Source organism: Doryrhamphus excisus, chromosome 14 (genome assembly GCF_030265055.1).
Source record: "Doryrhamphus excisus isolate RoL2022-K1 chromosome 14, RoL_Dexc_1.0, whole genome shotgun sequence".
NCBI classification, from domain to species: domain Eukaryota; kingdom Metazoa; phylum Chordata; class Actinopteri; order Syngnathiformes; family Syngnathidae; genus Doryrhamphus; species Doryrhamphus excisus.
In genome coordinates, this window is record NC_080479.1 from 2,231,940 (window position 1) to 2,352,411 (window position 120,472).

General features: G+C 45.8%; 11 protein-coding genes across 41 annotated transcripts; 6 read left to right on the forward strand and 5 right to left on the reverse strand.

The window, feature by feature from the left end:
- Positions 1-9,442: 9,442 nt before the first annotated feature.
- LOC131101990 (104 kDa microneme/rhoptry antigen-like) lies at positions 9,443-14,829 on the forward strand. Of its 2 annotated transcripts, none has more exons than XR_009119372.1 (13): positions 9,443-9,542; positions 10,034-10,095; positions 12,096-12,128; positions 12,197-12,232; positions 12,587-12,619; positions 12,695-12,724; positions 12,792-12,833; positions 12,908-12,931; positions 13,060-13,473; positions 13,557-13,931; positions 14,028-14,077; positions 14,195-14,260; positions 14,654-14,829. XR_009119372.1 is itself a non-coding variant. In XM_058047429.1 (13 exons), the coding sequence occupies exons 1-12, from the start codon at positions 9,505-9,507 to the stop codon at positions 14,198-14,200; spliced, it is 1,143 nt and encodes a 380-aa protein (XP_057903412.1). In that variant the 5' UTR covers positions 9,443-9,504; the 3' UTR covers positions 14,201-14,228; positions 14,654-14,829. The 2 variants fall into 2 exon arrangements, 1 of the variants encoding a protein (XP_057903412.1); XM_058047429.1 differs by having other exon boundaries at positions 14,195-14,228.
- Positions 14,830-17,644: 2,815 nt separating this feature from the next.
- On the forward strand, positions 17,645-39,681 carry LOC131101992 (uncharacterized). 14 transcript variants are annotated; one of them, XM_058047432.1, is made up of 22 exons: positions 17,645-17,742; positions 19,973-20,037; positions 20,101-20,160; positions 20,468-20,491; positions 25,593-25,685; positions 25,852-25,890; positions 25,971-26,027; positions 26,178-26,207; positions 26,297-26,347; positions 26,414-26,461; positions 27,276-27,320; positions 27,552-27,581; positions 27,665-27,751; positions 27,837-27,866; positions 28,224-28,253; positions 28,326-28,475; positions 28,553-28,624; positions 28,691-28,738; positions 28,809-28,844; positions 35,212-35,247; positions 39,285-39,329; positions 39,437-39,681. In XM_058047432.1, exons 1-22 carry the CDS (start codon positions 17,732-17,734, stop codon positions 39,469-39,471), a joined length of 1,122 nt encoding a protein of 373 aa, XP_057903415.1. In that variant the 5' UTR covers positions 17,645-17,731; the 3' UTR covers positions 39,472-39,681. The 14 variants fall into 14 exon arrangements, 13 of the variants coding, with proteins under 13 accessions (XP_057903415.1, XP_057903413.1, XP_057903420.1 ...); XR_009119374.1 differs by lacking the exons at positions 39,285-39,329; positions 39,437-39,681 and adding an exon at positions 36,381-38,134 and having other exon boundaries at positions 35,212-36,107; XM_058047430.1 differs by having other exon boundaries at positions 39,285-39,681.
- LOC131101983 (heat shock factor protein-like) lies at positions 39,633-53,232 on the reverse strand. Of its 2 annotated transcripts, XM_058047419.1 has the most exons (15): positions 53,028-53,232; positions 52,758-52,929; positions 49,705-49,927; positions 48,929-49,037; positions 48,645-48,781; positions 48,456-48,580; positions 48,216-48,291; positions 45,565-45,626; positions 45,292-45,489; positions 44,725-44,903; positions 44,529-44,652; positions 41,941-42,046; positions 41,812-41,865; positions 41,696-41,744; positions 39,633-40,087 (listed from the first exon to the last, which is right to left on the reverse strand). In XM_058047419.1, exons 3-15 carry the CDS (start codon positions 49,858-49,860, stop codon positions 39,939-39,941), a joined length of 1,524 nt encoding a protein of 507 aa, XP_057903402.1. In that variant the 5' UTR covers positions 49,861-49,927; positions 52,758-52,929; positions 53,028-53,232; the 3' UTR covers positions 39,633-39,938. The 2 variants fall into 2 exon arrangements, with proteins under 2 accessions (XP_057903402.1, XP_057903401.1); XM_058047418.1 differs by lacking the exons at positions 52,758-52,929; positions 53,028-53,232 and having other exon boundaries at positions 49,705-50,086.
- Positions 53,233-58,370: 5,138 nt separating this feature from the next.
- LOC131101978 (ribosome biogenesis protein bop1-like) lies at positions 58,371-64,413 on the forward strand. The gene is made up of 16 exons (XM_058047414.1): positions 58,371-58,567; positions 60,290-60,418; positions 60,484-60,552; positions 61,255-61,409; positions 61,475-61,592; positions 61,681-61,782; positions 61,859-62,071; positions 62,135-62,296; positions 62,356-62,436; positions 62,504-62,573; positions 62,638-62,770; positions 62,844-63,027; positions 63,099-63,390; positions 63,807-63,891; positions 63,969-64,076; positions 64,210-64,413. The coding sequence occupies exons 1-16, from the start codon at positions 58,454-58,456 to the stop codon at positions 64,361-64,363; spliced, it is 2,169 nt and encodes a 722-aa protein (XP_057903397.1). The 5' UTR covers positions 58,371-58,453; the 3' UTR covers positions 64,364-64,413.
- A 1,346-nt stretch (positions 64,414-65,759) lies between these two features.
- LOC131101996 (protein N-terminal glutamine amidohydrolase-like) lies at positions 65,760-69,442 on the forward strand. 4 transcript variants are annotated; one of them, XM_058047445.1, is made up of 6 exons: positions 65,760-66,100; positions 66,820-66,919; positions 68,554-68,604; positions 68,676-68,824; positions 68,891-69,015; positions 69,077-69,442. In XM_058047445.1, exons 1-6 carry the CDS (start codon positions 66,021-66,023, stop codon positions 69,190-69,192), a joined length of 621 nt encoding a protein of 206 aa, XP_057903428.1. In that variant the 5' UTR covers positions 65,760-66,020; the 3' UTR covers positions 69,193-69,442. The 4 variants fall into 4 exon arrangements, with proteins under 4 accessions (XP_057903428.1, XP_057903430.1, XP_057903431.1 ...); XM_058047446.1 differs by lacking the exon at positions 65,760-66,100 and adding an exon at positions 66,142-66,744; XM_058047447.1 differs by lacking the exon at positions 68,554-68,604.
- Positions 69,443-71,477: 2,035 nt separating this feature from the next.
- Positions 71,478-76,747, forward strand: LOC131101974 (low-density lipoprotein receptor-related protein 12-like). 2 transcript variants are annotated; one of them, XM_058047407.1, is made up of 11 exons: positions 71,478-71,583; positions 72,829-72,885; positions 72,950-73,085; positions 73,147-73,349; positions 73,417-73,664; positions 73,739-73,888; positions 73,958-74,179; positions 74,254-74,520; positions 74,579-74,781; positions 74,857-74,989; positions 75,085-76,747. In XM_058047407.1, exons 1-11 carry the CDS (start codon positions 71,493-71,495, stop codon positions 75,985-75,987), a joined length of 2,613 nt encoding a protein of 870 aa, XP_057903390.1. In that variant the 5' UTR covers positions 71,478-71,492; the 3' UTR covers positions 75,988-76,747. The 2 variants fall into 2 exon arrangements, with proteins under 2 accessions (XP_057903390.1, XP_057903391.1); XM_058047408.1 differs by lacking the exon at positions 71,478-71,583 and adding an exon at positions 71,624-72,240.
- LOC131101969 (regulating synaptic membrane exocytosis protein 2-like) lies at positions 76,734-93,728 on the reverse strand. 5 transcript variants are annotated; one of them, XM_058047396.1, is made up of 29 exons: positions 93,463-93,728; positions 93,146-93,195; positions 92,967-93,077; positions 92,797-92,896; positions 92,610-92,733; positions 92,468-92,543; positions 92,325-92,360; positions 90,950-91,080; positions 90,716-90,887; positions 90,312-90,465; positions 89,641-89,709; positions 88,973-89,105; positions 88,728-88,835; positions 88,526-88,576; positions 88,360-88,428; positions 88,236-88,295; positions 87,942-88,051; positions 86,672-87,151; positions 86,513-86,554; positions 86,409-86,447; positions 83,808-83,830; positions 83,646-83,746; positions 83,438-83,557; positions 83,194-83,369; positions 82,880-83,015; positions 82,689-82,801; positions 82,507-82,608; positions 77,447-77,586; positions 76,734-77,340 (listed from the first exon to the last, which is right to left on the reverse strand). In XM_058047396.1, the coding sequence occupies exons 2-29, from the start codon at positions 93,191-93,193 to the stop codon at positions 77,152-77,154; spliced, it is 3,213 nt and encodes a 1,070-aa protein (XP_057903379.1). In that variant the 5' UTR covers positions 93,194-93,195; positions 93,463-93,728; the 3' UTR covers positions 76,734-77,151. The 5 variants fall into 5 exon arrangements, with proteins under 5 accessions (XP_057903379.1, XP_057903378.1, XP_057903377.1 ...); XM_058047395.1 differs by having other exon boundaries at positions 93,146-93,198; XM_058047394.1 differs by having other exon boundaries at positions 93,266-93,728.
- Positions 93,729-97,860: 4,132 nt separating this feature from the next.
- Positions 97,861-101,968, forward strand: LOC131101999 (protein JTB-like). 7 transcript variants are annotated; one of them, XM_058047453.1, is made up of 9 exons: positions 97,861-97,988; positions 98,384-98,495; positions 98,587-98,697; positions 98,761-98,890; positions 99,834-99,959; positions 100,027-100,067; positions 100,132-100,217; positions 100,280-100,359; positions 100,423-101,962. In XM_058047453.1, the coding sequence occupies exons 5-9, from the start codon at positions 99,871-99,873 to the stop codon at positions 100,577-100,579; spliced, it is 453 nt and encodes a 150-aa protein (XP_057903436.1). In that variant the 5' UTR covers positions 97,861-97,988; positions 98,384-98,495; positions 98,587-98,697; positions 98,761-98,890; positions 99,834-99,870; the 3' UTR covers positions 100,580-101,962. The 7 variants fall into 7 exon arrangements, with proteins under 7 accessions (XP_057903436.1, XP_057903435.1, XP_057903434.1 ...); XM_058047452.1 differs by having other exon boundaries at positions 97,863-97,988; positions 98,384-98,504; positions 99,803-99,959; positions 100,423-101,961; XM_058047451.1 differs by having other exon boundaries at positions 97,863-97,988; positions 99,803-99,959; positions 100,423-101,961.
- Positions 99,535-103,488, reverse strand: LOC131101989 (glycosylated lysosomal membrane protein-like). Its single transcript, XM_058047428.1, has 7 exons — positions 103,333-103,488; positions 102,187-102,351; positions 102,021-102,119; positions 101,762-101,917; positions 101,453-101,671; positions 101,127-101,392; positions 99,535-101,062 (listed from the first exon to the last, which is right to left on the reverse strand). Exons 1-7 carry the CDS (start codon positions 103,414-103,416, stop codon positions 100,888-100,890), a joined length of 1,164 nt encoding a protein of 387 aa, XP_057903411.1. The 5' UTR covers positions 103,417-103,488; the 3' UTR covers positions 99,535-100,887.
- A 726-nt stretch (positions 103,489-104,214) lies between these two features.
- Positions 104,215-108,918, reverse strand: LOC131101982 (T-complex protein 1 subunit gamma). Its single transcript, XM_058047417.1, has 14 exons — positions 108,777-108,918; positions 106,944-107,005; positions 106,821-106,871; positions 106,408-106,470; positions 106,238-106,334; positions 106,051-106,168; positions 105,797-105,983; positions 105,583-105,732; positions 105,389-105,521; positions 105,245-105,326; positions 105,000-105,180; positions 104,687-104,932; positions 104,496-104,627; positions 104,215-104,428 (listed from the first exon to the last, which is right to left on the reverse strand). The coding sequence occupies exons 1-14, from the start codon at positions 108,802-108,804 to the stop codon at positions 104,336-104,338; spliced, it is 1,623 nt and encodes a 540-aa protein (XP_057903400.1). The 5' UTR covers positions 108,805-108,918; the 3' UTR covers positions 104,215-104,335.
- A 210-nt stretch (positions 108,919-109,128) lies between these two features.
- LOC131101984 (protein disulfide-isomerase A3-like) lies at positions 109,129-119,143 on the reverse strand. 2 transcript variants are annotated; one of them, XM_058047420.1, is made up of 14 exons: positions 119,063-119,143; positions 117,010-117,250; positions 116,815-116,893; positions 116,620-116,737; positions 116,448-116,555; positions 116,256-116,385; positions 115,435-115,548; positions 115,244-115,369; positions 114,996-115,178; positions 114,814-114,922; positions 111,058-111,186; positions 109,539-109,618; positions 109,415-109,472; positions 109,129-109,339 (listed from the first exon to the last, which is right to left on the reverse strand). In XM_058047420.1, exons 2-14 carry the CDS (start codon positions 117,171-117,173, stop codon positions 109,262-109,264), a joined length of 1,476 nt encoding a protein of 491 aa, XP_057903403.1. In that variant the 5' UTR covers positions 117,174-117,250; positions 119,063-119,143; the 3' UTR covers positions 109,129-109,261. The 2 variants fall into 2 exon arrangements, with proteins under 2 accessions (XP_057903403.1, XP_057903404.1); XM_058047421.1 differs by lacking the exon at positions 119,063-119,143 and adding an exon at positions 118,903-118,972.
- Positions 119,144-120,472: the final 1,329 nt, after the last annotated feature.

Sequence of the window (120,472 nt, forward strand, 5' to 3'; positions counted from 1 at the left end):
GCTCGGTTGGTCGGTAGTACGGGGTGGGAGTGTGTGGGGCCCCAATCCTCCCTGCTACACTGCACCACCTCACATACATGTAGGACCTTGGGGGGTGATCTGCAACTGGTTGTGCCGGGGGTGAGGGGTTTCCTTGCGGAAGCCCCTTTGTCCTCGGCATTCCTCTGGCTTGGTCACCCTTCAATTTTAACCGCACCTTAAACACTCAGTTCTGGGGGGATATGGGCAGGCATGGGACCCACCATTGCTCAGCTTCCCTCCATTTTTTTTTATTACTCCATATGATACATACACACACATACACCACACACATAGGTCAGCCCTATGGGGGCAGGCCTATTTTTAATTGCACAATCTACATAATACCATCATTACACACACAGGCGTAGCGGGCTGGACCGGAGAGCCTTCTGCCTACCCCCGCGATTAGCCCGCTGGCTGCTGGGGCTTGGCGGCTCGCTCGGGGTGCCCTGGGCTGCAGGATATTTTGGTCTGGTCTGCCTAGCCTTCCTGGGGATCCCGCTGGAACCGGCTGATGCCGGGTTTTTGCCCTAGGGATACGGTTGGCGCTACCTCCCTCGGTCTGTCCTGGGCTGCGGGCACCAACGTGCCTTTGAGGGGGCATTTGGCGGCCTCCGGGCAGTGGGGTCCACGCTGCTGGTGGCCTGAAGTCTACGGTGGTGGCTGTGTGTTGGGGTGGGGCCTGATCTCGCTCATGGGGACGGGGGCCTGGGTGGCGTGTGGGGATGGGGCGCATGCACCTCGGAGTGGGGCCTGCTGGGGGGACGGTGCTCTCCCGGGTGTTTGGGTGTCTGCTGCCACTGGTCCTATGCTCTGCTGCATCGCTGTCCCTGTCTTTGCCCATCCTCAATCTTGCCTTAGGGCTCGTCAGGGATGGTTCTCCAGTACGTGGGTAGTGCGCTGCCGGTTCTGGGGGTGGGGGGCTCGGGCCTCCTGGTGGATGATGAGGTCCGTCGGTGGCCTTGCGCTGGTCTTGACTCCTCGGCTCTGGTGCTTGCCTCCCCATGGCTTGGAGCTAAGCTTAAGATTAAGATTAAGATATGCCTTTATTCGTCCCTCAGTGGGGAAATTTGTATTGCACAGCAGCAAGAGTACAGAGTCAGTTAAGCAGTACAAAATACACAATATAGAAAAATAAACAATATAAACAACCCAAGTATTAACAAAATCAACAGTTTTTCCCAGAGTTATATACAATACAGTATGTAGATAATATGAAACGAGATGACATATATGACCAGTCTATACACTGAGATCTTGTTAGAGAGTTAATATTAGAGAGGCATCATGGAAATGGCCCTTCTCAATCCCACTGACATACCTTCCATAGAGGAAGCAGAGTCTGAGGACACATACGTGGACAGTGCCATCACTGTGGCTGAGGTATCTGGGTTCGTTAAGACGCTCCTCAGTGGCAAAGCTCTGTGACAGCTGCAGGAAGAAAGGACCTGCGATATTGCTCCTTCACACACTTGGGGTCACTTGCAGTCTATCGCTGAAGGAGCTCTCTAGTGCTGTCAAAGTGTCCTGTAGGGGGTGGGAGTCGTTCTCCAACATGGATGATAGCTCAGCCAACATCCTCCTCTCTCCCACAACCTCCACTGGGTCAAGTGGGCAACCCAGGGCAGAGCTGGCCTTCCTGATGATCTTATCCAGTCTCTTCTTATCCGCAGCCGAAATGCTGCTGCCCCAGCAGACCACTCCCTGGAAAATGGCTGAAGTCACAACAGACTCATAGAATGTCTTGAGGAGTGCCCCTTGCACTCCAAAAGACCTCAGTCTCCTGAGCAGATAGAGTCTGCTCATGCCCTTCCTGTAAAGTGCTTCCGTGTGATGAGTCCAGTCCAGTCTATTGTTGAGATGAACACCCAGGTACTTGTAGGATGTCACCATCTCAATGTCGATTCCCTGAATGTTCACTGGTGTTGGAGGAGAGTGGATGCGCCTGTGGAAATCCACCACCAGCTCTCTGGTTTTCCCCGTGTTGATTTGGAGGCAGTTCCGCTGGCACCAATCCACAAAGTCCTGTGTCAGTCCTCTTTACTCCAAGTCGTCCCCATCTGTGATGAGGCCAACGATTGCAGAGTCGTCAGAGAACTTCTGCAGGTGGCAGGTTGGTGTGTTGTATGAGAAGTCTGCAGTATAGAGGGTGAAAGGGAACTGAGCCAGGACCGTTCCCTGTGGGGCCCCCGTACTGCAGTGTCCTCACATACTGTGGACGGTTGGTGAGGTAGTCCAGTATCCACGATATGAGGTGCAGGTCCACCCCTGTGTGCTCCAACTTGTCCCTCAGAAGTGCTGGCTAGATGGTGTTGAACGCACTGGAGAAATCAAAGAACATGATTCTCACAGTGCTCCCAGGTTTCTCCAGGTGAGAGAGCGCTCTGTGCTGGAGGAAGATGACGGCGTCGTCCACCCCAGTGCCAGGTTGATAGGCGAACTGAAGCGGGTCCATCGAAGGACCCACCAGGGGGCGGAGATGGTCAAGGATCAGCCGCTCCAGGGTCTTCATCAGGTGTGATGTAAGTGCCACCGGCCTGTAGCTGCTGAGGTCCTTGGGGTGCGGCGTCTTCGGGACAGGAACCACGCAGGATGTCTTCCACAGCTTTGGCAGCCTCCCCAGCTTCAGGCTTAGGTTGAAGATGTGCTCAACAATCCCGCACAGCTCGTCCGCGCAGGACTTCAGAGCCTGGAGCTGATGCCGCCTGGTCCCGCCGCCTTCCTCGCCTTGGTTTTTCAGAGCTGGTTTCTCACCTGGGATGTTGTGAGGGTCAGGTTGGAGCAGGGGGGCTGTGTGCGGGGGAGGGGGGGGGGGTTGGTGAGGAGGTTGAGCTGATTAGGTGAGAAGTGGGGGATGGCTGTGTGTTGGAGGGGGAGGTAGGGGTAGGGCTATCCACTCGAGGTGTCGATGGGGGGAGCTTCGGCAGGAGGTGCTGGGCCGAGGGTTGGGCAGATGGTTGATCGAACCTGTTGAAGAATAGGTTCAGATCGTTTGCCCACACCTGGTCCCCAGCAGCCTGGGAGTCGGGCCCCTTGTGGCCAGAGATGGTTTTCAGGCCTCTCCAGACTCCTCTGACGTTGTTACGCTTCAGCTCTTCCTCCATCTTTTTCCTGTGGCTCTTCCTCACGGGGGTGAGCTGCCCGGTGGACGTCGACCGGCGTGGTGGGGCACCTTACTACTCGCCTGCACTTCCCCTCCACTTGCTCATGTGCGGGCCTCCTCCCCTCGCCTGCTCCTTTGTCTGCCACACTGCCGGAGCCTCGGGGCTACGTGATCGAGGGGGGTCTGGGGGTGCTATCCCTTGGCGGTCCGTATCTCCCTGGGCTCGGGGCCTGGTTGTGGGTCTGGGACCCCTGGGTCCCCCGTCCTATGGCGCCCCGGATGGCCCACCCGCGGATGTCCACGGTGTGTGCTTGTGTGTGTGTGCATATTGAGTGGATGGGGTGTGTCTGAGCTGATTTTATGTATTTATTCTTTTAAAAACTTAAATAAATAATTATTAGTTTTATTATAATTATATATATATATATACAGTATAGCCGGGGCGGTCCTATGTCGGTGGTCAGGCCTGGGGTTACCTGGGGCGGGCCAGGTTCCGCTTCCTGGGGGTGCGTGGGGGAGGTGGTCGGGCTCCCTTCCGGTTGCCGGGGGCGCCCTCGATGCCTTTCAGTCCTAGTGGGGTATGGTCTCCCGCTGGTCTCGGGGGTGTGGCTCTCCTCCGGCCTGCTGGTGCCCTGTTGCTGGTTGGGATTGCTACTCCATGGCCTCTTGCTGGTCTCTTCGGGAGATGCTTCGGGGCGGGTCTTGGGGAGTCGGCCCTGGCTTTGCCCGCACACACGGGGCCGGGGGTTGCTGGAGCCTATCCCAGCTGTCTTCGGGCGAGAGGCGGGGTACACCCTGGACTGGTGGCCAGCCAATCACAGGGCACATATAGACAAACAACCATTCACACTCACATTCATACCTATGGACAATTTGGAGTGGCCAATTAACCTAGCATGTTTTTGGAATGTGGGAGGAAACCGGAGTACCCGGAGAAAAACACAGAAGTACACACCTCCATATGGACACTCACAGCACATGGCTGCTTCTCTACACAATCTACCATCTTATCCCTGATGTCTATATGCTATTGGTATGCTATTATTACAGTAATAATGATGTCAAGCAGTGAGATTGTAATTACTGTAACTGTATGGCTGTAATTGTGTTACTATCACGGTTCATGTCTTCATTATTACTATTGCCATTGGTAAGTTGGACTGTTTCATTTCAGTGATATCATCTCCATTGTGACCCTTAGCCATCATTGACATTTTACTGATGCAGTCCTGTTTGTCACTGTTGTTGTTATGGGAATTGTTGTTGCTGCTGTTTTTGTCTCTCTCTCTACTGCCAAACCAAAAACATCAAATAACGGCAAATAAAATTTCATGGTACAGGGAAGTTGTAGCTTACACCTTTCCTGACACAGAGCAAATCTGTTTAGCATGTAAGGGCATTTAGATCAACAATACTATCTGCCCCAATGGCTGGACGGGACAAAAAATAAATGATGTCAAGATGTCATGCATTGATGGGAACTCAATCTGACGGCAGCTGAAAGTAAGACTTCACATCTCTCAGCCTACCCCTAACAGCCACGGCATCCCATACTGAGGACATATTCTCTCATCTCACGAATCTCATTCAAAGAGAAAAAAAAGAGACCCTGGTTGAATAGGAATGGAAAGTAAGAAAGATGAGGAGTGAATACCAAAGGTTCTTTTTTTTATCAAAGGTTCTCCTATTTGGCCATGACATAGCAAGAATGCAGGTGGATTGCAAGCACAATGCCTGGATTAGCCTGCTGCTGTGTTTCATCTAACTGTCACTTCATTTCGTTCGCCAATTCATGACACAGGAACAGATGACATCTGTTGATCCACGTGGGGACGCGCCTTGTGGCCTCTGATGCGCAGGCCTTGCACATTTAAAGGCAATGACAAGCTTTCTTTTGATGGGTTGCACTCGCCTTTTCTCCTCCCTCTTTGCCACTCGTGTTGTGGAAGGGACAGCGTGGGTGCGCTGAGCCGGACTGTGCTGTTCACATAAATTGCAAAGTGCGCTGGCCACTTTGGAAAAAATGTGTGGGATTAGTGAACAGTTGCACCCAGTTGCTGAACGCATCACTGGGTGAAAAGGATGTGATCCACAAGCATACCTATGTGTGGAGCTGTACACAGAAGAAGAAGAAAGAGCCCACGCATATACAGGACGTCCGTCACCTAAAACAATAAAACATCAGTTGAATGTGGCCTGGGTGAGTCATGTCCATCCAAATCTTCAAATATCATGTTCTGGTCACGTGATGGCAGTGCGGGGAAGGTAGGTCGGTGACGTCAAGCTGCTGTTTTCAGATTTTCCTACTTTGGATAATGACCCAGTCAGGCCGTTTCTGTGTGGATCAGAGTTTGAGGCCATCAAATACTTTAACCTGAAAACACTTCCATGGGGATGGCCCCTAAATATTCCTCAGATGCAGCTATAGGAACCTGACACTCTCTCTCTCTCACACACACACACACACACACACACACACACACACTCACCAACTGTGACATTTGGGAAGATATATAAACAGTAGAGCTCTGTGCTGTGAGTCAGACATTTCCAGTTCAGACCAGAGCGGTGGACCTTTCTAACGTCAACATGGACGCCAGGTAGGTCCTCTGATGCTTTCTTGTGATCCCACAATGCATCTGTCTCCACAGACACCCATCTATCCATCCATTTTCTATGCCGATTATTCTCTAGGGTTGCAGGGGTATGCTGGAGTCTTCTCCACAGACATCTACACCATTTTAACAGTTGTGTTTGTGTGTGTGTATGTGTGTGTGCGTGTGTTACTTCGTGGTGTCAAGGAGGTTGGAGGTGACTTGTTTCATGTCTGCTATGATGGACACAAAGTCAAAGCCAGCCTATGGAGAAGTAGAAAATGCCACATGAATAGTGTGGTGCTTCATTTACCCAATTCCAGCGAGGGTAGACTCCAGCACTGGACATGCTGACATTATTGAAGTTCAGATGTAAACATTTAGTGCGTTGACTGTGGTTTTCTGTGGCTTGCAGGAAGGTGCTCCTTTCATTGGCCATATTGGTTTTCCTTGTGCACGGAGACATTAGTGCCGATGGTGAGGCGTGACCAGTAAAAGTCCTGACTCATATGAAACCTTCAGTACTTTCATCATTCAACTTTTCTTTCCCACTCAGATTCCACGTCCGAAGAGGTTCCCACAGGTAACACTTTTATCATAAATATCATGCACTCCATCACACCTTGACTGTTCTACTTGTCTTAGAAGACGTTTGGCATCTCATCCCTCACCACTTCATGCTCAAAGACCAGGTGGAACACACACCTGTCGGACTAGATAGGACAGCTCCAGTCTAGTTCATGCTCAAAGAGCAGGTGGAACACACGCCTGGTCGGACTAGATAGGACAGCTCCAGTCTAGTTCACAGACAAAGACTGGGTGGAATAGTCAAAACATAATTGGAGCATCCAATGGAGTGAGGATTCTGCCTGCCAACGATGGTGGCTTGGGTTGTATCACCTTCATGTAATAATATGAGTATGATGGGTCCATGACCATCATCCTATCTGGTCTGACAGGTGTGTGTCCCACCTAGTCTATGAGCATGAAGTGATGGACTACATGGATGAGAGGTCTTCTGAGATGAATCGAACAGTGCAGTTGCGGTGGATTGAATGCCCTGAGCATACAATGACCTGGATGGATGAGAATATTCATCCGCCATGCACAACTTGTCATGTTTGTTTTGCTGCAGCTCATGCAAGCAATCAGGTGACAGTCATAGGTATGTCTGACTTGGATGGTTGTCGGTGAGGTGATGGAACCGAAGCAAAGATCAATGGTCTGGTGATGACTGGTGATCCATGTTGTTTTACTTTGCAGACGCTGCATCTCCAAACAACGGTGCTGATGCGGAAGGTTAGACGCCGTGTTGTGTCTTTATGACAAAAGTCATGGCAGCACAAATCTGATGACATGTTTTGTACAGACGACGACAGTCCTGACATTGGAGGGAAGGAAAAGGTCAGCTTTCACTCAAATAAAGCTGAAATCCTCCACCCCGGTGGGTGGAGCTCTGCTTCCAAAGCCGACAGTCTCCGCCCTCGAGTGAAGGTTCTGCCAAGGAAGCCAACATCCAAAAGGAAAACCAAAGTCCCTCGTCAGCAAGTGAAACAAAAATGATAGAAATATCATAAAGCTATTTCTACATTGATAATAAAACATTCCAACTTAAATACATGCCAGTGACGTCTTTGTAACAGTTCAAACTCACCACAAAAATGACTTCTACTTCATCAGTGATACTCGACTCTTCCAAAAACCAGGGGTGTATTTAGTCATTTGGGGGCATCCATGTCCTCCATGTCCTCCATGTCCTCCATGTCCTTGTACTGCAATCACAAAACTTTTGCATTCCTTTTTGTTTCCATAACTGGAACAGATTTTACCCCAAATTTTGGTAAATCTGTTTCAGTTGTCTGTCAGCTTCACCTGCTAGTTCCATTGCTATGTTTATTTCCCACCCCCCAACAAACACCTACTAACAGGTGTGAATGTGAAAGAATTCTCATATTTCCTGAGCTAAAGTCCTTCAAATCATCCCTGGGGATGACTAGGATTAGGATTATTAGCTATCAAGTGAATGATGTTAACACATTGATAATAAGATGCAGCAACATTTAGGTGTTTAGTTTAGTGCTTTAATGCTAACATCATTCTCAGCTTTATCTCTGAATCCGCTGCAGCTGTGCTGTTGTCTGCCTTCACTAGTTTGGATGAAACTAGTGAATGTCCCTCTTGCCTTCTCCTCTTCTCCACAGTAACGCTGCTTCAGTTCTCTCCCGTCTTCCACAATCAATGTGCGCATGTCGCCAGCCAGTTGCTGTATTTTAAATCAAACGAATCACAATCCATTTTTAATAATAATATCATCAAATGCTTTATTTCAGGGGCTGCATGGTGGCCGCATGGTTATCGTGCAGACTTCACAGCTAGCAGACCCGAGTTCAATTCCACCCTTGGCCATCTCTGTGTGGAGTTTGCATGTTCTCCCCGCGCATGCGTGGCTTTTCTCCGGGTACTCCGGTTTGATAGGGTGGTATTGCATATAGTATTTTACTTGCATACCACACATGTGCAGGCATGCAAGGACAAACCTGAGCTGAGAGCTTGCTCAGTGGTACCACAGAAGTAGTCAGGAAGCAGAGTAGCCACTATTTTTTGTGTGTTTGTATGAAAGTAACTTATATATATACGTATATACACGTAAATAAATAACTTGGGTTGCAAACGGATTTGGATGAACTCTCCAGGTATTGATGGAAATAGGATATGGAAGAACACATGAGGTTGTGGCGCTTGGCAGAGGTCTGTGGTCTCAGAGTGCTTCTCATTTTTTTCCCCAGTAGGTCTTGATGAGAGCAGCACGGTGGTCGAGTGGCTAGCGAGCAGACCTCACAGCCATCTCTGTGTGGAGTTTGCATGTTCTCCCTGTGCATGCGTGGGTTTTCTCCGGGTACTCCGGTTTCCTCCCACATTCCAAAAACATGCTAGGTTAATTGGTGACTCCAAATTGTCCATAGGTATGAATGTGAGTGTGAATGGTTGTTTGTCTATATGTGCCCTGTGATTGGCTGGCGACCAGTCCAGGGTGTACCCCACCTCTCGCCCGAAGACAGCTGGGATAGGCTCCAGCACCCCCGCGACCCTTGTGAGGAAAAGCGGTAGAAAATGAATGAATGAATGAAAGGTCTGGATGACACACGAGGATGCATCCTACCACATATACACATGCAAATGCACACACACCATACACTTCTTTTCTTTCACTCCATTTTCCAAATGATGGAAATGAACTTTGGAGAAGAAAACGAGGACGTTTGCAGACACACCCTATCTTCAACATAAAAAGACTTCCAGTGTCTTCCACCAATCAGTGGTTTCTGGGACTGGCCTGAGGGAGGACAAATTGGAGGGAAAGTTTTTTTTCAAACGTGTCCATAAAGGTGCAGCTCATGTTCAGGCTGCAGGTTCTTCAGGCTTTGTGGAATGTGGTCGCGCAGTTGTTGTTCAGGTTTTAGTAAAAGTCATCCGTCAATCAGACACAGCATATACCCATGATGTCATCCGTGACCAAGCTGAACGTCATCCGTCATCAAGCGAATAGTTGGAGGGACGGAGAGAACCTTTCTGGTTGGTCCAGTCCTTCCTGCCTTCAGGATTCCATTCAAAGTTCTTATGTTCCCGAGTCCACTAGCAGAGACTGGATTTGACCTAAAGCTGACCTTGAAGTTCAAGTCATTTGGGATGGCCAGGGGGAGGGGGAGAGGGGGAGGAGTAAGGGGTGGACTATAAAAACGTCTTGTGGTGCTCACCTGACTCAGATGTTGTGCTTTGACCATCCTGATGTTTGCTCTGTGGACTTCCGCAAAAATGTCCCTACGGTGAGTCCACTGTCGTTTTAACGCTTTCCTTCAAAGTCGCTGCTGGACTTGGGGTACGCTCCTTTTGCTTTCTTACTTGGTGGTGTGGCAAACATTTTGCCAACTTGGTCTCGTTTAGTCATCTTCAATGAAGAATGTGCTAAAAGTAACAAAATTACATGCTTCTGGCTACTTTCTTGTGCTTGGAGATGAATAGAGGCTGTGTTTTCTTTCACAAGACGACACCTTGAGCCATGAGGATCACCTGCTTTGTCTCATTGTTGACTTTGTCCCAAGAACAAAAGACAAAAGCCAGAAAGCTCACCTCTTTCTTTGGGACACTTTGACTGATGGCCTGAATTTGCTTTTGGAAACAAACACTCACTCTGTTTGGTCACTGTTTGGTCGCTGTGTGTGCGTACAAGCTAGTGAAAGACAGTTGTTCATTGTGTGTTCATTGTGTGTTCATTGTGTGTTCATTGTGTGTGTGTGTGTGTGTGTGTGTGTTTCAGGTGTCTCACACTGTTCCTGCTCTTCGCTCTTGTCACAGTGTGTCTGGCAGCTCCACTGCCTGGTATGTCCCTGTGTATGGCAGATTTCATTTCTATTTGCACATTCGCTGTCACGAAAATGACTGCATAACTTTCTTAACTCATGTCAATCATATCATAACTCATATAAAGACTACATATAAATCATAGAACCCAAATCAATCACTTTTCTTTCATTAGGTAATTATTCACATTGAATCGCAGATAAAAAAATAAGCTTTCATCAATCATGAGTAGTAATGTAAATCTATTTCTGGTAACTGATGAGATATGCAACTATGATAACGACATCACATTTTATGTCAAGGGATATCATGAAATTCGTCCCAACATTCTACTTTGTCCCAGGCGGCACAGATAGACTACTATAGTGTATTTCTGGCCTTTTTCTTTCCCCTCATATTTGCTCCCAAACGCTGATACTACGTGGGAAGGCATCAAGGGAAGATGAGCTTATTGAGTGCTAACTAGGATTTTTGTTAGGCCAGGCTGGTACTGGTGGATGGGGGCTCGTTATTCATTGAGTGCTTTTCCTGTCTGACAATTACTGTAGACGGCTATAATGTACATATGTTTTACTGGTGTTGAAACTAGTTAGCTAGTGTGCTAGCTATGTCATTGACACTAGCCCCCAAATAACTGTTGGCTGTGCCAGTAACTAGCAGCGCCTACCCAAAATTTTAGCTAACAGCTCAAAGCAAAACAAAATCTGTCGGGAGACATGTAAAAAAACACTGGTCAGTTGGGCCGCTGGTATAGCAAGGTACCACTGTATAAATGGCAGCAAAAAATACATGTGGTGCTTGGACTAGTTTCTGTCTTCTCCCGCAGGTGACGTACTTGGTGATATCTCTGCCAGAGCTGTAAATAAAATTCAATAAAAATAAATAAATAAATTCAAAATCACAATGTTTGTTCCCGCTTCTATCTCCACTACAACTGCCGCGTGGGTAGGACGGTGCGCACGTTCAACGTGCATCAAAAGAAATTGTGCCCTTAAAGCAAACTTCCAATAACTTTGACTATCCTCAGGGAAAAGTGGAAGCTACATCTTTCCTGTTTTATGGAGTATCATTTGGCATTATTTGATGTTTTGTTGTTTGAGCAGGAATGACAATACAAAGAGACAAGAACACAAATTGCAATGACAATAACAGAACAATAGAAACAATGAGAACTACATCAGCAAATGTCAACGGGGACTACAAACGACCATCAAAGTGGACAAAGTGTTAAACAGCCCCAGTGATAAATACTGGAATGAAACATATTAGTGGTAATAGTAGTCATGAAAATATGAAGCATGATCGCAAACCTCCTACCACCCAGCCAGGCCAACCCCCACCACCAGGGAGCCACTGGCCCTAATTTTAATGATCAATAATTGTCCTACAAATGACTGCTGATAAATGGTATTATATATTTTTTTCATGAAAGTAATGATAACACATGGCATATTAACGGCAGTTCCCCGTATCACTAACAACCAATTTTCATTTCTGATGAGTTTTTGACATTAGAATTGGAATGTCAACATGAAGTAAAATTCATTCAACACCAAAATAAAACAAACAAAAACAGCCCAATGAGTGTGACTTGGTTGTTGTCTGAATATCGACACACACAAAAGGTAGAAAAAAGGTGGAGATAGTTGAAATTGTACGTCAATGCAGGTCTCAGCTTGTTGGCATCTCGAATAGCGTTGTTATGTCCCTCCCGACACTCAGATGCAGTACATGCGCATTTATCACAGCTGGCCAAATGTTGCAGTTCCTTTTTTGTCCTTGGTTAATGGATTTATTAATCGTGACAGGCCTACACCCAATGGTCAAATTGTATGTTGAGTACAATACATGTCTACATGTTGGCAGGCCCATACTAACGTTGAAAATCCTACCCGCCCCATTATGCAGTGAAGCACTGCATTATGCTAAGACTACAACAATCTGTTGAAACTTATTGGGTTTTGATTGAAAAATGAAATGATGCGGTTGTTTCTCAGAAAGCATATTTTCTGTTGCAGACAGAAGCGCAGTGCTGCTTGCTCATCTTGATGGTAAAACACAGCAAGCATCAAAGCATTTGTGTTTCTTCTTTGTGGTTTTGAGAGGTTTTATCTTGCAGGAAAAGCGGCAGCACAACATGTGACATCACCGCCAGGTAGGCACGCTTACACTCAAGGCAGATGGTGGCCCCATCATGAGTCTGGTTCGTTCTCTTGACTTGCTAAGTGCTGCTTGTGGGGAAGCTGGAGAGCAGGGCCAGATCATAAAACTAATGGATGGGCATTAGTCACGCACAAAGCTCGACTTGAAGTGTCTCTGTCACGTAGCACTGATGCTGCTTAATTGCACCTTAATAAAAAGGTGCTTAATTGATGGCCCACAGAGCAGTCAGTTCATTATGGTAGAGGGCAGCTACCACATCACTTCAACCCTAACCCCATAGTCTCCTGAAATGATCAAAAAGCTACCATAAGTACATGTGCTTCCCCTTCTTTTTTCTTTATGTCAGCTCCTGAGTCACATGACACGTCACATTCCCCAGGTAAGAGAGTGAGTATGTGCGTGCAACACCATTCAGGGATTACAACTAGCATAATAAAATCAAGTGTGTCCGCAGATTTTGACGACTCCCAAGAGGAAACCGAAGGTAACGTGTGAGCTTGTCCACATGTTTTTCTATTGATTCTTTGAGTAATCCATGTTTTGTTAATCAGCAAAACCAAACGTTCAGGACAACAACCAAGCAGAACTTGAAGGTGAGATACTCAAGTCATACTGACAGCTCTGTTGTGTCGTGTAACTTGACAGAGTCTTATGTTCATGTTCACAGGTGCACCTGACCCTACGGATTCAGGTAGTGTGTCTTACTCAGTCGAGCTATGAAGACTTCAGACAGTAGTTCAGGATTGTAATGAAACATAGATGTTCTCATTTCGTACAGCAGCAAAAATTAAACCAGAAACCATTTTCATTTTCAAACAGTTCCAGAATATGTAGAATCACCAGAGTCTGTGGCATCACCAGAATCCTTGGAATCACCAGAGTCTGCAGAATCACCAGCGTCCTTGAATTCACCAGAGTCTGTAGACTCATCAGAGTCCTTGGAATCACCAGAGTCTGTAGAATCACCAAAGTCTGTGGAATCGCCAGAGTCAGAGGAATCACCAGAGTCTGTAGAATCACCAAAGTCTGCGGACTCACCAGAGTCCGAGGAATCACCAGAGTTTGTGAAAACATCAGAGTCCCCAGAATCACTAGAGTCTGCAGAATCCCCAGAGTCCTCAGAGTCCTTAGAGTCACAAGATTCCGCAGAATCACCAAAGGCTATAGACTCCAGAATCATCCCAGAATCATCCGAGTCACTGGAATTGCCTAAATCCCTAGTGTTACCATCAGGTCAGCTGCTGTTCCATCATAAAGGTGACACCCTCACACTAATCCATGTCAAAGTTGAAAATTCTGGCACCATCTGTTATCAGAGTCGAGTTCTGAGGCGGATGAGGACAACAGGGAGACGAGCAACGAATCGGAGCCTGAGACTGATGCAACCACATCTGACATGGCTGATAACGGTGATGCGAGTGACATGCTTGATTTAGAGGAGGGTGGAGAGGTGGGGCTTGAGGTGGTAGATGAGGATGAGATACAGGTGGAAGAAGGAAGAGCGATACCAGAACTAGATTTGTCTGAGGAGCCACAGCTGATGCAAGGGGCCTCAGATGTGATCATAGAAGGAGAAGAAAACTCTCCAAAGGATGGAAATGCTGACAGCAGCAGAGGCACCATGGACCAGGAAGAGAATATGGAGGAGCAGAATGTTCAAGAACCTGAAGAGAGCTTTGACTCCACTGAAGGTTATTTGGACTCTGTTGAGGAATTCCATGTTCTATTTCTATTTTTTTGCAGAAACTCACTTTCTGACCATAATTGTTGCTCTCATTTTTTTACAGCAACTCTTATTGAGCAGGCAGACCCAACCCCCCCTCTGCCGGCGCAAATGGTAAAGCTTTCCTTCACATTTGACCTCTCAACTGAAAGTCAATTCTAAGTCGAAAAGAACATCTGACAAGGAAGAATTGAAGTTGGAGTGAAGTAGTTCTTGCGTTTCCTTTTCCAGAAGTGAAGTAGAAGTTGGTAGTGTGGTTAAGCAGGTAATGTTCCACGTTCCATGTTCCGGGTGAATGTAAGTACATGATGTCATTTCTAAACAGTAAATGATATATTTCCATCAGAGCATCCTGACTGTTGACTTTTACTTCAGATCCATTGAGGTGGTGGCAAAATGTAAAAAAGCACTTTATTCTTTGGTAACTGTCGTTCCTGGAACTCAAGGGCCCATTGTGTTTTGTGTTTGCATAGCGCTGATGTTCCAGTAACATCGATATCACAAACTGAACTCTACTAACTTACTAAATATCTGTTCCCCTTAAGTAATAATAGTTATCATCAAGCCTCATCTTATTCCGTGTCCCAGCTGAAAATAAAAAAGTCATTTGATGATTGCTGTTAGCATCTTCATTTTCTTGTGTGTACAGTCAGAGATTGTGTTTTTACGTTTGGCTTTTCTGTCTTTCAGACGCAAGCATGGGACAGCCCGAGTGGAATCCCTGCCAACTGCACTGTCTTTCTGCATGCTTTTATTTGCTGTGTTTGATGACGCTGCATGTACATACAGTATATTCCCTGCTACTGCTCCTAGTCAAAGTCATGTAGGCAGAGAAACTGATCACCTAATAAACGTTCATTCCACAACTCTTTGGAATCATCATTTATGAGTGTCATGAACGGCTGCTTCTAAAAGTGGAGTTGCGGTCTGGTTCCATGATTCTGGAATAACCTCTGTTCTTTCTAGCTTCTCCTCTTTCTGATTGCCTCTTGGAAGTTTTGGTTTAGAAGTTCAACTTGAACTGAAAAGTGTACCAAAGTGCATTGGGCATCATCCAAAAATAATTCTGTCAGGGAATTCTATTCTTTTGGGGGAAGTCACATGATTTGGGAGTGTTGTTCACTTCATTGGCTCATTAATAACAAGCATGTTTTCGATGCTCCCCTTGTTTTCTGCTCATTATTAATAGAATATAATCTTTATTGTCAATGTCATGGCTAACAATCTAACGATGAAATGATGTGCCATCCATCACTGCAGTGTTGGGATGCTCCGATCGATCGGCCACCAATCGGTATCAGCCAACATCAGTGTAAATGCAGGGTATCGATATTTAAAACGCATATCCCTTCCGCCGATCAGCTCCGTCCCCACTGCAGCATCCAAAACAAGCATGTCTGCCATGTGTGGGACTTCCTGTCTTTGTGAAGTTTTGCACCCTGCAAAAGGTGCCTCAAGAGATGTCTCCCGTGGTGGTGTCTTTCCTTCTCTGGGGGCTGCCTAGGGCTATGGATGGTGGGTGATGCCCTCTGCAACCACTTCTGACTTCATGAGCACACAACTGGTGGGTGCAGGTCAGTTTAGGCACTTCCCCAGTTCCGCTTTCCTTTTTTTGTGTGTCCCGTCCAGCCATTGGGGCAGATAGTATTGTTGATCTAAATGCCCTGACATGCTAAACAGATTTGCTCTGTGTCAGGAAAGATGTATGCTACAAATGTATATGTTTCTATCATGCGAATTTGGAGTGGTCGGACCGGAGCAAGAAGGGACACAAAAAAGAAGAAAAACTGTGTGTGCGCATATACTTCTGTATACTTCTGTTCTTATGTGCGTAAATGTGAGCATATGTGCACATGAGTGTGTGTGAATGTGTAATGTGTAGGGACTGCCTCCTACCACCCAGTAAACCCGGCCCCGCGCAGCCAGGCCAAGCTCCCACCGCCAGAGAACCACTGGCACCATGGGTTCTGGCAAAGCTAAGACCCCACCCCCGAAGCATCCCCCCAAAGAGACTAGCAAGGGGTCATGGAGAAGCAATCCCGACCAGAAACAGGGCGCCAGCAGGCCGGAGGAGAGCTACACCCCCGAGGTCGGCGAGAGACCCCACCCCACTAGGGCAGAAGGGCATCGATGGCCACACACCAGCGAGCGGAAGGGAGCTTGCCACGGCTGGAGGCCCTTTTTTGTGGAGTTCTATGCACAAATGCACAAAATGTTCTTTTCAAAAGTTCCTGGATCCAGATGATGTGAACCACTCCCAAAATGTAATCAGTTCTTCCGTATCCCATTTCTCCTGAACATTTCATCCAAAGGCATTCCCATCTTTTCAAGTAATTTTGAACATAAACAAACCAAAAAACAATTAAAAAAAACATAACCTCTGTTCTTGTACTTGGTGGAGGTCAAAAATCAGTTCTAATATTTGTGACTGCATGGTTAGCACGTTGGCCACACAGACAGGAGATGGAGAAGATCTGGGTTGGCATTGCATTTGGAACATCTGTGTTGGGTTTCCTCCCACAAAACATGCTTGTTAGGTTGTTTGGAGAGTGTCATTAGTCAATAGGTACGTATGGGCCCTGCCATTTGTTGTAGACCAGTCTCTCGCCCACAGTCAGCTGGTATAGGCTCCAGCATACCCCCTCGAACCTCGTAAGGAGAAGAAGCATAGAAGATGGATGGATGGATGACTATTTGCTATTTTTGGAGTTTCCTGACAGCAAGAAGATTTAGGAATGTCGGCATGGCCTTCCCACGTGGACTTTCCATCATCTCCTTACCTTCCCTGCGTCCAACTTGATAGCAAATAAAGTTTGCACAGAGACAACAGCTAGTGTTTTTAAGTTTTAGAAGGTCAATGGAATGTCGGGTTGCTTAGTCCATAGAGAACCTGAAACTCGGTGCAGGTGTGTGGGAGGGGGTGGAGTCAGATTACTCAAGACGGCAGCTCGCCCACATGGAAGAGCGACTCTGGTGAAGATGAAGTTTCACTAAAAGCATAAATGAGGAAGCCTGGTGGTCTCGCATGGCCGCAGATTTACACGCTCGTATGCACACGCACACACACGTACATCTTTGTACCCTAAAAAATGGCCTCCTATCATAGTGACTGCTACACACTTGCTGTACTCTTATTTTGAAAGGGGTGTACCATGGGAAGAAAGTGTGGGGAGGGTCCACAGGAAGAACTTCTTGATGTGAATCATGTCATGTCTGTGACTCCTTTCTTCTCCATTTGTCCTTGCTCATGTGCCTTCATGCTGTGTGGACATGCAATGACACATCACGTGACATCTCAACGGATGTCATTGGACCAAGCCTCGAATTGGAATTGCCTTGACCAAGCCTTGATGTGCATTCGTCTTCATGTTTGTGTGGAACATCGTTAGGAGGATTCAAAGATTGATAAACAAGCACACAGAAGCACTTCATCCCAGCAGACATACCATGTTTATCAACTTCAGATGTTGGACTGAAAGAGCAGCTTGTTCAGCATCAAGTCAACCATCTAAGGTTTAGCAGTGTCTTCCTCATACACGACCAAACTAGTGGGCCTCAACGCCCCAATGTTGGGGCACATTCATCATCGGGCTGTGGAAGTGTGGCTGTATATGCAATAAGGTTTAGTGACTTGCACATAGGATGTGGAAGCAAACTCATTCCATAAGAGAGCCACACTGTTTCTAGTACAAGCCTCGCCCCACTGTAGCAAAGCTCCGCCCCCTGGATATAAAGTGCTGACAAGGGTCTGATCTCCAGACAAGCATCATGTCGCCACGGTGAGTAAAGCTTTCTGATAGTGGCTAATTACTGGATTTATGAACAACATACTGACTGATTCTTGGATATGATAGTGGCTAATAACTGGATCTTTTTATGAACACCATTCTGACTAATTCTTGGATATGATAGTGGCTAATGACTGGCTCTCATTTATGATCATGATGCTGACTAATTCCTGGATATGAGGGTGGCTAATTACTGGATCAAATTTATGAATATGATACTGACTAATTCATGCATATGATAATGGATAATTACTGGATTTCATTTATGATCATGATACTGACTAATTCTTGGATATGATAGTGGCTAATTACTGGATCTTTTTTCTGAAAACCATAGTGACAAATTCCTTGATATGATAGTGGCTAATTACTGGATCTCATTTATGATCACGATACTGACTAATTCCTGTAGTTGATAGTGACTAATTACTGGATATGATAATGGGTAATAACTGAATCTCATTTATGAACACCATACTGACTAATTCCTGGATATGATAGTGGCGAATTACTGGATATGATAATGGGTAATAACTGAATCTCATTTATGAACACCATACTGACTAATTCCTGGATATGATAGTGGCTAATTACTGGACCATTATTTGAACACCATACTGACTAATTCTTGGATATAATAGTGGCTAATTACTGGATCTCATGTATGAATACCATTGGGAATAATTCCTGGATGATAGCGGCTAATTACTGGATCTCATTGATGAACACTATACTGCCTAATTCTTGGATATGATAGTGGCTAATTACTGGATTTCATTTATGAACACCATACTGACTAATTCTTGGATATGGTAGTGGCTAATTACTGTATCTTTTTTCTGAACACTATAGTGACAATTTCCTGGATTTGATAGTGACTAATTACTGGATCTCATTTATGATCAAGATACTGACTAATTCCAGGGTAAGATGGTGGCTAATTATTGGATCTCATTTGTGAACACCATACTGACTCATTCCTGCACATGATAGTGGCTAATTACTGGATCTCATTTTTGACAACAATACTGACTAATTCCAGGGTATAATGGTGGCTAATTATTGGATCTCATTTATGAACACCATACTGACTCATTCCTGCATATGATAGTGGCTAATTACTGGATCTCATTTTTTACAACAATACTGACTAATTCCAGGATGGTGGCTAATTATTGGATCTTTTTAATTAACACCATACTGACTCATTCCTGCATATGATAGCGGCTAATTACTGGACCTCATTCATAAACACCATGCTTACAAAGTCTTTCATATGATAGTGGCTACGTACTGGACCTTTATTTGAACACCATACTGACTAATTCCTGAATATGATTGTGGCTAATAACTGGATCTCATTTATGAACACGACACTGACTAATTCTTGGATATGACAGTGGGTAATTACTGGATCGAATTTATGATGCCCACATTGACTAATTCCTGGATATGATAGTGGCTAATTACTGGATCTCATTTCTGAACACCATACTGGCTAAATCTTGGATATGATAGTGGCTAATTACTGGATCTCTTTTATGAACACCATACTGACTAATACCAGGATTTGATAGTGGTTAATTACTGGATCGCAGTCATGAACATGATACTGACTAATTCCTGGATATGATAGTGGCTAATTACTGGATCTCAATTAATGGACATATTAATAACTAATTTATGAACACAATACTGACTATGGGCTGCACGGCAGACGAGTGTTTAGCGCGCAGGCCTCACAGCTAGGAGACCCGAGTTAAATTCCACTCTTGGCCATCTCTGTGAGGAGTTTGCATGTTCTTCATTGGAGCTTCATTGGCCACTCTAAATTGTTTGTCTATATGTGCCCTGTGATTGGCTGGCCACCAGTCCAGGGTGTACCCCGCCTCTCGCCCGAAGACAGCTCGTGAGGATAAGCGTTAGAAAATGAACGAATGAATGCTGACTATTTCATGGACACAATAGGGCCTAATTGATAGGCATTGAAGTGACTCTTATGGACTTATTAGTGACTTATGAGTGACCCATAGTACGAGGATGTGGCATACAGAGTGCTGTGCATTGATGGATATGTTGGTAAGTAAATGATTTGACCAAATGACAGTAGTTCATGAGGAAGGAAGCTACCTAAGCCAAACTGATGAGTTCCTCAGTAACGAGAGTATTTAAGTGTAAAGTGAGCGCTCGATTGGGAAGTGATTGCTTCGTGTTCCGTCAGGAACCTGATCTTGGTGTCCTTGCTGGTCGTCCTGGTCCCGCCAGTGTCAGCTGCTCCTATGGAAGGTAAGAAGGGATTCTCCATGCTGCACATGCGGTGGGGACATGAGAGGTGTTGTGGTGTTTCAGAGCATGAGGAGGCGGAGCCTACTGAGGAGGTGGAGGGTGAGCAGTCGGAGGAGGAGGAGGGTAGGCTTGTTTACATCTATTTTTCTTCCTGTTCAGTAAGCATGGTGTCTTTCATGTCGATCACTTTCTCTCGGCAGTGCACCGTTTCAGCAAGTCAATCCTAAATTGACGGTAAAATTAATTATGCTCCATGAAGTGAAGAAAATAAAGAGGATCCTCCCATGAACCTTGAAGAAGCTAGCAATGGGATCTTGCTAAACCTTAGGAAACAAAAGGAGAAAATGGGTGTTGACGTTTAGCATTGGGCAAACAAAGTCCATGTGACACAACAAGAACAATAAAAAACCTGGATGTGTTTTCCTTTCAGATGATGACGACTCCACAAAGGAGGGTGAGAGATGGGCTGACCTTTAACCTTTTAAGCTTTCCACATAACAAAAACGTGAATCAATCTAAACTGTAATTAGGCCTGTCACGATAATCAATACATCCATCAACAACAGAGAAATAAAAAGCAATTGCTGAGAAACGGACATGTGCACGCGCTAGCGAGTCTCTGCACATGGAGTGTAGGGAGTATTGACAGGTGTATTCGCCTCGCCCACACTACAGCCAGGTGACAATGTACCGCCAACACACTGACTACATACTTTGTTGTGTGGGAAACACCATCCCATGGCGAGTTCAGCCATCCTCATCTGGTGACATGAAAACCAAACATGTCCTTGTGCCTAAACAAGCCTAAACTCTCATCATGGACATGCAAAGCAATTGGCACGCAATGGCAACTTCAAAGCTTTCTGTTCAATATTCAGACAATAACCTTCATAAACATAAACATAAAGGATGTTTGGGCCACGTTGACAAAAGTAAATCAACTGAGATTTCAAGAATAAAGTCATAAATGTATGATTTCAAAAAGTGGCAAGTTTTGTCTGAGACAGCTATGTTAAGGTTGGGACTTACGGGACCTTTGGCCTTGTGGAAGGGGTGGGTCAGGAAGGAGGAAGTGAGAAGGGCGAGCAAGACATGCTAATCTAAATGCTAAACTGCTGGTTTACTGCCACCAGAGAAATTAAAGCTTCCTTCCTTCCATTTCCTCTCTCACGCCTCATATCATATATCATACACACTGCTTTTCTACTAATTTCTTCAACTCATACGAACACTTTCCATTTATTTTCCATTCCATTCTCCTCCACCTATCCCGGTCACGGGGACAGCAGTCTCAGTTGGGAAGCCCAGACTTCCCCGTCCCCGGCCCCCTCCTCCAGCTCCACCAGGAGGACCCCAAAGCATTCCCATGCCAGCTGTGAGACATAATCCCTCTAGTGTGTCTTAGGTCTGCCCCGGGGCCTTCTGCCGGCCGGGCATGCCGGAACACCTCACCAGGGAGGCATCCGGACTAGATGCCACCTCAACTGGCTCTTCTCCATGTGAAGAAGAAGTGGCTCTACTCTGAACCCCTCCCGGTGACTGACTTCACCCTATCTCATAGGGTAGAGTCCTGGCACCCTACGGAGGAAACTCATTTCAGCCGCTTGTATCCACCATCTCCTTCTTTCTGTCATGACCCACAGCTCATGACCATAGGTGCTCTCTTTTCACCACAACGGCCCGTAAACAGGTTGGATTTACTGCTGGATCCTGAATGCCAACCAAGATCCTGCTCCGGTTGTAAAAGAACCCAATGGCACGTACAGTAGTAACTAGCCACCAATCCCATGATCCTGGAGCACTCCACACAGGACCCCACGAGGGACACAGTTCAATTTTCCAAGTCCACTAAGCCTATATAGACCGGTTGGGCACAGGGCATCACTAGACCTGATACTGTACTGGGGCACACCTGGGGCACACAGAATTCATGAGAGCACGCAAAGAGCGCAAGAGAATTCAACACTTATTTATCACCAAAGATAAATAGATCTATTCAATCATATCAGACTATGTTGTTGACTAGATCTTTGATTAACCATCTGAAAAGTACTGCGCTAATGCATTTGACCTACTTGTGCACTTTACTCTAGACTTGTAAACTATTACATTAAACCATTACAAAAACACAACAACTGTTGTGTGTCTCTTCAGGGAATCATTTTTGGGAAGTAAACTGTAACGTCTTGTTTTCAGTTTTGCAAAATGGTCAATCACTTGGCTGTGGCTTCACTTGGAAAGTTCCTCACTCTCCACTGACATGATGGCAAGATGGTGAAGCCTATCCTGCCTCATTGTGCTTCTCAGCCAAGTGTGGAGCCATTTTCTGTGAAATAAACTTGAATGGTTTAAAAATGTGGCTCACGACTTGATCTTAGGGGAAAATGTTTTTCTTATAATAATAATAATACATTTTATTTAAAAGCGCCTTTCAGGACACCCAAGGTCGCTGTACAGGAGATAAAAACACCAATATAAAATACAAAAAACAAACAAAAACATACAAAACAAGATAAAAGACAACAAACAATAAATAAGAACATACAATAAATAGGGGGAGGAGGGACCATGTGAAGCTGTTAAAGGGAATAGGCAAGTTTGAACAGATCTTCTTCTTCTTCTTCCTGAAGATAGACCATTTGAGAACCACTGCACCATCCTTAGGCTATATCTGTCGACACAAGCTTACTCAAAATCATCATTGATGCAGAGTTCAGGATGCTCAGGATGCTGGTTCCTGAGCAGAACCAGCGGACCATGAACAGACCATGAACCATGAAACTCACTGGAAGTTCCCCCGACAGCTCGTACAGCAAATGAATGTAGTTGTCTTGATACAAGGAATAACGTTAGCTAACTTAGCATTAACTTAAGACAGACTTCTGTTGCCTGTCTAGCTAGGACTTCAGTTACTTCTCTCATTCCTTGCTGCTTTGTCCCTGCTGCAGGCGAATAACCTTCTGATATCTAGCTAGGAGTTACAGTTAGAGTCAAATCAAAATCAAAATAGTATATTTAACAAGTTGTTGTTGGCTAATATTACCTACCTCACGCAGTGATTCTCATCGCCTGCCTCTCACTCTCCCTCTCTCGCTCTCTTGCTCCCTTTCTCTCGCTCTCTTGACTTGAGTTGACACACAAGCTGAAGTCTCTACACTTGAATAAATTATCATATTAATTAGCCATGTGCCATTGTTTATGTGGAGTGAATACAGCAGCAATGCATTGCCATACTAAGTAGTATGTGCCTTGGACTTAAAACTCTGAAGTGATTTTTTTTTAATTTGGTGACATTTTTACTGGGGCACTGCAGATCAATACTGGGGCACGTGCCCCCGTGAAATCTGTCTGGCGACGCCGCTGGTTGGGCAAACTTCCATGTACCCTCCAGTACCTTTGCGAGGGTGTAGAGCTGGTCCAGTGTTCCGACCAGGATGAAAACCACATTGGACCTCTTGTAGCCGAGGTTGTACCATTAACAGTCCTACCATTCACTCCAGCCCCGGGAATAGACTTTCCGAGGGAGGCTAAGGAGTGTGACCCCCTACAGTTGGGACACACTTCTGGACACCCTTCTTGAAAGGGGGAACCACCACCCCGGTGTGCCAATCCAGAGGTACTGTTCCCGACTTCTACTAAATGTTGAAGAGACGTGTTAGCCAAGACAGTCCCTCAACTTCCAGAGTCTTGAGAGATTCAGGGCGAAACTCGTCCACCCCTGTAGCTTTACCAACGGGGAGCTTTTTTTTTTTTCACTTTATTGAAAAAAATAACTTTATTCTACTGATGTCACGACTTTATTCCACTAATATGACCACTTTATTCTACTAATATCACCACTGTATTCCACTAATAATCACCACCACTTTATTCCACTAATATCAGGACTTCATTCTACTATCACCACTTTATTCCACTAATATCAGGACTTCATTCTACTATCACCACTTTATTCCACTAATATGGCCACTTTATTCCACTAATATCACCACTTTATTTCACTAATATGACAACTTTATTCTACTAATGTCACCACTTTATTCCACTAGTATCACTACTTCATTCTACTATCACCAATTTATTCCACTAATATACCACTGTATTCCACTAACATCAGGGCTTCATTCTACTATCACCACTTTATTCCACTAATATGGCCACTTCATTCCACAAATATCACCACTGTGTTCCACTAATATCAGGACTTCATTTGACTATCACCACTTTATTCCACTAATATGGCCACTATATTCCACTAATATCACAACAATATTCTAATATCACCACTTTATTCCACTAATATCACTTTATACCACTAATATCACCACTGTATTCCACTAATGTCACCACTTTATTCCACTAATATTACCACTGTATTCCACTAATGTCACCACTTTATTCCACTAATATCACAACTTCACTCTGCTGTCACTTTATTCCACTAATATGGCCACTTTATTCCACTAACATCACCACTGTATTTTATTTTACTAATATAACCACTTTATTCCACTAATATGACCGCTATATTTTACTAATATCATTTTATACCACTAATATCACCACTGTATTCCACTAATGTCACCACTTTATTCCACTAATATCACTATATTTTACTAATATCACTTTATACCACTAATACCACCACTGTGTTCCACTAATATCATGACTTAATTCGACTATAACCACTTTATTCCACTAATGTGGCCACTTTATTCGACTAATATCACCACTTCATTCCACTAATATGACCACTATATTGCACTAAAATCACTACTTCATTCTACTATCACCCCTTCATTCCACTAATATGACCACTATATTCCACTAATATCGCTACTTCATTCTACTATCACCACTTCATTCCACTAATATGGTCACTTTATTCCACTGATATCACAACTTCATTCTGCTGTCACCACTTTATTCTTCTAATGTCACCACTTTATTCCACTAATATCAGGACTTCATTCTACTATCACCACTTTATTCCACTAACATCACCGCTGTATTTTACTAATATCACCACTTTATTCCTAATATCACCACTTTATTCCACTAATATCACCACTGTATGTTACTAATATCCCCACTGTATTCCACTAATATCACCACTGCATTTTATGAATATCACCACTTTATTCCACTAATATCACTTTATTCCACTAATATCACCACTTTATTCCTCTAATGTCACCAATTTATTCCACTAATGTCACCAATTTATTCTACTATTGCCGCTTTATTCCACTAATATCAGCACTACTAACTGTGACTTTATTGCTAATGTACAACTTTAATGCTATTGTTTTCAGAGCGGTACAAGAGTGACGCTGGTTGTGAATGAGAACTCTTGTGATGTGAAGTGTAGCTATAGCTAAAAGTCATCTGTCCATCAGTGTGTTATGGTGACAGGCCTAGCAGTGATGAAGGTGACTGTGAGGCTCATGGAATGGGGGCCTTTTCTGAATCAGTAGTCAAATTGAAGCTGGAGATTTTTGGATTAGACCAAATCCTGGAATGAAAGTGAATCTTTGTGAACTTTTTTAATTAAGTGCAAGAAACACAAGCTGCATTCATACCCCCCACCCCACCTTCCTCTCCAGCAGGACCTCCTGGTGCCCCCCAGACGGCAGGCGGAGCTTCAGGTAAGATGAGCGCTCAGGTTTTCCAAGCTCAAATGTTGCTTTGTCCCATGTTGTCCAAATGTTCCGTGCTGTTCAAAGATGAAGGTTCCATTGAGTGGTCACATGGTTCCATCATTAGCATGTCTTGGAGCCAATCAGGGCTCATCCTCAGCTCACCTCTTTGCAGGTATGAGACCCCACGTGCCGTCTACTGTCCATGGCAGCGGTGAGTCCAACGGCAGCAGACGACATCCTCGGCTGCTACGAAAACGTCTGAGGAGTTGATGACTTGTTTCAATGCGTCAGGTTGGCAGGATGGCGCGGCCGGAGGACACTCCGACGGAAGCACGGGCAGCTCTGGTGGTAAAGCTCACATTCTGGAATACCGTATCTGTCTTTCTGTCCGCCCAGTCCAGGGTGGAGTCTGTCTTTGGTCGGCTAGGATAGGCTCCAGTTCACCTTTGACCCTGAACTGAAGCGCTACACAATGTGTGTGTGTGTGTGTGTGTGCAGGTTCTGACGCGGTGGACTCTTATTCAAACGGTGAACATCTTTGACCTTGTAATGTCCTCCCAACTCAGCCTTCAATCCAATGTGCATCATGATGCCCAAATGTTTGTGGAGCACTCCAGGTAACGGACAGAAGCTGTTGAACGGAAGGGGAGGAGCCGAGGGACAAACAGGTAAGCAGAAAGGGGGGCGGGGAATACAATGTTCCAGCCCTGTCAATCAATGAAGCGTTGTCGCAGGTGTGCTGATGTCACTTGAGGGTGGAGCTTCTCCCCTGGAGCACGCAGGTAAGTGTCCAGGAGAGGTGCGTCCCATTGGATGACAGGGATGATGAAGACAGAGTCTTGCAGATGATTGGCCGATGTTACTGCAGGAAATATTCATTGTCAAAACAAAACTCACCAGATATCCACCATCTTAGATTCGTGTTAGTGTGACGGATTGAAGAAGCAAAGAGACATCCCGTCTGCTCCTGCTTCCTCTGCCCCTCCTCAGAATCCTCCTCATAGTCCCACCCTTGAGTCCCCCTTGGGAAGGGGGGGTCTTCTAAGCCATCTTCATTCATTCATTCATTTTCTACTGCTTATCCTCACGAGGGTCGCGGGGGTGCTGGAGCCTATCCCAGCTGTCTTTGGGCGAGAGGCGGGGTCCCCCCTGGACTGGTCACCAGCCAATCACAGGGCACATATAGACAAACAACCATTCCCACCCACATTCATACCTATGGACAATTTGGAGTCGCCAATTAACCTAGCATGTTTTTGGAATGGGGCAGGAAACCGGAGTCACTGCCATCTTATCTTATTCGTGGACAAAAGTAAGGGAGACTTGCATTCTTTACCATTTGGCCTCTGGACATCAACTATATTCACATAAAAAAGTCTAAAGGATACTTATATAGAGTTTATAACAAGTACTACATATGTTGGCTCTCAGGACAATATATACTGTATGACCAATATTATATTTATTATGGCTATGCATACATATATACCATACCTATGTTATACACTACATACATTTTTACCATTAGCATGCTAATATATGACCAATAGATCCGCAAACATGTCTGTGACTCCCTTCTCCATCTGCTTCTGGAAGGAACCGTGGAAGCACACTTACATCACTTCCTGTTGGACCTGCTGGGTGAGCCCAACCACAACATCTCTCTCTCGTCTGCAGTCCTGTTGGCTCTTGCTAATGCTAATCACCAAGTCACCTGGCTACCACAGCCTGATGACCATTAGAGGTCGCCAAATGATATTTCAAATGTAGTACTTGGAATTGTCCACCAGAGGTAGACAGAGCTGATATGACGTCAACAGACTTGACACTTATGACAATAGAAATGTCGGTAATAACCATGGTTTCTTTCAGGCCGCACACCAACCAGCATGGACGCCACAGGTCGGACATATTCCCTCTCACCAGTATTACTGGTAGTACTGGTGTACTTTCCATAACTCTTCTTTCTTTCTTATCCTATCAAGGAAGTCTCATGGACGCTCGTGCCATCAGCCAATCACCCTCTAGTCCCCACTCAAGCCACGACCAATCCACTGCCCGGCAGGACTCATGTACTAAAAAGCAGTACTCTTATGTCAAAAAATACTACACACCCTCACTGCATGGTGATCATTTCTTCGACTTGGTTCTCCTCAGCATCTTTCTCATCACCAGCTCAACAGACAGGTACTACACACACTACTACCACTACTACTACTACTACTACACTCTATACAGAAATATTTGCACACACACTACTACTACTACGACTATTACTACTACACTCTATACGTAATACTACCACACACACACCACTACTACTACTACTACTACACACTATACGGTAATACTAGCACACACACTACGACTACCTCTACTACACTCTATATGGTAATAGAGTGTATTAGAGTGTATAATAAACACTAGCTCACACAGCAGTAAGAGGTGTATTAGAGTGTATAATAGTTGACAGGAGTTTTTGGGAAGTACCTAGAGTACTTGATGGAGGAGAGGTAGTAGTGATGAAAGATGGCTGTCATCCAGCAGGAAGTCAGCTGATGGACACAGATGGAGGTCACCATCTCACAGGTCTCACGAAAGGGACCAAGGCAGAAGCTTCATCTGAGTGTTTGCTATTATTCTCAGTGTCCGCCCGACCGGCGTCCTTCAGGGATCTTCACGCTCACAGCGTCCCGTGGGCCCCCACGGGTACGACCGTTCTACCGCGGGGTTCCACAATCAATGCTTTTCTTCATCTTTGGACCGCCAGTGTCAGCAGGCACCGTGACAGCACCAGTGAGCATCAGTAAACATCGAATGTTGTGTTTCCGGTCAGCCATGTTTCTTATCCCGCCGTATGCCGTACGTGTCAGTTACAGGGTCCTCGCCTGTGGTCACCCGCACCGAGCTGGCAGATGGCGACCTGGCACACACTCCGCACTCAGGTGCTTTTTGGCACTAGCGCTTGCATGGCCAAGATCATTAGGTTTTATGTACCTCTTTTCTTACAGGAACACACACATGGCGCACTGACACCGTTACCATGGCAACAGCCCCAAGTAAGCTTCGTCCACCAGGGATAACACCAGTACTAACACACTAGTCAAAGTTAAACATCTTCCCTTTTAGTCTTTGCAGAGGCATCAGGAACTCCACTCCACTCCAGTGAGTCTTTTCACATGTCTCTGCTCAATAACCCGTATCATACCCTGCCATGATATCATCACCCATGATAGCATACCTTAATCATGACATCATCACCCATGATATCATATGCTATAATCATATCACACCCTAATCATATCATCACCTATGATATCACACACTATCATGATATCATCACCCGTGACATTGTTGTGAAAAAAATTAGTAGTAGTAGTAGTTAGTAGTAGTAGGAAATAGAATGCCAGAAATAAATACAGAATTCTGGCAGTTGTTATGACCTTTGCCAAACAAAGGGGTCAGACAACACACAATATGCATTGCGGTCTGAGGTGTCTGGCCGAGAGTGGCCTGTTGGTGGGAACTCTTACATTACAATACATTACAATAGTGAATACATTCTTACACCATAATATCAGACTCATGATATCATCAGCGATATCATACCCTATCATAGCATCAGCGATATTATAGCCTATCATGATATCAGTCCCTATCATCATATCATCAGCCATATCATACCCTGTCATAATATCAGACCCTATCATGATATCATCAGCCATATCATACCCTATCATGATATCATACCCTATCATGATGGCATCACCAATATCATAGCTTGTTTTTCTGCTGTACACGGAAGCGCAGTGCTTCCGGCTGTCACCACAATGTGACACACATTTTTGGAGCTTCACCGTGTTGTGGGCCACTGGAGGGGACATCCCAGAGGATTCACGACATATACGTTGTGTGTAGCAAGGGTGGTCAAAGCACCACTATGATGCGGGGGAGGTAGCTGGAATGTAAAAAAACACAGAAGAGGCACAGCCACAGGAGAATGTGCTGCCGGAAATATACTAATAGCGTAGAAAGCAGCGGTGGTAATGATGATGATGATGCTCGTGTTTGCATGAGAGAGGTGAAGGAGAATGCCAAGTGGATCGGACATTTTGATGAGCGTCTGAGCCAGGTGATTTCCTAATGCTAAGTAGATTAGTGAATTTACTCCCATCGCAAACGTTGGGTCATAATGATGATATTATTCATGTCATGTATGATGTCATACCCTATATCATACCCAATATCGTACCCTATAATAATGTCATACCCTATATCGTACCCTATGATGTAATACACTTGATCATACCCTATGATATCATACCATATATCATACCTGATGTCATACCCTATGATATCATATCTTATGATATCATACCTGATGTAATAACCTATATCATAGCCTATGATATCATACCCTGATGTCATAGCCTCTGATATCATACCCTATATCATACCTGATGCCATACCCTATGACAGGGGTCTGCAACCCAACCCAACCCAAGCCATATTGGACCAAAAAAACCAAAAGCAAAAAGCCTTATAAAAATCCTCAAAGCCTTATAATGAAGGCAACACATGCTGTATGTATCTATAGTATTAGCCTACTATCAAAATGACTACGTTGGCTACAAATACATGACTTCATGATTAAATGTTTATTTTCCCTGCAGCGTATCCTGTAGGGAATGACGCACGATGACTACTGTCGTACGATGCCGCCTCAAGTTTAACTTCATTCATTCATTTATTTTCTACCGTTTACCCTCACAAGGGGGTGCTGGAGCCTATCCCAGCTGTCTTTGGGCGTGAGGTGCGGTACACCCTGGACTGGTTTGCCACCCAATCCCAGGGCACATATAGACAACAACCATTCCCACCCACATTCATACCTATAGACAATTTGGAGTGGCCAATTAACCTAGCATGTTTTTGGAATGGGGGAGGAAACCGGAGTACCGGAGAAAACCATACATGCATGGGGAGAACATGCAAACTCCACACAGAGATGGCCGAGGGTGGGATTGAACTCAGGTCTCCTAGCTGTGAGGTCTGCGCGCTAACCACTCGACCGTTACAATATTGATAAATTATGTTCCATTGATTTGATGAAATTAAAGAAATGCAATATAGAAATCCGATTTTTTTATTTCGAGGATTCGAAAAAACAACAAAATCGAACGTGCATAACCCCCTGCCCTTAATCTGGGCAACAAACAGTGCAACAAAACGCAGCCTGCATTTATAAAAATAAAACGAAAGCCTTTTGAAAATGTGAAGTATATAAAATCAAATTAATAGTTTACGTTTGATTTCTGTGCAAATGCCAAGCAAATCGGTGCAAGGGTAAAACGCAGCAGCTGTCCTCTTTTGACACACAACCAACGTAGCTATCCTGGTGTTAACTTGTCAGGTAGGTAGGTAGGTAGGTAGGTAGGTAGGTAGGTAGGTAGGTAGGTAGGTAGGTAGGTAGGTAGGTAGGTAGGTAGGTAGGTAGGTAGGTAGGTAGGTAGGTAGGTAGATGTAGATGAACTATCTACCGAACCAACGTGTCAACTTGTCAGTGTTATTCAGCTCCGAAGGGCGACCTGACTTCAGCAGAGAAGGAAAATGTTACTTGTTGCTTCCAACCAACTGGATTTTAACATTCCAGCCCCGAGACATTTTACACCGAACTTCCTGGTTCAAAGGTCATGCAAGTCCACCCTACATAGCTGTCCAAGGCAAATGCCTGTAACACTCGACCCGAGGAACAAAACACAATAATATCCCTAAGTGTCATACCAAATATATACTGGCGAAAATCAGAAATCACTTTAAAACAGCCACTTTGTTACTAAATATGTGTCACAGGATTGTGTTCTTACCCGTTAATGTGACTTCTGTTTTCGGACATGACTGGTCAGCTTCTCAACATCGGGCATGTAAGATGAATGCAATGAATGCAAAAGATTCGGTCCAAGAAAGGTACAAGAAACGTTTAATCCTCAGTTATTTTTCTCTTTTTCCCTTTGGGATCCATGGCCCATCACACAGCCGCCGGTTTGTTTACAACAGCCACCTGTTGTAGCAGGGCATAGAAATGTGTATCGCGGGCTATGACGCAAATCTTCATTGACAGAAATGTTGAAATGTAATATTTACTCTACACATTTTACAGCATTGGAAAACATTAAGAATGTTTGAGTCGTTTGTCTTCCTACAGAAACCATATTAAAACCAAAAATATATTTCTCTTCCCCATCTTTTTCCATTTTCAAACATTTTTCAAAAAACTCCAGGGAGCCACTAGGACGGCGCTAAAGAGCCGCGTGCGTCTCTCTGGGGGTTGCCGACCCCCAATATGGGGTATGACATTATCATAGGATATGATATAGCATATGACATCATCATAGGGTATGATATACGGTATGAATCATCATAGGGTATGATATAGCATATGACATCATCATAGGGTATGATATACGGTATGAATCATCATAGGGTATGATATAGCATATGACATCATCATAGGGTATGATATACGGTATGAATCATCATAGGGTATGATATAGCATATGACATCATCATAGGGTATGATATACGGTATGAATCATCATAGGGTATGATATAGCATATGACATCATCACAGGGTATGCTATAGCTTATGACATCATCATAGGGTATGATATAGTGCAGGGATCAGCAACCCGTGGCTCCAGAGCTGCATGTGGCTCTTCAGCCTCCTTATTGTGGCTCCCTTTGCAAAGCTCAAATATTTTAACACCCGAGTGGGGAAAATGCACATCTTTGTAATGAGTTAAAATAGAAAAAAATCCAACTTTGTGTGAGACCATGAAGGCATCCTGGCTGAGTCCTGACTGGTGATTGGATGAGCCGAAAGGATGCTATTCGGTTCTCTCTCACACAGATAAACATGGAGGACAAAAGTCTCACTTTCCAGGAGCTATTTGACATTTCTATAAAATGAATTAGAGATCATTTTAAAAACAGTGGCATGGGAACTTGATTGTGCCAGAGTAAACAAATCAGATAATTGACACATACATTTATGTAAGTTTATAACAAATACTAGCAAGAGTATTCCATCAACTGGTTGTTTATTATCTGAACTACTACGATACCCCAAAATTCCCTCCAAATTTGTCAGCCAAAACAGTGGGAGATTCATAATTTCTTCAGGTGTAGAATTTATAAGACGAAGAAGAGCGTTTTGGTTTTAAACCGATGTTTTGTGGCTCCAGGCTTTTCTTTAGTGGGCCTTTGTTAAATGGCTCTTTTCATAGTACAGGTTGCCAACCCCTGCCCTATATCATACCTTATGATGATGTCATACCCTATGATGATGTCATACCCTATGATGATGTCATACTCTACATCATACCCTATGTCATACGCTATATCATACCCTATGATGATGTCATACTCTACATCATACCCTATGATGTCATACGCTATATCATACCCTATGATGATGTCATACCCTATACCACCTCTGTCTCTGGCATCCTTCTGTCTTCATGAGACGATGGAGGAGTTCCGTAGAGATGGGAGGTCAGCAGCAACGGTGGGAGTGGTTGAACAGTCCCACCCTCGAGTGGCAGTCCCCCTTACATTTTTTGCAGACGAATGTTGATTGTTGTTGTGGCTAGCACTCTGCTTCCGCCTTCTCTTAGCCAAAGCTGCATTTCTGGCATCCTCAGCCACCTTTACGCCAGATTTCAGTTAGTTGCCAGGAAGACCGGTCCTCAGCAAGGCTGTCCCAGTAGGAGACGTCGATATTGCACTGCTTCATGTCTCTTTGGCAGACGTTTTTGAAGCGGAGGCAGGGGCTCCCAGTTGGTCGTGTGCCCTCAACAAGTTCTCCTACAGGATGTCCTTTGGAATTTGACCTGCATCCATCCTGCGCACGAGGCCGAGTCAGCGCAAACGTCTGCCCCTCAAGATGGCCACAATTCTCTTCATGCCTGCTCGCTGTAGTATCTCCCTGTCTGGGATTTTGTCCTGCAACGGACGTAGAGAATGCATCGTAGGCATCTGAGGTGGAAGCTGTGGAGTCTCTTCTCATGCCTGCGTAGGGGGTCCATGCTTCGCTGCTGTAAAGGAGGGTGCTAAGCACAGAGGCTTGGTAGACACGCATCTTAGTCTTTTCCGTGAGACTGGAGTTATTCCAGACTCTGGTGCAGTTTCGACATGACTACTGCGGTCTTGGCGATTCTGCTGCTCACTTCTGTTTCCAGTGTGTGCGAGCTTGAGATGGAGGACCCAAGGTGGGTGAAGTTTCCCACAGTGTTCAGCACATGCCCATCAATGGCGATGGTTGGGGGATGGTCTGTGCCGTGAGCCATGACATTGGTTTTCTTCAGGCCGAAGGTGAGCCCAAACTCCTTGCCGGCAGCAGAGAAACTACTGACGAGCTGCTGCAGTCCATGATCCATATGCGAAACTAGGGCTGCATCATCCGCGAAGAGCATCTCGCACCTCTCTCACTTTGGTCTTGGCACGGCGGCGGCAATGTTGAAGAGCTTGCCATCGGCTCGGGTGTGAATGTACACCCCTTCGCCGCAGTCTTTAAAAGCGTATTGAAGGAGCAAGGAGAACAAAAGGCCGAAGAGCGTTGGTGCAAGGACACAGCCCTGCTTTCACACCACTGCTGACAGGAAAAGCCCCAGACGTGGCACCGTTGAAGCACAGTGTGCTGTGCATGTTGTCTTGGAAAGAGGTGATGACAGTATGCAGGTGTGGGGGGGCAGCCGATCTTCTTAAGGAACTGAAAGTTCGCTCCTGCTGACGAAATCAAATGCCTTTGTTAGATCGATGAAAGCGACAAAGAGAGACATCTGCTGTTCCTGGCACTTCTCTTAGAGCTGACCAGGGAGAATACCATGTCCACGTTTGACCGGTCAGCACGGAAGGCACATTGGCAGATGTAGGAGGTGAGGGTCTGCAGGCGGGCAAGGGTGACATGTGTGAAGACCTTCCCCACAGTGCTCAGGAGGGAGATACCTCGGTAGTTGTTACAGTCGCTTTTGTCACCCTTGTTTTTATACAGGGTGACAATGTTTGCATCACGCATGAGGAATGTGTCCTTCCTCCCAGCATTTAGGGTAGGTAGAAGGGTATGCGGGGGCCCAGTGGTACAGGTTTCCCACTATTCAGGACTTCTGCTGGAATGCTCACTGTCAGAAGGCATGCCAAGAGGTACCTTCCAAAAGGCAAGCTTGCCAGCAACAAACTCCATGCATGGAGCCAATAAGACTGGAAATGACCCCTGCTCTATATATCGTACCCTATGATAGCATTCCCTGTGATTATGTTATAACCTAGTTCATACCCAATGATATCATACCTTATGATGTCATACCCTATGATGATGTATACCCTATGATGATATCATACCCTGATATCATACCCATATCATACCCTATGATGATATCATACCCTATGATGATGTCATACCCTTTAATATCATATCCTATGATGATGCCATACCCTATGGTGCTGTGTATGATGATGTCATGTGTTGGTGCAGGTGCTGTACAGGTGACTGAGGACTTCCACAAGGCTGGTAAGTCTCTCCAGTGTGTTCACATCAGAGATGTTGGTCAGAATTAGTACAATGAATGATAATGATATTTTAAGGATAGTTGGAATATTTTCACATGAAGTTATCATCTCCTTCAGCACTGTAGTGTCCAGTTCTGGCCAGATTTCAGTGATGAGGAATATTGTTCTGGTTAGTTCCTGAGTCATTTAAGTCATGAGTTTGGCTTCTCAAAACAATATGCTTTCAAAGCACTAATACATTTACATGACAAAAATGCCTCCTCACGAAACTCACACCTCACACTCACTCGCTTCCACTTCCACTGTGGAACACACACACACTAAAGGACAGGCTATCGCCATCCGTGCCAGTAAACTGTGGAACACACACACAACAAAGGACAGGCTATCGCCATCCGTGCCAGTAAACAGTGTGGAACACACACAACAAAGGACAGGCTATCGCCATCTGTGCATGTAAACAGTGTGGAACACACAAAACAAAGGACAGGATATCGCCATCCGTTCAAGTAAACACTGTGGAACACACACAACAAAGGACAGGGTATCGCCATCTGAGCACCAGTGGGCTGATGGGACCAAATGTCACCGTTGACGTACAGGACATTTGGAAAGTATTCACAGCGCTTCATATTTTCCACATTTGTTTATGTCACAGCCTTATTCCAAAATTGATTCAATTCAGATTTGCCCGCCGAAAACGAAGTGGTGGGTCTACAAGGGGGAGATCCTGTGTGGCTTATTCTGGCTGGGACCGGCCGGGCCCCACTGGTGAAGGCCCAACCACCAGACGCTCGCCTGTGAGCCCTTCCCCCGGGCCTGGCTCCAGGGTGAAGCCCCAGTATCTCACATCCGGGCGAGGTACGGTTCCTCCTCTTGGCTTTAGTCAGAAGGGTCTTCTGAATCACTCTTAGTCTGGGAGCGTGAGGTCGACAGGCGGATCTGCGCAGCCTTGGCAGTTATGCGGTTGCTGTACCGGACCGTCGTGGTGAAAAGAGAGCTGAGCCGGAAGGCAAAGCTGTCAATTTACCGGTCGATCTATGTTCCCACCCTCACCTATGGTCATGAGCTTTGGGTCATGACTGAAGGTCATGAGATGGCGGATACAGGCGGCTGAAATGAGTTTCCCCATAGGGTAGCTGGAGTCACCCTAAGAGATAGACTGAGAAGCCGCTCCTCCTTCACATCAAGAGGTGTCAGTTGAGGTGGCTCGGGCATCTAGTCTGGATGCCTCCCGGACGCCTCCCTGGTGAGGTGTTCCGGGCATGACCAGCCCGAAAAGGCCCCGGGGCAGACCTAGGACACACTGGAGGGATTTTGTCTCACAGCTGGCCTGGGAACACGTTGGTCTCCTCCCGGTGGAGCTGGAGGAGGTGGCCGGGGACCGGGAAGTCTGGGCTTCCCTACCGAGACTGCTGCCCCCGCGACCCGGATAAGCGGAGGAAAATGGATGGATGGATTCAATGCATATTTTTCTCAAAAAGTCTACACACAACACCCCATAATGACAATGTGAAAAATGTTTTTCTTTTAATTGTGGGAAATGTATTATAAATTAAAAAGTGAATAATCACATAATCACACAAGTATCACAGCCTTTGGCGTGAAACTCCAAATGGAGCTCAAGTACATTCTGTTTCCACTGATCATCCTTTAGATCAGGGGTGTCAAACATACGGCCCGCGGGCCGGATCCGGCCCGTCTGGTGGTTTGGTACGGCCCGGGGAAGAAAGCTGCATTGTATAAAAAAAATATGAATTTAATTTAAAAATTGTAGTTCTTGTATTATCCGCTAGGGGGCGCATTTTCCCTGTTTAAAAGATATGTGCGCAGCAAGCGTTAATTCTGACGTGAAACGGTACAAAGAGAAGATTTCAGGGCTGTTGATGGAGTTTGAGAAAAGATTTCAGGTTTTTAGCGAACTCGAAACAGATTTTGCAGTTTTTCGCTCAACAGTGAAGGTTATTCATTTGTTCAAATTGCTTTCCAGATGTTGAAAAACAGTGTTTTTAAGTTCCACAAGGCTGGTATAAATGTTTTTGGAACATTGTTACTAATTCTGTGATCAGTTTTATGTACAACACACTTAAATATATGTTTAACTGTGTAAAAGTGTTGTTAAAATTGCACATACTTTATTTATGTTCTTATGTTATTCTCTTGTTCATAATATATTGTTCATAATGTAAAAGGAAAATTCTGTTAATAAACATTTTGATAATTTATTCATTCTTTGCACAAATTATTAGTATTAGTGACTAATACAAAGGAAAAAAGTGGGCTTATTGTTAGTTCTATGTCATTTTGCAATGAGTTTACTGGTCCGGCCCGCTTGATCTCAAATTAAGCTGTATTCGGCCCGCAGACCAAAGGGAGTTTGACACCCCTGCTTTAGATGTTTCAGTAGCTTCATTGGAGTGGTAAACAGTTGGTTGGACACGATGTGGAAAGGCACACCTTGTCTCGCTCACTTTGGCTGGAATTGGCCAAAGGGGCATCAACAAAGTATTGGGCAGAGGCTGTGGATACTTATGGTCATGTCACTTCTTTATTTTTAATAAATTAGCAATTACAAAAATGTTTTTTTCACATTGCTGTTATGGGGTGTTGTGTGTACAATTTCAGAGAAAAAAATGTATTTAATCCATTTTGGAATAAAGCTGTGACATCAAAAAATGTGGTAAATGTGAAGCGCTGCAAATAATTTCCGGATGAACTGACCTACACTGTTGATGGATATGCATGTCTAAACATCCCAACTATCCCTTAAAGGGGACCTATGATGACTTTTCTGACCTATAAAATGTAGTTAAAATGTTGTATTCTGGTGTTGAACCATGCCAAAGTTTCAGATGACAGGGTTTGCGCATTTGGAAGTGAGCCCTGAAAGATGGCTCAAAACGCTGGCTTTCAGAGAGCGTGGATGTCGACGCCATACACTCTCTGCCCTCCCCCAACCTCTGCCTATCTGTTTATGAAACAACCTCAGGCAGATGTTATTATAGTTGGTGATTCCCAGCAGGAGAAAACTAGTTTCATCTGTCAATGGCATTTTTGCACAGGGCCGTTTTTGAGAACATGGAATATCCGCCAAACATTTGCTGGAGCCAGAAGCAGCGTGGTCTCGCCAGGAAAGGTGCATTCATGTCAGACATGCTGTGCGTCCACAGAGGTGGAGAGTACTCACTGTCTCGCAAAAAACGTCCGGCTTCTGAGCTCCACAGCACCAGCGGTGATTCTGACAAAGTCTGACACTGAGTGCTCGTCCTCGGGCAGGTCCGGTTGGAGGCAGCGCCCAATATCTTAAGCTAGGAGAACAAGTTTGAATATTACGTGCGGACTACCCCAGGGGTCAATACTGGGACCAAAACTGTTCAACTTATACATCAATGACATCTGCAAAGTTAAGAAAGACTTAAAGCTGGTATTATTTGCGGTTGATACCACTGCTTTTTGTTCCAGAGCGAGCACAGACAATCATTAGAAAGGTCAGAGAAGAAATGGTCATATTAAAAAGATGGGTTGATAATAATAGATTGTCCTTATACCTAAGTAAAACTAAAATCATGCTGTTTGGTAGCAGCAGAAAGGACCAGCAAAAACAAAAAGACAGTGCAGACATTGAAAGGGTGAAGGAAAATACATTTCTGGGGATCACAATAGATAAAAATATGAGCTGGAAGCCTCATATTACAAATATACAACATAAGGTGGCAAGAAATATTTCAATATTGAACATAGCAAAATTTGTTCTCAATCAGAAATCCCAAAGTTACTTTACCACGTTGGGGGGAGGGATACGTGTCTGTCATATCTCAACCGACACAGACAGCCTAACACTGGCTTCCCCGGTCTTCCTTGTGCTCATCCAATCACCAGTCAGAAGTCAGCCTTGATGCATTCATGGCCTCACACAAAGTTGGATTTGACCCCCAATCGAGAAAGCTTTCTATGCATGCTAATGGTGTGTAGCGGCTCTCAGTGGAGGTGCTGACAGTTTGTTCTTTGCGTCCTCCTGGTTCTGCTTGCTCTCCGCAGGTTCCGTCACTGAACAGTACAACCCATGGAGTCAGGGTCCTGAAGGTGAGGTGCCAACGGGCTTGACAAGCAGTCAGTGTGTGCTTGTAGCGTGAGGTGAGCCAAAGAGCAGACAGTATGAATGCTGGTGTCTTTTGTGTTTTTGCTGACAGCTTCAGAAAACCTGGAGCTGGAGGATACCTGCTGACTTCCACATCAAACCTCAAGTTCGGTTCTTACGCTACCAGTTTGAGTGCACAGAACAATCAGCACGCTCCGTCCAATCCCAGCCGTACCGCTAGCTTTTATTTTGAAATATTTAAGATGGCTATCAGTGCTTGTGATCTGTAGAAACAATTTTAGAAGCAGTTCAACCCGCAAAATGTCTTTTAATGATTTGACAATAAATGTGTCTATTTTGAACATCAACTGCTATGGAGACATATTTGTCGATAACAGCTTGTGTATTTTTATAAGCCAACAAATGATTGGATGCAGTAAACACTAAAATACAGCCACAACAATACCTCAGCTGGCTATCCAGTTTGCAAAAATATTCCGTCTTCTTACACGTGTATGAAAAGCAATGTCTGCATAGGGAAAATGTCACCTTTGACCTGCTGATCAGTAACAGCAAGAGTCTCATCCCTCCTTGCTGATGTCAGAGGTCAGAGTTCAATTTGCTGTTTGGTCATCAGTGGGCGTGTCAGGATTGAGGAAAGGCTGCGCCTCCAACTCCAGTAACGACGGCAAGTCGGCCCCGCCCTCGCCTGCATCGACGGCTTCAGAAATCTGCACAGGCGTGTACTGCACCAGCTGCTTCCCTAGACCAATCACAGAGCAACAATGTCATCATGTACACCACTTTACATGTCTCTTAGTCCTGTGGCTCTTCTACACTACACTACGCACAGTACACTGCACTACCGACACAATACTACATACACTACACTACTTATACTACCTACAGTACACTGCACTATGTACACTATACCACCTACACTGCACTACCAACACTACACTTCACTACTTACACTACACTATCTACACTACACTAATTACACCACCTGCAGTACACTACACTACCTACATTACACTACATTACCTACAGCACACTATGCTACCCACAGTACATTACACTACACTACACTACTTACATTACAGCACACTAACCTATCAACACTACCTACACTACACTAATTACACTACGCTACCAACAGTACATTGCCCTGCCTACACTACCTACAGTACACTACACTACTTACATGACTACAGTATACTACACTACATAGAGCACACTATACTACACTAGTGTAGTGTACTACCTGCAGTACACTACACTACCTACAGTACACTGCACTGCCTACACTACAATACTTACACTACACTACTTACACTGCACTACCTACACTATACTACCTACAGTACACTGCACTACCTACACTATACTACCTACAGTACACTGCACTACCTACACTATACTACCTACAGTACACTACACTACCTACACGACCTACATTACACAACGCTACCAACAGTACACCACGCTACCCACAGCACACTACACTACATTCACTACTTACACGACCAATATTACACTACATTACCGACAGCACACTATGCTACCCACAGTACATTACACTACCTACAGCACACTACACTACCTACGCTACCTACACGGCCTACAATACACTACTACTTACACAAGCAAAATTACACTACACTACCTACAGCACACTATGCTACCCACAGTACACTACACTACCTACACAGCCTACAGCACACTACACTACCTACAGCACAATACACTACTACTTACACGACCAACATTACACTACACTACCTACAGCACACTACACTACCTACACGGCCTACAGTACACTACACTACCTACACTTTTTTTTAAACTGTACATTTTTTAATCATTTTCTTCAAATATTATGTCATTGTCAAGTGTCTGTGGTGTAAAGACTGGCAGAGCAATGTAATATTGGTCCGTGTGGCACATGTGGCTGATTGCCTTGTTCCTCCATTAGACTTTGTGATGCATGTGAGAGGTCGTGGTCACAGTCATCGAGAAGTTTTTTAAAGGATCAAAAAACATGTATTATATGGTAATTAAATATGCTGTACACAGTGTCATTTTGTAACATTCTTGGTTAGTGGTGTGCTGCAAAATTTTCCAATGTAAAAAATGTGCCATGGCTGAGAAAAGGTTGAAAAACACTGGGGTAGAGTAGGTGTGGTATAGTAGGTATACCAGGTAGGGTAGAGTAGGTGTGGTATAGTAGGTATACCAGGTAGGGTAGAGTAGGTGTGGTATAGTAGGTACACCAGGTAGGGTAGAGTAGGTGTAGTATAGTAGGTACAGTAGAGTATGTAGGTCTGGTGTATAGTAGAGTATAATTTGTTGTGTGTGTGAGTGCTGCTACCTGTGGTGTTGCTTTGATGGGCTCCTTTGGAGGTGTCGTCACATAGAAGCTATGAAGGTAGGATCTTTATGTTAGAAAGAGCATCAACACACAACACACTGGCTCAAGCTACTCACACTGTCCAGGCTGTTGATGTCAAAGTCTCCTGGGGACCACGAGGGGTACATCAACTGAACACAAAGATTTTGGCAAGTTCATGTGTGTTGTCATCTCACACGCACACTCACACACACACACACACACACCTCCATGAGCGGAGAAGTATCAAAGGTGAAGGTTTGGTTGTTCAGGATGTTCTGCAGGTTTTCTAGACTGTTGTCAATGGTTTCCACGTGATCCGACAATTCAGACCTGAAAACCCCACCCAAGCACGCGCACACGCATACGCGCACACACACACACACACACACACACACACACACACAGAGTGTATGATGAAAGTGCAAGAATGTACATGTTGCACTGTTGGATGTTCGGTAGAAAATGCGAAGACAAACATGGAAGTGAATGAAGAGAAGCATGAGAGTGACATAGGCTGTTCATCAAAAGTTGAAAAACAACCTGCACTACAGCTTGACCCATTACTATATATTCACCAGCATTGCTAAGCCATGTATCAACGTTTTGGGATGATTCTGTGTAGCTGGCCCCTGCCCCTCACAGACCAGCGAAGTGTAGCACTCCATGTCTCTCTCATTCAGCTGCAGCACAGAATAGCACAATAGGACACCTTGGAAGCTGTGGCTTTGCAAAACAATATCCAGTTTAGTGCCACACTGTCAGGGACCATCAAGGACATTCTACTTTTCTTCACTCTACTTTTATACAGCGTATTACAGTTACATTTTAACCTGGTGTAAGTTGCAGCTCTCCCACTTACCCAGATTCCACCATACACACAAACTTCACTTCATACTTCCATGCAGGATCTACTTCATGTCCTCAGTCCAATCTTTTATAGATACATTGGAACCTATTGTGCTGAAGTCCCCTGCACCTGCTGCTACTAGCACGTGCTACAATGCAGTCAGTGTTTCAAACGGCATGTATTGAGTTGTGAACTGCTACAGAGCAGCTACGCACCATACTGTAACTAGAGCCAGACCGATATGGGATTTCTGGGGCCAATGCCGATACAAATATTTGGGAGTGAGAAAGAACAATTTCCGATATATGGGCTGATAGGCCAACATATGAAATAAGACCATTAATATACTCAGGATATAATACTGTACATACATGAACATAATTCCAAAATAATACCAATATTTGAAAAAAATACAAGAAGCAAAAGACAAATTAAAATCTGGAACGTATTATTTATCATTAGTAACACTGTCAATGTAAGGACTGTATACACACTGATACATTTGAAAATGCAAATGGTAAACACACTAACGAAGAAGTGTGTGCAAGAAGAGTGAGTCCTGAAAGAAGTTAGGGATGGCTTTGAATGCACACTGGGACGTCACAGTGAGCCAGAGATCCTTATATGGGCATGGGCAAAGGTTCAAGCTGTTAGTTGTACAAGATGAGCGTGACCAATCACAGTACAGTATATATCCTTTCTATATCATATATCAGCTTTTTCCAACCACTAATATCAGTATGGGTATCAGCCCCAAAAATGGAAGAATAATGTTGCCCATACCAATATATTGGAGGCTGGAAAAAGCTGATATATGTTAGAGACAGGATATACACTGTACATGAAGATAAATTATTCTAATATCCAAAAGAGGATTGAACACAAAGAAGCAGAAGACTACTGCATGAAAATGAGTAGTCTCATTAGTAAGGAGTCACCATGCATGTGCCGTAAGCAGAAAGAGAACCGAGAACGGAGAGTAGGGACTTTGAATGTACTAGTATTATAAATGAACTATGACAGGACAAGGTAGAGAGTTGGTTGACATGATGCAGAGGAGGAAGGTACTGTGTGTCCAGGAGACCAGGTGGAAAGGTAGCAAGGCTCGATGTTTAGGAGCAGGGTTCAACTGGCTCTATCATGGTGGAGATGGGAAGAGGAATGGAGTACAAGGAGTTGGTTAAGAATGTCCTGGAGGTAAAAAGAGTGTCAGATAGGGTGATGAGTCTGAAGATAGAAATTGAAGGTGTGTTGTTCAACGTTGTTAGTGGGTAGGAGATGCTAGAAGAGTGGAGGTTAGCCCTGGAATGGAGAGGAATGAAGATTAGCCACACCGAGACGGAGTATATGTGTGTGAATGAGAGGGACCCAAATGGAAGAGTGAGGTTACAGGGAGAAGAGATACAGAAGGGGAGAATTTTAAGGAGACCAGCCATGTTGTTTGGTCTAGAGACAGTGCCGCTGAGGAAAAGACAGGAAGCAGAACTGGAGGTAGCAGAGATGAGGATGCTGAGGTTCTCATTGGGAGTGACCAGGATGGATAGGATCAGGAAGGAGTACATCAGAGGGACATAACATGTTAGAGGCCTTGGAGATAAAGTCAGAGAGGCCAGACTGAGATGGTTGGGACATGTCCAGAGGAGAGATAGTGAATATATTGGTAGAAGGATGCTGCCAGGTAGGAGGCATAGAGGAAGACCAAAGAGGAGGTTTTTGGAGGTAGTGAAGGAGGACATGACAGAGACAGATGCAGAAGACAGGGAAGACAGGAGATCGGTTTGCTGTGGCGACCCCTGAAGGGAAAAGCCCAAAGAGAAAGAAGATGGTCCTGGGTCTTGACCAAGCATTGACATTGTTTTGGGTCTACAATGGAGTTTCAGGTTGCCTTTGCCATCAGAGATGATGACAGTGGAAATAAACTCATAACTCATCACATAAGATATTTCTTCAGTTATGGAGACTTACTTGTCAATACAGACAACCGTCTGACACTTGTGAGCCAAGTCTGGGTTGGAGGCGGGTGTTTGGCCATTTGGAACTGGTGGGAGGGGCCCGGTGTGGGGGGTGCTCATCAGAACCACAGGAGCAGCTGAAGGCATCGAGGTGAAAGAGAACGGCAAAGGATTATGAAGAAGCAGAGCGTGTAGGCTTGATGACTTACCTGGCGCCAGGTTGGCCATTACGGTGTTCTGGGAAGACTGCGTGTCATTTTCTTGCAGAATGGAGTTGATGAAGGCGGTGGGAGAAAGAGGCGTGTCTACAGACGTACCCACATCCTCCAGGACAGGACTGTCCACCATGTCAGGAATGACAGGCTCCTCCTCCTTGATGTTAGTCTTTCTGCAGGTGTGAGATAAACCAATGGCTTGAGTTGGGTTGACATTTTAGCCTTGAGCATGCTTTTGCCTTAAAGTTCTAGTAGTACAGTACAGGATTGGTGTGTGTGTGTGTGTGTGTGGGCCTGGAGAAGTCTTGGTGCTTTTCAATGCTGTTAGCACTGACAGACAACAAGGGATCCACATGCTGTTTAAGATACTGAACTTTTGACACTAGCTAGGAGTAGCAGGTGTAGGAAGCAGCTATAAAAGGCAGCACTTTGATTGGCTGAGAGCTTGCCATGGCAATTGCGTACAGAGAGAGCAAGGAAACCTCCCAGCGTAATTTAGGTGGAAATGTGTGGCGAGTAGCTAATATTCCATTGCAGTGTGGTCCCCAAAAGCATCCTCACCCAGCTTCCATCCAGTCACTGACCACCTCTTCTGATGCGGGCGTGGCCAGCTCTGTGACGTCAGAGATGATGGGTCCAGAGGTCAAAGAGGATTCCGCTGAGTAGGTGCTGGCTGCAGACAGCAAGTGCTCCAGTGAAAGGGGTCGGCTGTATTTGGGCATGGAGTGGGTGCTGCTGGCATCATTGAGCATCAGTGGGCTGCAGACGGAAGAGTTGTTTCTTAAGACTACAATCATACACAATAATACAAATATACATTCAAGCTCAACTTGCAGTTTTCGCTTGACTCCCATGATCCGATTGGACTGGACCAGCGATACCAGGAACTGAATCAACTTGAAAGAGAAAAATTCTCGTTATGACATTGTTGTGGAAAAAAGACCTACCCTAACTGAGGTAGCATCAGGTAGCTTGATGGATAAAACAACTCAGCAGTAAGATGCACACTCCTTTCACCATTGCCACTCGTCGTATTTGAAGCCGCTATGTTGTGTGGAAAATGACTTGTTTGGTTGCGTCGTTCGTGCCATGAACGCCATTGTGATCATGGATTTTTCCTCATGGACTTGTCATTTATTATTGCCTGGCTGAGTAACTAGTCGTGTCATTGGCTTAGGTTTTTGTTGTAGTCCTAAACACAAGCACCACTTACACTATGTACTATGTCCATTTAAGACTATAGTATATAAACATAACCACCACTTACACTATGTATTATGTCCATTTAAGACATAAAACATTCCATTAGCGCCATCATTCAGTGCTGAGTGAATGTGGTGATATTGTATGAGCAGCATCTTGTAGGTAATGGAACATCCTGATACTCTAGTTACTCTGGAGTAACAGTAACACATTAACACGCCTAGCAAGTACACGTTTCCCCTTGCTGATTATCTACCAACACATCTACATTACACGGAGGAGGAGGCTGCTATGCGTAGCATAAGTAGCGTACTGATGGAATGTCAAGTACTGTCACATTCCCTGTGGCGCTTCCGCTGCCCCTTTCATTTCATACTGGTCAATGTACCTCTCATTTCATTGATTTCATCCAAGTATCTCAAGGACCATTCTGTTTGTCACACAATGACAGAATGGTATACATTCTTGCAATGATGACATAGTGGTGTATACTGGTATAAATGATAATTTCAAAAGGGAAAAAGCAGACTTTACTACATGTTGAAATGAAGATAAACACGGTGATGGAGCTAACGGGGTTAACTTGGTTTAGCATGCTAGTGACTCAGGCTGGATGAGCACCTTTACCATGCCCAATGACCCTGTGCAGGTCCTCAGTGAAAAAAGACCAAAAGCATGTCTATTCTTGCACCCAGCTCGTCTTACATTCTCAAAACACACTGAACACACTTCCAGCGTTCAAAATAAGAGCACTGTTTGCCCCATGCTGTCTAACTGTGTAAACAAATAAGGGAACATATGTCCATAGACAGTTGGAATAGCATGGGTGTCTACATTTTCCTTAATGCCAAGCACAGGCATGACTCTGCTGAGGATTCAGTAGCAATGCCATCCCATTAGAAAGGTTAGCAGGTTAGCATACATCCATTTAGTAGCAATGTGTGCCATCCTATTAGAAAGGTTAGCATACTATGTACTTTGGGTCGAGCAGAGGTGGAGCAAGAGATCATCATATGCAAATTGAATAAAGCAACGCTGACAGCAAAAGGTTGGAACACCACAAATGTGAAGTCACTTGGACAGGAAATGTACCTGTTGTATAGTTACCAATGAATCAATACATGTGCTGTACAATTGGACACTCGTCTGTTTAATTATACTGGTTAAGCTTTGTATCTATTTATACAAGACTCCAATCAATTCAATGACATCCTCATATCCTGATACATCCCAAGTAGGCTTGGCTGTTATGGACGTATGACCATATAAAAGCAGATGGTGTTTCAATAGAGGAGAGTCTTGTATAAAAATGTCCAAAGCTTAATCCATATGATGAAATAGACTAGTTTGGTGTTTATTGCTACGGGTGTGGCTAACCTACTAAATGTATGTATGCTAACCTTTCTAATAGGATGGCACACATTGCTACTAAATGGATGTATGCTAACCTGCTAACCTTTCTAATGGGATGGCATTGCTACTGAACCCTCAGCAGAGTCATGCCTGTGCTTGGCATTAAGGAAAATGTAGACATCCGTGCTATTCCAACTGCTTATGGACATATGTTAATCAGTCATTTCAAGGGTGGTCACGGGCCATGGTAAGACGCTCCTTACATGCCAGTGGCGAGGATACACTCATCTGGCCCGAGTCACACACACAACCACACTAGCATGCTAAACTAAGCTAACCCCGCTAGCTTACTCCATAAGAGGAGGTTCTACCAACCTTGGTGTGTTTATCACCATTTCAAGCTGTTAGTGTTTGTTGTGCTCCATCGTGTAAATACTTCCCCACATGAACGTTCCTTCTGGCCATGATGACAGCATCTCATCGATCTTGTGTATCAATAAAGTCCAACTGGGTTTGATTATACTGATCGTTGATGCTGGAAGACGCTATACCGGTTTGCCAGTATATTAACACCCTAATGCCAAAACACTCCCTAAAGTCCACATGGCCCAACCAGATTAAAAAAAGCATTGGTTTTGGAGCACTGACTAAGACAGTTCCAACAGTCAGGATTGGCAGTGGTATGAGATGATATGTAGGAGATCATCACATGCAGATGAATGCCATCAAGAGGCTCCACCAAAGACCCTGTGCGTGCTGGTGTGTCTCAGGAGAGGAGTTACAGCAGAAGAAGGTGCAGTTCTTACAATGCTGATCAAACAAGGATACTTTTCTCATGGTACAAGCTCCAGCTTCCATGGAATACACAAAGAAGCATTCAGAGCAAGGCGGCTTTTCTGTCAGCCAGTGTTTTCTGTCAGCCAGTGTACCTTGTTGACCACTTTCTGCTGCTGCGCGTGTTTCTGTCTCAGACACGCCATTTCCCTCCATAGAGCCTCGTTTTCACTGAAACACACACACACACAGCTTCTGTTCAGTGCTGCTTCCAACACACGCCATTGGGAGACCTTCCAGGCCTTGAAGACCTGCAAGGCCGGTCCTGTTTGTGAGCAGACATTCTTTCACTTGCATGGAATTGTCAGGCTGAGAGAGTGTGAAGGAGTTCTTACTGCTTCATGGCGATGATTCTGGAGTCAATGGTCTCCTGCTTTCCCTTCATCATTTGTACGTCATTCAGGATCTTACTGACCTCATTTGCTGAGATCTTCACCTCCTCTTGCCGCACAGCAGATACCTGCAAAGGCAGTGTCGTCATGGAGATCAGTGTGTGCTGCATGCTTTAAAGTGCTCCTATTTACATTGGTGACTTTGCGTTTGATGTTCTCCAGTAAATGTTCTTGTCCTCTGATGAAGAATGGATGCTGGAACTCTGTGTCATCTTTCTCTGGTTTCAACAGACCGCCTTGCTCGATGTGCACCACCTTCCGGAAGCCATCTTCAGGAAATTCAAACAAGCAGTCAGTTGACAAGAACAGTTGTGGTGGACAGGAAGTAGCATGCTTGCATGTAAATGTGATAGGCTGCAGCCAGTGGCAAGTATTGTTAAAAGGACATTGTCATCCATCAGTAAAGTCATACTCACACATATTGAGCTGTCGGATGAAACTGGCCATGTTGTTGTGTTTGAAGAACTGTGGGAGAACCTCCTTAGAGAACCGACCCTGATCGTATACATGGAAACTGGTTCCCGTCTGACACAAGATCAAAAAAGAAAGCCTTTTACAAACTTCTGATATCCGTACAGTCTCATTTTCTCAGCTCCATCGCTTGGACATCTCTCCTTCTCTCTTGCACTTGGACTACACACCAGCTTCCATCGCTCTACAGCCATATATCATCATACCACTGCTATCCAATCACCTCCAGCAGCTTTCATCCCTCACACAACATAACATGTTCTTCAAATACTAGCTGATGGAATACCATACAATACTATATACTGTAATACTAAGATAAAATTATCATAAAAAACTATCTACTGTCATACCAAGCTAACATTGTCAGTGCTAAGATAACATGTTAATAAAATACTATGTACTGTCATACCAAGCTAACATTGCCAGGGCTAAGATAACATGCTAATAAAATACTATGTACTGTCATACCAAGTTGACATTGTCAGTGCTAAGATAACGTGCTAATAAAATACTATGTACTGTCATACCAAGCTAACATTGTCAGTGCTAAGATAACATGCTAATAAAGTACTACATATTAGGGTAATACTAATGTTGTCGATGCCAAGCTAAAGAATAACATGCTCAGTACGAGGATAACATGTTAAGCTAACACTAGCATATTTGCATACAATAGTATTACTAGAAATGCAATATTATATGCTGAGAATTGAGCTCGTACCGGGCTCCAACAGATGAGGGGGTCAGTTTCAGGGTCTTCCAACAAAGTCCACAGTTTAGCGAGGAAGGCCGGAACGTTGCTGACGTTGCTGGTAGCCAGCAGCGAACCTTCAACTGCACCCTTTGCGTATTCCATCAGCTGGGCCGAACCAAACATACACCGGAGGTTCGGGCGGCACAAATAAAAAGTGATGCTGGCGGCTTCCTGGCGTTGCTTCTCCTATCTGTCATATGAAGGACTAAAACGTTGAAACATTCACCAAGATCAAAATCTCTCGTAGAAAATTCAAATAGCCCAACAAATCCAAACAACCAACTGCGTAGCACAAATGGAGTCGCGTGGTGATGCCGTCACCAGCAATGCGCCGTCGCGTGAAGACGTACTGAAATAAAAATGTCAGGTTCAGTAAGTCTTTCCAAATGATTTGTTGTTGTCGTTTGCGCACTCATTCTTTTCTGTGCTGTGATCACAACCACATGTAAACATTTGAATTTTTGGAATAAATTGCACGTCTTCAGGTCGGATTTGTCGTTGTTCGCAAGTGTTGTTTCAAGAAAGTTTCAGCTGTGACGTAACTTCCAAGCTACGGCTGTGCTTGATTCAGGATCTGCATCCTACTCCAGTAGCCTACCCGGTCTACGAAAGCCAGACGTTCGGAGGCTCCTCCTCCAATTGCGAACCAGCCTGGTGAATTCAGATGGTCTAGCCCAGGGGTCCCCAGCCACCGAGCCGGGGACCGGTACCGGCCCCGTGGCGCATTTGCTACCGGGCCTCACAGAAATAATAAAGAAATTATTATTATTATTATTATTATTAAGACCGCATTCTGGCCAAATTAACTTTGGCCTGTGCCCCTTGACACACCAATATCCCTGTCTACTCTCTACAGATATAATAATACAACTGGATTGGATGTCGGCATAAAAATCCTTTGGCGCTAGCAGTACATCTTGTTTTTTTATATCTATGTGCGCTTGTCCTTGATAATAACAAAGGAACAACACATTTGTTCCTGCAAATAATTAGCCCCCACACTAGCGAAGAGGACTGAAAAACAGACGTCTTTGGACAGCTTTCTTACGGGGAAAAAGGCGCCTGACGAGCCAGAAGATGAGCTTACAATCTCGAAGAAAACAAAATCTTCTTTTAACAGACAATAGCAAGAATCCTAACTAAAATATGGGTGACTCTCAGGCGCCAAGTCCAAAGCAATGAAGCCTTCAAAGCTGCTCCGGCACTTAGAGACTAAGCACCCTGGAATAAAAGATAAGCCTTTGGAAAAAAAAGAGCGAGTACGAAGGACAGAAACAATTACTGAGGGCCACCATATCAACAAATGCGAATGCACTGAGAGCATCGTACCTCGTGGCGAACCACGTTGCTAAAGCCAAGAAACCTTTCACGATTGGAGAAGAACTTATTTTGCCTGCGACCGAGGATATTTGCCATGAAATTTTAGGAGAGGCTGCTGTTCAAAAGGTTGCATGGGTGCCTCTTTCTGCCAGCACCGTCACAAAGCGCATTGATGGTATAGCGGCCGACATAGAGGAGCAATTGCTGGAGAGAATTAAAAAGTCACCATGGTAGGCGATTCAGGTGGATGAGAGTACTGATCTTGACAACAAGGCAACAGTGCTTACTTATGTGTGATATATTTATCAGGAGGACGTGCATGAGTGCGCATGTTATGTGCACTGTTGTTACCAACAAACACAACGGCTGCAGAAATATTCAAGTCCCTGAATGATTATTGATCGGCAAAACTGAGCTGGTCATTCTGTGTCGTGTGTGCACGGACGGAGTTGCTCCTGTGACAGGACAGCTGTCTGGTTTCACCACTCGGATTAAGGAGGTTGCACCTGAATGTGACGCCCCACATTGTGTTATTCACCGAGAAATGCTGGCCAGTCGAAAAATGTCAGCTGAGCTTCACAACGTATTGAATGATGTTGTTAAAGTTATTAACCTCATCAAAGCTGTTCCAGCAGCTTTGTGAGGAGATGGATGCTACGCACAAAGGACTTCTTTTGTACACAGAAGTAAGATGGCTATCCGTAGGGAGATCATTGGCCAGAGTGTTTGAGTTACGAGAGTCGCTGCAGAGATTTCTCTCCGAATAGAACCCTCCACTGGCAGCTCATTTCAGCGACAAGGATTGGGTCATCAAACTCGCTAACCCGTGCGACATATTTAATTTGCTCAATGAACTCAATTTGTCACTTCAAGGGAAATGGCAACTGTGTTTAAGTTGGCAGATGAAATAGCTGAATTTAAAGCCAAATTGGAATTGTGGGATTGGCGAGTGAACGGAGGGATATTTGACATGTTTCAGACATTCGCAGGGATTTGGAAAGACACATCACCTGAACGTGCGTTCTCTTAGCTGGTTCACAAACGCCTGTCTACACTTTAACAAGAGTTTGAGCGCTACTTCCCAATCACTAACGACACACAAATTGCAAAGGAGTGGATTTGTGACCTGTTTGTGAATAAACCGAGTGATTCGAGCATGTCTGTGCAACAGGAGCTTGTAGAAATCGCAAATGACAGCGGCCTGCTCCTGACATTTGGATTTGAGGCAGGGGTCAAGTCCAGCAAGGAATCTCCTAAATGTTTCTTCCTCTCTGGGAAGGCCTCATCCACTAGCTTCCCTATATCAGCCGCATACACATCCAGACTTTGCCCCGGGGCCCAGCGTCACGCAGCTAGGTTAGCTCTGAAATTGTCCAGGAAATGTCTCGGCTGAAAGGCTTCTTGCAACTTCGCCTGTACGGCAGGATAATGCCTGGACAATGAAGGAATGAAGGGACTTATATTTTATCCTTTGTTACAATAATGAATAGTTTACTTGTTTAGCCGTTATCTAAACTTAAAAGGTTAACAGTTACACCCACATAGTGCTTTGCGTGATTTGCAGCAGCTTAATACACCCACACATTTGAGTCACCATGGCATAGACACATCAGGAGCACACAAGCATCAAACCTCTAGACACCTGGGGTGAAGGACACGCCACAGATAGGCCGGCACCACCAGCGCCGGGCTCTACTCACCTTACTGCCCCTTCACGGATTGGTCCACATCTGCCTGCCATGGAAGGGCGCTGTCTTCACCCATTGGCCGCCAGCAACCGCTGCAACTGCAACTCACAACTAAAACCGGGCAGGGACGTTTAGCTGTGCTCTTTTTGTCTGGCTCTGTATTAAGACCAATCTCTCGATAGGCCTACAGGGAAAGACATTAAGCCCGGAGCTCCGTTGCATTAGGTTTGTCTGTCAGGAATAAATCTCTTGAATACTTAAATACTTAAATCTCTTGCATACTCATGTATGCAATGTGGACAGTGTGGACTCATGTGGTCATCCTTCCTCCAACTCGACACCCACTGGACGATGTCACAGGCAGTCTCGAGAGCTTTAAGGTTTGACCCCAGGATGCAGAGAGCAGGACCAAATGCAGGTAAAAATATTTATTTTTTGCAAAAATTGCAGCAGCAGGAAAGAAGCAACTAAGGAAGCAAACGGACAAACTATAATGACCCCACACAGGGAGAAGCACACACCTGAACTAAATACACGGGACAAATTAGGGACAGGTGTGGGTGGCTATGGCAACGAAGGCAGACGAGGCAAAACAGGAAGTCCAATACAAAATAAGAGTGTCCAAAACGGAAACCAAAGCCCAGACAGGGAACACAAACAAACGTCACATGGGAACCCACACAGGGCGTGACAGACGAGGCCTAAAGTGAAGGTGGCCAATTCCTACAACAGCAGCAGGTAAACGTCCCACAGCTGGAAAGCAGCTTTGGATAGTCTTGTAGGGAGGTTACAGGCTAGTTCATCATCGTAATCGCTGCCAGTACCGGCCACTATCGCCCTCACGGCGACTTCATATTGGCCAGCAGGACAAACTTTCGCCATCAGCTCCAGTGAAGAGCAGCAGCAGTTCAATTTTCCCATTACTGGAGAAGGGCCTCTCCCAGTGAGAGGATGTGTAATCGAGCGGGTCTTCCTCGCGCTTCCACATCCTTCTGGTCTCACTACAGGTCTCTTGGTCCCTCGCGAACAAGTCCTCGCCACACTTTAGCAGTTACGCTAATCGCAAGTTAGCAGGGTCAGAGTCACGGTAGATAGGGACAGACAGAGAGACAAGAGGTTTTGTGCCAGAGTACACTACATTGATAATACACTATAGATTACAGCAGCAAAAGTACAAAATACAACCAGTATACAGTGCAAGTGTTCAGGAAATTGCAGCGGAAGCATGACCTTAAATATACGATCAAAGCTTGCACCTGATAAGTAAAGCACATGCTAATTATAATAATGGTATTGCACCTTAAATAACAACAGACTATGATATGATATGATATGATATGGTAGTAGAAGTTGACATTATAAAAATAGGTTATGTGATTGAAAATAGTCAAGCTTATATGAACATAAGCAAAGCCTATTAATTGTACACCATATAGGCAGATGCACATCCACATAGTGCATCATGGTGAGATGTAATATCAGAAGTTATGCTTAAGTTATGTTTCCTGCAGAAGGGGGAGGGGTTATACAGTCCAATGGCCACAGGTAGGAAAGACCTCCTGTGGCGTTCTGTGGTGCACCTCAGTGGTCTCAGTCTCCGACTGAAGGTGTTCTGGTAGGACTCCAGGGTGGCGTGCAGGGGGTGAGAGCTTCCTCAGCATCCTCCTCTCTGACACCTCCACCAACTACTCCAGCTCCACTCCCAGGACCGAGCCAACTCTCCTGATGAGCCTGTTGAGTGAGTCTCTTAGTGTCGGCTGCCTTCAGCCTGCTGCCACAGCTTACTGCAGCGTAGAAAATGCCGCTGGCCACCATGGAGTGATAAAACATCTGCAGCATGGTTCTGCAGACATTGAAGGACCTGAGATGGTGGTATCGAGATATAGAGACACGGTAATGAAAGCTGTTTGTGACCAAACATAAAAAGGGTTCTGGTCAGGCTTTGAGTAAATGTTTCCATTTGGATATTGGTGGCTGGAAGTGACATTGCTGACGAGTTGTTGAAAGTTGAGTTCACTCTTAAGATCTGAAACACACCATGTTGTTCTTCATCCAGTCATCATAATATAATGATCTGTTTCTGGGTAAGATGAATCTGGTATTCCAGATTGGAATCCTGTGAGGTGAAAAGTTGTATGTGTGTACCATCTTCCAATACGATAAGATCTGCTCCCAAAAGTTAGATAAAGTGACAGGGAGCTTCTGAATATGAAAATCACATCCCAGCAGGAATTCCAATTTTCCTCATTCACTAAACAACTTTTTGGGGATGCAAAACCAAAAGGAATCACAATTTTTTATCTACCAATTCACCCAATTCAATTTCAGGTAGCGTTTAAAAAGTCCTCCATCTTTATATTCTTTAGCCATATTGCCCTTTCTGATGTCATGGGTTTTCATTCATTCATTCATTCATTTTCTACTGTGCCCTGGACTGGTGGCCAGCCAATCCGAGGGCGCATATAAACAAACAACCATTCCCACCCACATTCATACCTATGGACAATTTGGAGTGGCCAATTAACCTAGCATGTTTTTGGAATGGGGGAGGAAAGCGGAGTACCCAGAGAAACATGCAAACTCCACACAGAGATGGCTGAGGGTGGAATTGAACTCTGGTCTCCTAGCTGTGAGGTCGGCGCGCTAACCACTCGAATTGCCAAGTAAGTAAATAAATACTATTGATCTCTTTGCTAGTTGGGAGTAAAGTTGGTCTTTGGATAAAGTCGTTCCTAAATATTTCAGCTCTGACTTCCCAGGTGCATGTTGAAAATGTCTTTGTTACATTCATGGATTGGGAACAATTCATATTTCTTAAGATTTAAACGAAGTCCATATACATCAGAGAATTTGTGACTCTCTTTAATTGCAGTTGGAATTTTATTCTTCACAAGAACAACAAGAATATATTTTTTACAAATACATTTCATTAATTAATAAATTAATATAAAATTAATAAATTAATTGTTTACAAGATCAGAAAAGTGTAAAATGCTGACAACTATGGTGGACAAAGCATCATTAAAACACCATGTATCGATAAAAGTTGGCAGGTCATTTGACAGTTTATAAAAACCAAACTCGAGCCTCAGTCTGCATCGGACGCTGCAGCGCCAGACTGAGGCTGCGTCCTGACCCGCACGCTCCTCAACCTTGTTCCTGCGCGACACATAAATAGCCAGCTTTGCTGTGCCCGAAACAAAGTTGAACAGCTGCCATTTTCTCTGTGCTTTCTTTTGGTACCCTGCACCGTAAATGAACACATTCTCAGAAAAGGTGACATTAAATAGATTAAAAACCTGAGATAAAAGAGTGAGGAAACCTGTGAGTCTTTCACACACGCTAAAAAAGTGAAAAACCGTCTCAGGGTGGCCACAGAACGGGCAGGTGTTTGACACAGCGGAGCTAAAAGTGCACACAACAGCGTTGCAGGCGATGGCGCCGTGCAAAATCCTCCATTGGAGGTGAGCAGTTCGTTTGGGGATCGGGGGTTTGTACAGGACTCTCCAGCATTGAGCCGCTCCGTCTCCACCCAGCCTGCTGATCCACACGGATGGCGTCCTGTCGCTCAGTGCTCTCCTGCAGATCACTCTCACACAGTCATGGTACAGTGTTTTTGTCACCTGTGCGGAGGTCTAGTTCCCGGGCCTTCTTCAGCAGCGGGCCAGAAGCGTCGCCGAGCTGAGGAATTAACTGCAGATCCGGAAAGGGGTCCTCTAAGTCGGGTTCAGTCCCTCTTTGGTATCTGGCCAGGAGAAGCTTCTCTGCAGCGGTCAGCTTCCTCCTCCACAACTCCAGAGCTCTCTGAATTGCCCTGGTGGACCGGATCCCCAGCAACAACCCCAGCGCCCCCGGCATTTGTCATGTCCTGTCAGGCCCGGCTGCGTTGATCACCTGCTTCAGCAGGAGAGTCCTGGAGCGAAGCAGCGCTGCCTCCATGCCTGGCATGGCCTCGGGGGACATGTTCAGTCTGGCACCATAAAAGAACGGCTCGTTTAGAAGCCAAAACAGAGAGGAAGGGCTTTTGCCTGACCTTTCCTTAAAAAAGGCCCATGACTTGAACACTTTGGAATCGAGTAGAAACAGAGTCCAGTCCCAGGTTACTCACATGTCTGAACATGCAGCTGGCCACTTCTCTCCACACCAGATCCGCCAGACCTGTTAAAAACCTTTGAATAAACTGTAAACTGAAGGTTGCGGTTCTGCTGGCCAAGTGGATGAGGCCCTGCCCCCCCTCCTCTCTCGACAGTGATAAGACCCACTGCAGTGCACCCAGTGTATAGCCAACTATCTCCCCCACGGCCAGCGCTACTTCCTCCACGCTGCACAGGGAGCCAGCTCCCACTTCGACGACGTGCTTCCGCACCATCCATTGTGGCTTATGTATTATTCAACAAGCTAGAGTTAGTGTTTATGTCTTATGTATTATTCAACAAGCTAGGGTTAGTGTTTATGTCTTACGCATTATTCAACAAGCTAGGGTTAGTGTTTATGTCTTACGTATTATTCAACAAACTAGGGTTAGTGTTTATGTCTTACGTATTAGTCAACAAGCTAGGTTTAGTGTTTATGTCTTATGTATTATTCAGCAAGTTAGGGTTAGTGTTTATGTCTTATGTATTATTCAACAAGCTAGAGTTAGTGTTTATGTCTTACATATTATTCAATAAGCTGAGGTGAAGCAGAAATACATATGGAAATCAATTGTAGAAGAGAAGAAGAGATGAAAAGTATACTTTTCATTTCTTCATATACTATAAGAATGAAATGAAGAAAAAAGTGTCTCGATAAGTGGTATAGAGAACCAAAAGTAGAAAGAGATGGAGTAGTAAAGCAGTAAAGGAAAGTAGCAGAAATGGGAAAGAAAAATATATTATGGCACGGACATCCAAGCAGCTCCCTAAAATAGGGTAGGATATGTAGATGGGAAAACACAGGACAGGTCTGTGGGAATATTGTCATAAAATAGGGAATGTAGAGCATATATTCATTCTTTGTAGTTAATATAAACATGAAAGACAAAAAAGAAAACAAAGTAGTAGATTGACAGTTGAGGATATTCTGGGGCTAGAGTCCAATCATGTAGGCTTTAGGGAAATACAAAGTTCTTCAGGAAAACAGCTTTAGATGAAGGGATTTGCTTTTGCAATTGTTAGCATGAATATTATATCATTGTGATTTGAATTTATTTTGGATTATTGGAGTGGTTAGCTCTCAGGCCTCACAGCTAGGAGACCCGAGTTCAATCCCACCCTCGGTCATCTCTGTGTGGAGTTTGCATGTTCTCTCTGTGCATGTGTGGGTTTTCTCCGGGTACTCCAGTTTCCTCCCACATTCCAAAAACATGCTAGGTTAATTGGTGACTCCAAATTGTCCATAGGTATGAATGTGAGTGTGAATTGTTGTTTGTCTATATGTGCCCTGTGATTGGCTGGCGACCAATCCAGGGTGTACCCTGCATCTCGCCCAAAGACAGCTGGGATAGGCTCCAGCACCCCCTCGTAAGCGGTAGAAAATGAATGAATGAATGAATGAATGTTGACTTTGGTGTTTTTTAGGGTCTTCAGCCACACGCCTTACCAGAAGATGGCGGTAATGCACACCACAATTGCTTGCCAACCGCCAATAAACGACAGAAGAAGGAGGAGGAGAAGAAGAAGAAACCCACGAAGAAGAAACAACAGCACCTCTTCCACGAGTGGCGTGAAATGGAGGACACGCGGAAAAGTGCAGACTCTGGCGAGATGAACGCAGTTCCCGAAAGGACCCAAAAGAAGAAGAAGGAGAAAAGGAAGCGGGACGTCGAGCAAGAGGGAGATGGGGTAATGTGGACTAGCTCAGACACAGTCGTCCTAGTCGAGCCTACCGGTGGTCTCAAACGTTGGCAAATAATCCAGCAATGTTCCAACAATTTGGAATGTGTCAAATCAAGACTGGGATGAATTGTATCTGATTTAAATTCATACCTCCTTCACTTCTCTAGTCGAAAAACTAAATGAGTTAGAACAGATTTTATTCGGAAAAACGTGCCTTTGGTCCCCGTTGCTTGGATACCCACGGACTAGCCTACTACACAGTTTATCTCAAATGTCAGCAGTAGCCATTTACCTGTTTAGATCAGGTCCAGGGAAGAAAATGAGGGTGTGATATTTGTCATGTAGTATGTGCCTGGCACTCAGCACAGCTAGCTAGCCATCATCCATCACAGCAATGTATACAATCAGCATATTTCACCAATCTATTGTTACCATCATATCTGCGTCATCCATATTGAACAATACATCAACAACAATGCATTCATTTGTTGTCTTCTCACATTATTCACTGTAAACCTGAATGGATAGCAGCTTTATCCACCTCTGCTGGGCCCTCCAGCCACATCCGCTGCCTTCTGAAGCACATGCAGCCGACCCCCTCTTTAGTGACTGGAGAGGAGATTAAAAAATCACTGTGATATCAGTGTGCGCCTGTTTCAAGCACGGCTCAAACGTCATCCATAGCCCGAGGCAGCCCCACCCGCAAGGAAAGTTCCACCTGCACTAAAAGTGCTACGTAGTGTCTGCATGCTCCCATCCGTACTGAGGCGGTACTCATCCCCAAATGTTGCCCACACTTGCTAGTACAGCGGGTGGACACCTGACAAAAAAAACAAAAAAAGGAATTGGGTACTGTATAGGATACTAATACACTATCGTCTCTAAGTACCATTCAAAGGTGATGGTGGCAAATACGTGTTTAGGAGACTTCAATCAATATGGATCACTTGGATATGATGGTAACTGGTGGAATATGCTGATTGTATACATTGCTGTGCTAGCTAGCTATGTGCTTAGTGTGAGGCATAAACATGACAAATTTCACACCTTTTCATCTGAAGATGTAAATGGCTACTCTTGACTTTTCAGAGAGATGTTCACAGCCTAAGTACTGTTACTTTAGTACGGTTATTTTAGGGCTATGTGTAGGCTATCTGACCAAATACAGCAGCAACGGGTCTTGAGTCAGAAGTGGTGTGAATGAAGCAATGACACACTGGTGATTTTCAATGAGATTAGTATTGCAGACTTTGGGGGGGAGGGTGAGCGGAACAAAATGGCAGACAAAGACGACAATTTAACAAATGGATCACAGCAGTCTAGTTCAAGTAGCTGGGTGTAAAAGTTCAACATGCAACGTGTCTTTCTCCACAGAGTTGACAAATCTTGGATCACAGCTTTTGTCTTGATTCATTGTCGAAACAAACGCAACTAACTTCTTTAATACTTGGCTAGAGAAGAGAATGAGCCATTACATTCAAGTTCCCGCCATGCTTTACCAGCTCCAATGAACCTTGTCCTGCTTTTTCGGCATGTTGCAGATATTGTCTTACACAAGGACAATGACTTTGGAAGGCTTCAGTCGAGCTACAACCATACGCCACCTTGCTTTCTTCATGAAAATGTCACTCAGAATGTAAACAAGCCGCCACATGTGGGCCACCTAGTGGATGCAGTGTGAATGGCAGCTGCCACTTCCGGGTGCTATTGTGTACTGTCATGTCCTAGATGTTCAGCATCAACGAGAAGCTGTCTGACAGAGGAGACTCGGACAGCGAGGACAGCGTCTACTCCGGCCTCCAGGATTCAGGGAGCGACAGTGATGATGATGATGATGATGATGATGATGAAGCACAGGTAGGATTCATCAGTCACCGTTATCCTGGAGAACCTTTCTGGCATCTTACGATTTCCACTTGCAGGATGACAACTTGAAGGATGGAGACAGTGGACGAACAGAGGAATATGACCACGACTCATCAGATGAAGAAGTCAGTCCATTTTTATTTGGACATGGTTGAATACTTACCTACTTTATTCATGTTACTGGTGGCAAATAGTATTAATAACCTGGATGATATCTCCGTCTGTGTTACTGTTCATAATCATTTCATAGAATGGATCGCCATATAACATGATGGGTTCTTATATTTTTTGGTTTCAAAGTAAATCCGAGTTGATTACAGTCATTCTTTAAAGTCCTTAAGTGAGACTTGCACATGTTTTTGTGCCTTCTGAAGATGATGGAGGCAGCTGGGAATGCACGCCTTAAAAGCCATCTTGTGAGCTGCATACGAAGCACATTGGCTTTATTATCAACATTGGTACGCCCAAGAAACATGTTCCTGGCGTAGTGGCACCTGGCCACACCACAGCAGCTAGATACTAGCCGGCTAGCGACTAGCTTGGGCACACACTGGCCAAAGGTAACGCTACCTTTGGTTTTGGAGGCTAGTTCCTTTCTATGTTGCTATGTGAAATCGATGCACCCAGGAAGGAAGTACTAAGATATTCCAAGTACGACGTGTTATCATCAATGCGCCTGTTAGTACATGCTCATTGCATGGATGGAAAAGCTTCTTGGAGCTTCTGACCTGTTTTTATATCTTTTGAACACAAACACATACGTATTGTGGATGATGGCTACTTATGAGTAGCAGATCACCCTAACTTGCTGTTGCTGGTTCCTACAGGATATCAGGAACACAGTGGGGAACATTCCCATGGAGTGGTACAAAGACTTCCCTCACATTGGCTACGATTTAGACGGGAAGAAGATTTACAAGCCAATCAGGAACAAGGACGAGCTAGATGAGTTCTTGGAGAAGATGGACAACCCGGACTACTGGTGAGGTGTTAATGTTGGACTTTGAAGGCGGCGTGAAAGCATGCTGACGTGAAGCTGATGTGCAGGAGAACCGTCACTGACAAGCAGACCGGAAGTGACATCATCCTGTCAGATGAGCAGGTGGAGCTGGTGAAGCGGCTGCAGCGAGGACAGTTTGGAGATGTCAGCTTTGATGAGTACCAGGTGAGGCGTCCTCTGCTGTGGCTGCGGCCCCGACTGGAAGTGTAGTAGTTGTCAAGTGTTGAAGCTAAGATGCGCTGGTGCTCCTCAGCCTTGGGTGGATTTCTTCACTAAAGACGTGATGCTTCATCCCGTGACCAACAGACCAGCAGACAAACGCAGCTTCATCCCGTCACTCATTGAGAAGGAGAAAGTAAGGTTCCTCCTCCTCCTGCTCCTCCACCATCTGTATCTTTGGCTGTCGTGTGACTCCATCTGTCTGCTACCAGGTCTCCAAACTAGTCCATGCCATCAAGATGGGCTGGATCAAGCCTCGCCAGGGGAAGGATGACAGCAGAGGCCACTACTATGACCTCTGGGGCAATGAAGACTCTTCTCTCCTGGCCCGACACAGAATGCACCTCCCTGCCCCTAAAACCCCTCTGCCTGGCCACCAGGAGTCCTACAACCCTCCACCAGAGTACCTGTTCACCGATGAAGAGGTATGTCACCCGGGTGTGGTTAGCTGCCAGGTCACATGATCATCATCCTCTCCTTCCCTGCAGCAATCTCTGTGGGAGCAGCAGGATCCCTCAGACAGGAAGTTGCCCTTTGTTCCCAGAAAGTTCTCCAGCCTCCGTCAGGTGCCAGCCTTTCCTCGTTTCATCCATGAGAGATTTGAGCGTTGCCTGGACCTTTACCTGTGCCCTCGCCAGAGGAAGATGAGGGTAAGACATCTTCATCACCTTAAAACAACACGCTTGCTTACGCCATCGTTACTCTGCAGGTCAACGTCAATCCAGAAGATCTGATTCCAAAGCTTCCTAAACCCAAGGACCTCCAGCCCTTCCCTACCACTCAGTCCCTGGTACACACAGACAGACACACAGACACACAGACACACATTACAGTCACATGTTTATGTACTTGTTCAGGTTTATGAAGGTCACAGCAGTTTGGTTCGTTCCATCAGTGTTTCTCCATCAGGACAGTGGCTGGCTTCAGGTAATGTGGGAGTGTGGCTTAGGTGTAGTGCAGGGGCCCAAAGTGAGCCGAATTTGTCTTTCAGGGAGTGATGACGGTTCTGTCCGGTTCTGGGAGGTCAGTTCGTCTCGCTGTGTCAAGGTGGTCCAGGTGGGCAGAGCAGTGAAGACCGTGTGCTGGAATCCCAACCCGTCTGTGTGTCTGCTGGCTGTCGCCCTGTAAGCAAGCACCATGCGCTCGTCTTTCACATCCACCCGTCTTTTATCTACTCAGCCCATCTCTGACCTGCAGGGAATCGCTGGTGTTCATCCTGTCTCCCTCCTTAGCGGACAGAGAGGTGGTCTCGGCCTCGGAACGTCTCCTTGCCGGTCAGCAGGAGGCGGTTCCTACAGATGTAGCGGGGCCTGTTACCTGGGTGCACTCGGAAAAGGAGGAGCATAACCACGGCATCCGCCTCAAGATCCAACATCCCAAAGTGTGAAGCTGATCCTATTAAGTGCTGACGTATGAAATTCCTTCCAGAGTCATCACTCTTGCATTCTCCAGCCTGTCCAGCAGGTGGTGTGGCACACCAAGGGTGACTACCTAGCGGCCGTGATGCCGGACCACTCCAGCCATCAGCAGGTGTTTATCCACCAGCTCAGCAGAAGACGGAGCCAGAACCCCTTCAGACGCAACAAAGGCCTGGTTCAGTGCGTATCATTCCACCCCATCCGGCCGTACTTCTTTGTGGCAACCCAGCGCTCCATCCGCATCTACAATCTGGTCAAGCAAGAGATGAGCAAGAAACTCCAGGCCAACTCCAAGTGGATCTCCAGCATGGCTGTCCATCCTGGAGGTGAGATTATTTACTCATTTGCATATATGCTGTAAGACCTCCTGCAGGAAAGGAGCAGAAGCTAGTAGGAGAGAAAACACCTTCCAAATAAACGTCACTCTTAGTTCATCTCAATCTGGCCACAAGAAAGTTCTCTCTCACACGTTGGCAAAGCCAGGCATGTTGAAGGATTTACTTACATGTACATGATTCATTGAGGCGGGGGCGGAATGCCTACCCCCCACGTGCTTTTACTTTAATGTCCTCAAATAACAGAAAACAGCAGGAAGGTCTCATGTTGGACAAACGTTATCATTGCTTAGCTGCGGTTTGCTTCCAGATCCTTCAGTTACTTTTGATGGACAAGTGACAGATGAAGAGAACATCATGGAACAGCTGGGGCTGGATTTCTATCTCACCTGTGTGTTTCCTCACAGGTGATCATGTGATCTGTGCAAGTTACGACTGCCGACTGAGCTGGTTTGACCTGGACCTCTCAACCAAACCCTATAAGATGCTACGGTACGCAACCACAAGACTTCTCAGTCTTACAGACTTCTCAGGAAGTACTGATTGTTGCTGTCACTTCCTGTCTGCAGACATCACAAGAAGGCAGTGAGGAGCGTGGCGTACCACAGACTTTACCCGCTATTTGCCTCAGCATCTGACGATGGCTCAGTGATCGTCTGCCATGGAACCGTATACAAGTAATTCAACACGCACACACACGCACACACACGCACACACACGCACACACACGCACACACACGCACACACACGCACACACACGCACACACATGCACACACGCGCACACTCTAAATCCTCCTGTCATCTCTCAGTGACCTGCTGCAGAATCCCCTCATTGTTCCAGTCAAGGTTCTGAAAGGTCATGTGATCACTCATGACCTTGGTGTTCTAGATGTGACCTTTCACCCCACACAACCTTGGATCTTCTCGTCTGGCGCTGATGCCACCATCCGACTGTTCACATAGCAGCCTGTCAATCATGGATGACTTTTTCTAATAAACAAAATGAATACAGATAGACCTGTTGTCCATGGTACCACAGATACGCACCACAGCACTCAAATCTTACCTTTAGGCATCAGCAGACATGAAGTGAAAGAACAAGGCTAGGAATTATGTGTAGTGGTCTTGGAGAGGAATCAATGTGTGGCCAATACACAGCCTACTTTTCTACACGGTTTGTCCTCGGTCGGGTCACGGCTGTGCTGGCTCTATCCTGAAGAAGATGGACGCTGAACATGTCCGATGCACAGCATCTCCAGTCAGAGGAGCCGTTCCCATTCAAGGTGGGTCTTCAAGCTTTTCTTTTCATTTGACTTGTCTTCGATGACGTTTTTACTGTGTGTTCCAAAAGACTTTCACTGCATGCTTTCACAGGCTCTTTGTGTGAGATAGTGTGGTGGTCACCAGGTAAAGCGCATGTACAGTACAAACACCATGCGTGTTTCTCAGCAACCTGGACTATACTGCTCATACATGCAAATGCCACACAGGTGGTTGAAATGTTGCTAAATATTAGCCCAAACTTGCCTGTCAACAGCAATAGGGGAGGAAACTATAGATGCAAATCCTAACGCCATGTTCCTCACTGCTGACGCCCAAAAAAACCCTCCAGATTGCCAATAGCCATACTGCAAAAACGTCAACGGACTGTCTTGGAATGGACGTGGGAATTATAGGTCATTTATGAGAGAACTTAGCATTTCACACTGGTATATTTCCAAAGCAAATGAAAATGGCTAAAGCAGTACTAATTATCAAACTGGAAGTAAACATCCATTCACTAATATGTCGCAATTTTCTAGAATCGTTGAATAGCCTTCAACAACAGACTGGGAAAATGTATAAAGAAGAATGAATGACAGGGACAGCGCTAACATTTGAACCTCCATGGATCGCAGTGTGTGCAGCTGTAGTGTTTGTGAACTCAAGTATTTGATACAAAGAGTCACAATATATTTCCAAAGAAACAAGAAAGGTATGGAATCAGAGGGTAAAAAGGAATCAATATGTCAAGCTAGGCCAACATACATCTGCAAGCTTAAAATAATGAGAGCACTTTGTTTATTCAGTTTCTTGAACAACTGATGGGAGGAATTATGAATTGTGATTTATATTGAAGTGAAATTATATATTCAATTGTTACACTATAACAAACCAAATTATTTGTGCAATCTACTTTTTGTGCTTTACATTATATTGTTTATATTCGGTGTCATCTATTTATTCTCTACATTATTATTATTGTTTATCTTCTTTTATCTCTGGTATTATACGGGAGCCAGAAGTTCACTGCTGTGTTTTTGTGCAATGACGATAAAGGAAGTTTAGAACTATCGATACTGCGCATGCGTAGATCGGCTGCCATATTGGGAAAATCTACGGCGTCGGTCACAAGACATTTTATGTGGATGGTCGATTAAGATTTGATTATTCGGGATTACCACTCAATTTGTGTGTGATCGCTGTTTCCACTGTACATAAATAAGGAGTGGAACAAATCCGATTTTCCGGGTGTTTCCAATACAATGACGGAATCGCCGCACTGAGTGTGCTAAAGAAGAAACCATTTGGGAACTCGTCTCGCTCTAGAAGTCGACCCTTCCAGCCGTCCCTGCTGCGCATGTCACATGACTGCTACAGAATGAAGGAAGACGTCATCACACCGAGTCAAGACAAGTGTGACTATACCAGCTGTTACTGGTAAACACCACCTTGTTCACTTAGAACCAAGTGTTGTGTTTGTCACCTTCACATATGTTTAGCTCTAAATATAGACTGCATGGACGTATTCATGTACTCTGAATCCGAAATATACCTCGGAGACTGTTACGTACTTTTAAAAAGATACTCGTTTCGCTAGACCTCTCACGTGCATCACTAAGTCTAATGGAGGAACGAGGCCATCAGCTACGTGTTGCCACACGGACCAATATTACATTGCTCTGCCAGTCTTTACACCACAGACACTCTGCAACGACATAATATTTGCAGAAAATGATTAACAAATGTTATTTTTTTTAATGATATTGGATAATTGCTCACGGCACACCTGACACTGAGACTACGCGTTCATGTGCGACGTTCACGTACATACACAGATACGTATTTAGCTTGGGCCGCACGGTGGACGATTGGTTGGCATGTCGACCACACAGTCAGGGGATGGGAAGACCTGGGTTGGAATCTCCGCTTGGGCATCTCTGTGTGGAGTTTACATGTTTCCCCGTGCATGCGTGGCTTTTCTCCGCTTTCCTCCCACATTCCAAAAACATGCACGTTCGCTTGGATGGATGGATGGTATTTAGCTAGACGATGCGTTCATGTGCGACGTTCACGTACATTTGGTAAGAAATGTATTGCTGAGGTATATTTTAAAAATAGACCAATGTTGAGCCTGTTCTTGTATATTGTGTTTGCAGTGAAGAAAATGTTTGGAAACTTTGTGAGTTGATCGGGAAGGAAGGAATTGCACCTCTAGAAGAAATCTTTGTGGTTTTCATCTCAAATGACAACAGAACGGTGAGAGTACACTACATATCCGGCCAGGCAACTTTCGGTTCAAACGGTTCATGGGGGGTTGGGACAGCGGTGATTTCTTCCTTTTTGCATGTTTGTCACACTTCAATGTTTCAGATCATCATCCAAATGTAGTTAGTAGTCCCCCACAACACAAATCAACACTTGATGCACTGAGTAAATGAAACTTTTATGCTGAGGGGAGGAACCAACACAAAGCTCCATGTCCCTGCTAAATAAGTTGTTCGGCCCCCCTTAGCAGCAACAAGTGCAATCAAGCCTTGGTGATAACTTGCAATGAGTCTCATTGTTGTCATTCAGCCACATTGGAGGCTTTTCCAGCATGAAGGCATTTTGAAGGTCATGCCACAGCATCTCAGTAGGATTGAGGTCAGGACAAAGTCTTCATCTGCTTTGGTGGACTTGCTGTGTTTTGGATCATGGTCCTGCTGCACAAGCCGAGTTGCTTTCAGCTTGAGGTCACCAACAGATGGCCCCACAATTCTCCTTCAGCACAATTCATGCTTCCATTGATCACAGCAGACCATCAGACTACCACCACTGTCTTTGACACTTCTTTTTCTCAAATGCCAGATGGAAAGTTCAACCACAGAGCATTTCCCCAAAGGTCTTGGGGATCGTCAAGATGTTTTAATGTTGTTTTTCTTCAGTGCTTTTTGCCCAGTTTCTTTCTTATGATGGAGTCATGAACACTGACCTTTACTGAGACCAGTGAGACCTGCACTTGTTTGGATGTTGTTGTGGGGTCTTTGTGACCTCTCGGATGAGTCGTGGCTGGGCTTGGGGTCATTTTGGTTGGCCAACCGCTCCCGAGAGGTTCACCACTCTTCCATCTTTTGACTGTCACTGGTGCTGGGCGATGTATCCATATTTACTGTAAGCATGATATCCCTAACCATATTGTTGATCGGTATAGACTGGATTTGAGCTGTATCTCCCTCGTGCCATCATGCAGGAGGGAGAAGGGGCGGAGCAGAAGCCCGGAGGCTAGCAAACAGGCTATGGTGTCTGCAATGGAAAAGTCATCAAGGCGTAAGCAGTAACTCAGTAATATGGAGGTACTTCCAATGCAGACCATTAAACATAATTTTCATCACCTTAAAACTCCAATATGAGGAAAAGGGAATGGCCCACTTTATATTAGCCGCTATTGTTATACAAGAACCTTTTTTAATGTGCATCTTGCATGAAGCTGTAAAAACAACAGTAAGTATTTATTTGAATAGAGCAACTTGACATGCATCTTTGGCTTTGATTTTGTCTAAACTCACTTTATGGAATAATATTGTACATCTATATTCAACCTGAATATATCGAGATATGAGTTTTTGGTCCATATCGCCCAGCTCTAGCTCTCCCTGTGGTTGGCTGGAGTCCCAAAGCGTTGAGATGGGTTTAGAACCTTTTCCACGCTGATCGATGTCCGTTCCTCTCAGTTGTGGTTTGCACAGCTTTGCATCAAGGGTTGAGTCGTGTTGTCCTTGACCAACACGGCCGTTTGTTTGATGAGGTGAAACGGTGAAGGGTGACAAATGTGCCAAAAAAAGACACCGGGAAGGGGCGGAGTGTTGTTGGAGAGGAATGAGATGAGCAATAAGATGATGGCCATCCATCAGATTCCACTGTGGAAGCAGAAGTGCGCATGTGGAGACCAGCCTGTGGTTTGGGTAGGTGCCAACCTTCATGTGGTGATGTGGTCTCCAGGCCGGGTCGAAAGTGTCATGTCTGTGTCATGTAGGATTACCACGTGCTTCTGCTTCACATCTGCGGCGGGTCTGGTTCTGTGGTGTACGATCTGGACTCGACGATGCCCTTTCCCTGCAGCCTGGAGCTGTACGCCAAGCACGCCCTACGCACGGACCACGGCATTCAGGCCGCGTACCGCAGGTAGCCCCCACACCGCGGGTAGCCCCCGCAGCACGTGATCTTGTCACTATCGCTGTTGTTGCACAGGAAGTTGCGTGTGGTCCCCGCCAACTGCTTCCTGTTGAACTTCGCCTCGGATCGGTCACACATGAAGAATGACGACGGGTCCTGGAAGATGCCGCCCCCACCGTACCCCCCCATCTGTACCACAGGTCAGAGTTGATGAGTGGGAAAGGCCTGGTAGGCGAGTGATCCGTGTGCTGCTCCCCACAGACTCCCTCATGAACCTGGATGACTTCATCAGCATGGATCCCAGCGTGGGATGGGGGAAGGTTTTTACGTTGGACCACTTCCTGCAGCACTACGTCCAGGACTCTTCTTCTCCTTAGTTCAAATTTCTTCTGTCCACAAAATTTCCTGTGCTTTTTGGGCTTTTCTGTGGAAGGGCCGCGGTATTTTCTGACCCTGGTCACTGATGTGGCAGCAGATCCACACCCCAGTAGCACGTCTCCAGGGGCTACAAGTCATCCTCCAGTCCAGACACGCATACTCTATGATTGACAGGAACATGATTTCACAGACACACCAGTCACAGGTATGACTAGAATAAGATGACAATAAAAGAAGAATGGAATTACAGCATAAGCCTAGTAATTAATCCAATAGGATCAAGCACCCCGATGGGGGGTTAACACAGGGTGCCAAACGTGCTGTCCTCATTGCGTCCACTGGGTGGCGCAATAGCAATATTCATACTGGCCGTAGCAAGCAGGTCAGGATGAGCTCTTGATGATTTGATGCTGTTTAGTACAGCTTCTTCTTCTATTGGGTTCCCCTTGGAGATATAAAGTATCTACCCCCTCCTGTCTGTCAAAAGGAACAACCAGGGCAGGGGTTAAAGCTAAAAACTGAATAAAGTTTAATGAATAATAACATGACATGATAAAATGTGATCATCGCAAAGATTTATATTAAACCTACCTTGAGTTTTGCTAATAATTCATGGGAAAAAAGGCTGAAGTCAGGCTTAATAAAAAAAGAGAAATATTTGGATTTTAGTCAAAATAAAAATCAATTAAACCAATCGATATGTTCAAAATAATATGTAATAATATTATCAAGTGTTGTTGGAGAGGACGTTCCAGATGTTGCTCAACTGGCCGTAGTCAATGAGCGTCCCCAAAGACTTGGTGCCCATGGCAGCTAAGACTTGCACTACACTGGTCAGTTAACCCCCCCACCCCCCACCTCACCCCCGGGTCTCCGGGTCATTTGCCTGTATGACAATGTGATACTTTTACTGTGATATACTTGGCATTGTTGCAGCTGTGTGCTTAGCCATTTATGCCATCATGCTGTGTGCTTAGCCATTTATGCCATCATGACACACACGTTCATTCCTGTTGTGTTTAAGCACTAGCTAGCAAGAATGTGGCAGCTTCTGCTCCAATCATTTATCTATGAAATTGTATCTATGAAATAGAAATGGAGAACTTCCGATGAGTCAATTGCACTACTGTATTGATACGACTAAACGACACAATTCATGCCAACACTCAATCCATCACACAACATCGGCTTGGCAACGTTATTTAGCTTAGTGGGCATCACCACATGAAATCACCACAATAGAACAGCAAGTCCTATCATATGAAGGTATGTTCCAACATATTAGACTACATACTACTGGTATTACTACACATACCATAAGTGGTGTCAAAACATTCAGCTCTTTCCCAACGCTTGTCAAGATACACCACATGAAGTCGCTCCCCACTTCTCTCCCTGCTTCGTCATGTCGTGTGAAGGAGCATCTGGCGTCACCATGGTTACCACAGCAGAAACTGGGCTGCATTTACAAAGTAGAAATGTAGCTGTAGGGGCTGCACGGCTGGCGAGTGGTTACCGCGCAGGCCACACAGCTCGATTCCATCTCTGTGTAGAGTTTGCATGTTCTCCCTGTTCTCACCTTGGGAAGGTGACATTCTCAAGGTACTCCGGTTTCCTCCCCCATCCCAAAAACATGTTAGCTTCATTGGCCACTCCAAATTGTCCATAGGTATGAATGTGGGTGGGAATGGTTGTTTGTCTATATGTGCCCTGTGATTGGCTGGCCACCAGTCCAGGGTGTACCCCGCCTCTCGGCTCCAGCATGCCTGCGACCCTCATGAGGAGGTTATGGCGCTATTTGAACAGTACAATACCTTCACTGCTGACAAAATAATTGATGTGGGAAAGAGCCACTTACCATCAATCAAACCCGAAATGTAGTTCAACTAGTAAGGGCGTTCAACAGTAGTGAGTATTGGAGCAAAGTCAGCAACACGTGTTTTTGACACAAATATGATCATCATCTACCATCACCCAGCTAGCAGCCAAGGCTAAACCAACTGGTATCCACTCACTATTCCCTCCCTTTTGTTTCACATTTTCCAACTGATATAGCATGTATGTGATATCATGTTAACAATTGAATGGGTTTTATTTTTTTAGCAACTACTGTATATTGTATAATTAAGCTGAAGGCTGAAGGCCAGCCACCCATCCCTTCTTCATCCACAGCCAATCCCAGGGCACAAACAACCATTCCCACCCACATTCATACCTATGGACAATTTGGCGTGACCAATGAAGCTAACATGTTTTTGGAATGTGGGAGGTAACCGGAGTACCCGGAGAAAAGCCACGCATGCACGGGGAGAACATGCAAACTCCACAAAGACATGGCCAGTGGAGATTCCAACCCAGGTCTTCCTATCGTGTCGGAAAGCAAGTCTGTGGTATGGCGCATCACTTAGTGTCAGCAGAAGGGTTTTTATTGCAGCTCACGTGGATGACGCCAAGTTGTTATGTGACGTCACTTTGAAGGAGGCGGGGCCTTGCTGTTGTGACAACTAGAATACAATAGAAATGTAGCGGGTTGTAGCTAACAAAAAAGGCGACGTTCTCTGTGTTGCACGCCGCTTTTGAGACTTCCTCTGCGGACAAATCTGGCGGCCAACTGGGCCTTCATGCCTTTACTGAAGAGTTTGAGCGCGGCCAGGCTGCTTGCTTCGCCACATTAGCATGCAGCGGCTAGTCGGCCACTCGATGAGTCGATCTGCGCTTGCTTTTTGTACAAGTAGCCGCTTAGCATGTGAAATTGCACTCGTCTCAGGTTTGCTAACGTGCAATTGGTGTATTGTATATACAACACACATTCCGACTTGATTCCGTATAAGTGAGAGGAAAGCAGTCGCCGTCATGGATGGTCCTGGTTCATTGTGCTAACGAGCTAACTGTAGCGTCTTTGTTAGCTTTAGCTTAGCATTCATCTCCATTGTACAGTGCTTTGTGCTTTGCTAAGCTAACTGTCAGGTAGATTTGTGACCTTGGACTCATCGTTACCGTCATCTTCATCATGGTCTGTTCAGGTGTCTACCTGCTCCTCTTTTCAGGTGAGTCTTCTGTCCGACATAGCATGACTTTTCTGAACAGCACTAAAAGTCGGCACACATTTTCGAGTAAGGACAGACCGGCTGTCCCTTTGTGTCTTTTTTTTTTACCGTCCTATCCTTGTGAGGAAAAGTCCCTGTGGTGTGAAAGTGTATTCTATGTATTTTGTACGTCACACTAGACGTGACACATCACATTGTGAGAATGCTGTGTTGCTGGTCCACCCCGTGCACCCCCGGGGTTCGAACCTGCGTCCATGGCATGAGAACTCGCTAGGCATCGACTTAAAGGCCCAATCAACTATGTCCAACACCACTCTTCAGGCGTCAGGGGAGTGATGTTTACATTGACGCACACAGCTACATCAACACTGGCTTTGCTGGCTCATTCATATCGAGGCAGCATCGGGAATTCTACTTGAAAACAAACAGACATCCCAACATCTCATCCGTGTAGGAGAATCTAATGCTGCTAATGCCAACACAGCAAATATAGTTTCCATGGCAACGGGAGTGCCGCAAGTAGAGCTGCTAAAATGATTGTGTCATTTGCTTCAAGCTCAACCAGTACTTTCGTGTGTGTGTCTGCAGGATGCGTTGCTGCCTCCCAGAGGAACGAAAACCTTTTCATGTCTGGGATCTCCAATGGTGAGGTGATGAGTTGATGGATACGTTCATGTGTCAATCAAAGCTCAATCTATATCACTCTCAGCGTGCGGCGACTCGTCTGAGCTGTTACGTGCATCCAGCGGCATCATCACGAGCCCCGGTTGGCCCTTCCAGTACCCAACGCGCCTCAACTGTAGCTGGAACATCCGAGGCCGACCTGGAGACACCGTCACCATCAGGTACAATGTGGCCACGGCTCACATGTCACAACGAGTGGGCTGACAAATTCCTCATTTGTAGCTTCCAGGATTTCGACCTGCAGGGTTCACACCGTTGCTCGTCAGACTGGATGTCAATCAGCAGCTACAAGAACCTGGATGGACTGCGAGTGTGTGGCTCGTCCCCGCCACCTCCTTACATCTCATCCCAGGACCACGTCTGGATTCACTTCCACTCTGACGACACTCTGACAGGAAAAGGTTTCCGACTGTCCTATGTCACAGGTGAGTGTGAAGAGGTGCTGCACAATGAACGGACATGGTCCTGTGTGACTGTGCCGTGTCTTTGTAGGGAAGTCTGATGTTTCCAGCTGTGATGTGGACCAGTTTCACTGCTCCAATGGGAAGTGCATCCCTGACTGGTGGCGTTGTAACTCCATGGACGAGTGTGGGGACAATTCCGATGAAGACCTGTGTGTAGACTCACCGTTCTCATTTCAACCCTGCGGCCTGAACCAGTTCCCCTGCTTGTCCCGCTACACCCGAATCTACACATGTCTGCCCCACAGCCTCCGCTGTGACGGCAGCATCGACTGCCAGGTCACTTAGTTCCATTTCCCTTAGCTTACTTTGGCTTCTTGGGCTTAACCGTTCACCCCCCCCCCCTTTCTCAGGATCTGGGAGATGAAATTGACTGTGACGTACCAACCTGCGGAGACTGGTTGAGGAACTTTTACGGCTCCTTCAGCTCTCCAAATTATCCTGACTTCTACCCTCCAGGGAGTAACTGCACATGGCTGATTGACACCGGCGACCACAGGAAGGTGTGGATTGGCTGAAAGCAAAGATTGCTTCTGCAGTGGAAATGCTGAAACTGCCGTTTGCTCCCGCAGGTCATTCTGCGCTTCACAGACTTCAAACTGGACGGAACAGGGTACGGTGACTATGTCAAGGTGTATGACGGCCTCAAGGAGAACCCTCGCCGCCTTCTCAGGGTGCTGACAGCCTTCGACTCCAGATCACCCGTGGTGGTGGTGTCGTCATCTGGCCAGCTGCGAGTCCATTTCTACGCCGACAAGATCAATGCCGCCAGAGGCTTCAATGTCACCTACCAGGTTCTTTTACACCAGATCTTATTGTGTTGTTCAAGGCCACATCGGGTTCTATTCTTCTGTGTTCTGTTCCTCAGGTGGATGGCTTCTGCCTGCCCTGGGAGGTGCCTTGTGGGGGGAACTGGGGCTGTTACACCGAGCAGCAGCGCTGTGACGGTTACTGGCACTGTCCTAACGGCCGGGACGAATTGAACTGTTCCACATGTCAGGAGGACGAGTTCCCCTGTTCCAGAAACGGAGCCTGTTATCCTCGATCAGACCGCTGTAACTACCAGAACCGCTGCCCCAACGGTTCCGATGAGAAGAATTGCTTCTTCTGCCAACCCGGGAACTTCCACTGCAAGGTATTATACAAAAATAGCTAAGCGTGTGACCAGTGAGTGAATCTTGACCTCTGTCCAGAATAACCGATGTGTGTTCGAGTCCTGGGTGTGCGACGCCCAGGACGACTGCGGTGACGGCAGTGACGAAGAAAGTTGTCCCGTCGTCGTTCCCACCAGAGTGATCACAGCCGCAGTAATCGGCAGCCTCGTCTGCGGCCTCCTGCTAGTCATCGCCCTCGGGTGCACGTGTAAACTCTACTCGCTGCGCATGTTTGAACGCAGGTGAGCGTGCACAAGCCTACGACGTCCAATGCTTAGATTCCACTTTTCAGCTGATGACTGATTGCTCGCTCACAGGTCTTTCGAGACCCAGCTGTCCAGAGTTGAGGCGGAGCTGCTGAGGAGGGAAGCCCCGCCCTCATATGGCCAACTAATAGCTCAGGGTTTGATCCCGCCTGTGGAGGATTTCCCAGTGTGCTCTGGGAGCCAGGTAAAGATTTAATATGTCCACATGACCAAATAAGATGGTCGAATAACACCGCTAAGGTCGGAAAGAACAATCATCTTCACCCTGTCATCCCTCAGGCGTCCGTTCTGGAAAACCTGCGTCTGGCAGTCCGGTCTCAGCTCGGCTTCACCACTTTGCGCCTCCCCTCTGCCGGTCGTCATAGCAACCTGTGGCGCAGCCTCTTCAACTTCTCCCACTCGCGACAGTCGGCATCTTTGGCCCTGGTCTCTGCTGACCTGGAGGACAGTGCTGGAACTGGAAGTTCCGGATCAGACCTGCTTTCCCCGGACTCTGATGACACTGACACCGAGAGTGAGAGAGGTAGGGAGCGTGCCGTTGGTGCGGTGGGTGGTCCTGTTGCCCCGCTTCCCCAGAAGACCCCGCCCTCTAGTTCAGTATCTATGATGCCCTCCACGGCCCCCATAAACCTACCAGCTGCCCCCAGCCAACTCCAAAACAATCCCAGGGAGGCTCAACCCCCTGCCAGCCCAGTCACCATGGTAACGGACAATCCAGGCATATGTCACAATGACTCCTTGGCGTTCCGATCCCCGGCCACTTCCACCCTGCAGCGTCTGGCCCAGAGGCTGCACCGACTCACCAGGAACCTGATAAGAACCAGTCAGAACCAGACTTGGACCGGTCGCAGTCCACTGCACCAAACGGACACAGGGAGGGCCAGGACTGAGTCCACGGAGCAGCGAGGCAGCGGAGAGGAAGAGGAGGACGTGGAGCTTCTGATCCCAGATTCGGACTCCTCCTCGTTGTTCAGTGATGTTCGACAACCGCTGTTGGAGCCACCTCCCTCCTCCAACACAAGTTATGCACTGCGACAACCCCGTGGGAACAGCACACAAGCAGGGTGGGATGGCCCATGCGAACACTGCGGAAAGGTTCACACCGCCCGGATCCCTGACGCATGTCTGGAGGTGGGGGGCAAGATGGAGAGCAGCGATGATGAGCTCCTGCAGCTGTGCTAACAGGCTCCAGGCTAAGCTGCTGGCTAACATGCGAGAGGTACCGCTGTAGCTGCTAACTGATTAGCATGTTAGCTTGTGTTCTGTCTGGACCGGGAATTTTCAAAGTGTGATGCAGCAGATGAGAAACCTATTTAAGCAATTTCTTTTTAAGTCCAATGCAACTTAAAGCCCTCAGAAAATGACTTAGCTCTTTCATGTTGACTGTGTCACATTTTCACCCCCCCTGGATCGAGACCATAGTGAGGATCTTTGAACCCTGTTTGGTGTTTAGTCACTCGCACTGCATTCTCCCAGGTCAGAAACTTTCTAAATGACAAAAGTGTCCCGTCCCTGTCCCCTGGCTTTAGAAGTGATCCAGCACCAGGGTGATCCTTGGGATCCCTACAGCAAGAACCAAAAGTGCTCATTTTGCAAATTCTACATTTCCGTTCGACATGTGCTCACCATTGTGGTCTCTGATTCTAAAGGGAAAAAGTCCTATATCTCCAGCCCGATGAGTTCACAAATGTTTGTGGACTTGTTGGCGTGATCTTGGTCGTGGCAGCAAGACGCAGAGAAGGACTGTTCAGTCCTGGATGTCATCTTCACCTTCCTGAAGCCATGGAAGGACCTGCCAGTATTTTTGTGTTGCCGTCTTTTGGTACCTGAGCTATTTATTCTTATTTCTCCTCATTGTTGTGTTCTCTGACCCGCATGCTTGTTTGCGCTTTTTCTTTTTGTTTGGACATTTCAAATGGAAAGATTAAAGTTTCAAACGTAAGTTCATTGGCTTCATTTATTTCGGAATACGACAAAAGCACTGGGAAGGATCTAAAGGCTCATGGATTCAGTTTTTAGACTTTATTTGGGTTTACAGTCACTAGAGTGGGGTTGTGATAAAAGCCACCGACCTTATATTTTCATTTGTCAACTGAATGTGCCTTTTTTACCCTCCACATTTTGTCCACATACAGAAGCAGAACCTCCCGTTAGAAGCATGGATTGGTGTCCTGATGGACCAAGTTCTTCCTGAGTTCTTGCTCTGCCCATTTTGGCGAGGGATGCACTTGGTGACTTGCTAGCACTGTAATGTCTGGTATAAATGGACTGGTCCAGAAACAGCCATCGCAGATGAGTACCAGAAGATCGGGGGAGGATCGTAGGTGGTACTTTTACCAGATGTTCCTACTGTGCCCCGCCCTCTGTGTCTTTGTTGGTCAGCGGAGCCAAAGCAGGGTCCACCAGTGAGGTGGCAGGAAACAGTTTAAACCAGCCAATCACCATGTTGGAGAGGTCCAGGTCATCCAGTAGAACCTGAGCGGCACCCATGAAGGATTTATGGTCCATCCTTCCATAGTCACCCCAAACGATGATCTGAGAGTTTGAGGAGTTAGTATGAACTAGTTAGTTAGTTGTTAGTTAGTTGTATGAATACAACAGTTAGTACGAACGTTCGTGAGCACACTCATCCCAATCTTACCTGTAAAACTTTGCCCTCTGGGTTTTCTTCAAATTGCAGCTGCTGTTGATAAAGCGGTTCCAGTGTCTTTCTGGCCAGGCGAGTTCTTCGCTTCAGCAAACATTTGCCGTTATCCATCAGGTAGACCTTCACGTATGCAGCTGCAGCACAGCAGTCGGTGTCAGCTAATCACATCTTGACTTGGCTGTGCTGTCTGTTCTTCAGAGCTTTACTGGCATTTCTCTACATCCTGGCTTCCCAAAGTGGGCGACACCAATTGGAATAGGGGGTATGTGAATATGGATAAAAAACCATTAGCTCCAAACACACAATTACGAGTGCATCTGAAGGCCTCACGGCGTGAGAAGAACAGAGCAGAAAGGAGACGGTGTATGCTCAGTGGTGAAAAGCCGTCCCTGGGGGTGAAGACTTTATGGTCGTGGTATGTATTTTCCTACTTGGATCCTGCTTTAGCATCATTGGTAAACCCTCCCCTTCAATTTGGCACCAAATGACGATGCAGACTTTAAACCATAACCATGGTCTGGGGTCATGGGGTCATGGCTTCAGGTCACTTGTTTGAAGGAGTACGCCACTGTAAAAAGTCTGGGAACCACTGATCTAGAGCTTTGCTGTTCGCTCTAGAACTTTATGTAGCACTTTAGAACTTGAGTGTCATCTAGAACTTTACTTCTGTGATTACACAGTTGTGCACCCCTGCAGACAACTAGCTGCAAGTCATGTAGCCCCTACTCCGACATGCTCAAAAAACATAAACCACACATTGAAACATCTTTGATATATGATGAAATATTTATGATGATAAAAAATCATGTCATAAGATAAGACACACACCTGATCTTAAGACAAGCGTGAAAATAGGTAGAATATGTATTTAGCATGTTTGGACCTTAATGAGGTTTTATGTAGAGCTACAATATGCATATAAGTCTTTCTCCTCCGACCCCTCCCCAGTCACCACAGGTGTGCCCCTGGGCTCTGTCCTGGGGCCCCTTCTCTTCATAACCTACCTTCTCCCCCTCGGCCATATCTTCCGCAAATTTAACATTCACTTCCACTGCTTCGCGGATGACACCCAGCTCTACCTTTCTTCCAAACCTCCTGTCTCTCTGAAATAAAATCACGGTTCACCTCCAACTTTCTGAAACTTAACAGCAATAAAACTGAATTCTTACTCATTGGCACCAAATCCACCTTATCTAAAGTTGACTCCTTCTCTCTCTCCATCGACAGCTCCTTAGTGTCCCCCTCCCCCCAGGTCAAGAGTCTGGGTGTCATCCTCGACAGCACTCTATCTTTCCAATCCCACATCAATAACATCACCACGTCAGCTTACCTCCATCTGCGCTCCATTAATCGTCCCCGTCCCTCCCTCACCCCCCCACACCACCACCATCCTCGTCCATAGCCTTGTCACTTCCCGCCTTGACTACTGTAACGCTCTCCTCTTCGGCCTCCCTCACAAATCCCTCCATGAACTACAACTGGTTCAGAACTCTGCTGCCTGGATCATCACCAGGACCCCCTCATCCCACCACATCACCCCCATCCTGCAGCAACTCCACTGGCTTCCAGTGACTCATAGAATCACCTTCAAAATCCTTCTGTTCACCTTCAAGTCCATCCACCACCTTGCCCCCCCTTACCTCTCTGACCTCGTCCACATTGTCAATCCCTCCCGCTCCCTCAGATCTTCCTCCTCCATCCATCTCACTGTTCCCTCTGCACGCCTTAGCACTATGGGGAGCAGAGCTTTCAGCCGCTCTGCTCCCAAACTCTGGAACTCATTGCCACCTGACCTCCGTAACTCTGCCACCCTTCCCATCTTCAACTCCAAACTCAAAACTCATCTGTTCAAACGAGCTTATTCCCTCACTGCATCACATGGTCCCCCCCTATTTTATTATTATAATTATAATATATATATATTATATTTATTATTTATGTTCTTATTTATTGTTTGTTAAAAATGTTTATTATTGTTGTTTAAAATGTATTAGTATCATTATAAGCATTTCGAACTTGTCATTAAGAATAAGAAAGTAAAATAGGTTGTTTTTGATCTGATCAAAAGTTTAAGACCACAGGCTATAAAAGTCAAACTCTGCTCCAAACGGCCATTTCCACATTGACACGGTCAGCCCCCTGATGGCTAAAGCTAAGAAGCTTTCTCTTCCTGAACATGGTGGGATGGTGGAGCTCCATCAGCCAGGCCTCTGGCAGCATGCCTTTGCTGCTGAGCTTGGACGCAGGAAGACAGTCATTCCACTTTTTGGAAAGATCCTCAGTATTACCGGAGAAAGAAGTCAAGGGCTAGACCTCCAAAAAATGACACCTGCACTGAGCCAAAGGATCCGATGGACTGTCCATCAACACGCGGGGCGGTCCTGGACCCAAAAGAAGGCCCTTACTAGTGCCGACTCCAGCCCAATAACCATCAGACGCCATCTACAGGAAAAGGCTTCAAAAACCAAAATGGAATCAAAAGACCAGGTCTCCTTCAACGCCACAAGACTGCCTGTTTAGACTTTGCCAGGGAGCATCAAACATAGGACATTGGAAGGTGGAAAAAAGTCTGATGTAACCTTTACGGTCCAGATGACTTCCAATGTTCCTGGCATGACAAGGAGATCCACCTGAGATGTTTTCTACCCGGAACAGTGGAGGGGGTCCATCGTGATCCGGCATGCTTTTTCAATCAGTGGAACACTGGAGCTTCAGGTGGTTCAGGGTCGTCAAACGGCATCCCTCATGACTGAAGCCCTCTTCTGTGGGTTAACAGCTGGGTTCCTCAACATTTGGGGATTGATGGCAGGGAAGGTTGCAAAACTGGCCATCGGTTCCAGACAGCTGATGCCCCTGGTGATATCATCTTCACCACTTGGACCAATGTTCCCAATAGCCTCCTGAAACACTCTCATCAAGCATGCCCGAAGAACAAGAAAGCTGGAGCTCCTCATTACTGAGTCCTTCTGAGACATTTTCTTCTGCTGCTTTGGAGAGTTGTTTATCATTTTTGGAGCCACAGTCTTCAACTTTTGATCAGCTCATAAATAGCCTATTTCACCTGAATTCTTCTTTTTAATAAATTACTTTTTTGTAAGTTTTTTTTGTCTCACTCCCCGTTGTTGCTTTTGCATATTGTACTCTACGTAAAACCTAATTAAGATCCAAATGTGCAAAAGCTACATTCTCGCTATTTTGACACTGGTCTGAAAGGGGACCTATTATGCTCATTTGTCCACCCTTTGTATTCAGTTGTGGACTCCTATAGAGCAGCTACACACAAGAACTCACACAGAAAACTTAGATCTTCCAGAATCTGCACCTATTCCAGCTGGATTTCCTTGGATTTGTGCTTCCCACCAAAACAGTCTGTTTTAATTCATTCCACCCACGGCCCGCCTCCGGGCACGCCCACTCTGTTGTGATTGGTCACACACCCAAAGTGCTACCTAACTAGGAAGGAAGCCCACTTTCTAAATGATAAAGTTGGAATAGGAGTTATAATAAATGAATAAAGTCTCTGGAGAGTTAATTGAAAGGTGTTACTGGTAGCTCGTGATCGACTGGCTGGAGACGCCTGACGAAACTTGTATGAACTCAAGAGCGGTGTAACGTAGCTGGTGTGGTAGAGCTCAGGAGAAGCCGAACGTGTAGCAAGCTCGCCTGCCCGAGGAAGAGCACTCATTGTCGGACACACTTTGTCAGAGTAGCCGTTGGTGTGGTGGAGCTCAGAAGCCAGATGTGAGGGTGCCGTGTGGACGAACAGGGTGTTCAAAATTAATGCACCTTTGCCGGCGCTGCTTCTGGCTCCAGGAACAGTTTGGCAGATATTTCATGTTCATGTTTACATAAACAGTCCCGTGTGAAATGTTGTTGACAGATAAAAATATTTTTATCTTGCTCACCAAATACAATAACGTCTGCCTGAGCTTGTTTCATGAACAGAGTAGCTGGTCAAAGAGATTATCACGCCCATATTTGAAAGTCCGCCTCTCTGTGACATCACAAAGGGGCAGTTTTACCACACCTTTTCAAACCCAGTGTTTAGAGCCATCCCAAACCTCTTTCAGGAATCACTTTCAAAATGCACAAACCTCATTATCTGAACCTTTGGCATGGTTCAACACCAGAATACAACATTCTAACTACATTTATAGGTCCCCTTTAAGATCAGGGCTGTATCTCCTGGTACATTTTGGTACCTTTCTAATTTCTAACACGCTGTGTTAGTGGGATCTTTTTGCTCTTTTGCTGTGCTTTGGTCTACAACAGCATGGAAATAGTACAATTCAATGAGGAAATAATGTCAATAGGAGGCAGAGCCAAATTGAAATAGGAGGGCTCCCAAATGACGAAAGACTCCCCTGCATAGGAGCACATATAGCATTATGCACCGAGCAAAAATGCACAACAGCACACAGCTAATACGATTAAAGCTCATCTCTGCATTTATGCACAGCATTAACATTTGTCAACAAGGACAAGGTGAAGGGTAGAATCGAATTTCCACGTCTGTCTGTGCAGCAAATGTTGTATTCAATGACTACCCAACAAAGTGGCTGCAACGCCCAAACAAGTGGGGGCTTCCTAACATAGTGCATCCAGCCAACAAAGAAATGACAGGCGCATACAGATGACCAGCTCTCAACATCAGTCATCTGGAAAGACCTTCATGATGCATAACGTCATCATCAAGGTACTTACTAGATCTGTTCATCAAACCCACCACAATGAAGAACTTCTTGCTGTCACCTGTCTTCTGCACTTGCTTCAATCTCAATTCGGCTCTAATGTCTGTCATTTTTATTCACATACCCCTTATGGCAATCTGGAGATGTTGACTGTGCTGTCTGCAACTTTACTTTCTCTACAGTATCACAGTTCCCTCTAGAACAGTGAAGATCTGTTCTTTCCAGATCAATGGAGCGGCCAACCTCTGCCCAGCCACAAATGGATGGTTGATACGATGACTGTACTTTTCCCTTGGCTTGGCTGCTGCTTTACAACTCTACACTGTGCTCAACAACCTTCTTTGGGGCTGTCCATGGCGTTACCTGGCGTGTTCTTGTTGCCTTGTTTACCCACAAGCCCCCTGGCTCGGATCACCTCCACATCCAGGCGCTCTTTCCTGTAGACCATGCCAATCTGGATATCTCCTGACCAGTAGAGCACCAGAGCAGAACAATGTAGTGGATAGTTGTTGGATCATTGGTATTAAGGCATGATTGATCAGTACCCATGGCTGGGGTGGCCAAAGTCTGCCTCCCGGCCAACTGCGCAGGTCCTAGCCCTTCCAGGAAGCCGGTAAAGTGTTTGTCAGTAGCCAACTTGACTCCTGGAAAGATCAACCTGAAACACAGATTCAATGATGACAAAGGAACGGATCCAACGGAGCAAAATGGCAGCTGTGAAGAGGAAGGCTCATACGCGCCAGGCTTTGGGTCATCTGCATCTGGGTCACGGCTCGGCTGTCGAGTGAAGCGAGACTTAAACTCGATTGCCAATCCGGTTTCCATGCTCCTCTGAACAGGAAGTCTCACTACTTTTTTCTTCTTCTCTTCCTCTGGACAGACACAATATACAGTAAAAGCCACACACGACCGGTCTTCCAGTGGCTTTGTTACTGGTTCTAGGTGGAGCTACTGGTCCTGATATCTTTTTAGACCTTCACCTTTGACCACCACAGACCTCAAGGTGGGCCATGGTGATCCTGACACCGCTGGGGCTAAACTGGAACTCACCCTCTGGATTGAGCTGCGAGGCGCTCTGGCTCTTCTTTCCCAGTCCAACCATTCCCATCATCCGAGCGCCTAAACTGGAGCGCCGTTTCTTGTCATCATCATCGTCATCGTTGCGCCCCAGTGAACAAATGTCTCCGCCCACACTGGAAGACTTGGCGGCAGGAGCAGCTGACGGCCTGCAGGAGAGGGAAGACATTTAAAAAGGGGGGGACACTAAAGTCCATCACATTGTTTGGTCTTTTACTTTGCCGTCTCAGACTCCTCCTCCTCTCCTTCATCCACGGAGTCACTTTTCAGCAGCGTGGTCACTTCTCCTAATCCCTGCCCCAAGTCCACTGATGGGCCCTCCAGATCTTCTGCATGACTGCGGCCACCAGTAAGCAGACAACATATTTCCGACATCAAATATGCAGAACACGACATCGCTGTGATCGCCATGACAAGCCAGTCACCTGAGGCTTTGACCTGATTGGCTGCCAAGGAGGTTGGACTCAGCTGACATATCACTGATGTCACTGAGGGAGGACTTTACCGAGAGGCTGGTCTGTGGACACTAATGAGAAGTAGGATGTCATGAACGACATGATGTCATTATGGATAACGGGTGTGCTCACCTTCTCCGGATCTTTCATCACACCTGTGGAGACACAAGACGCATATGTGGTATTTCACAGCAGCGATGACACAGATCACATTTGAACACGAGTGCAGATGTTGCTTAACAGGCGCCACAGTTATCAAGTCAGGAAGGTCCTAATTACAAGTGCTTTCCACGAGGGATCCTTTCACAAAGGATATATATTTGTTATATATATAAATGACATCTGTAAAGTGTCCAAGCTGTTACATTTTGTTTTGTTTGCCGATGACACAAATGTATTATGTACTGGTGGGGATCTGAAACATCTCCTGGTTGCAGTGCAGAGGGAGCTTGGAACCATAAAAAGATGGCTCGCCACAAATAAATTATCACTAAACCTACATAAAACCAAATATATTATATTTGGAAACCATAAAAAAAATAAAACAAACACAAATTAAAATAGAGAATACTGAAATTGAACGAGTAAAGGAAAGCAAATTTTTAGGAATTATTGTAGATGACCAACTAAGCTGGAAATCACATATAAATCATATAAAAAACAAAATATCAAAAGTAATCGCAATACTACATAAACTAAAGTACATCCTCAATAAACATTCTCTACAATTACTATATGGAACTTTTATAGAGCCATATATTGTTTATGGCATTGAAATCTGAGGACACACCTACAAAACCAATTTACATGATGCAAAAGAGAGTAATAAGGATAATCAATCAAGCTGCTTACCAAGCACCAACAAGTAAATTCTTTTTACATTCGCAAATTGTAAAATTTTATGATGTAATTGATTTCAAAACTGCGCAAATGATGTTTAAGGTAAATAAAGACATGCTCCCAAATATTATCCAGGGGATGTTTCAGATTCGTACTAGTCAATATGATCTACGAGGAATGAGTGTGTATGCAAAAGGGAAAGTACGAACAAATGTAAAGCAGAGATGTATGTCAATCAAAGGAGTAGATATATGGAATGATTTAGATTTAAAGATGAAAACTTGTGATACGGGGCGGCACGGTGGTCTAGGGGTTAGCGCACAGACCTCACAGCTAGGAGACCAGGGTTCAATTCCACCTTCGGGCATCTCTGTGTGGAGTTTGCATGTTCTCCCCGTGCATGCATGGGTTTTCTCCGGGTACTCCGGTTTCCTCCCACATTCCAAAAACATGCTAGGTTAATTGGCGACTCCAAATTGTCCATGGGTATGAATGTGAGTGTGAATGGTTGTTTGTCTATATGTGCCCTGTGATTGGCTGGCGACCAGTCTAGGGTGTACCCTGCCTTACGCCCGAGGACAGCTGGGATAGGCTCCAGCACCCCTCGTGAGGAAAAGCGGTAGAAAATGAATGAATGAATGAACTTGTGATACGCTAAATAGATTTAAACAACTATTCATAAACAATCTTATGAGCAAATATGAAAGGGATTTGTGAGTACCAGAAAGCAAGTTGTATACGGTATTGCATAGATTACATAACAGTTGCTGTGAGCCAAGTTGCAAACATTCCAGTTGTTATGTTTCCATCATGGTAACATCATTTATAGGCAGGCAACATGAGGGGGGGGGGTGATGTCGGGCATCTAGGTGAAGCTCTGGGAAGGGCGGGAGTGTGCGGGAGTGTGCTCGTAAAGTGGACCCTGCCTTGTCTGGCCTTCCCTGGCTACTGGGGGTGTGAGTCGGGGTCTCAGGTGCTTCAGCACACTTGCGCGGATAGCCGCAGATGGCACTTGGGGCGCAATAATTCGCAATAATGAGGTGAATGATGGTTGGACATCGGGTGTCACGTTGACCACATGTTGGTAACATGTCGGTGGCACGAGGAAGAAGTCTGTTGGATAACAGAACAAACAATCCATCCAAATGTAGGCCCGCCCAGGGATCACACATAATTGTGGGTCCAGCCAAAATGGCACCTTATTGGAGGGCAGCGGGGTGTGCGGGGACTGCTGGAGTGCTGGGCACTCGGTGGGTGCACTCAGGGGCTAGGGGGGTCGGGGCCAGGTGGGTTGACTGGCGGGGTTGGTGGTGTGCTTCAGCAATGGCCTGGGGTTTTGCTGGGGTGTCCGATGTTCCCACTCTTCTTTTGTTCTTTTGTCTTATGTAAGATTCTGATTATATGTGTGGAAAAAAATCACTTATTGAATTGGTAGCTGCTATGGCGTGGAGAAGGGGTAGGATTTAATAAGCTTTGCTTCTCCCTGCTCCTTTTCAGACATGTGTAGTAATGAGGTGTTGTGTGTGTATGTATGTGTGTATATATATATTTATATATAATACGTATATATATATATAGATAGATAGATAGATATTGTAAGTGTATTGTATTGTAAGTGTAAATGTGAGGAATAAAGAATAATGTAACATAGTATGCATGTCTGAAATAAATTAAGAAAAGAAAAGAAAAGAAAAGAAAGGGCGACGCCATAGTGTTGTTTGGACTGTGCTATCAACTGTGTGTCTGTCCAAAGACCCACTTTCTCCTCCAGAACCTCCTGGTCAGCAAGTAGCCATGGAGTCCAGGACAGTGATGGTGATCTCTCTACGTTACTACGTTACTCATCCTACCAGGACAGTGACAGGACAGTACTGGAACACTGTTGATGCGTACCATTCGCTGTTTTCTTCTGCTGGTCCTCCCATGTGACCTCTGCAAGGTGGCAGAGACAAAGCTTGAAGCTTTTGTTGGACATGACCAGATGTTGAGAAACGTACCTTTCCTGGTACCACCAGGTGTTGCTGAGCGTCTGTCCGCCTCTGGCACACGTCATGTGATGTCCGATGTGATGTAAGCAAAACACACCAATGACGACAAAGCTTGCAATGCTGTGAGATTTACTGAACGCCAACACATCCAAGTAGCTTGGTACAAACCTGGAGTTTGTGGGGGCGGGGCTGGGGAAATGCTGGGGGCCGGCAGAGCTTGATCAGAAGCTGGTGGCGATGGGAGTGGGGCTGGGGAAATGCTGGGGGCCGGCAGAGCTTGATCAGAAGCTGGTGGAGATGGGAGTGGGGCTGGAGAGCAGCTGGGGGCTGGCAGAACTTGATCAGAAGCTGGTGGAGATGGAAGGGGAGGAGCGGTTGGAGGGGGAGCTGGGCTAGGTGAGGGGGGCAAGGGTGGGTCTTGATGAAATTGTGGCATGTGGTTGGTCGAGCTGTTGGCCAAAGGTGGTTCTGCCTCAGGTGGACCTAGGCGGGGCTGGGCAGGTGCTGGGGGAGGAGCTTGTATTCTTATAAGTGGAGCAGCTACGTTGTTGACATGGGGGTGGGCCTGTTTTTGTGAGGGGGGAGGGGAAAGTTGAGTAAGAGGAGCTCTGCCTCCATTTGGGACTACTTTGGTGGACGTGGCCCAAACTGATAGACAGAAGGTTGGAAAAGATAAAAAGACATATTAGAAGACACAAACATCACATGATATCAAAGTCCTCTCTTGATTCGCTGTTGCTCCTCTGTGGCAAAGGTGACCTCAGCAATCACCATCTCCTGATGTTGCTTTGACTGGCTGTGTTGTCACCGGGATAATAGTTTTGGTTTCTTTTCTTTTTAATGTTTAATAGCAAAGGGGCCGCACGGGGGTCGAGTGGTTGACATGTAGGCCACACGGTCAGGAGATGGGAAGACCTGGGTTGGAATCTCCCCTCGGCCATCTCTGTGTGGAGTTTGCAAGTTCTCCGGGTGCTCCGGTTTCCTCCCCCATTCCAAAAACATGCTAGGTTAATTGGCCACTCCAAATTGTCCATTGGTATGAATGTGAGTGTGAATGGTTGTTTGTCTATATGTGCCCTGGGATTGGCTGGCCACCGGTCCAGCAAGGATATACGGCATAGGAAGTGGATGGATGGATAACAGCAAATTGGATGTGTACTTACATCATGAATACTATGTAGTTTGACTGATGTACTGTGGAATCTACTATGAACAGACTACTGCTGATTTTGGTAAGACTGTATTGTTGCTTCCAAGATTTCTAGTTTGATGGAAACCCTGATTGTTATTTCCTGAGCAGTGAAGAATATTTAGGCTGAATGCTAATTGGATTTATGTTGTTTTTATTTAAGATTGTCAACCTAACCTCATGAGCTACTGCAAATAGTCGAAGTCAAGAAGATCTACTGGAGTTGATTTGAAGTGCTACCCGTCTTACTTGTATCGGGGGCACCCTTGGGTGGGACGCTAGGCAACTGGCGCCCTCGCCGACTGCACAAGGGGCTTCCGATTGGACTCATGTGGACAGATCCGTCCTGTGGGCTAACCCTGTCAGAAATCTACAATTACAACTTGATAGCCATGAGACTAAATATCAACAGCTCCATGACCAACAAGTGTCAAGATCTATCATCGTACTTTCTATTTACTCTATTGACTTATTTCTATCTATTTCAAGATATGTCCTCCAATAAATCTTAGCTCTACAATTGTGAGGAACAGCACTGGTTACCTGAGCAACTCCTCATCGAAGGGTTCTGCTTCGGAGGGAAAGTTTGGGATGAAGTCCTGGCTGAAGAGCATAAGCGTGTCAGGATCTTTGATACGACAACAAATTCAACTGTCCCTGGACTCACCTGTAGTCCTCTACGATTCCATTTGTCATGTGACCCGGCCAGGACGTATTGCACAATCTTCCAGAGTAACTATACACAGAGATGAAGACGACTTGCTCACTTCATTACTACTAATACCTGCTGTACTGTTTGCACTACTGAGAGTCTGCGTGGTGTGTTTCAGGACCTGTCATGAGAATCAACAGAGTTGGCCCCAGACTTTCTCCTCAGTGACCTCCTGAACACACAGACAATCCCGAAATGGATCACAACGAGTCCCAGTACTACAGGCACAACTGCAACAAAAGCTCAACTGCCATGACTACATGTGGAGCAGAACATAGAAAACTGCTTCCAGGCAGTCCTCCGTCAGATGGAAGAAGGTTTACCTGTCCAGGCTGTTGTACTGGCCAACGTCAGAATAAGCTCGGCTGAGCTTGGTGCCTCGCAGCAGCCGCACAGCGTCCTTGCGGTTTAAAGGGTAAAGAGTGTTGGCACTGGAGGCCAGGTCAGATGTTAGAGGCCAGAAGGCAAGAATGGAGAAGTAACTGTCGTTGGTGTGGAAGGTGTCCTTCACCTGGGACCCAGCATGCATCACCTGGACTACAGAACACGTTCAGTAGCGGCCACCTACCTATGAGGAGCCAGCTGGCTTGGCGACTGGGACCTCATCAGGACCAGATCGGATTGTGAGCCATGATTCAATGGCACGTGCTCACACAGAGAGTGGGTGGAGCTATGGAGGTTTCGGACCTTCTGCCAGGACTCTGGGAAGGATAAGAGAACAAGCCTGGAACAAGTGTTGAGCAAGTGGCTCACATGACCAAAGTATGAAGTGGAGGCCCTGCAGACCATTGTGTTTGAATGGGGGGCAGACATTGGGTGGCAGTAGACAGTGGTTGGTAGATTCATGTGATTTGCTCCAACTGAGTGAGTGTGCATGGTATGTTGCATGAAGACATGAAATTGTAGAAGTGGATGAATCAGCTATCTTCTGCGTCACACATGATGAATGCAAGGTTCCACTGGGTTCCACTCTACAAGAGACACAGCTTCCTCAGCCACCTCTCTCTGCTCTTGATCTTCAACATGTTGAACATGTTTCCTTTACGATGGATTATCTTGGTAAGAACTTTTTCCCATTTGCGTACACGAGAACAATGCATGCAAGCATTTTTGCTCTGATTTCACGTGACGTTGAGCTGCAAGTACGCTTGTTTGACCCCCAAGTGTTTGAGCCGCTGGCGACTGCAACAGGATGTGACGTGGCAAAGCAACAATGATGCATTACATGGAGATCACCTGATATCACCATCATACCATCCTCACAGTCGTAATCAGAAAAGTCTCCATCGCTGAACCTCTGAGAACCTGCAGAAACATGAAGATCTCATAAGCGACCTATTATGGTAACAGCAACGTTTCTGGCTGGTCCAATCATCAACGTTTGCTTGAAGAGAAGCACACGGTCTTCTGAAGAAGTGTTTTTGCACGTTTGTTACTTCATCCATCCATTCATCCAACCCAGGTCTTCCTGACTGTGTGGCCAACACGCCAACCACTAGCCCACCGGAGGGCACCGAGTTGTGATGTCATTGACTAATATTTCAATGTCTTTCATGATCTGGAACGTTGAAGTGTGACAGAAGCAGGAAGTAGGCCGAGACTTTCCCACCACTGTCCCACATCAGTCAGTGGACGGTTCTCACGATGTTTGAGGTAGGTTCATTGATCGCCTCTGTTGTTGATGATGATGTAGTTAACCAAATAAATCAATGGAGAAGACACAAGACGGTAGAGTAGCTTGTGTTGTGTCCAAACAAACTCATTCCTTCATCAAGACCAAAGACCAGAACTTGGACTTGAAAAGTCTTTGCTCATATAACCAAACAAAGTGTCCTATGAGAGGTATGACATGGAATCCGGTTTGTGTCTGGAAGTTATGTCGAGATGGCCATCGGCCGTTTACTCACAGTGGAGTCTCCTGGCAGGTGGTTCATGCTGCTGTACTCTCCTCTGCAGGTAGGGGGAGGAGTTGGCTCGTGGCAGAGCGGCACTGCCAGGTCTCTGAAGCTTGTACCAGTGGGGCTGATCATCCAGGAGGGCGGTCTCCAGTCCGATCAGGACCTAAGGAACCACAGCACAATTAGACCTACAAGAACATTAAGCAATCTCCTGTGTGCAAGGATATCCGTCCAGGTTGACAAGCTTTGTGATGATGGCTACTGTTGAAGCTAGATGTTGTTCCCGTGGCTACTGGAGAACATGTGAGCTGTCAAACCAGTGCTGCCACTGGAGACCAGAATTTCTTCAGGATGAATAAAATATCTTGATTTTATGCAAACGGTGAAGCTTCAGATGCACGGCCTGTTCCCACCTCTCCAAGGAACTGACTGTCCTCCTCATGACCTCTCGCTTGATCCCAGACGGTCAGCTCCAACATCCGTTCTGAGATCTCCCGTTGGTGGACCGTAGAGTACACGAAGGTCTGATTCCACCGAGGTTCTGTCAACTTCTTCACTGTTTTCGTCCTGCGCTTACTCTGATCACTGATGTGAAGTTCCAGTTAGCAGGTGACAACGAGGTATCTGCTGCAATTTCACCACCTCACCTTCTGTCAGGTAGGAAGTAGATTTTGACATAAAGGTTCCTGGGCCGCTCGTCTGCTCGAACAGGAAGTTCTTTAGCTCCAAGGACGGTAACGATCAGCTGATGGCCAACTTTATCGTACCACAGCTTCACCTGCAAGGAAAACGCCTGGCATGGATGCTACAATAAGAGTGGCATCCTTCTCCTTCCAGCGTGAATGACATGATCCAGCTAAGAAGAATGATCAGACATTGGATGGATGACGCCACTCGGCCTGATGGATGCTTTAGTTCCGATACCACCATGCATCCGTTCCTGACAATGTTACTTACTTACAATACTTACTCACACATGCTTAGGGCTTTGGGCTTTGCTGTGAGCTTCCAGGATGAAGGTCACCTTCATTTGACCTCCCATAAACATTTGAAGGTTTCTCTGCTTCTTACACAACTTGCTCTTCTCAACATCGACAACGGTGTGTCATCCATGAATGGATCAATAAATGCGGTGCTTGGCTATTGAAACATCCTCTTCATCTTGCTGCTCACAGTTCCACCAGGATGTTCTAATGGGCGTGGCCACTGAGCTTCGAGTGTCACCAGCAGCGTTTTTCAAAATGTCTTCACTTCCTGGTTCGAGAATGGCAAGTTGTGTCAAAAGTAGTGAAAATGTAACACTTGGACAGGCCCACTCAAAGAGAAGGTCAAGTGAAGGACAACCCCACCCTAACCCAACCCACGTAGTCCAGTACGCTAATCACGGTACTGCTATGGTTAAAAAGGATGAAGTACAAGTAGAAGTACCACCAGCAAGGACCAAGCCAATATAGAGGAACTACAGTCTCATTTCAAACACTGATATCACCTCCTTCTTCCACTTTTATCATAACCATAATCACATTCTCACCTCCGCCTTCCACTTTTATCATAACCATAATCACATTCTCACCTCCTTCTTCCACTTTTATCATAACCATAATCACATTCTCACCTCCTTCTTCCACGTTTATCATAACCATAATCACATTCTCACCTCCTTCTTCCACTTTTATCATAACCATGATCACATTCTCACCTCCTTCTTCCACGTTTATCATAACCATAATCACATTCTCACCTCCTTCTTCCACTTTTATCATAACCATAATCACATTCTCACCTCCTTCTTCCACTTTTATCATAACCATAATCACATTCTCACCTCCTTCTTCCACTTTTATCATAACCATAATCACATTCTCACCTCCTTCTTCCACTTTTATCATAACCATAATCACATTCAGCCTGTGTGCTAACAGCTATGCTATGCTAACGGCTATGTGCTATGGACCAGGCAGGGATGGACCTTTTCTCAAGTAGACTCCAGCACAGACCTTGAGAGTGGAGGAGATCACATACCTGAAGTCTGGGAACCAGAAGACGCTTGGTTTCAGTCTGCAAGTAGAAGAAAAGCAGGTGTTGTAAACTGTCAGCTGATTGGCTGACGGCCTTGAAACAAAATACTTCCTGAGACCTGTCCCTCCACAGTGCTTGGGACTTACAGGACATTCAAAGGAAGTTGAACTTGAATGCAAAGTGTCACTGGAGACAGGCTGGATGTGGGCGGAGCCTGCAGGTCTGCAAACATCGGAGCACTGACGTTAGGGCGGTTACCAGGAAGATGTTCTCTCAACATCACCTCACCTGGCTGGTCGGGACACCAACAGCTCCACCTGTGGTTCTGATTTGGACTCCAGGATGATGTTGTAAACTTGGTTGAAGGTGGCGCCTTGGAGAACATGGCCGTTCCACTCAAGAACCTGGTCGCCTTCATCAGAGAAGAAAAAGTCCATTCAAGACAGGAATCTCAAATACTAGCAAACCACTTTACCTGCCCTCAGGTGTCCCACAGTGTCTGCCAGACTTCCTCTTTTCACTTTGGTGATGAACGCACAGAGACGACCCGACTCGGTCATCTTCCCGCCGACCACCTGGAGGTACAGGGAAGGTTACACCAGGCTCTCCCAGAGGACCAAAGGCAGGAGAGGACACGTGTGACACCTTCAGTCCGAGCAGTGCTCCGGTGTCAGTGGGAATCGAACTGTCTTTGGTCATCTTGTTGAGCAGAATCCGCCCAATGAGGCGCTCTCCATCCCGGGACGGACGCCACTGCTGAGAGGTCAGAGTGGGAAGAAATAAACAACACAAAAGTGGCGCTCGACAGAAGAGGCGGGGCTTACCGTGGACATCGGGGCGGGTTCACCATGATCCCACCAATGGCTGTCCATGTCTCCTTGGTGAAAGGTGTAAGGTCAGACATAATTAGGGAGCTCAAATGGATCACATGACGCAACACTCACTGGTCAATCAACACATGATAGCTGTCAATCACAGCAGGACGCACGCCATCGTATTCCTTTTAATCCAGTTGCTCAAAGTCGGCAAGATGGTGGCAGCGACACCACTTTGGCCCTCAACTTCTTCTTCTGCCTTCCATTCAGACCCGCCAATCCCACCCAATTCCAACAGGTCTGTATGAGATGTGTCAGGGAACTACCTGTTGCATTTCTATTCTGGCGTCTCCATGGTGATCTGCAGGCACGTTGGGTAATCCACCTCCCGCTCGCTTAATCCAATTGAATACCAGAACCGTGTTCTCTTGTAATCCACAACAAATAATCCTTCATGTTCACTTCTCCAAGGTTCTGTGGGATTTTCTCAGATGAGGGCCACATGAATGTTCTCCCTGGGCGCTTTGTCCAGCATGTTCTTCAGAACGTCCTCAGCAGCTGAACCACACACTCACCTCCGGACAGCAGGAGTCCAGATCTCTCTCAGCCAATCAGGACTCATCAGCCCCTCCCCCTTGACTTGACTGTGTCCAATGACAGCCAGGCAGCAGGACTTGTTACTGTGACGTGAAACTTTACCTTTAAATCATTACCAGCATTCACTTCATGATATCATGACCAGCATGTATCTTTTTTTGTTACCATATCTTATTGTATATCATTTCCAGCATTTATCTTCTTTTATGTCATTACCAGCATTTATCTTCTTCTATGTCATTACCAGCATTTATCTTCTTCTATATCATTACCAGCATCTAACTTCTTTTATATCATTACCAGCATTTATCTTATTTATATCATTACCAGCATCTATCTTTTTTTATATCATTACCAGCATTTATCTTATTTATATCATTACCAGCATCTATCTTTTTTTATATCATTACCAGCATTTATCTTATTTATATCATTACCAGCATCTATCTTTTTTTATATCATTACCAGCATTTATCTTCTTTCTATCATTACCTGCATTTATCTTCTTTTATATCATTACCAGCATTTATCTTCCTTCTATCATTACCTGCATTTATCTTCTTTTATATCATTACCAGCATTTATCTTCTTTCTATCATTACCTGCATTTATCTTCTTTTATATCATTACCAGCATTTATCTTCGTTCATATCAATTACCAGCATTTATCTTCTTTATATCATTACCAGCGTGTATCCTCTTTATATCATTACCAGCATCTATCTTCTTTTATATCATTACCAGCATTTATCTTCGTTCATATCAATTACCAGCATTTATCTTCTTTATATCATTACCAGTATGTATCCTCTTTATATCATTACCAGCATTTATCTTTGTTTATATCAATTACCAGCATTTATCTTCTTTATATCATTACCAGCATGTATCCTCTTTATATCATTACCCGCATTTATCTTCTTTTCTATCATTGCCGTCATTCACTTTCTATATCATTACCAGCATCTACCTTCTTTTATATCATTACCAGCATTTATCTTTTTAATATCATTACCAGCATCTATCTTCTTTTATATCATTACCAGCATTTATCTTTGTTTATATCAATTACCAGCATTTATCTTCTTTATATCATTACCACCATTTATCTTCTTTGTATCATTACCAGCATTTATCTTCTTTATATCATTACCACCATTTATCTTTTTTGTATCATTACCAGCATTTATCTTCTTTAATAGCATTCACTTTTTATATTATGATCGTTATCTTCTTCTTCTTCTTCTTTTCTATCATTGCCATCATTCACTTTTTGATATCATTACCAGCATTTATCTTCTTTCTATCATTGCCAGCATTTATCTTCTTTTATATCATTACGATAATTGATCTTCTTGTATATCATTACCAGCATTTACCTTCTTTTATGTCATTACCAGCATTTATCTTCTTTGTATCATTACCTGCATTTATCTTCTTCTATATCACTAACAGCATTTATCTTTATATCATTACCAGTATTTATCTTCTTCATATCATTACCAGCACCTATCTTCTTTATATCATTACCAGCATTCACTTTTTATATCATTACCAGCATTCACTCTTGATATAATTATCAGTGCTTATCTTCTTTATATCATTACCAGCACCTATCTTCTTTATATCATTACCAACATTCACTTTTTAAATCGTTGCCAGCATTTATCTTCTTTTATATCATTACCAGCATTCCATTTTTATGTCATTACCAGCATTTATCTTCTTTTATATTATTACCAGCATTCTCCTTTTTATCATTACCAGCATTCACTTTCTATATCATTACCAGCATTTATCTTCTTTTGTATCATTGCCAGCATTTATCTTCTTTTATATCCAGCATTTATCTTCTTTGTAACATTACCAGCATTTACTCTTTATATCATTACCAGTGCTTATCTTCTTTATATCATTACCAGCACCAATCTGCTTTATATCATTACCAGCATTCACTTTTTATATCATTGCCAGCATTTATCTTCTTTTATATCATTACCAGCATTTGTCTTATTTCTATCATTGCCAGCATTTATCTTCTTTTATATCATTACCATCATTTATCTTCTTTGCATCATTACCAGCATTTATCATCTACATGTCATTGCCAGTGTTAATCTTCTTTGTGTCATTACCAGCATTCAATTTTTATTTGATTACCAGTATTTATCTTCTTTAAATCCTTCCCAGCACCACAATTACTGAACTATTTTTCTAGTCGGCCCTGCTAGCTGGCTAGCTGTGTTCGGGAGCGGCGTGTTGGGCCTGCGACGTGACTGCTTTGACTTTGACATGGATCATGATTGTGACAATCAGGCCACCAGTCCCTGTGGGGCTCTCAGGTCCATTTCACAGAGACGGCAAGACGCCCTTTTCTATGTGGGTGAGGCACCAGTCAGGGAAGGGAGTCGTGTTGCCGTTTTGGCGAGTCTTCTTCCCACGAGACTTGGCGGAGCAGGGTTCGCCTTGTGGGACAGTTTACCGCCAGATGTTCAGAGTGATTATGGACCAGGGGCAACAGATGTGGAGAAGGCGTTAATTAATTAATTACCACAGTCGTTGTCTCTCGAGGCAGGTTGGTTCTCGAAGCAGGCGCACCCACATCGCCCTGCTCAACCCTGCATCCATCCTCGGGGGGGCTGAATTTCACCGGCTGACTTTCATGGATGGACCGGTGTGCAGGGTTGTGTGGCTATCTGATGTGGGACAAGCAACACAGGTAGGGGTGCCGGCTGTATTGGTCCCTGTGGTCCTGGGACACCCGCATGGTACTCCCCTGACAGCTCCTTAGCCAGCATTCACTTTTTATATCATTACCAGCACTTATCTTCTTTTATATCGTGACCAGCATTTACATCATTTCAAGTGTTTCCTTTTTATATCACTACCATTTCCATTTGTCCACCTGTACCTCTCACCCAAAGACAGCTGGGATAGGCTCCAGCATAGCCTCCATGACCTTGTGAGGAGAAGCAGCATAGAAAATGGATGGATGCATTTTTTTATATCACGGCCAGCATTTAAGTTCTTTTACTATATCCTTTATAATAATTCATTAGAATACTATGAGGCTTAATACTTAACCTTATACCTAACCCTATATTTATATATTAAGTATTATTGATATTAATATTTAAGTATTAATACTATAATACCCAGTATTGCTTTTTATATCATTACCAGCATGTAACTACCTCACATTACCTGGAAGTGTTTCTCCATGGTGTCACGTGGATTTTGGGTGTTGTTAGCATTAGCTACATTTAGCAACGTTAAGCTTCTGTGAGCTGCAGTGAAAATCTGTTAATCCTGTTCAAGTGTGCCGCACGCATGCGTGTGTGTGTGTTTATGAGTTTTTAGGTTTGGGTTTTTTGTTTTTATGAATATAGAAATAGTGTTTGTGTGCAGGCCGAGTGGTTAGCACGCAGGTCACACAGCTAGGAGACCGAGTTTGATTCCACCCTCGGCCATCTCTGTGTGGAGTTTGCATGTTCTCCCCGTGCATGCGTGGGTTTTCTCCGGGTACTCCGGTTTCCTCCCACATTCCAAAAACATGCTAGGTTAATTGGCCACTCCAAATTGTCCATAGGTATGAATGTGAGTGTGAATGGTTGTTTGTCTATATGTGCCCTGGGATTGGCTGGCCACGAGTCCAGCTGGGATAGGCTCCAACACCCCCACCCTCATGAGGATAAGCGGTAGAAAAAGAATGAATGAATGAATGAATGTGTGACCAAGTGAATGAATTAGAACTCATCCCTTGTCAATTATTATATACATAAATGACGTCATTGTTTATTGAAAGTTAGATCATTTATAATAGTACTTGGTTCATTCCAACTAAATCCAACAGCCGTTTAGGATTTGGGATTCATTAGGAACAGGTGTACAGAGTTCATCTACCTGTGGACACTGACCAAGGGAGTCACCTGCAGGAATGTTTGGGAGGATGTCATCAGTGACATCATCAGACCATACCATGTACTGGGGATGAGGGAGGGGGTTGTAGGTTTTATTTAATGTGTTAATGTTTAATGGGAGTGGTAGCAGCATTGGGGTCACATAGATGGTGTTGTGGGAATCCAGTTTTGTGAAGTGACGTGATGGGACATGTTTGCTAGACCAACCTATGGGCTACAGTGGAACATGCTGGGCAGAATAAGAGTCCTATAAAGGAGCAGCTGGGGCTTCCTTGGGGAGGGCAGTGATGTGTGGCTGTGTCCTACAACCCCCCACAGTACGGTGGTTCATTGATGTGAGTGAATACAATTTTTCTTCTTGATGTTTTTTTTTGATAATTCACGTATTTTTTTCAATTGCATTTTTTTTGTTTTAGTGTTTTTCATAAGTTAATCTTCCTGGGCCTGGGCCAACTGTAAATCTGCCTTGGGACATCCCATTACTACAGTATGGTTTAATATATGAAATGGAGTGCACTGATGATAATATAAAACATGTCGGTGAGTTGGAAAGATGTTGTTGTTATAGCTATTTTATTATGTTATGTTATTTTAAACCTAACCTAACCACAGAAGGAGTTGAAGTAAATAAAAAATACACGAAGACTTGTAGTGACGTGTGAGAGGGCGTGCCTTCATCAGCTGACCTGCGGTCATGTGACGTAAGAGGATCATTTTCTCCCTTTGTCAGCCTCCAAACCAGCGTGTTCGATCGCCAGATGAGGACGAGAGTGTGTGTGCTCTGTGCGCTCCTGCTAGTCGGAGTGTGTCGGCAGGAAGTGGACTGCATCCTGCTGCTGGAGGTAGGCCAGGTGCGTGCTGGGTAGCGAGCTTGGCGCTGGCACGTCAATGGACTGTTTTGTTTTTTGTTGCTTTTATTTTTGGGGGTGCCAGGTGACCACTGAGGCGGCACCGCAGTCCTTGGGCACGACGCATCACCCCGGCGACTTGGCTCGACTTCCCGGATTGTGTCGCCGCCTGAGGAGACGTCGCCTGAGCTACGTGGTAAACTGCTCTGTCGCTTTGATGGCTTCTTCTCCCATCTCACAGCCTTCTTCCTGCTTGCAGTGTCACAAGAGGCAGTTCTGCTGGGGGGGGGGGAGCCAGGGGCAGCAGGCTGGTCAGGTGTGCCGATGTCCACGAGGTTCCAGGTGCTCACGTGTCTTCATCCGCAGCCTGTGACTGCCATCTCACTGATGTATGTATCCAGCATGTGACGATAAAAACACAATTTCATTACGGACATTCGATCAGTGGCAACTCTTGACGTCATCAACACGACGTAAAGGGGGTGTTCCCAATGCTTTGGTCGTTGACGCAGGACCACAACTGTCCTGTCCTCGTGAGAACTTCCGGTTTCATACTCGTAAAGGAAAGCTCAACCTTAGCTTTCAAAATAATCGACGATGGAAAAATGCTTAAAATTATGGAACGATAATATATGAACATGTGTAACCATTATTATACCTATATTTCTATTGGTGGTGTTTCTGGCTTTTTTGATTGACTTCGTGAAACGTTTATTGTGAAGGGTTTTAGGCGGATATGACTCATTTGTACTTTCAAGAACTTGTGTGTCCGCATGTAGCTAGGCTAAACGTCGACACGTCCAATAAGTTGGAGTTTAAAAGGCTGAAGTGACCATTGGAATGTTTGTAAAATGACGAGAGCGTCAATGAATGACGGTGAGTGAGCGCATGCGCTATCAAAGCTGATGGTGGCTCGTATCTGCTAGCATGCTAACTCTTAGCATCATTAGCATTAGCAAAGCTCATATTTGTCCTCAACGTATGACGTCATCTAGCTAATTCAAAAGATGACACAAAACGTTCATTTGATAAGACGTTGATTACGTTTTTAACACACGAATAAAGAATAAATACCAGATCACTTTGTCACCAGAAGGGGGCGTCAACTTGACCACCCATTTTCAATGAGGGAAAAACGGTCACAAAGTCTGAAATGGCCTTCAATGGGAGAAGTCCTGATGGTTAGCCAGCGTGTTCTTTCAGTTGAGTAATGTGGGCGATGTCAGACAAGAAAACGACGTGGAGGAATAATGAATACAAGACAAATGGTGTCCAATTGTATTGTGTGATTGCTGTTTCAGCCTCGTGAAGTCCTCTGCGGTTCCGTTTCAGCCTCATGGAGTCGCAGCTGTAGGACCTCGTCAGCCTGATGGAAAGCTCCTGGCGCGTCCCAGTGGCGTGTTGTCGGCCTCGAGTTCTGGTCCTGCACGCAGTGTTCTGGGGTCTAGTGGCCCTGAGGTGGGTCCGAGAACATGGTACTTTACGGGTTCAGTTCTGGGGTTGATGTGTCGCGTCTGTGTTGCAGGGTGTTTGGGGCGGCATTGCTGGCTGAAGACAAAACTGCGGGTAAAAGACACCGTTGTTAATCTCTTTCATTGTCGCGTTCTTTATGGTTCTTGTCCTTCCACAGTGGTCAAGCCTGTCGACCCCCCCTGCTGGCTGCTGGAGGAGTTTGTGGTCACGGTGGAGTGTTCTCAGTGTAGCGCTTTCCAGACGGTAAGGCTAGGTAGCTTAGCTTAGCGGTTAGCATGCTGAGGTGATGACATGTTTGTGTCCAGAAGACGAGGCTGGCCTGCAGCCACACGGGTTACGTGGAGCGGGTCAACTGTACCAAGTCCCACAGAGACGAGTACAAGAGGTGAGGACAAAGTCACATGGACAGGAAGCTGCAGACTCGGTCTCAGTCATGTCGTCCTTGCAGCTGCCGCTCCGTTGTCATGGAAGAGCATCTCTTCTGGAAGTTTGAGGCGGCCATGATGGCCCTGACAGCGCTCTCCGCCATCATTGTGGTCACGCGCCAGCGGTGGCTAGATCGACTCGCCTCTGAGAAAGTCCGCCGACAGATTGAGTCAATCTAGGAGGGCTGTAAAACCCGGTGGCCATGAACTCATCTTGGAATGTTGAAATTTCCCAGCATCTCTGAGCAGCATCAGGTTGTTTTTCAATAAAGTCCACCATGAGGTGGAAGATGTTAAGTCTTTATTTAGTGTGGTGATTTAAAAAGAGGAATGAAGAGGAAGCCGTGCTGTGACGTTCTAAAAGACTCCTCTTGGTCCATCATCATCATGGTGACATTTCTGATTGGAGGCGTGGCCAGGAAGATGATGACATAAATACTAAAAGCAACTTTAAAAAGAGTGCAACCTGATTGGCTGCCACTCTGCTGTCAGTTGATTGGCTCGTAGCTTGGCGCCAAGGGTGCCAATCTCCTTCGCGTGTAGACGAAGACTCCGCCTGCCGTGAGGATGAGAAGCGGCGCACCGAGACCCACAGCCATGATGGCGAGGACCAGTGGGGAGAAGGTGTCGGCAGGTGGAAGGCCGACGCCCACCAGCGCCGTCCTGCAGGAGAGGAGTGATGCGTTGGAAAACGAAGCGGCGACAAAAGTGGAGCGACAGAACCAACCAGCTGAGGAACTTGGTGCTGTTGTAGAACGGCTGCCCCGCCAGGCCGAAGCTCACGTTCAGTCCGTATGCTTCCTCCGTCGTGAAAAACGCCTGCACCAGGCTGGACGCCGCCGCCACCGCCACACCTGCCAGTGGGCGCGGGTCGGAGTGACGACACGGTGTCACGTCCTCCAGCGTGGGCGGCGAGTGCCGATATGCCACCGGCTTCCACTGGATGAAGCCCCGCTCACGGGCGCTGTCGATGGCAGACATCCACTGAGACACCTGAAAGGTCAAAGGTCAACACCCACTTCCTCCACCCGGGTGAAATAAACGTTGAGTGACCTTAAATATGGACGGCGTGAACTCGTCGTCGATGGATCGATGCACCTCCACCCTATTCGGGGGATAGGCTCCGCCCACTGCTTGCAGCTCCAAAAAGAAGCGTGATTGCGGCGTCCTTGGGACCAGGCCGTCAAGCCACACCTCTACCTGGGAGGAGTTAGCTGTATGGCGTAGGCGGGGCCACATCTCAGCACGCCCCTCCGACTCAAACACAGAAAGCTGCAGGAAAAAAGCAGCGTTAGGTTCTGTGCGCTGTAGATCTAAAATCTACCAAAGTGTGTGTGTGTGTGTGTGCGTGCGTGGACCCACATGCACACAAACGGAACCTCCAGCCACGGCGCCGCACAGCCTAGCCGACGCCCCTGACAGCTGCATGCCAGACCAGCTGATGTTGTGCAGCTCATATGGCGGGAAAAGGTCAGAGGTCACTTCTGCTGTGTTGTTGATGTCGTCATATTCCAACAGCTGACACACACACACGCTTGGTGAGTGAGCGTGAAGAATACTTCCACAGGGAGACAAAGGGAGACAACTGGGGTAGGCTCCAGCATGGACACATGGAACATACCCGGCTGAAGACCAGCGCCCCGCTGGACAGAATGCTGCTGGCCGGCTCCACCTGCAGGCTCCCGCTAGCATTGCGGCTCAAGAAAAGGGGCCAGTTGACCTGAGAGGAAGTTTGAACTTTTAGAAAATATGTGTGAGGTCAAGCGTGGGGGAGGAGCTTATCAGACCGAGACAGAAGAATAATGCACGTCGGTGTGAACCAGCAGCAGAGTTGGCGCCCCCTGGCTGCAAAAAAGGAAGTGAAGCGTGTCGTTGTCTCCTTCAGCTCTCACGTGCAGGAGGTCTCCACCGGGAGGCGGGGCCACAGCGCCAGGATTCAACTGCACAGAAAGCTGAAGATACCACTCATCAATGGCCACCCATCAGTGGCCACCCATCAATAACCACCCATCAATAACCACTGATGGCTATGTTGACCAAGTAAAGTAACTTGAGTTCCTTTGTAGACCAGGTGCTGTGTGATGGTGAGAAGGTAGTAAAGGCAATAAGAGTATGCACTTCTAGCAGTACTTCTGTACATGTATACATAAAGCAGTAATTGTACTGTTTCATGGGGTGGAGGTTTACACAAGAATCTAGTATGACATTTCTATGCTCCAATGACAGTCCTGATGTTTTAACAAAGAAAGTGAAACTCAAATGCAAGAGGAAGGATGCAAATGAAACGTATGTATGTATGGAATGTATGTAGGGATGTATGTTCCTATGTGGGATTGATTGATCTGGCAGTCTTATTATTTATGTTATTATTTATCACTCCATCTTCTTCCGGGGGCAGCAGCCTAAGCAGGAAAACCCAGACTTCCCTTCCCGGCCAGTTTGACCAGCTCCTTCCCTGAGGTCTGAACACCTCCCCAGGGGGGCATCCTGGAGTCCTGACCAGGTGCCCGAGACCCCTCTATTTCTGTGTGAACTGTATGCTCTTGCTGCAGTGCCTGAAATAAATACTAAGATGAACAGGGATGGATATTGTTGCCATTACTTCCGTTACAGCTTTTGTCTACAAGAAAACAATATTTGCCATCAATTCAATGGTAAAACAAAGACCTAATAAAAGTTGCAAATTTCCCCACTGAGGGACGAATAACGGCATATCTTATCTTGATAATCACGTTAATGTAAAAGTCAAAGTAATCAGTACATTGATTAAATTAAATGGCAGTTCACGGCTAAACAGTACAATATTTTATGTGGCTATAAAAGTAAAAGCTAGCGGAGTTGCTTTGTGTTTGTTGAATATTATAATAGGAAATGTATGCTACGACAGCACATAAATACTTGAATGTGTAACTTTGGATTTGAAGTAATATTACCTTTCTGGTCAAAGCGTCGCTGACCGAACCCGCAGAAAAAAGTAGAAAGATCCAAACGCCGCACATCCGCAGGGCGGCCGCCATCTTTCTTGTGACTACAGGTCACATGATTGCCTCATATGTCAGCTGGCTCGTGGTGGGTCATTCGCCAACGATCCGACTGCCGGGCACAAGTCGTCCTGTGTCTTCCCTGACCGGTGAACGGAAATTGCCAAGAGACTTTATTTTGGGGCAAAAAAACACATGAGAAATTAGTGTAGCTGTTTTACTAATTTGGCGAAAGTTGATTGCTCATGCCTGTAGAGTAGGCGCACGGATGATGTCATGAGAATGCGACTGTAGTTGCGACACCTGTTGAGTTGAACAAACGGAGCCCACACGTCCTCTCCAAAGAGTACAAGTTCGTGAGGTTTGGTCCTGAAAAGAGTCACTCTATACGCCTTACACCTCGCCTCCTTAAAACGAAAAAGTGTAGTTCTTCACCCTCACAAAAGGTGCCTCAAAAATGTCTGTGATGTGAGTCTGAGGCTGGAGATGTGATCATCCTTCAGGCGGCGGCTATAGACACCCCCCCGCCGTACTTGCAAGCGTGGGCAACCCTAGGGGAGGAGTACCGCCTCAGTACGGATTGGGAGCATGCAGACACTATATAGGACTTTCAGTGCAGGAGGAACTTTCCTTGCGTGGGGGGCTGCCTGGGGGTCCGGATGATGTGTGAGCGTTTGCACCGTGCTTGAAACAAGCTTGCGTACATGCACACCGATATCAGTGATATCACATCCCCTCTCCAGGCACTAAGGACGGAGGTAAGCATCTATGCCATCCCTACTGGTATCGGTATCAGACCATTTCACTCATGGAAATTCACTCATTTCACCCTGATTCATTAGAAGTGTATTTTATTTTAGTAAGAAGATGAGAGGTGTTTTATTCTGGCAAGCTGGAGATAAGGTGTATTTTATTTTGGTAAGACAGAGGATGAAGGAGCGGCCATGTGATGACGTTATTGGTCGCCAGGGCCTCCCATGGGCTCGTCCTTGTCTTTCTTTTTGTGCCCCGACACGATGTCATCAATGCGCAGCAACAAGATGGCGGTCTGCGGCGAGAGCGGAGAGAGCGGGTCAGAAGTGAGCAACTGAGAGCGAAGTAATCAAGCATCTCACCTCCACCGCCGTCTTGTACGTCTGTGCTTTGACAGCCAGCGGCTCCCAGATGCCTGCGGCCGCCATGTCGGTCAGGGAGCCCGTCTCGCCGTCCACGCCCCACACAGCGGCGTCCTGCTGGGTGTGCTTGGCCTGTTGGGGGCGAGAGGCGGTCATACGGCCAAGTACCGGAGCGGCTAAAACCATCCTACCCTCAGTGAGGTCAGCACGCGGATGGTGGAGGCACCGCAGTTCTGGATGAGCGTTCGGGGGATGACCTCCAGTGCCTGCGCCACGGCCCGATAGGGCCACTGCTCCACGCCCACCAGGGCACGAGAACGCTCCATCAGACACTTGGACACCGCCATCTCCACAGCACCGCCGCCAGGCAGCAGGAAGGGCTCCAGCATGACATTCCGACACACCTGCATGGCATCCTGCAGGTTCCTCTCCACCTCCTGCAGAGAGGGGGGCGGAGTTAGACAGTGAGAGGTGGGGTGAGGTCACAGGAAGCGAGGAGCTCACGGCGAGGATCTCCTTGCTGGCGCCTCTCAGGAGGATGGTGCAGGCTTTGGGGTCTTTGCACTCTGTGATGAAGGTGAAGTACTCGTCTCCAATCTTCTTCACCTCAAACAGCCCCGCCCCCATCCCGACATCTTCCTCACGCAGCTCATCGGTGCGGCTGACGATGCGAGCGCCGCACGCCCTGCAGGAAGACACGGCATCCTGCTGATTGGCCACATCCTTTTATGCAGATGAGCTGCCTTTACCTGGCGATGCGGTTGTTGTCCGTCTTCCTGACACGACGAATGGCGGTGATGTTAGCCTTCATCAGGTAGTGCTGAGCCAGGTCTGGTGGGGCGCAGCCACAACATCAAGATGGCGTCCATCAAACATGACGTGACGTGACCTACCTGAGACACCCTTCTCCGTGAAGACGAGGTCAGGTTTGACGCGGATGATGTCCTCACACATCTGCTGGATGTATTCTTCCTCCATCTGCAGGATCCTGGCAAAGTCTTCCTCCTTGCTGATCTCGATGTCCGTCTAAAACACGGTACCTTCTGTCAGGACCGGCATGATGATTGACAGCATGTGTGAAGGTCACCTGGCTCTCGCCCTTCTTGTACTCCAGCGAGCAGTCCAAGAGGACGATGCGAGGATCTTTGATGGCACGTCTCATGCGTGCATGCGTCACGTCCTTGTTGACCATCACACCTCTCAGCACGCACGAGTCCTCGATGATCCCTCCTGGAACCTGGAAAATGTTCCACAAGTGCACTCAGCATACGAGAGTGCACGTGGTGGGCCATGTGGCCTACCTTCTCCACTTTGGCGTACTTCTTGATATCAATCTCCTTGCGGCCATTGTCCTCCATCTCCACGGTGACCACGGCGTCCAACGCCATGCCGCACGCCAGCTGCGACCAGCGGCTCAGAGCTTTGGTGTTGATGGCCGAGTGCACGATTTTCAGCATCATGGAGCGATCCGCCGTGTCCACAGGGATGCTGGCCACCATCAAAACGTTCAATCACACGACAAGTTTGGCAGGAAGCTCATGTATCGTTTGGCTACCTGATCTCCTTCAAAGTCTCCAACATGTCCTCCAACGCTCGCCTGTATGCACTGATGATGACAGTCGGATGCATCTGCTGCTCCAGGAACTGCTCCGCTACCGCGAGCATCTCTCCAGCTAACACGCACACGCACAGTAAGAAATAAAAGCATTGTCCACATGACACACTGATGTTAGCTTCCTCACCCAGGATGATGACAGACGTGGTTCCATCTCCCACCTCCTCATCTTGCGTCCGGCTGATCTCAATCATCGATTTAGCGGCGGGATGCTGCACCTGGATCTGTCACCATGGAGACACGGAAGCCGTCAAACAAAGCTAGATCTTTGCATTGCAAAAACTTAGCAAGGCTCACCTCTCGCAGAATGGCATTTCCATCATTGGTCATGACAATGCCTCCCGTGGGGTCAAGCAGCATCTGGAAACACATCATTAGCACCGCTAGCCACCCTGCTAACATTAGCACCGCCAGCCACCTTGTAACATTAGCGCCGCGAGCCAACTACATAAATATTAACACTGCTAGCCCCCCTGCTAACATTAGCGCTGCTAGCCACCTACAAAAATATTCGGTCTTCGAGCCACCAGGTGTGCTACAACATGCTAGCCATCCACATATATTAGCATTGCTAGCCACCAAGCTAACATTAGCACTACTAGCCTAGTATCTATTAAGGCTGGAAGAGTCGCCAGTACACAAGGCATTATGAGTACTGTAAATACAACACGTGGGTAAAACAGTGTGTCGTAAATGTGAAGATGACTCACCTTCATCATGGCACGGGGTCCCAGACATGTCCTGATGACATCAGCAATGGTCTGTGATACACATGGCGTTTGACAGTCATCAGCATGTCGGGGGGTGTGGTTGGGCGCTGGGCGGACACTCACCTTGGCAGCATTGATGTTTCCCGTCTGGACTTTACGTCCCGACTCTCTCTTCACGTTCTGATCTGCACACAGGAAGTGCGTTTTGAAATAGCAATACGGCCATTTCACATTCCATCCATGCGCCTAACCCTAACCGCCAGGCCGGATCCCCAGGGTCTAGACCAGTGACCACACCTTTTGCAGTCACGTACCCCTTCAGACATTTGACCTGAAGCCACGTACCCCTACTCCTGCACACCACACTTCCATCCAGTTCATCTTCATCTAAGCCTGACTCAGGATGGCTCTGGTTCAAGTCAGCATGTTCATGTCATAGCAAATGGAAGGGGAAGGCTGACCAATCATGGTAAAGCACTTCCTGTCCAAAGCTTTGTTTAACATGGATGTCTGTTAGAAGTAGACTAACATTGTCTCACTGTTGCTTTTGGAGATATCACCTACTTTGGGCTGCATGTGCATGTGGGGCTGTGTTTGCTGTTATTCACAAGTGTCCCTGAATGCAGCGGCAACTTGTGTCCCAGGAGTTAGGTGATGCACCTGAATGCACCATTTTAGAAAAAGCTGGAGCAGCACTGACAGGAGTTTGCTAGTTTGGATCCTGCTTGTTGAGTATGAAGTGTAAATGATCTGCCTGGAATCTTTCCATGGTGTCCCAACTCTTTAAGTTTACCTCCTTGTTAATAAATAGTACCTGAAACACAACAATACATGCAAGCATTGTGGGGTGAATCATAGTGGCAGGTTGTGGGATCAATTGGAACACCAATAGAAATGGCATCTTCATGATAAAACACAAAGTCATCACTCACACTTACTCATCTGATGTGATGCACATAGGGACAACTTGGGACAACTATTGTCCCATAGGGACAACTTGCAGCTCGGGCTCCTCGCACTGTGAGGCGTTCAGGTGCACTCGTAATTTTGAGTGTTAGGCACAAATTGTTTTCCTTTTTTTCCTGTACCCCCTGTGGACCCCTTCGGGAACCACTGGTCTCAACATCAGAAAAACAAACACCATGCACATACTAGCATTTGTAAATTCATAGTTATGTCATTGAACATTTTTTAAAAAAATATGCTTTACAACATGACTAGAGCTTTTTAGACATGATATAACACCCGTGGTCACCTTTTCACTCCTATTGGCCAATATAGTAGACATAAGTAAATAAATAAGCCATTTAAGATGGCTTTCATTTCAATACTGACCTACCAACATGTACAAATTTAGAGTACTCAACATGCAATTTGACTCTTGAATATGCTTGTATGCTCTCCATTTTGTTGTATTTTCCTGGTTTCATTTTTAAGTTCAGCCTGTACAGTTGAGATACATGAATACATATTAGCAGTTTCTCTAGTACTTCAAATTGGGGGTGCATGATACAAATTCTAATGACTTGAATGTGAGTGTGAATGGTTGTTTGTCTATATGTGCCCTGTGATTGGCTGGCCACCAGTCCAGGGTGTAGCCCGCCTCTCGCCCCAAGACAGCTGGGATAGGCTCCAGCACGCCGCCGCCCTCGTGAGGATAAGCTGTAGGAAATGAATGAATGTCCAACAGTGGAGTAGCATGTCTTACGTCATGCCAGCTGCTCGTTTACGGGAATCGAGTATGACTGGACATGAAAATGTAAGAAGCTAACAGGCTACCTAGCATGAGGGCTGCCTTTGTCGGCACGCTAACACGGCTAACACGGCTAACAGCTAGCACGTGCAGCCGTGGGCCGCTGCCTTTTAAGGCGTCTTCGAGCTGGTGGTCAATCGCGGTCTTTCGGTAGATTTGTGACAACAACAAGCGGTGACTTTGGACAAAACCTTACTACTTACTTAATACGAGCACCTGCTGGCCGAGCATGTTGTAGGAACAGCGGGACAACGCAGCTTCCAGATCAGAGAGGAACTAGCGACGGTTTGGGCGGTAGCATGGGCGGGGCCAATAAGGAGGGCATGAGGACGACCGACATCGAAGCCCCGCCTACTCGGCGCCTCCGCGACAATGCATTTACACAGTAATCATAATATATCTATGTGTGTGCGCAGCCATCCATACAGGTATATATAAAATATGTGTCCACGTAAACATATTTATACAGCCATGTAAACGGTATATACTTATGGTGGATACATACTGTGTATGTAGGGCCGGTTCTGTAGGTATTGTGCTCCAAAAAACAACACGTTTTAGCACCCAGAAATTATTTAATTGTGCAGCGGGACTGCCTCAACAATACATGACAAATAAATACACCGTGAATGAATAAATAAATACATCGATAAGAATGGTGTCTTTCAAAGCCATGTGACACACATGATCAGAGTTCCTGCTTGGATGCGCTGTGATTGGCCTCCCGCCGCAGGAAACGCAGGAAGTCTCCAAGTTCTCGTCCCCCCTGCAACATAGGATGACGGTTGTACAACCTTTCTGGAGCAGGCAGGAAATGAACAAAATAAAGCATTTTCTTCACCTCATATCGAACGGGCTGGTCCTTGCTGCCAGCGGCGGCCAAGTAGAAGGTGGGGTAGCTGGGGAGGAGACATGGATTATTCGTCACCACGCCACACACCAACACGTGTGTCACATCTTCTCACCCCTGCACGTCATATCCGGGGGGCACATCGTTAGCAATGGCGTTCATCTTGGCGATGACGACGGTAGGATCTGTAGACAACTGGCAGAACAGGAGGAAGACTCAACCAATGGGTCTGGATTTTCAAAATAAAACTACAAGAACGACTCTTGTCCAGTTTATATTTATACTATCATGTATGGTATGTCTATGATGTATTTATACTATCATACAGTATATGGTGTATTTATATGGTAATGGTTTTATTTCATTTGAACATGCATCAGATTACAATTGAGTGGTCTACTCATTGGACAGCTGAACTGGGAAAGTGCTGAGACTGACGTGCACCCACCACGCACCCACCATGCTCATCAGCCAATACCAATCGGTGGACACAGGTACCGTTCCCGACTTCCACTCAATGTTGAAGACGTGTCAGCCAAGACAGTCCCTCAACATCCAGAGCCTTGAGGAATTTAGGGCGGAACCCACTGGGGAGCATTTTGACGACCCCAGATACCTCAGCCATGGTGATGTAACTGTCCTCGGGCTCTGCTTCCTCTATGGAAGGTATGCCAGTGGGATTGAGAAGGGCCTCAAAGTATTCCTCCCACCGTTTGACTGTATCCTCAGTCCAGGTCAGCAGGCCCCGGGCACTGCTTCCACTTTCTGGCGCGTCAGATGGTTTGCCATCGAAAGTCATGCGGCAGTGCCTCGCGGAGCTCACGTTTTTGCCTAGACCACCGCCAAAGCAGCGTGTCGCTTGGCCTGACAGTACCTGTCAGCCGTTTCAGGAGTCCCACAAGCCATTCATGCTTGATAGGACAGATTCTTCAGCTTGACAGCACCCCCTGATCTCTGGTGTCTACCATAGGGTTTGGGGCACCATTCACACTCGATATCCTCGTCAACCCCCGGGATGCAGCCGAAGGTCTGCCAGATGTGAGATTGAAGACTTGACAAAAGGGAGACACTGCCAGCACACCCTCATTACACGTGGGTCTGTTCAGGTGTTGATCAGTTGAGCGCTCAGCCCCTCTCTTCACCCGTGTGTCCAGAACATGTAGACGCAGGTCTGATGATACGACTACAAAGTCGATCATAGACCTGCGGCCTTGGGTGTCCTGGTGCCTCGTGCACATGTGGACATCCTATGTTGGAACATGTTAGTTATGGACAAACTGTGGTTTGCAAAGAAGTCCAATAACATCACAATGCAGCGGTTCAGATTGGGGAGGTCATCCCCCCGCCCCCAGGGAACACTGTAATTGCCCACATGGGCGTTGAAGTCACCAGTTGGGGTGCTCTCCAGCACCTCTTTGATGGACTCCAAGTAGGCCGGGTACCCCGCACTGCTATTTGGCATGTACGCAAACTACATCCCACGAGTTATGGTGTTATGTATTACATTGTTATATATGTGTTGTGTATTTATATAGTGTATTTCTAGAGTTGTGTATTTGTATAGTGTTGTGTGTTCATACTGTTGAATGAGAGAAATGCAGTAGGAGAGAGGGAATGGTGAGATGAAGGTGTACCATCTGGGCCAGCTGGGTATAAACAGGTTGGAGTTTCTTGCAGTGTGGACAGGATGGAGAATAGAACTGGATGAAGACATCTTTGGTAGGGTCGTTAACGATGGCGTCAAACAACTCAGCTACCACCACCTGCAACACATAAACACCATGTACACCATCACATACAGTGGTATGAAAACGTTTGGGCACCCTGATAATGTTCAAGATGTTCCTTTCTAAATGACTGCTTGGGATCAGCCATTCCAGGTAAATATGTCATATATAGCAGACCAACACCGTGATAGATGAGAAGTCAAATGAAGTTTATTTACAGAAAGTGTGCAATAATTATTTAAACTAAAGTAGGCAGGTGCATAAATTTGGGCACCCCAACAAAAAAAAACAATATTTAGTAAATCCTCCTTTTGTAGAAATAAATGCTTCCTATAGCTTCCAATCAGGGTCTGGATTCTGGTTGAAGGTATTTTTGACCATTCCTCTTTCCAAAACATCTCCAGTTGAGTCAGGTTTGATCCTTTCCCAACATGGACAGTCCGTTTTAAATCACACCACAGATTTTCAATCATATTTAGGTCTGGGCACTGAGATGGCCATTCAGATGCCTCAGGAATGGAGAAGAAGTGTGTTGGTGGCCATTTTTAAGAACAAGGGTGCTGTGCAGAGCTGTGGCAACTACAGCGGTATAAAGCTAATGACCCATACCATGAAGTTATGGGAAAGAGTAGTTGAGCAGCAGTATGGTTTCATGCCAAAAAAAAAAAAAAGAGTACTACAGATGCAGTATTTGCTTTAACAATGTTCATAGAGAAGTACAGAGAAGGTCAGAGGGAGCTGCATTGTGTCTTTGTAGATCTGGAGAATGCCTATGACGGTGCCTAGAGAGGAACTGTGGTATTGTATGAGGAAGTCTGGAGTGACAGAGAAGTATGTTCAAGTGGTGCAGGACATGTATGTGGACTGGAAGACAGTTAAGAGGGGCAGAAGAGATCAGGGATCAGCCTTGAGACCCTTCTTGTTTGCTATGGTGATGGACAGGCTGACACATGAGCTTAGATAAGAATCTCCATTCCACAGTCAACTGTCATCTTTAATATAAGAAATTGAAGAGTTTGGGAAGAACAGCAACTCAGCCACCAAGTGGTAGGCCATGTAAACTGATGGATGGGGGTCAGCAGATGCTGAGGCGCATAGTGCAAAGACGTTGTCCACTTCCTGCACAGTCAATTGCTCCAGAGCTTCAAACTTCATGTGGCCCTGCATTGTGCCGAGTGTGAAATTTGGTGAAGGAGGAGTTATGGTGTGGGGTTGTTTTTCAGGAGTTGGGCTTGGCCCCTTAGTTCCAGTGAAAGGAACTTCAATGCTCCAGGATACCAAAACATTTTGGACAATTCCATGCTCCCAACCTTGTGGGAACAGTTTGGAGCCGCCCCATACTCTTCCAACATGACTATGCACCAGGGCACAAAGCAAGGTCCATAAAGAACTGGATGACAGAGTCTGGTGTGGATGAACTTGACTGGCCTGCACAGAGACCTGACCTGAACCCCATAGAACCCCTATGGGATGAATTGGAGCGGAGACTTAGAGACAGGCCTTCTCCACCAACATCAGTGTGTGACCTCACCAACATGCTTTTGGAAGAATGGTCCAAGACTCCGATAAACACTCCTCAACCTTGTGGCCAGCCTTCCATGAAGAGTTGACACCGTAATAGCTGCAAAAGGTGGACCGGCATCATACTTAGGATGGGATGGCACTTAAGTTCATAGGTGGGTCACGGCAGGTGAGCAAATACTTTTGCTCATATAGTGTATTTTCGACTTCAGCTGCATATATTTCTATAAAGTCTTCTTTCAGGAGACAGTCGGGGTTGTATATTTCAGTGTTTCGAATTCTGCTGATCTTCTTTAGCTTAATTAGAGTTTTGCAAATGACAGGGTTGTGGTCTGAGCCAATGTTTGCCCCGATACCATTTTACATAATAGTTAGATATAATTTTACGTAATATTTTATTCATTTATCCTAATATATCTGATTTCTGTAGATGTCACCAGGACTTCTGCATGTATACAGTTGTTGTTTCGGGTGCTGAAACCAAGTGTTCGAGATAGTTAGGTTATGCTATTCAGCAAAGCCAATCAACCTTTCTCCTAGGTGGTTGTACCTATGCTGAACCTTCCTGGGATGTTGCTTCCTATCTTTGCATTGAAGTCATCTTGGACAATGATCATTTCATCCGAGTTTGCATATTGTCGGCATTAGTTTATGTCTTCATAGATTTATCATGACTATGGGCTGTAGTTGGAATGTGAACTTCCATTAAGATGTTCAAAGGTTTTGCCTTCATTGTAATCATTAGAATTGGATAGTGGCCAAAATCCAGTTCCTGATTTAGATCATTGTTTTTCCACCATAATTGCAACGCCATTGATATGTTGATTTCCTCCTGAAAAGTACAGCATATCTTCATCGGGTTGGTAGGTACCATTCTCTGTCCATCTTGCTTCACATATTCCCATAATGTTAGCATGAAGTCTCCTCATTTCATTGGCTAGATTTTCTTGTTTATGTAATGTTTGTACATTCCAGGTTCCAAGGTTTAAGATTTTTCTCCTGGTATTGAGATGGGACGCATCAGCAAAAGGGCCTCCAGTTCTGGTTTGAGCCTCCAGTATCATTAGATCTTTCCAGGTCAGCCAGGAATTCCTCTTCTTCCCTGGTGCTATTTACAGAGGGCCATGCTGTCGGGATCCCAGCACGGTACTTTTTACTCGGTGCTTTCCTGGTTGCTCTCATGACTAGCTGAAGCTGAAGGGGAAGCTACTCCATTTGTCTTTTCTTGCCAAGACGATGCTTAAGTGTGCCAACCACTCTGCTGCCGCTGCCATCTGGGCCATTGACCATGTTGGTTCCTCTGTCCCATTCACCAGACCCCCCTTACTTAGTTTAGCATGCCAGTCGAGGTGCCGGGGTACGACCTTCTACTTGGAGCCATAAGTGAGAGATTTAGGGTGATCAAGGGAGTCCAAGCATTAGATTGCCTTATCAAAGATAAGCCACTGCAACCAATGTGAGGTGCTGCTCAGAACCACCCCTACACCCTCTCAGTCCGCTGCACCTTATTTCAAAATGAAGCTGGCTTGTCCAAATGTGCGACTCCCTTTGAGGCATGTGATCAGAAAAGGCTTCTTGCGCATGACTCTCCCAGAATAGCTGAATAGTTAAAGGATGCACAGTGACACCATCTGCACCAAGACCATGTTGGAGGTCTTTGGAGCTGGTCTATGGGTTGACCTTGACTCTTCTCACCATCTTGGGCCTCTGCTTATCTGAAATTGTTCTTGGCCTACCACGCCGGTCCTTAACTAGAACTGTGCCTGCGGTCTTCCATTTCCTCATTATGTTCCTCAGAGTGGAACCTGACAGGTGGAATCTCTGAGCTAGCTTTTGTATCCTTCCATGATGTTAAACAATCTTTGCACCTGCTTACTTTTGTTGAAATAATGATTGCAGACTTTCTGTAAATCCTATGCAGTTCATCTGACCTCTCATCTATCTCTGTGTTGGTCTGCGATATGAAATATTTGACTCAAATGGATGATCCCAATAACTAGTCAATTAGAAAGGAACATCTTGAAAATGACCAGGTGTGCCCAATAGTTTTCATACCACTGTACAATACTGATCCCTATGGCTTTGTTGAACATGCACCTCAGCGCCACCTGCTGCCTGTCTTGTGATATTCAGTCTACGCACCTGAACAGCACCACTATGCCTTTCTGGGACTGACTCGGACTTGATATAACGCTTCAGTCGGTTTGTGAAGTAATCGTTGATAAACCTGTCCAGAGACTGACCGTCCCTCCTGGAAGACACAGTCATGTGACCTGTGGAACCATGTCAACCCCTCCTTGTGTCCTTGTAGGCCCGGTACCTACGTGAACTCCTCCCTCATGGTGTACTTGTGACCCACTTTGGTCCGGATGGTGACAAGCGGCAGATCTCCACTCTCTGAAGTCCCCAGGCCAAAGTCCTCCTCCAGCTCAGACTGGAAATCTTTCTTGTTGGCTACTGAGAAGGTCAGGCCCCGCCCCACATACTTGGACACCACCTTCATCACTCTGGTGAAGAGACACACGTGCTCGATATTCCTAACATCTCTATGGTTGGTGTGTGCGTGTGTTACCGGTTCCTCCAGTAGTTGGAACCTCTCAGGTTGTGTTTGTAGTCAAGCTGGAAATACGCTGTTAGGAGGTCACGAACCCGCAAACGATCTTTGTTCTCCAAAGTCATGTGTGGACAAAGTCCAAATCTAGAATCACATGGATAAGGTGAAGGCCGTCCTCCCAAGACACACACACACATACGTATACTTGCATGTGATCTCTGATGAAGCGTCTCAGAGATGAGATGGTCAGAAAATCTTGAAAAATTACAACGCTGTCCTCAAACTGACTGGACAATCTGGGAGGTCTGAACAACATCACACCTCTGAAACACACAACACATGGTCTAGTTACACCAGCGCTTCTCACTTACAACACAACACATGAGCTAGTTCAGGGGTCAGCAACCCATGGCTCCAGAGCCGCATATGGTTCCTCAGCCTCTTTGTTGTGGCTCCCTTTGCAATGCTCAAATATTTGGAGTGATTGGATGAGCTGGAGGCATGGAGTGTAAGCAGGTGTTGGCTGCTCTGGCTCTGGTTGGAACGTTACAGGTCTTCCCCCAACATGGTAAACTAACCATGAATATATCCCCCCCAAAGGTGCATTGGAGTTTTTAATTCTGCATGGACGCATCTGTCCATGCAGATGGTCCTCTCTGCTTCTCTGGCTTACATGTATGCTTCACTAGTGGCGAGAAACAACAATTTGTTGTATTCTGCTGGTAGACTTAAAAAAGATTCAAACTTTAGAAGTTTATAAGATATTGTTTTTATATTATGTTTTGCGCCCCTAGAAGGGGCTCAGAGCTGATCCCTGATGCAGTCCCACCTCCACCTTGAACTCTTCAGTCACACCTCCAGCACATCTTACCCCTGTGTAACAGTCCTCATACATGCCCGGTGTTGTCATTGACTAATATTTACTAATATTTGTTTGATGAGCTGCAACATTGAAGTGTGGACAGATAGAGTTATATGTTAAGATGTTAGGTTAGGTGTTGGTAGTTAAACTGGGGGTCTGAAGACTCACTCTGAGTGGAGTCCATATGGTGAAGAGAGGTTCATTTGGGTGGTGTGGGCAAATCGAAACTGATCCCTCAGAAGTCCTGCAGCTTTTAGGAACTCAGACATACGAGAACTTTCTTCACCCGAGAACACACCTGAGAGAAAAACACAATCCAGCAAACAAGAAGTTGACACATCAGACGTGTTTTAGTCATACCTACGATTGAAGCATCGTAGTGATTGACGAAGGTCTGCAGGTCTTCTTCAGTCAACACGGTGACCGAGTCCGGACCTGTCTGCTTCTTCATGTAATGATAGATCCCCTCTAACACACACACACAAAGAGGGAATGAATGCGTGTAAGCTTGTTGCGTGTGCGTGTCTTTTACCTGCAGAGCGAGGACCGTCATAGGAGGCAGAGTCTCTCCCATTCCTGAAGATCTTCAGTGTTGGATACCCAGTCACGCCAAAACGAGTACATGTGTCAACATGAGCTGTACAGTCCACCTGAGACACACACACACACACACAGTTAAGACATAGGCAAAACACACACACAAAAACACACACAATAATGACGTCACCTTTGCTAATTGGACAGTCCCCTTTAGCTTGGTCGCTGCTTTGTCAAATTCTGGAGCTAATTTCTTACAGTGACCGCACCTGAAGGAAAGAGGAGAGGAACAAGGAAAGAGAGGTAGGGAATGAAATGGCACTGAAAGCATGCTAACAGTCAAATGTTGCATGCTAGCTGTTGGCTATCGCTAAGGGGTCGTTACCATGGAGCGTAGAATTTGACAAGCATCGTGTCGTGCTCGGTTGCTAGGTAATCAAAGTCTGCGTCCCCGAGCTGGAGCACATCTCTGCGAGACGACACAATGGCCGGCAAAGCAAGAGCCCACGCCAGTGTAACGGCAGGAAGGAGCCGACCGGCAGCCGCCATGATGAGAAGACGCAGGATTCAGGACACAATTCAGAGAAAACGATTTATGGCGAAGGGGGATGCTCCTCATGCTTCTGCTGCAAAGTAAAAATAATAATAAACTGGTTTCCGTGAAAGACATTCAGAATAAAAACTTCACGTAAGTTTTTATTAGTTCACGGTAAATTTACATCCAAAGAAAATAGACTCGGGTGAAAATAAAGTAGAAGTATATTAATTAACATATATGAATAGAATGTGAATAATCTAAACGTATTATTGACTTTGACTCAGTCATCTCGCACTTTTATTATGAAGGCAGGCGGGGTTTTTACGTCAGTAGATCATGTAAAGTAACACAACAATGAGAAAGAGCGTCTCATTGGTGGAGGCCATGTCATTTAAGCCGACTAGTCCAGTCGTCGACCCGATCTACGAAGGCCAGCCGTTCGGAGGCCCCTCCTCCAATCGCGAACCAGCCTGGTGAATTCAGATGGTCGAGCTCAGGGGTGGCCAACCAGTCAGAGACTAAGAGCCACTTTTTGCTGTGTTACTGCAAAGAGCCACATCATCCACATGGGCACACATGAACATCATCCCATGCCTTAACCACGTATGCACGCACACACAAAGAACCCTGCTCAGCCAGATTTATTGAAAACATCCCACACCAACATGATAATATCAGTTGTTTTCAACAGTTAACATTGTGTGCACTGTCTCACACACACAAACTCTCAGTTCAAGCAAGTCCACAAACAAAAATAAAATAAAATAATTTTAATAACATTTTTCTCTTACTATGCAAATCTGGCTTGTATTCTGTTGTTGCCACTCGAAGCAATTCTTTCAAATGAGTGTCGGTCAGAACAGATCGATGCTTTGATTTCACATGTTTCAGGGTAGAAAAAAACAGACTCGCACAGGCACGTTGACCCAAACATTAGTATCCCAAACCCAAGATATCTTAAGCGCTTAAGCGCTCCTCCGAACGGCTGGCCTTCGTGGATCGGGTCGACGACTGGACTAGTCGGCTTAAATGACATGGCCTCCACCAATGAGACGCTCTTTCTCATTGTTGTGTTACTTTACATGATCTACTGACGTAAAAACCCCGCCTGCCTTCATAATAAAAGTGCGAGATGACTGAGTCAAAGTCAATAATACGTTTAGATTATTCACATTCTATTCATATATGTTTTCATTATGTTTAATTTTAATTAATATACTTCTACTTTATTTTCACCCTAGTCTATTTTCTTTGGATGTAAATTTACCGTGAACTAATAAAAACTTACGTGAAGTTTTTATTATATCTTAAGCGCAGCCCGTTTGATGTTGGGGTATTTTTCTATTGGCACACTTTTCCAGAACTCAATGGTCCCTTCCCTTATAACAGCTGTCAGTTGATCACCTCACAAAGATTGATCATCTCCAACTCAGCCGCAGCCTCATCAGTGAGGAGCCGGGCTTTCAAACAGTCTGTTATCGCATTAAATGGGTCGACTAGGAACATAATCTGTGTTCTTTTCAGTTGTAGATCACAGAACCGGGTCACAAAGCTTTCGTGCAGGTTTGCAATGAGTATTGCATATCCCTCTCTTTTCTTTTCAGGGTGGCGCTGGTGACTTGTTCACTGGCTTTTAGCAGAGTATTAAATCTCCCTTTTGAATATGCGTCTTGAACAGCTTTAATTTGTTGACGAACGCAAACACACTTTGCACCAGGTCAGGCAGCATTTTTAACTTACCCGGGAAGGTCAGGTTCAGTCTGTCGAAGTGACACAGCATGTCAACTAAAAATGCCAGATCCATAATCCACTCAAGGTCCAAGAGCTCGGGATAGTCCTTGTCCTTCTCTTCCCTGAACAATTTCACTGCATCAAAAAGCTCAAAAAAGCGAAAGAGTACCTTGCTTCTTGACAGCCGCCTCACAGCGCAGTGCAGTGGCAGGTCACCTGGAAGCCCTTGGTCCAACTCAGCGATGAGATTCCTGAATTGCCTGTGGTTAAGCGCATGTGTGCGGATGTAGTTGACGATTTCCATCACAGGCTTCATGACGTTTTCTAAATTCAATGATTCAAGTTGCTCCTTGTGGATGATGCAGTGGAAATTCCAAAAGTCGGCAAATGTTTGATCAGCTTTGCACAGGCCCACAAGCCCTTTCACAGATCCGATCATGGCTGGCACTCCTTCCATGGCTATTGCAGTTAGTTTAGGTATGGGCAGACTTGCTTTTGCAAATGCAGCCATCATTGTTTCTTTCACATCTATGCCATGGGTTCTGTCTTTAATGGCACAATATCAAGGAGTTCTTCTTTGATCATACATTCATTTGACACAGACCGTGCAAACATTGCCAACTGAGGCTTGTCTTGTATGTCACAACTCTCATCTAATGCCACACTAAAATACTCACATGCTTGAATGTCAGAGTGCAACTGTGATTCAACGGCCGTTCAACACTGTGGCGGGACAGTTGGATGTCTGATACGCTCAGTTTTAGTTTGTCGTCTTCAGGAGACAATAATTCAACGGCGTCAATGAGGCATTTTTTAATGAAGTCCCCTTCGTTGTATGGCTTTTTAGCCCGTGCGATGTTCCAAGCCAGTTGATATGATGGAAGCGTTACGGTCTCTTGAGTGTTTCGTAAACTTTTTGAAAATCTGCTTTTCTGCCTGACTTTTCAAAGCGACCAATTTGTTCAGTCCCTTTTGAAAATTCCTGTTCGATGTTATGAGTGAGCTGAAGTGACGCTGAAGATTGGAAGCTTTGAAATGCGCTAATGCTGCGTTGACATATAAGACAGACCGGCTTGCCATTACGTTCAACAAAAAAATATAAACTCTCCCACTCTGTCAAAATGTCCTTGTGTTCTTCTTCATATTTTCATTTAACTGTGCATTTTTTCCCTGCCATTTTGAGAGCCAACTTAGCAGAAATTGTTTACAATGCAAACAATGTCACGACAGAGATTCTCTCGTCGTGCGTTTGACATCGCTCTCACAGGCTTACCTCGTCAGCGTGCCATCTAGCCGCAGGGGGACTGAATGGCAGCGTCAGTCAAGTATTTTTGACGCATGTCATGTGAACGCTCCTGAAGAGCCGCATAAAACTAGCCAAAGAGCCGCATGAGGCTCGCGAGCCACGGGTTGGCCAGACTAGGTCTAACTTCCTGGTTGTGTCACGTGGTCTCACGTTCACCCTGACGTCCTGACAGAATATCTGCCTTCAATTGCGACAATAAAGTAACAAACGTATTAGTTTTTAAATGAGGTTTTACAGGACAGAGAAGAAATGTTATCCTTCTACAGATTTATC

Coding starts and splice junctions, on each gene's coding strand:
- LOC131101982 (XM_058047417.1), bottom strand. CDS start 108,804: ATGCTCGGCCAGCAGGTGCTCGTATTAA. Junction 106,335..106,407: donor GAAATGCCATTCTGCGAGAG/GTGAGCCTTGCT, acceptor CCATGGTGACAG/ATCCAGGTGCAGCATCCCGC. Junction 105,181..105,244: donor GACAACAACCGCATCGCCAG/GTAAAGGCAGCT, acceptor GTCTTCCTGCAG/GGCGTGCGGCGCTCGCATCG.
- LOC131101974 (XM_058047407.1), top strand. CDS start 71,493: ATGCACGGGGAGAACATGCAAACTCCACAAAGACATGGCCAGTGGAGA. Junction 73,086..73,146: donor GGAGACACCGTCACCATCAG/GTACAATGTGGC, acceptor CCTCATTTGTAG/CTTCCAGGATTTCGACCTGC. Junction 73,665..73,738: donor ACGGCAGCATCGACTGCCAG/GTCACTTAGTTC, acceptor CCCCTTTCTCAG/GATCTGGGAGATGAAATTGA.
- LOC131101990 (XM_058047429.1), top strand. CDS start 9,505: ATGTTTGCTCTGTGGACTTCCGCAAAAATGTCCCTACG. Junction 12,129..12,196: donor GCTGCTTGCTCATCTTGATG/GTAAAACACAGC, acceptor TTTATCTTGCAG/GAAAAGCGGCAGCACAACAT. Junction 12,233..12,586: donor ACATGTGACATCACCGCCAG/GTAGGCACGCTT, acceptor TCTTTATGTCAG/CTCCTGAGTCACATGACACG.
- LOC131101989 (XM_058047428.1), bottom strand. CDS start 103,416: ATGGCGGCCGCCCTGCGGATGTGCGGCGTTTGGATCTTTCTACTTTTT. Junction 102,120..102,186: donor TGCATTATTCTTCTGTCTCG/GTCTGATAAGCT, acceptor ACTTCCTCTCAG/GTCAACTGGCCCCTTTTCTT. Junction 101,918..102,020: donor GGGCGCTGGTCTTCAGCCGG/GTATGTTCCATG, acceptor TGTGTGTGTCAG/CTGTTGGAATATGACGACAT.
- LOC131101983 (XM_058047419.1), bottom strand. CDS start 49,860: ATGTTTGGTTCGGCCCAGCTGATGGAATACGCAAAGGGTGCAGTTGAA. Junction 49,038..49,704: donor CCCTCATCTGTTGGAGCCCG/GTACGAGCTCAA, acceptor ATCTTGTGTCAG/ACGGGAACCAGTTTCCATGT. Junction 48,581..48,644: donor TCAAACGCAAAGTCACCAAT/GTAAATAGGAGC, acceptor CTGCCTTTGCAG/GTATCTGCTGTGCGGCAAGA.
- LOC131101999 (XM_058047453.1), top strand. CDS start 99,871: ATGGAAAGCTCCTGGCGCGTCCCAGTGGCGTGTTGTCGGCCTCGAGTT. Junction 100,068..100,131: donor GGCTGAAGACAAAACTGCGG/GTAAAAGACACC, acceptor GTCCTTCCACAG/TGGTCAAGCCTGTCGACCCC. Junction 100,360..100,422: donor CACAGAGACGAGTACAAGAG/GTGAGGACAAAG, acceptor TCGTCCTTGCAG/CTGCCGCTCCGTTGTCATGG.
- LOC131101984 (XM_058047420.1), bottom strand. CDS start 117,173: ATGGCGGCTGCCGGTCGGCTCCTTCCTGCCGTTACACTGGCGTGGGCT. Junction 116,738..116,814: donor GGACTGTCCAATTAGCAAAG/GTGACGTCATTA, acceptor TGTGTGTCTCAG/GTGGACTGTACAGCTCATGT. Junction 109,619..111,057: donor ATACCCAGCTGGCCCAGATG/GTACACCTTCAT, acceptor CTGTTCTGCCAG/TTGTCTACAGATCCTACCGT.
- LOC131101992 (XM_058047430.1), top strand. Junction 27,867..28,223: donor ATCACCAGCTCAACAGACAG/GTACTACACACA, acceptor GCTGTCATCCAG/CAGGAAGTCAGCTGATGGAC. Junction 28,625..28,690: donor GGCACACACTCCGCACTCAG/GTGCTTTTTGGC, acceptor CTTTTCTTACAG/GAACACACACATGGCGCACT.
- LOC131101996 (XM_058047445.1), top strand. CDS start 66,021: ATGTCACATGACTGCTACAGAATGAAGGAAGACGTCATCACACCGAGT. Junction 68,605..68,675: donor GAGACCAGCCTGTGGTTTGG/GTAGGTGCCAAC, acceptor TGTGTCATGTAG/GATTACCACGTGCTTCTGCT. Junction 69,016..69,076: donor CCCCCCCATCTGTACCACAG/GTCAGAGTTGAT, acceptor TGCTCCCCACAG/ACTCCCTCATGAACCTGGAT.
- LOC131101969 (XM_058047396.1), bottom strand. CDS start 93,193: ATGGACAGCCATTGGTGGGATCATGGTGAACCCGCCCCGATGTCCACG. Junction 89,710..90,311: donor ACCTGCCAGGAGACTCCACT/GTGAGTAAACGG, acceptor ATGTTTCTGCAG/GTTCTCAGAGGTTCAGCGAT. Junction 88,429..88,525: donor TCTGTTGATTCTCATGACAG/GTCCTGAAACAC, acceptor CTCTGTGTATAG/TTACTCTGGAAGATTGTGCA.
- LOC131101978 (XM_058047414.1), top strand. CDS start 58,454: ATGGAGGACACGCGGAAAAGTGCAGACTCTGGCGAGATGAACGCAGTT. Junction 62,437..62,503: donor TCCCTACCACTCAGTCCCTG/GTACACACAGAC, acceptor GTACTTGTTCAG/GTTTATGAAGGTCACAGCAG. Junction 62,771..62,843: donor TGTCTGCTGGCTGTCGCCCT/GTAAGCAAGCAC, acceptor TCTGACCTGCAG/GGAATCGCTGGTGTTCATCC.